Source organism: Harpia harpyja, chromosome 10 (assembly GCF_026419915.1).
Source record: "Harpia harpyja isolate bHarHar1 chromosome 10, bHarHar1 primary haplotype, whole genome shotgun sequence".
Classification (NCBI taxonomy): Eukaryota; Metazoa; Chordata; class Aves; order Accipitriformes; family Accipitridae; genus Harpia; species Harpia harpyja.
The window spans coordinates 41,732,301-41,856,755 of record NC_068949.1 but is presented as its reverse complement, the minus strand read 5'-3'; the positions used below and the strand labels follow the sequence as shown (position 1 = coordinate 41,856,755).

The following is a 124,455-nucleotide window of genomic DNA, read 5'->3' as shown; positions in this document are numbered from 1 at the left end:
ATGTGCATGGGGCAGCTGGTTCTTTTTTCCTTTCCTTACATTTTCATGATTTATATAAATACTTTTGCTGCTGTATTGTATTTTATTTTTATCCTTTGCATTTTATTGGCACAAAACTACTTGTGCATTTGCAGTGCTCCCATGCGTATTTACCTATTTACTCCATGATTATTTATTGAAAGCTATCTCATGCTCAGTTACTTTTCCACTTTCTTTTGCTTTAAACATTAAACAGATGCAGTATATTTTCAAATAATTTAAACACAAATCTTGATGAGTGAATTTGCTCCTTCTGCTGCGTCAGTGGCTTCTTTTTCTTCCCCGTTCCTTTTTTCCTGTACTGTACATTTCTATCTGTGCTATAAAATCACTCGCCAATTAGAAAGCCTCGAGATCTCAAAGGAGGCCATGCAATTTCAAATATTTGTATTAGCAAACAAATAAGAATTCTTTATATCTCTCTTCCTCTTCCTCTCCTTGCCCTCCCCCTTCCTCTCCCCTGTTTCTAGAGAGGTCACTTTGCAATTTCAGATCATTCTCCAAACGGCTTCATTTCTTGTACCCCTGATTGAAAAGCCAGTTGCTGCTGTTTGGCTTTTCCAGACTTGCAAAAGAGATTAATGACTGATGCACTCAATAGGCCCCTTCCTACAGCAAGAGTTTTGCCTGAGTGAGAAGTAAAGCCGACAGCATGTCGTACATTCATGGGGTTATTCGTGAAACTCCTTTGAAGGAAACATCGGTGAATTTCTTCTTTCACCCCAAACCGCTCAATTACTGGAGTGACTGACGTCCCTGCATTGGACAGCAGCAAATAGTTACCAAATGCAATTAGCAGTCATCCTCAGACAGATCCAGGGAGAGGAAGGCAGGGAGGAGGGTGCAGGAACTGATTGCAGAGGATCAGAATTATTCAGAAAATAAGATGGAAGTGCTACTGGGACATGGGGTCCCAGTCCCGTTTTCAGAGGAGGACCCAGCTCACACCACTGCCAGCCTCATACCTGCAAGGTCACAGCCACAGCTTCTGCCTTGAATCCCATCTGGGTACGAGACCTTGAGACCAAGTGACAAAGCAGGAAGGCAAAAATTGAAGAAAGGGCATTTTCCAGGGCATTGCACAGCCAAGATGACATTCCTGGCATACAAAACCTTGATTGTTATGCTCACTGGCAAACAGAAACCAAAACCACTGAAGGCCTGATACTGTGCCCTTCCCACTCCTCAGTCCTACTTACCCGTTTCTGTCCCAGGTTCACCAAGCCAGTGGCAGCACCCAGCAAATTTTCTGAAAGTCCTCAGGTACAGTCACAGTTTTGGAGAAGTCTTCCTTAGATATTCCAGGAATCTTAAAGGGAACCGAAGACTTTTGAGGCAAGAGAGAGCCTCAAAAGCATCCTTGTTGTTCCCCCCCATCGTAATTCCTATAGCCTCGACTCCAGCTTTGCTGAACATAATCCCATCATCAAACCAAAGCAACCTCCTGTTTCAAAAATGTTTGAAAACCCCAGGGATGGTTATATTGCATCTTGACTTGTTCTCTGCTGCCGGGAAGGGAGCTCACCCTCCTCTAGCTGGCAGCAAATTTGGAGGCTTGCTGCCTGCAGAGACCCTCCAGCTCCTGGGTTTGGTGGCCGGGACCCTGGGCTGCCTTCTGCTCCCTCTAAGCAGGAGGAGCTGTGCCGGTGGCCTGGTGAGCCCATGGGGAACAGAGCCACCGCGCCGGGATCCCGTGTCACAGGTTATGGCCAGCTCAGTCCAGGGCTGGGTGGGGATGGCTGACGGAAGGATCTCTGCCTTCTCTCCAATCTGCCATTCAGATCAACTCAACAACTGGCCGAAAGCCATTATTCCCCTACCTGTTGCTTATTTTTAAGTAATACAGCTGCTCTGCACAATCCTAACCACCTTTTTGATTGTTCATTAGGGACCTGCAATACTCTTGGTTTATTCCATTTAAACCTGGATTTAACTAACGGTAGTTATGTGCCCCATCACCTCTTCATTATTAGACTGAATTGCTTCCTAAGGACCAAATCATGCAGAGTCTCGCAGTTTCTGCGAGGCGCCGGGCACCCTCCCTCCTCATCCATTTCACTTAGGCAGCCGCTTTCAATGGAAATTGATGGCACGCTCGGGCTGGACGAGTCCTGAGCCGTCGTTCAGATTCTGCATTCAAAATCTTCATTTGCAGCAAACAATGATGCACGTGACTCTGCTTAATGCAAGTTAATGTCCGCATGACCATCAAGGAACGAAGGCATAATAAAGGATCAATAACTGCAATGATCTAAGTAATGGTTTTGAAATATTTAACCAGAGGCAACAATTAAGATTCTTTTGATGTTGCAAACTTAAAGCCTATGGTCTTGAATCCGAGTCAAGTGTTTACCCTTGATGATTGTACAAGTTTCCCTAAATGATGCTTCCCCCTGCTCAAGCTCAGGTATCTACAGAGCCAGCACAGAGACAAAAAAATCACACTTTGAAAATCACGTGAAATTACAATGAACTTTTCTCCTTCGCTAGCTTCCCGTCACTTTTAAACAATGCTAAACTAAAGATAAAACTTACAATTTAACTCACATGATAGCAAGCCATTAAATGATTCCCAAGGAAATTTTCGATCAAGTGGACTTGCTTTTTATAAAGCATAAAGACCTGCCAGCATTCCTCAGCTGATGGGGGCTGAAGTGTTACCGGGCTTTTTGGCTTTGTTTTTCTGCATGATGTTCAGATTTTGGAAGTGAAGAAGAATATTTGCTTGCTGGTAGCCTGAATTCCACTGAGATACAAATCTCTGTCTCTTTGAGAATGATAAAAGAAGTCAGGCAGGGGATTGTATACCATCTTGCATTAAGAAAAACTCGGAGGTTTAAGGCCATCTGTATTTAAATCCAAGGACAGATGAGACATTTAAATTTTAGTAGCACTCAGTTATATACCTGACATAGAGAAATGGCTGCAATCCTTTTTATCAGGCTGGAGAATAGGCATTAAATGACAAAATATTAGTCAGGCCATAGATCCACGAAACCTATAAGTTCTGCAGCAGCTTCATTAAATCTGTTTTTTATCAGAGGGGAGAGAAGGGTCTGGTATAACATTGCCAGCATTTGAGGCATTGGGCTTTTAGAGGATGGCTGCCAGATACTTCATCCATCTGTCTATTTTCATATTTATTGTTTTACCAATCACTTTATTCATCCATCTGTTCATCTGTGTAAACCCATTTTTTTAAATTTTAATTTTTATTTATAGACTGACCTTAATAAACTCTCCTCAAGTACTGCGTGTTTATCACTGTCATGGATGAAAACGTTATTAATGACAGGAGGGCTGAGCAGGGAAGACGACTGCCCTTTAAATTCCTTTTCAGCTGACTGGACCGCAGCAACTCAGCTGGGTGGAGGTGGCTGGATCGATAAGGTCGGAGTTCAGTCACTGGTCCCATCTCCTCTATCATCCCCATCACTGCCAGCTAACGATGCCTGCAGGTGGAGCGGGGGCACTTGGCTACATTTATGAATTGCCTCGCTCCGTAGCAAAGGCTTTTCCGCCCCGTAGGAAAAGCTGTGGGTAGCTCGGGATATTTATTTGGAAATGTATACAAGGGAAGACACGGATGTCAATACAAGAAAAGCAGCCCGGTGTGTTTAGAGTAAGTATCGCTGGCTCCTAGTGCAGCGCTGGCACCGTGGGTTTCAGCTCTTCCAGCGAAGTTCTGATTAAACATAAATAAAGCATGCGCCGGTCATTAAATGCTCTCCACATCACACGAAGGAATGAGAGGTGAGTTAGTTTTCAGTACATAGTCACTAGCGCTTTCAATCCAACTACTTAAATTGCCTTAATTGCCAGGGATCCAGGGCTGATAACCACAACACGGCAAATGCCTCTGTATTTGCCTGCAACAGCTAGGGCTGCGATACCTACACCCGGTTTGGGCAGCAGTAGATTTATTTCTTTTTGCAGGTGCGTACCTCATAACACAGTGCAGAAAATGCCATTTATTACTACTAATCATGTCCTTATTTAATTGCCAACAGCGACGTGGATGATTGTTACATTGAAAATAGAAGGTGGTAAAAGTATCTCACAGTACCTCAAAATTATACACCTATGGATTAACGGTGTTTCAAATTTACGATAGGCAATAGTCACGAGGTGGCTATAAATGCTTGACGGGTTCACTTAGTTGACATAAGGTCTAACCTTGCCGCAAAAATACATTTTTATTCTGCTGACTTAAAGCAGGTTTGACAAATACTCTCCAGGATAACTCAACCCTCACGTTTTATCTTTGGTTGGCCTGGGTGCCGTTCGCGACAGAGTTTTGCCGTGAAAGATGTAGCGGTGAGGCTGGGGACGTTCCCCTCATGGCTTCATCTCGCCTCCCAGCTCATTAGAAGCCTTGGATTCCTGCCTGGGATTTTATTTTGACATCAGAGGTGTAAATCAAGTCATAAACATATTTAAACTAATGTTGTTGAAAATCCGTAATTCTGACAGCGAAATGAGCAACAAAAAGTGCATATAATATTTGGTGACATGTAATTTTAACTTCATCCAGTCTCTTTGCTTTTGAGACATTGTTACCTGCAGGATAAGGCAATAAAATAAGGATGTACAAGAATGTGTCAAATGTAGGGCTTCCCTAAATTACACTCTGAGGCACAGATTAATACATTTAATACATTCCAGTCATGAGTGAAGTACTTATAGCAGAACAACTGCTCCTTCAGTGATATCATTCACTGGAATGAACTACAGCTAACAGTGACAAGCTGGAAAAATGCCCCCACTTTTCAAACTGTACAAATGGCATTTGGACACAGTAACTCAAAACTGGACACTTCATTTCAAGTTTAAAGCTAGTGGTCCAGTCAAAAGCTATTACTCCATCTTCTTTATTTGTAGTCCATGCTTTTGTGCTCTTTAAGAATCAAATAAATACTGGTGTAATGGTTAGCAACTGCCAGTTCAACGAAAAATACTGCTAAATTCACCAATAAGTCTTTTTTCTACACACACAAATTTATGACATAAGAACTGAACCCATTCCTGTTACAATGTCTGGATAGTTTTTTAATGTAGAGGGAGACTCACTTTAGTGATAAGAGTTTAAACCTCAACTACTTTTTCCTTCTTTCTGGATCATACATCTAGATAGAGAAGAGCGTGAAATAAATGACCGGTGCGTGTAAACCAAGGTGCACCGAGCTGGCCCGTTCTCAGCTCCATCAATCTGGCAGAGGCAAGTGATCTCCGTAGCTCTGCAGCCTCTTGCACCAACTACTCCTTCCCTTTTGTGTTTGCTCTGAATGAAAAGAGATTATTTAAACGCAGATGCAAGATCTGCCTCCTCCTCTGCATTATTTTAAGAACTCGATGGAGAAGGGAAGGAGACTGAGCTGGGTACAAGCTCACTAGATGCTTCCTCCTCGTCACTTCTGTACAGTCCTCTTTGGTCCATTGTTTGCAAGTCCCTCTCCCTCGAAAGGACATCCCAAGCCTCCCACCCTGCCCCACCACTGCCTGTATAATAGTGAGATCGCAGTCTGTGGTCTCCACAGATGTCCTGCTACCACGCGTGCCCATGCAAAGGAAGGGAGCAGTGCTGCCCTCGGACCGAGGAGGACTTTATACAGAAACGAAGGGTTGCTCAGGGAACGGGGCTGGTTTCTTCCCATTCGTTGTAGCACCACGAGCAGGCTTCGGGGCTTGAGCTTTCAGTTCCTGCCTATACAAAATAACCGATGCCGACAGGTACAAGGCTTGAGCTCCTCCGCAGCAATCGGCACGTGCATCATACCCTGGGAGAAATCTCTCCTGCATCCATCCCCACACGACTACCCCATTAGGGGCTATGAGGGTGTTTGTGAATTAATGCTTATTCCAGGCAACGTCTATGCTAAAAAAATGCATTATTAGGTGCCACATCACACCTGGAAGAACGCTTACGGATCTGGGGGTTATGCTAGCAATTCTGCTAAACCTCTGAAATTGGTTGATGCGAGACCTAAGCAGGGATGGTGTGATGAAGGGATAAATATTCATGCTGCCCAAGTGCCACGTCTTCTCTGCAGCCAGCCTTTTTACAGTGTGCTGCATTAAGTACTACAGTAAAACAAGAACCTAATACCCACTGCAGGGAACAACGGATTAGTTTCTAAAAGGAGAAAAACTCACAGCCTAACACTTCTTCAGAAAAGTACACAAATGTGTTTCCCCAAACTCATGAGGTTACTTTCAACTTGTTTTGGGGAAGACAAGGAACTAAACCACAAGTAATTCTGGATTTTCTAAATATACTGGGTTTGTTCTCCAGCTTCCCCAGGTAGTGATTATAATCCAGTTCCTTTTTGTCACTGGTATTTGCAGCTAGAAGCCTTAAAAACAGGGGGCTATTCTCAGGTTTCTTTTCCACCAGTGCAGGCTCTGCAGTGGTCCCATCATCAGAAGACCCATGGTATCTGAAACACTCAAGAAGTGGTGTCTGGAAACAGAAATGATTTTAATTTCCACAGAAAGGACTTACATTTTCTTTTATTCAGTTTCTTAAAGATACTGACGCTGAGATGAACAAGGATTTTATGATGTTCTAAGTAATTTCATTTGGTGTCATAATTACATCTTGATTAATTCTATCTGCATGGAAAATTATGAGGGCTTTTTTTTTTTCTTCTTCTTATCTGCAGGGTACATTTTAAAGATTCTGTATTAACTGCAAGTAATGTGAGTTGGGAAGAACTGTGATAGTCTGCAGACAAAGCACCTGTAGTATCTGAGAAGGGATGACCGGTATAACAGGGGCAGGATTGTCCCCTTGATCTCTGCATTGGCATTATGAGAATACAAAGGCCCTGGAAGCTATTTTGCAGAAAAAAATAGGCTGCTAATACACATACCTCTGCCACCTCACTTCTTCCACTGCTGGCACCGAACACAAGTCATCTGTTGCCATCTTTCCTTCTCGGAGAGAAGCTCCTTACGATTTTCTGCATGTTGAATGAGACATCAGAGCTCAGCAGCCCCAGCCCTGCAGCATCCAGTGGGACACACGCCTCATGCGGCTTAACACTTTTGAAATGACAGGCTGGAAGACTGGCACTCTTGTAGGTTTTCTAAAATAATTTAAGATTATTTTAATCCTTTTACCTTGGCCAGCTGGCACCACTTTTTGTCATTTAGCTGGTATTCTAAAAAAGTAAAATTTTAATTTCCTAAGCATACAGACTTGTAAGTTGTTCTCCTGAGTTCTGCCGTAGCCCCAAAGAGAAGCATGAGAAACCACGTGGGCTGCAGGAAATACTTGCCCATGCAAGTTTGCTGCAATGCAGCTCCAACAGTGTTGAATTCCCCAGCACTGGCAAAGTCTGCCCTTACTGAAGGCACTCACAACTTGTTCCTGGAAGTTTCCACGTGGCCTTCATCCCCTAGTGATTTGTATGAGAACAAGAGACCGCAGGACCTTGCAGCGTGAGTCCCAAGGAAGAGGAAGGGCTGCAGATAATCAGAAAAATCCTCACAATTAAAATTCATTTGAAATATAGAATTGTTATCTCTTTTCCTTTCCCTCCCTGCCATTCTCTCATGCGAAATAGCTTCACAGCGAGAAACCTATTATTGGCCATTGCACATCATTAATTTTAGAATCATTTCTCTTCTGCTGCATCTTATGGTCCTGTGTTAGTTACACTGCCTAATATTGTCATCCCGGCATAGGAAGCATCGCCCGTTTCAAGCATAACACTACAGACCAGAGTTACTCAGTCTAAGAGAGACCTAAACTAGACATCACAGAGCAGTGCAGGGGTGCAGCTGACATAGAGACCTGCAGTCATGAAAATACGTCGTGGATGAAGAGACGTTGCTTTACGTAAAGGGACTGGGAGTGCAGGCAACAGCTCTGAGGCTTGGAGATTTCTCAGCAGTGTCTTGCTTAGAAATCTAAATTTCAAGATTTAAAAACCAACCCTATTAAGATATAGTTCACTGTATTTTAGAACTGTATGGAGGATTCAACAGCTCATATCTTCGATAGGCTTGTGACAGAGAACAGACTTAGTTTTACCTGTTTCAGCACCAGTGAATCCATGAATAGACTTCACTGTTTGCTGACTGCATGGAAGGCTTTGGCCACTGGAAGAGTTCGCACACGCCAGCGTCCACGGCCTAGCCAGGCAGAGCTTACCGTGGCAGAGAAGACGCCAGTCAAACCTGAAGCCCAGACTAACTGAACCCAGCCCTGCAGTGTGTCTTACACGTGAAGGGGCTTTGGATTCAGCCTGGCAGAGAGCAGTGCCGGGCAGACAGCACCACTCACTACAGCCTCAGGACCAATTCTCATGCGACTAATCTGACTTTCCTCGCAGGAACAAAGCGTTTTCACTAGAGCAAGCGAGAGGATGCAGGGCTAGGCATGCTTTTTTACCAGTACACTGCTGCTGCTCACCAATTTTTCTTAAAAATAATCTAGACACAGGTTTCCATTAGTCCACATCCAATCCTAACCCAGCTTGTAAACACTTTGAAGCGGAACTATTTTTGGTTTTTTTTGCTTTTATGCAGATAACTGGGTTTTGTATGGATCTTGTACAATGGGCCACAGCTAGGGATCCTAGATCAATACAAATAAGAATGAAAAATAACACAATGTTCTAAATTGCTATGAGTAATTCACTGTATTATTAATACAAAAAAACAATTCAATCCATATTGCAGGATTTAATCAGTGGCCAAGTACTAATTAAAAATTTTACTAGTGTCTGTCTGCTTTTCCATGGAATAATAGCAAAATGTATTTCCAGTTCTGATTTCGACTCACTAAATCCTGTTGAGAAAATAATTTGTTTTAAGACTTAAGTGAAATCCTTTTCAGAAGAACTCTCCTCAAGGTGCACACATGGGAAGCAGCCCTCAGATATGTCATTCTTGGAAAACCCAACACGACGTTAGCAGACCTGATACTCCTGCTGCAGTGTTTGTGCAGGATACGGAGCACAGAGTAAACTGACAAAATAATTGGATTATACATGGACAATTCAGACTTTCAGTTACTGCGTGCTTTCTTGCTCCTGGTTTCCACAGAAAAGTCAGTTTTTTGTTCCTTAAGTCCTTGTACTGCTTATTTACATATGAAAAGGTAAGTTTATAAAAGAGCTTTCCTATTTTACTACATCTAATAGTTAATAATTTAAATCTGTAGCCATTATCATCATATAGATTGACACAAATGGCATATGGATCATTCTGGGGATGAGGGTTAGTTTCTTTTAAGAGAGAATTGTTTTAGTTTTTGCAGGAAATTAATCAGGGGAATGGGCTTTGTGGAGCATGGAGCAAATCTAATCTGTTCTTTGTTCAAATTTGCCTTGCTCCAATTCCTAGCAATTGTAGACAACATGCTCTTTTGTTCGGGAGCCACTTGTTACATGCATAATTAGAGACTGCAGTAGCTGTGTTTAAAGAAAAACTGTTTTCCAATGTAATGTGTGATCTTGATAATAGTATTTTCATCAAAGGTAGCAATTACATTCATTAAGCTGGGACTGGCAAGGCAGCAAGGAAATTAAGTGCAAGGTGAATAAAAAGCTCCCCATTTCTTTTTAAAATCTCTGCCTCTTTATAAGTTGAAATGCACCATGTTGAGCTGCAAACTGGAAAATACATACTGAATATAAAAAAAGAAAGAAAGAAAAAAATAAAGTCCTCCTTAACCTTTCTGAATAATGATCCAGAAGATATCCTAGGGACACCTACTATAGATGCACTTTTCAAATTAAAGGGCTTTATTCTACATTAATTTCTTATGCAAGTTTTAAACGAGCTCAACATATGATTCAGGTCTTTAAAGGCTCCAGGGCTCTCTAGGATTAATTCACTGTTCTTTTCACACATAAATTAATTGTTTTGTGTTCTCAGAAACAGCAAACAGCACATAAATCAACCGGTTTAGAAAAGATGCAAGGCTGGTACCTTTTGCAAATCACTGAAGTTTGCTATTTACACTTCATTATTATATGTAACTTTTAAAGGAAAAACTGGAAAAGTAGGACATATGTTGTTAATTCTAAGCGGATTTCTTGAGTGCATAACTCATTTTAGCAATTTGATTCCTTGAAAGACAAAAGTTGTGGAGCACTGAAAAGCCATTCTTCCAGCACTCTAATTATATTTTTCCCAGTTAATAATTCAATTACACTTCACTAATGTATTTGCAAACATTCCCACATAAAAATAGCTAGTTGTGGAGTTCCCACCACCACCCTTTTTGCCTTAAGTGTTCTAAGAGAGAGATTTGCAGATGGAAAAATGTGAAAATCTAAAGATGAGGGCCCCGGAGCCCCAGGAGTGCTGTGCCCAGCCCATGGGCTCCCCAGGCACTCCTGCTGAGCACACACACAGGAATCTCATTTTTAAACTCCAAAATGTAATCCCACTTTTTTTTCTTTTCCAGGCACTGTATTGCAGGCTGAGAAGCAGGGGGAAGCGGGTCCATCCCCTCATACCTTTGCCCTGTGCGGACAGCCAGGGCAGCACACCACTGCAGAGACGTTGCTACTTCAGATGAGGGCTGAGCTCTAATTTTGCATGCAGGCAAAATGCCCCTCTTCAGGGATCTTGGCAAGCGTCAACCAAAGCAGACGACACTCGCAGCAAGTGGGGCAAGTTTAATTTACAAGCACTTACAGCAGGACAGGTACAGGGAAGCAGGCGATGCCATGTACCGTGCTCCCTCCTGAAAGGGGATGTCCCAGTGCATTCTCATCTCAAGGCAAGAGAGAAAACTGAAGCCAGAAGCTGGCTATCCGTAACTCCAAAAATAATTGTTTCTCCCTTTGCCCTTCCCAGAAATAGAACATGAAACCACAGCATCTTGGCCAAATTGGAATTTGCATAGTTCTGCGAAGCATTTCCTTCAGTTAGGAATGATTTAATTATTCTTCACTTCCTCTTCTAGAAATCATTCCTGGATAATGAGGTTAGCATAGAGCAGATATGTTTCAGTCAAGAAATAGATGTACTTCAGTGCCAGAAGGCTTTTACATCTAAAAAAAAAAAAAAAAGATTTTTGGACACTTCTAAATAGAAGCAGCAGTACAGAGAAGGTTGGCTATTAAATTATACTAGTCTGAGACACCAGATCATCGTGTGCTTTAACCCAGTGCTGTGTCAGCCCCTTGAAGAATTAGAGGACAACCACAACTGTCTTGCAGCCCAGATTCTTACACAAGGGTAACAAGGCACATTTTAAATAATTATAAAATAATGACAAGCTATATTACCTCCAGAGAATTGTTTATCTCTGCAAATTGAATTACTGAAGTCAAACTACAGTAGAGCTAAAATACTTCTAGCATAAAACGGAAGACCTAATGCTGCACCTTACTTTGGACCCACCTTGGAAACTGTGAATCCTGCATGGCAGGCAAATATATTTAATGACAAATAGCTTGCTGAATCTAGCTTTTATTATTCAAGCAACAATCAAAATAACCAGCCATATCAGTCAAATGTAGACATTGCTCCAATTAAACTGAGAAAATTATTTTCTTTTTAAAGCTTGATTGGACAGACATTGAGAAGACTTAAGTAATTTGGAATTTAAGAAGGGAGCATAACAGTTTGTCTTTGGTAAAAATCATACAATGGAACATAAGGAATTTTTCTCTGAACATGGGGAAAACAAGACTATGAACATAAATACAGCCTTCATATCGTATAACCATCTTCTAGTACATAATAGGGAGTCACAAAACATTTTCAAAGTTCAAAAAGTACCTAAGCTGAAAAAAGTGCTTTGCCTCAATTCTTACAGGAACAATTGCAGCAAATGCTGCGTTTGGCGTGTAGACATCCTCCATCTCAGGTACGGAATGTCTAATGTTTTCTTTCCTAAAACAAACAGCATCAGCTTTTGCAGTAAAACACATTCACTCCATACCAACTATATTTTCAACAGCTCCATTAACAAAACAAGTTCTATGGAGCTTTTCAGTATTTAACTACATTTCCAGAACCTTAACTTTAATTTCTGAATTATTCCTCGATTATTTTTAGGTCAGTTTAGCAGAGTTGACACAAAGCTGTTCTCCATGAGATAAAATGCAAAAAAAAAGTAAAACATTGTGCCTACAACTTAGTATCATTTCAAAGTTGGCTTTTTCGCTTCAGGTGGTCCTTTAGCCCGTGTTGGGTGCATGACACAGTGATTCCATAAAGTTATATCAGCTAATACTTTTTAGCATAAATAACATTTGCAGCTTCTGGGACTCTTCACCTTTCATACTCTCTAATTTTGTGTCCCTACAGAAAAACAAAAAATCTCCAGAGAAGCTAGTGTCTTTCTAAAATGTAATTATCATGTCTTTGGGTACCATCTAAACAAAGGCAGAAAAACTCAGCGACACAGTATCAAATTAAAACTGGATGACTGCTCTGGTTATATTGAAAAATTTGCATTTAATTTGCATCTTTAGGATCCATATCAGTGAATAGAAAAATCTTGCAGCATGTCCTACAAAACAATTCAGGCCAAAAATATCCAAGAGACTTGCAGTAAACTTAATGTGATGAAAAGGATGATCAGAAAATTATTCTGTTCCTCTGATAGGTGGGTCATCCTTTAAAAGTCTTGGCTGAATGTCCCTAAGAGAAGGCAGGAAACAACCCCTCAACCAGGAGAACATCAGCTCTGGATGTGTGTATCAGAGCTTCTTGTGTCCTACGCAGTGCAGACCCAACCAGAGTCCTTCTGCAGGCTCCAAAATGGAAACTTTCCTAAAACCGAATCAATCAAACTTACGGGATCCAGAGAGGCAGGGGATACAAACTCAACATGAACCCATCATATTGCAGCTCTGCTCTTCCCTTCGTTCTCTCTACACTAGGAAAGAAAGTCGTCTCATAGCTGGAAAACATTAAGACATTTCTTATCTGCCAGCTTGCATTTGGCTCTAAACCAAACAAGCAGTAATGCTCTGTTTCGGCTCTTCCCACCGATGAGCACTTTCCCACCATGACCCTCCAGCCATCGTTACAGATGAACCAAAGCTCATTTTAAGTCCTGCTAATGTCTGCAAGTTGACTTCTCTATTGAGCATACCCAAAGCACTCCAGCCCTGCTTTATCTGGCGATTTACAGCAGATGTTTTTAAAACTGTCACTAATTGTGACAATGGTTTGTGTAACACTTCAAACAGATTGTAAGACCTCCAGGTCTGGCTAGTTAGAGAGCAGAATTTAATTTCAGTTCATATATGCTAATTTCCTGGTTAGGTGACCCCCAAGTGCACAAACTAGCAATGTGGAAGTTGGGGATTTATTGCTCTATTTTAGGTTTTCCTCTTGCTATTTGATTTCTTATTTAATGTAAGAGAGTGGTTACAGCTTGTAATAGCTTTCCTTTCTTCAGAGATCCCTGCAAAATGTTTGATGAACAAATTTTTTTGTGTGTTCAGAAGTCCTCATTGTGTATATTAAATAAATCCAGTTCTGAAAGTGCTGACTACGTGGCTATTGAGACACAGTTTTCTGTCAGGTGGGCAGTGCTTTTTCTTTAGATCTTTTGTGAAGTCACCTGGCGATTTTTTTATGTGTATAGCCCTCCAGTATTAGTAGCTCTACAGCTACTAAGACACACACAGAGGAAGAATAGTTTCAGAAAGATGTAAATCCAAATTATCTTGAAAGACAGAAGAATATATAAAAATGGTATTACTGCCTATTGAGACTGTACGTATTTTGATTTATATTTAAAAATATTTTATCAAAAAAATGTTACATTGTACATTGCATGTTCTTTTGAACATTAATATACCAACAGGAATCAACATTTGAATGCTCTGATCTATGAAACAAGCTATTAGGAAACACACTGGTTAGTTCTAGTTACCTCATGTATTAGACAGTTATTGCACACGAACAGAATATTTTTAGAGGATCATAAATGCCAAGATTTCAAAGCAGCTTAATAATGTCTCTAGTATCAGATAATGAGAAATTCCCTCAATGCCGCTAAGCTGGACTTTGTTAATTATAGCAACTGATCTTACAACTGGCATATTTAACTGAAATAATGATTGTAAATCCTATTCGTTAGCCTGGAACTCTGGATTCACTATGCATTGCTGTTTGACTGTCTCTGGCGTGGACTCGGAAAGAACTCTTGCATCCTCTCACCTGTGTGTACAATCAACCACAGTACGTAACTCTAGACAGTCAAATCCAGAAGAGTAAGACTTCTAGCCATGTCCCCTCACCTGGACCTAGACCAAGGAGTCACACTTCAGAGAAGACAACTCCTTGCAAAACGCTCTGCAACGACTGTATTTCAATACAACATAACAAATTGTGTGAAAATTCTTTGGGAATTGTACAATACATATTCATCTGCCCGTCAGCTCTCACTTGATTTGTGCCTCCGCCAACAGTTTGCACAGTGATAACGTAACAGGTAAATATTTATGAAGTATTTGCGGTAGCTGTTAACCACTTTCACGTAATTCTCGTAGGAGAAGATCTATCATATTGGTACACTGATACATTCGGGGGTTGAGGAAAAACATTTCTTCAGCTTTCATGTATCCAATAAGCAAGCTCAGGAAAGTCAAACAGCTGCTTTCAAAGCAGACTGTGTTTCAAATCAAGCTTAGCTTGGTAGGAAGAACTTGAAATGAAAGAACTCTCTCACCAAAAGGTTTCCAAATGGAAACGCTTTAACATGTTAATTAGAAAATTCTTTACATAGCAAAAGGCTCCCAATGAACAATTACTTCATATTTCACGTAAGCCTTTTCTAACACAATCTTTATATGGGGAAAAGAATATATGGAAGAAAGAACAACAGCACAGAAAACATCATATAAAATGTTGTATTTGAGTATTTCCCAAGTAGCAATTAAACCTTTCTGTTTCTGGAAAAGGCAGAGGAAATCTGCCTCAGACCTTCATCACAAACCAGAATAAAACTAAAGAAACCTGAAAGATGATATAGTTATCCTCTCCCAGTGCAAAAATTGCAAGACCCGGGAAAAATTTTAAATGACAGATTATTAGAGAACCATAACCTGATATACAAGATTAGCATTGCATCAAGTCAAATATCGAATTCGGGCACTTTTTAATACATTCTCAATACAGGTCTTTTCTTCTAACTGGGGAAGCCCAGATGCAACATTTAATACTGAAGATGCTGTTCCAGGGCAATAGACTAAATTGACTGGGCTGACTATGGGCATATAAAGGGAAAACTCAGTAATATAAATACATATTGAGTATAAAGCAGCTTTGAGTATTGTCATTAGCACAGAAAGCCTCACAGCATTCACAACGCCAGCTCTGCAGCCCTACACCTACTGGTGCAGCCAGGCACCAACAACAGTCCTGTGCCCACAGTGCCAAATGTAGAAATGCAATTTATGACAATCCATAAATGCTTGTCCCAAACAGAACAGGGGGCGGGGAGTGCAAGCAGCTCTTAACAGCTCCTGGACAACAGCACAGCACATCTTATTGCTAAACCAGCATCTGCGTTTAGTGCAGCAATTGAATCAGACTTAAGGGGATGAAACAAGTTAACTCTTCCCAGAATCAGCGACCAGAATAGCTAATGCTCTCCACAGCGGTACGTGCCCTTTTAAAACAACAATGAAAGAAACTCAGCGGTTGTAATTAATTTGTGCACATATTCCTCCACAGAATTTTGTAGACAAAAATCAAATACAATACATACATTTCTTTCAAAAGTCATTGTGTATAGAATACAGCATACAGAACTCAGAGATGTGGAATATTTACAGCTGTAACATTAGTTAAAGGTTTGACCTTGCTTTTCTGAGAAGAACTGTTGAGTAGCTGATGAGGCTTTTCAGGTTGTTTCCTGGACTAAGGCATCCGAGTTCAGACTGTAGGAAATCACATTATTTTGATTTTTTCCTGATTACTTTTACAAATGGATACCTGACACAGTTCTACACAAAGAGACAGTCCTTTTACATAATCCTGGATATCCAGCCCTTAACAGTCCTTCAAAGAGGTCTGCACTTTCCTCCACAAAGCATTTGCTTTTAGTGTTATATTAAGTCAGTTAAGTATTGCTACTTGCTTCCTAGCCTCATGAAAACTGCAGAAACCAAGCTAAGATAGTATCTCAAACTAGGAGACCTATTAAAAAGTATGAATCAAAACCTGATCTCTGCTGACACTTGTGTTAGCAAAGCAGGCTGAACTACAGCAGCTAGGGACTACCTCACACTAGCACAACTCATCACACGTTGATTAACATTAATGCAAGCATTTTGTAGTATGGTTATAATCATTTTAGACTCACAGATAGACTATGTTGAGCAGAACAACTGTAGTTAACTGTTGTGGTGTCTGTAGTCTTAATTCTAGTCTAACAATCTCAGCAGCCATTTCAATTCAGCTGAAAGAAAGCCTGCAAACAACCTGAAATGCATGAATAATAATAATAATAATAATAATAATAATAATAATAATGCTAGAAGAAAACTTCAGAAATCATCCAGTCCACCCTCCTACTCTTGTATTTTTGAAAATCTCAAAGCTGTTGATCAAAATGATATGGGAGGGGCTTTTTTTATTGGCATAAGGATAATTATCACATTAATTCTTTGCCTATCAACAGACAAAGTGTGTATGTGGGGGGATTAATTCACTAAAGTAGTTACTTCCCTTTCAAGCTGACAGAAAGTCAGAGAACTTTTTAATAGTGCTTTTCCTCCTTGCTTGTTTCTTTGTATAAGGCACTGCAGTCTGCTTGTTTTACAAAATCATATTTGTTAAGTGTCATTTACCCTAGTTTTGCTACAAAATTGTTTAGGATTCTGAGACTGTTACAGTCTAAGCTCCACTCAAAGTGAATCATCAGTGACAAGTAAGCTTTAAAAATGAGATACTTCTAGGTCAGCCAAAACCAGAAAACCAATCCTTCCCTCCCCAAAACACTTGAAACAAATTGGCAATTACAGCAATTATAATGATTTTTCATATATTAAGCTTTCCATCTCTTGATTGTTAGTTAATTAGTTCTCCAGCACTGAAGAGGTTTCTGCCATAAATAAAATGTCTAATTTTAAAGTAAACAAAGAGGGATAAAAAAGCAAATACTTCTTACCCCCCCCCCCCTTTCTCTCTCTCTCTTAAAAGGAAAAAAACTTTGCTAGAGAACCACTAACTTCCATGAGGGAGTTTTCTAGGCTGCAAATTAACAGTCCCTCCCTAACTCCCAGGAAGGCTCTGAGGATTAAAGTTTATAAAATGCATTGAACATGGAAAGGCCACTGTGAGGTAGTATCACAGCACTCCTATTACCTAGCTTATATCTCTTTTTGCAGAACTACTAGAGCTTTTTTAACGCCATTTCACAAAGATTTCAACTCAACCTTTTATGAAAGGAGAACTATAAATAACCTCTTAGATTAAAACCCTTAACAGCTGAGAAGGCTGGAAAGGGAGGTAGATAATATCCACCTTTCAGTACTACAAATTGGGGCTGGAAGGGCTTAATTACCAAGATATACTTAAGAACACACTAAGGGCTGCTATAAAAATTACTCCAATTACAGCAGCTCCACAGACATCGCTCCACCTGGGAAAGAGGAAACCATCGCTTCTATCTCTTTCCACATACCTCTCCTGTACCCCATGCTAATAAAGGGCATCATGAACAAACAGCAGCTTCACGTCACGCAACAGTTCTGCTGCACGCATAAAGTCCTTTCTCCCAGGTGGCTTAACAGAACCTTTCACACCAGACAAGCCAAGGATTTGGCTGCTTTTGTTTTCACTTCGAAATCTCAAAGTGGAGATACACTGCTTGCATAACCTAAGGCAGCAAAAAAATTTCAGTCAATGTGTTGGCTTAGAAGTCTCTCAGGCAGAAAGAGATACTTTTAACCCACGATTTGGATTTGAATGTGGAATTCATGATTTCATATGAATTACACACTCACTATCCTGAAATGGGGAATTCATGGTTTTCCTTATGATTTCATCTGTGATGATGTATTCTTATTTATGATGTCATTAATGATTTTTATAATTACAAATAAATATGCAATTCACAATGAATGTTCAGGGAAATAATTTCTGCTAACAGTCAAGAAGTCCTTATGGTTTCAGTACTCCTGCGCTAAGCTTTTTGCAATGGTGCTCAACTGGATATTTGAAGTTCCTTCATATATTGTACCTGAAATCAGAAGAAAATAAATTAGAAGACTATAAAACCACAGTCAGTATATGAAGAGAGACCAAGATATTGTTCTAACAGTCCAGTCAGAACATTTACAATTATGAAGTGATGCCTTACTAAGCAAGTTCTAGAAACAGAATTATTTACATAAATGTTCATATTTTATTATCTGCAACAATTAAAATACTCTTCTGCTGGTACAATATAATGACAAGACGCTTTCCTGAAAAGCAATTCCTAAATAACCAACAAAAGTTAAGTATTTACAAATGCTATCAGCAATAAAAGTCAAAGGGTAATATTGTTACAAATGTCAAACTGTTAGGCCCAAGAATTTTACTAGTAAACAAGGAAGTCTTGAAAATAAAACTCCACATAGATTCAGATCTTAAAGCCGAAGAAAGTATTTTCAATTTTTTTGAACTGGAATTTTCTTAATAGAATGGGACACAATGTGTGTGTCTGTATTTTATTGGTATCTAATTAAACATTTTAACTAGCCTTACATACACAGGTATTTACACCTAAAGATTTCCCTTCTTATATCTGAGCCTTTGAATCAGTGTTGATTACAGTCTCATGGAAAAAAATATCTTAAAAAGCTAGCCAGTCATTCATCCCCAAACTTTAATACTACTAATGCTACAAGAAATACTTGTTAAGAAACTATCACTCACCTATCTTGCAGTCACGATAGTACTTTTCTATTGGATAATTTTTTGTGAATCCAACACCACCCATCCATTCAATACATTTACTAGTTGTCAGTGTTGCAACCTATGAAAATAGTTTCAGAGTTACAATTTCAGGATTCAACTTCATGCAGGTGGTAGTAAATTTTATTCTTTGTGGCTATTTAAAGTAAAAACAAAACAGCAATTAAAGCAGTTACTAGAACAAGTGGGAAGAGGAAGAACTGATATTTTTGTATTCATCTTATTTATGCAAGTTATTTTAGAATAAAAATGACATTTTTCTAAATCAGAGGACATCAAGAATTCAATAACCATTACTGCAACAGTTCACATGCTGCACTATGAAAAAGACTAGCAGTGGTATGCAAGACAGCAATTAAACAGAGGCAGAAGCAATCCAGTTTTGAATCATATTAAGACCCACAGTTGTGACTGGCAGAGTTGAAACGGTCACAAATGAAGTCTCACCATGCCACTTCTTTAGCCACAAAAAGAGAATTCTGAGAAAATGCAATCTCTCTAGATAAGCGAAAATACTAATTCACTTTCTCTTTTAATGTTGTTGCTTGGTTTTCAAAATTTTATTTAGGTGCGTGAGCAGTTCGTTCTTTAGTGGCCTACTTGACACTCCGTACGCGGACTGAGAATGAGGAACAAGGTAAAAGTACATCCACAGATCTCACAGCAAAACATGAATTAAAAGTTATACGTTCAGTAACAGAAGAAACTTTTAAACAGCAGTGAAATAAATCCACTGAATAAAGAGACTGTAAGTTACCTCAGCAGTGTAGTATTTGGCCATGCTGGCCTCCTTTATGAATGGCCTTCCTGTTTCTGCAAGACGGGCTGCGTTGTAGGTCAGTAACCTTGCTGCCTCCAACTGTGTGGCCACCTGAGCTATCTGATGTTGCATCCCCTGTAATAAGCACGCCGCAAGTCAGACAGAACCGGTGTCTAGTACTCAACTGGAATTTCTAGCAAGAACCATTCTTTTCACTAAGGAACATACCTACACTCTAAAATAAAAATACAAAATCTAGATGGACTAGTAATTCTGCATGTCTCTGCATCTATGACATCGGTGTTGGAAAACCTCTGGGCCACCAAAGTCCTTTTAGGAACTGCACTCCCATTTTCTCCTTCCCTCTTCTTGGATTCAGGAGCACTGGGGAACTTCTTGCCTGACTGGCTGGACAGGAGGATTCAACAGGAACCTATCTGCACCCATGAATATCAAGGAAAATTTCAGCCAAATCTTAACATTCTCCTCAGTGCTGCAGAGACACGCGTAGGTCAAACCTGTATTTTTATTTTGCGGCTGTCTATTGAGAACATTCATACATTAACAAGTCTAGTTCCCTGATGAGCTTAACCGAGAAAGACTGCAAAAAAGTAGCTCTTAAATAAAGTGGAGAACTAACAAGGTGACAACCACTTCTTCCCATTTTCCATAGCCATGAGACAAGAGTTAGGATCAGCATTAAAGTATAGAGGACATGACTGATGAATGAATTCAAAGGGAAGGAAAAAGGTGATGGAGCTGACATCTAAATGGTAGGTATTACAAAAGAATGGGTTTATTTAAGGAGACCCAAACATGATGACTGAAAACGAACATTTAGTAGCCTAACTTGGTCCTAAACCACAATGAAATCTTTCATCTTATTAGAACATTAACACTGCTCCCTAAAATTTGCAAAAATATAAATGCAGGTCAAAATAACAAAATGATTCAGCAATTATAAATTCCATTTCCCATTCAAAAGACACAGTTCCAATAATTTCCTAGATATCTGTGGGTGCTTCCTAAAATTTGTATAAATTATGAGTAGTACTAATGTTCCTTCTCTTCAGCCGAGATGTAGGTTTCTTTTAACAAGAAAATTACTATAGTAATTACAATTATATATCTTCCTTATTAAACTATACATCATTTTTGCAACAAAGAGTCTTTTTCGTTTTAAGATACAGATATTATCATGGAAACTAAATGTCTTTGTATAACACAGGAAATCTAATAATTCAATCAGTTTTCCTCATCTTTTTATAATTTCTAGTGTCTCCAGAAAAAGGCCTTCCCCTACACCTCATGAAAGGGCATAAAAACTGGAACACATTCAACATACTGTGATATTAAAATCAGAAGAGAAAGCAGTTCCAGGTATATTATTTTCAAAGGGAGTGAATATATTATCAAGGAATTATGTTAATAATGTTTTGAAGTTTTAAATGATTTCTATGGTACTTGCAAAGGCACATAGCACTGAATTTATATATTTTACATGGCAGATGAATGGTCATCCAAAATTATTCTGAAAAATTCTCAAATATTGAGAAGTAGAGACGTGACACAAGGTGGAGCACAAATTATGCAAATCGGATTACTCATTTTACTGACTTCACCTACTGTGTTAACTACTGCTCTCTTGGAGGACACTTCCCGTGTGTTCATTAACAAGTACCTGGAAATCGAATATGCTTTTCCCAAACTGGACTCTCTCCTTTGTATAGGGAATCGTATGGTCGAAACACCCCTGTGCCAGTCCTAACATCTGTAAGAAATAAGACATATTGAGGCGAGTTAGGACAAAAAAACCCCCCAAATTTTGAGGAATAAGCCTATTCCATACTATTCCATTCCTGAAAGAAACTTTCTTACTAAAGGCAAAGTATTTCTGAAAACACTATCACTAATTTTTCAACAGATGTTATAGGTCAAATATGGTTGCACAAATATTAAGTGTTTCTGGCAAAATTCTTAGTTACACGGGAAAATTACTGTAAACTAAAGATCTATAGATCTACATTATGCCATTAAAGGAAAAATAATTTGGATTATTATTCAAAGCTATTTTCATAATCAAAATAATTTCTCATTTTATAGAAGACACTAGACTGTCAGAATTAGCAATTTATTTCAGAAGTTGGAAAATTAGTATAGTGGAAGGAGAGATAACATTTGTTCCAGCATTTTTGAGAAAAAAACCCAACTCAACAGAACAATTTTAGAAGACCCATTGTCTTTTCACACGCTCTCTTCACTTGGCAGCAAAGACAGCAAAACACAATTGTTATCTTGGAGGATAACATCTCGGAAAACTACATACAAACATTTACAAAGCAACTCACATCTACACTAGTGTCTGATTTGTTAGCCTAAGGAAACATTAGGAAATCTGGAAAGCAAACTAGTTTTACTTTTTTTTTTTTAACTACCAAATTTTGAGAAGCGTATTCCATTCCAAACAAGACAGTAAAGAAAGGACCCTGCCTTTCATATATCTTGGAATATATAGTTATTAGTAAATAAGATCAGTTGGTTTCACTATATAACTACCATCCACCTGAACGCATTCTTTCTACCTAGTTTCTTTCCTAGGAAAAACAAAGATAGGAAATCAGATTAGGGGAAGCATCAGAGAAGTTAAAAAAAAAAAGGGGGGGGGGAATGAATGGCATGAAGAACTATCAAAAAGCAAGGTAACAGTATATGGTAAAATTGGAATCTCATAAAACTTTTCTAAGTCAAGATGGGATACTACAATGTGGCAGTCAGCTGTCATATCAAGCAGCTTAAAATATGTTTAATGATGTACAATAGTGTATGGGTATTTTTGGACAGACCCACATATTAAGCTGAAAGCCAAGGGCCCCAAGAAGGTAAAAACATGACTCTGACTGGGTTCAGACATCTACTCCTTAATCATTTAAGGCTCTAGAAAAAAACCACAATACACAGGAAAATGAGTATGTGGGAAAAGAACATAATACAGTCTGCTGCTATTCAGCTGTATTACCAGATTTGTTGCCTTCTCATATAAACTCATACAGACAAACCAAGTATATCAACTTCAGCACCTGTAGCAATATATGCAGCTACCTTGCACTAAAACTATCTGACACTGTTTTCACAGCCACAATTACATTTTATAAGATGTTCATTATCTTTTAAAACTATTACTACTGCAAAACTAAATTCAATACTACAGGGCTTTAGAACTGCTGTTCTTGTCCATTCAAGTCCTTTTCTCTTCATATGAAGGTGCCACGAAAGTAGTAACTAAGATATAACAACTACCTGACCTTACCTTTTAATTAGGTTATAACTGTAACTTGGAGTAATTAAAAGTAAAATCCAGACCATGTATTTTACTGCCAGAGCCTCTATATTATTTATATCTATGGGAACAACGGGGCCCACAGCCCTAGTTTTTAAATGCCATATCAGACGAAGCTTAATCACAGATAATCTATAGGAATGATGGAAAAGCCAACCCATTTAGCAGCATAGTATACTGCCATGTGGAAAGTCTAAATTTCATGAGGATGATTACTTCTGGTCTGTCTGCAAACTTAGGCAAAAGATAAGGGAGATTGGTACTATAGACATATTACACCCTATACAGCACAATTACATCCACAACAAAGTAGAAACAAAAAAAAGATTACTTCAAAAGTAAATTAAAAATGTAAAAACTCGTCATAAGTCATTTTATTATAGGGCTGAGCCTGATTTCCACTGAAATCAGCAGCAATCTGAGATCCAAATTGAGTTTACAACAAAATACAACACTTTGAAATAACTCCAAGGTCAGCAAATATCTTCCCCTAAGATGCCATAAGGTGCAATTTTCAAACACAACAATGAACTAGGACACTTCTGCTATTAAAAAAACATATTTATTTTAAAAATAAGTTGTTGGGAAAACATCAGTTAGCATAAAGTCACATTTGGCAATCCCATACAATCACAGCTGGAAGTATTAATATTAAACATTTCAGTGTGTTATATTTTCAAAACCTAGCTTTCTTTGTAAAATAAATTTGCATAATAGAAGATAAAAATGTTGATATATTTCAGTAGCAATAAGTTAACCACCAAAGACAAACTAATTGCCATTTAATGTTTTCTAAATCTATTGGTTATGTCACCGAAGGAGAATTTTACCATTTACAGTTGTTTTAGTATTTTACTGTAACTTAGATACAGGAATAGCGACATCTAGTGGCAATTTAGTTTTTAATAAAGTATTTTCTAAAGTTTATTCTTATTAACTTTAAATATTTTGTAATGGTCAATCCAAATTCAAAGTTATATACTGGTTGTATTCAGTATTAAACAAAATTACCCACCTGTGCAGCAATACCTATTCTGCCAGTATTTAGCATTCCAATTGCATACTTATAGCCTTGTCCAACCTGTCCCAGGATATTGGTCTCAGGAACCTAAAGAATAAAACCACTCAATTATTCCTCTTCTATTCTGCTTTGCAACTGCTGGTATGGATCACAGGTGAATCAATGTACATGTTTTATTTAATGTTCCTCCTAAGTGAAGGCATAAAACATAAACCAGACATTTGATTCCTAGAATATCTGATTAGAACATTTTCTGATACATATGACTATAAACTGATGATTTAGAAAAACTGTATCAAAATTTAAGAAACCCAACCCCCCTCAAGACTTCTGTGAAAGAATAGGGAGGAAAAAGTTAAAATATGCCAAACAATCAGTATGTCTAAAGAAAAAAAATATACTAGGAATTTAGTTAACATTCTTTCCTCATATGTAGTTGAGTTCCAATTATACACAAATTATGCTTCAATAGCTAAACAACTTACAATACCTTAACATTTTCAAATGTTACTGGGCAGGTAGAAGACGCTCTGATTCCAAGCTTGTCCTCCTTCTTCCCCACATGTAGTCCCTCTGTGTCGCGATCTACTACGAAGCAAGTAATTCCCCTGTATCCCTAGGATGAATCAAAAAATAATCAAGAACTGGGTTTTATACTAATATCACCAAATGGTGGTCTAAATATCTCATTCCACTACTGAAATTATACACCTGCTTAATACTATACTACTAAATAAAACACTGGCACCATCATCTGTTCCCTCTATGTCTGCTAATTATGGCTTAACAAAGGCCAGAGATACTTTCCTGTTAAAAAATTCCACATGGAAAACATAATCGGAACAACATTAAAAGTTCTCTTGATAAGACAGGGGACTGCTATTACATAAATGAAACAGACAGGACTGTGGTGCCTGTCTATAATGGAAACCACTGGGAAAGCAAGTTATTGCTGTGCAGTGAAGTTACTGCTTGCTGTTGGAACGTATGTCACAGGCAAACAACGGACTGCAGGAAGACATTGGGTACCTTTAGACTAAAGTTGTCAAACGAGTAAAGGCTCTAAACCCATCTGTCAGATGATTCTATAGGATGCAAGATTTTACTTAAGCTCAATTACTTCAGCTACTTTTCTCATGGAATGCTGCATATATACTCTTCCTTTTAAGGTCGTCCAAAGTAAGAGCACTGACTGATGAGACTGGCATCACTGGCAACTGTGCATGAATATTCAAAGTGCAGCAAATTTGTTAGTATTTTAACAGACCTAATCTAACACCCAGAATTGGTGCACGCATTCTCCTTGTGATTCCAGTTTTCAGAACACTGGTACCACTGTCTCTTCACTTTAGAGAGGTAGTGGGAATATAATTGAGTAGTCTGAAATCATTATGATTGTTATCAAAAAGCTCCAAGAGTTGATTTGGTATTCAGATAATGATCTGGACAGGACACTAAATAATGCAAGTGACAACACATAGATTGTATAGCCAATCTAAATTCTGGCATCTCCTACATAGAGGCTTACAATCTTCATATCTTTGATGCCTTAAACTAGATTCTTGAAGTACAGAACAGTGATTCCTGATAGCTGTCACTTTCTCTTTTTCTCTCCATGTAATTCTTATTCCCAGTTCTCTCCTTTCCACCACTCATGCTTGCTCCCTCAGCATTTCCCCCAGCCAGAACCACGGTAGCGTCTCTTATGCAACGTACTACAGACAAAATTGTGAGGTGTTTCTGGCCATGTTTCCATCTCTTCCTGTCCCTAACGTCCACAGCACCTCTTCTCACTATGCGGGTAACACTGAGAGGCAGGAAAAGTCCTGTGGTTCCTCTCAAAGAGTTGCCTCTTATTAGAGAGGAGGCTGCTGTTTCAATCTCACCTCAATGACAGCCCATCTCACCAAATGAGAGCTGCTACTGCAGAGTGTACGTTTCAGTACACAGTTCTACACTGGTCTGTTCTCTCATTTAAACTGACGTCAACTGTTATTTAATCTTTGAGCAGCATTGACTTTTAATCTCCTTCTTGAATATTCAAAAGCAAATTTCTAACTTCAAGCAGACAAGGTATTATATATTTTTAAAATGTTACACTAATACAGAAGAAACAACTCCAGATTATATGGCAATGCACAGCAGTTAAATATAGAAACTGGCTTATCAAATATATTTTCATTGTATGTAGTACTCAAATCACCCACCAGCTTGTGAAGAGATGAATAAAAATTCAGAAAGTGACATGGTGTTCAACTGTTTAATACAATGAAAGAAAAACCTCTCCTCTTATTTAGTCAAAACCTGAAATTTTAATTTTAAAAATAAATATCTTCAAGTTAAATTTTTAAGAAAGAGATACTGGAAGAAGTTTAAAAAATAAATCAAAGTTCTAAACAATTTAGTTTTGTATTTGATTATCACTCTACCGTATTGGTATAGCACATTTTACAGCCTGCAGCTGACTTTTCTGAATCGACTACCTATACGCAAATTGGTGACAAAACTTGAAACATGCATATTCAGCTACATATTTTTTCACCTGAACATACTTTGCTGTTGTATTCTTGTTAGTTTTCCAGTGCATGTAGCCTAAGCTCTCTTTTGCCTTTCAACAACAGCAACTTGTCAGTTCAGTCAGAAGGGTTGGAAAGACTTAAGACTATCTGTTCTTCCGTTACTCAGAATAATACAAATGCATGCTGTGCTCTCCATCTAAGCAATTATGATTCTGACATTTTTATTTTCCCTGGTGGGAGGAATTTATTAAATTGCTCAGCAAGTTCTCAGTTTTTGTTGGGAAATATTTTTAAAGGTTTGTTGTCAGCTAGGGAAAGGTTCAAAGAATATTAACCTTTAACATCAGATTATTAATATAAAATCCATAGTTTCATACATCATCAGCTGACACTGAAATGCATCTATTCTTTAGCAACTTACTAAGGATGGATCTGTATTTGCCATCACAAAGAAAACTCCTGCATGTTCTGCTAAGCTAATCCACATCTTTGAGCCATTGATAATATAGTAGTCTCCTTTCTTTTCAGCCCGAGTCTTCAAAGAAAATGCATCACTGCCAGATCCAGCCTCCGAAAGACAGAAACTGCCTATCTGTCAATGGAAGGGAAAATTTCATTTCAATTTTTACTGAAAATATAGGCACAACATATAACAAATTCTACAACAAAAATAGTTATAAACAAGCACAAGTCTTTTAAATTCAAACATTTTAATCTATTGCATCAAAGTAACTAAGTTTCAGATATGGAGATTAAGAATAGAAACACTATGTAATTACACGTCTCTCAAAGTCAACTGCTTCAAAGTTCTTTTCCACAGCAAATTAAATTTTAATGAAACTAATAAGCGCCTTTCCACTTTTACGTCTCAGCTACTGATGACAGGACGTATCTATATCATCTCAGCTCTAACCAGTGTTTGAAAGTTCACACGTATTTTCCAATGCTGCAGTCACCCATTCAGTTACTGAAAAAACCCACCCACTAACATTACTTAACTATTAAAAATTATATTATAGTTTAGTAAAGTGAGAATTTGACTCACTGTATCTTTAGCAACTCTGGGCAGGTAAGTTCTCTTTTGTTCTTCTGTTCCATATGTGGTAAACAACTTATTTGTTAGTGTATTTTGGAGTTCACATAGAAGAGCTACGGCTGGATCAACTTTGGACAATTCTTCTACCACCAATATGGTTGAAAAAAATGAAGCTCCGGTTCCTCCATATTCTTCCCCAAGCTCAATACTCATCAGCTGCAACATAAATAGATCAATCTGTTGGTTCCCGTCAACAACTTGTTAGTCCAAGCTGATACTTAAGAGATTAAAATGAAAACCACAGAACATAAGTATTTCCAGACCCTTCCCCAAAGACCTGTTTTCCTTCAATACCTTAAACAAACTAGTAATTCTTCACAGAAGCTGACAGCCAATTCATGCAAGAAATAACGTGTCCAGTATACAGGCCAATCATCACCCTAGTTTGATTACCGTTTCCAGAACAATTGTAATCTCAACAGAAGTCTAATATTTAGCGTTGTCATTGTATAAAATGACATTCTAAACACGGACAAGCTTTATGTTTGATAGCAGGAAAGGCTAAATTGAATCCAGGAACAAACACCAGGATATCTGCAACACAAGTCCTTGTGGTTGCCCATTAAGGACACAGAGGACTCCTGATACCCTTTCCCAGCAACGCTTATTGGAGTCATGGCAATTCTAGCATTCTACGCAATTACACTTAGCCAATTAAAAAAAAAAAAAAAAATAAGGGCAGGGGGGGAAGACAAGAAACTCAAAGCAAAGATGAAGAATGTGGTACAGCAGAGGGAGAGATGGAAATAATATTACAGTAAAAGATGGAGAGTGATAATGCAGTAAAAAAAGAAGAGAAAGTTGCCTTGCTGTTGATAAATCCAAATTTTGTAATGATTCATTAGTTCACTTGAGTTATAACCCTCAATTTTTTAATCTAAATATCTGAAAAATGCACAGCTAGATTCATAAAATTATCTCACTTTCTGAATAAAAGATTAAGTAAAAGTGTGCAGACCCCTTGTTCAAACAATCCCTGTATTACAGAGTCTTCCATTTTCGAATTCTCATCCATTTTTTGCACCAAAGGTGCAACTCGTTCCTGAGCAAATTTTGTCACTGTAATGAAGAGAAGAAAGAAAGAGTGTAAGTATTCTAACACTCTCCTTGAAGATCAATATAACAGTAATGTGGTACTTCTAACAGGTTATGAATGTATTCCCTGACTCTCCCAGACAAGTTAATAAAAGGACAAAAAGTTGCCCAAGTGAAACAAGGTGATGTGCCGCAAGGCTCAATTATAATTGCTTTCTGAACTCATCTACAACTCTCTGAACCAAAACAAATACTTCCTATAAATTCAGAAACTTTGAAAGCATCTCAGCAACACTTATGTAACATTGGTTGACCAAAAAAATTATGTAAAATATTTCAAATACATCCTTTATTTGGTTAGCTGTATCGTATTTCTTTATAAATTAAACCTGCAGTTTGGGAAGATGGTCTCAGGCTTTAAAGCATGTTATTTTGAGTGCACAAAATCCTGTATGAGTGTTTCTGTTTAATCTGAGCCTTTTATAAGCTCTCTCCCAGATATGCAGGTCCTCACTCTTTCACCTTTGCTCTGAGGATCCCTTCTGAAACAGTCTTCTTCGTGCAAGCCTGGCTGCATTGCAGACACTCACATCACATCTGTCACCGTTCTGGCTATACCTGAAATCTCTGAAAACCGGAAGGGCAGTTAACTGTAGCTGAACTAAACACCTCAGAAAGGGTACTAGTCAATGCCAGGCAACTTCACTTCTGCAACAGCAAGTTTTAAACAGTTAATATTTATTTATGCAGAGTAAACTGCACTGTGGTATGCGGAACTGTGCTATGGTAACATGGAAAAAGAACATTACATTTTTCTCTTGTGAACTATAGCAGTTTTAAAATTAAGCACAATCCCCCACAACAATCTCAACATTTAGCTAGAATTAAATAATGAAAGGAAATTTTAAAGCTAAAATTTCCCTTCTAGTTGGACTTTCTGAATTTTAACTACACAGATAATAGGTACCCATATTTTTCAGCATTGTTTCCTCTTCGGTGAATGTTTGAAGCGGAGCACAGACAACTCCATCACTGGCTAGATTTGGCATGAGTTCCGATTTGGAGGATCTAAAGACACATGGAGAAGCTCTCCAAGGAGCCAAGTATGCTGGCATATTTCTTTTCAGCTGTTGACAACAAATACAGAACATGCAAACAGTTAACAGAATTTGTATTTGTATACAGACAGCAATACACAATTTTACCCAGTGTTTTTATTCACTAAATGATTAGGAAATACAACTTACATTAAATGTCTAGTTTGAAAGTTTTTGAGAAGATATAACCCCCCCCCCCCCCAGTGTCCTAAAGAAAATATCCCTTAATTATTCTTCTTTCAACCCCAAACAATTTTCTTTCTGGAAGTTTGCTAACACAATGTTATGCTACAAACTATTCACAAACATTGATTTTAGCAATTTTTGGTGTTTACAAGCAAATAAACCCTGCTGATAGTATTTATTTCTATAGATGATTTTGCAAGTCTGCTGCAATATTCGTAGTAGGAAGTGTATATTTTGATAGAATTAATATCTTCATTAACAAATATGATAAGAGCAAATGTGAAATAGACTTAAGAATGCTTTTTACAGAAGACCTGTCAACTTTTAATGATAGACTTAGCTTTCTCCCTGGTTTTCTAGGGACCCGCAACTCTTGTTTCTAAAGCAATCTGATAGCACTTCATCTGGATTATTGGTATTTTGCTGTGGAAGGGCACAACTTTTAACAGCACCATAGATTTTTGTATTCAAACTGAGTTCTTATCCACCACAATGATTTTCAGAATGAGCACACGTTTCATAGACAAAGCCCTGGCATTTGAATGCCTCTGTAAATTTCTGTACAGTTAGTTTAAATCCTACAGTTAGTATGTTGATAGTACTATGTAACTAATAATTAATGTGTCTTATTTGGTTATTTAGAAAGTACAGAAAGGAACTAAAATTGAGTAATTTATGCTTAAACTCTCCCCATTCGTCCACGATATACAACAATTCCAAATGATATGAAGAAGCACTGGTTATCCAACCAAGAGAGCAGAGGTATTACGAGCATTTTACTATAAGGGGAATGGTGGTAAGCATATGTGGCACAAGGCACAAAAATGAACAGAACAGACAGTGGCTTTTGGGAGCAAGATACGCATAGTGATTGTCAGGTGGGTGGACATAGATAATGTGACAGGTAACTAATTTTGTACCTTGGAGAACTATAAACTACTTAGCATTCAAAGACTTACTCAAGTACATAACAGCAGGCTTTAGAAAGGAACACGTTTAGTTTGAAAGTTAATATACTTTCTAACAACAGAATAATTTCTTAGGATTTTAAAAAAAGTTAGCATAATGAATATGATCTGGCTTAAAAAGTAACAGGCTAACAGTAGCTAAAGTGCTGCAAAATGTATTCCTGAAAAGCGCTATTAAAAAAGAAGCACAGTTCAACTGACTGATCTCAAAAGAGGCAAGACAGAGAAATGGCTTTGCTCTCACAGCTCCCAAAATGCAACTTATTCTGTGGCTAACGTCTACAGATCAGATCTTTGCTACAGATATCTGTCACTATTGCTATTGTCAGTCTAAAGTGTGGAGATATTAATGTCTTACTAAGACAACTGCTGACACAAACCCCCAGTAGACACAGCTGTGCCATAATGTATATATGAGCATATGCCTGCCAACATCCATTTTTGCCAGCACACACTCTTAACCCTACAGTGAGCAGACTGACTGGCTGTGCCATAACCAGACTGCTATTTAGCTCACAGAACGCAGGACAACTTTGCAATCCACACTGTGATAGCAGCATTCCTCAAAAAACAGCAGAAACTTTGGGGTCAGGAAGTAAAAATTCCTTTGATCCTTCTAATAATTCACTCTCTTTCATGTTGGCTTTCAACACTTGTCATCTCCCTGGCTGAAGAACTGATGTAAAACAGATCTACAGACTCTTTTTGTCTTAGACACAAGATGCATAAGTCTATTACGGTAAGGAAACTCCAACTTTCGCACAACCAGTCATGCATGACAAAAAAAACAGTAAGAAGTGGCAATATAGAAAACAAATATTGCTGTGAATGTTTAATATTCACTCACATTCAACACCCCTGGTCACATAAAACAAATACTGGTTAGTGGGGCTGATTCATGAATACAAAGTTCAGATGATCAGCAATAGCTGCAACACTTTCAAATGAAGACTTAAGTTACTGGAGCCACCTTAGGTCTTCACAGAAAAAGAAAACAGGAGTTGCCTTAATAGAGATAAAATCCAAGGCAACCATTTTCTGGAAGCTGTCAGTCAGGAATGGATTATTCGCAGAACATCCAGCTACGGTAGGATCACTCAATACCCAGATGTGCAAGACCATTAAGCATCCTCCTGCGTAAGTCCATATTCTTAGCAAGGTCTGAGAAGGAAAAACATGAGCATGCACAGATACACACACATATATATATTTAACACAGTATGCTTCCTGAGCAGTTGTAGGACTACAAATCACACATACTTCCTGCTTCTTCCACTACTTTATTTCCAAGTACAAAGAAAAGAGCATTTTTCTTTCATGGTGGCATAACCAAAGATGAATCACTGAGAATATTTCACCAGTACTGACCAAGAGCTGTCAGGAAAAATACACAGTGCCTTCTTAAGAATACAAAACTTTTCGAAAAGCTGCAAGTAGGTACGTTCAGTAGCCAATAAGCCAGTACTTTTGAAACAACTGGTAGCACGCTGGGATTACCTCTACTTTAATTTGATGGCACCTGACACTTGCATGTAGAATTATCAACAATGCAGGTGAACACATCACTAAACGCATGCAGAGGACTCTGCTCCATGCAAAGTGGGAAGTACAGATCTTGTAGACCACAAAAACCCCACAGATTTTTCTCATATGCTTTCAGGAAAATGTGAAGCTGGACAAATTTGATTAAAAACAGTTCAGCAAGGTCAAGCACATGCACATGGGGCTGTATCGGCAGAGGTGACCTGCCAAATGCCTGGCTAGCAAGTAGAAGCTTTGAAACACAGTAAAGAGCTCAGTGTTTGTTACAGGTTACAGCCACCATAGCAGGCCCGCTCTTGGCAACAATGCCAAAGGTTCTGAGAAAGTTAGCGCTCACGGGAACTGTCCCTTCGTTCACTTAGCCTCCCTCCCCCTTAGTAGAAACCACCCCAGGCTTTCTCCCCTCCCCAGAGCTTTCACTTGGAGGCTCTTCCACTGCAACCAACCCACTTGAGAGTGGTAAAGTGTCCTACTGCGGCAGGAGAATATGCAGATAGGGTTTGATAAACGCTTGTTTGATACCCAGTTGAGATGGTGCTAGAGGACAAAAGGAACATGCATAAAAAGGTTACCTTGAAAAGTCTTAAAACCAGTAGGATGGCCCCAAGGGATGGGACCTACATCGGCAACACCCACACACAGAGCAGCAGCCAACAGGTATGCCAGAGTAATAGCGCAGTGTAGAAACGATGTTTTATTTCAACATTTAGATTCAAAAAAAATAATCAAGTCACTACATTATTGTTTACATTTTTAGTCTTAGAAGTCACGCAGTCATATAGTATTATGACCTTTCAGATAGTTATTTAAAGTGCACATATGTTACTCAAATGCTTTGATACTGCTTCCCTGCTTTTTTTCCCTTCTTTTTCTGTAGGTAAGGTAGTGATTTATGCTGCCACAAGATTCAGACTGCTTGCCCTACTAAACACATGTATTTGAAAATTGGTTTCTGGGTTGCTGATAACATTGATTTTTCTGTTTATCTCAATTCTTACCTCCACCTCAGCTCTTTAAAGATCGGTTCTTTTGGCTTCCTATTGTTTGTTTTACAATCTAAAATGAGATTTTAATGCTGGTGGACCTGGCAGCAGCACTAAGATATAAATAAAAAAAGGCCAAAGCAATGTACTTTCCTAAGGTCACTTGGCTTTCCTTGATGACCTCCACTCCTGTACCTGTCCTAGCCATCTTCCAGACAGCTCCTGCTTCTCAGCAGAGAAGCTCCATCACTGGAAGCTTGCTTGCCCTCATTTATGGGGTTGGTTTTCTTTACTTCAGTTGTCACAACACACCCACAAGCTGCAGGAGGAGGTCCCAGGCCAGCACGCCTTCTCACTCGGCACAGTAAAAGCGTGTGTGCCGCACAAACCCAGGTTTTCCGCATGTTTCCTTTGTCTTTTGATTACCTCTACAGTGCCACAAGTCTGTTTAGATAACCAAAGGAGACATCAAAGCACCTCTGCTGCTAGGACTGTGCTGCCTCCTCACAGGCATATCTGCCACGGGCTGCTCCAACTACAAGCCGTTTCACAAGACTTGCAAGAACTTTTTTTAACAAGAAGTTACCTAATACCACCCCTCCATACAAAAAAAAAAAAAAAAAAAAGCGCCAGACAGGAGGAGAAAAGGGCTTTCCAAGCCCACCCTCACCCCGCTGCACAGCTGCATTTGAACCGGCCGAGCAGACCCCGCACCCCACCAGCTCCGAGCCCCCCGGCGGGGAGCCGGGCTCCCGGAGCCCGCCCTCGTCCCCACAGGCGGGACCGGAGAGACGCGTAACGGAGACGCGGGGGCCTCCTCGGCAAGCGCCGCGCACCCACGGCCCCCACCGGCAGCCCCTCGGCAGCCTTAACCGGCGGTCTGAGGTGACAGGAGATAAGAGGCGAGACGGGATCCCCCCCTTCCCTCAAGCTCGGAACGCCCGGCCCGCCGCTCCCTCAGGCGCCCGGCGACCCCGGCATGGCAGGGGACCCACCCCTCTCCCGCCCTCAGGCGCCCCGCTTCACCTTCGTGCAGTTCCTCAGCCAACCGCCCGCCGCCGCCATCTTGCCGCCCGCCGCCCCCGGTGCCACGCCCCCGCCGCGGTCTCGCGAGGCTGCGGTGGGCCGGGCCGGGCCGCGGGAGGCACAACAAACATGGCGGCAGCGGCGGCGGCAACGGGCGGCGGCCGCGGCGCGGGGTGGCGGCGGTGAGTCGTTGCCCTCTCCTTCTTCGCCCCGACGCCGTAGAGGGGTAGCTCGGCGGCAGCGCGACCCGCAATCCTCCCCTCCTTCCCCGGGGCGGTGGCAGCGGCAGCCGTGACACGCTCTGCCCGCCCCGCGGCGTCCCCGCTGGGGCCTCCCTTTAGCGTGAGGGGGACGGGCGGGCGGCGGGAGCGCCTCGCCGGGGGAGGCTGCTGTCGGTTCGGGCGGGTGAGGAGAGCCGTGCTGCCGGTGCAGCCCCTCGGCTTCCCACTTGTTTTGAAGCCGGGGGGGCGACGACGAACGACCCGTGACCGTGTGGCTTCCCGCCCACGCGTGAAGGCGGCGTGGGTCGGAGAAAGGTGGAGGAAGCGCGGGGGTGTTCGTACGCGGTCTGGCGTGGAAAGGGAGTGGCGGAGCAACCGGCGATTTTCCGTGGCTGATGACAGGTCGCGGGGCTCGGCCCGGCAACCGCCAACGCTGCGATTCCTCTTCCCCTTCCCACGCAGAAAACTCCTTCAGAAGGAGCAGGAAGGGCTTGGATAGAGTTTGGGATCCTTCCTCTTCGTTATTTTAATTTGAAGTGGAAAACGTGAGACCGGGGCAGAGACATGCCCGCCCCCCCCCCTTTTTTTTTTCCTTAATTCCTTAAAAGAAAACAGGGTGCATACATGTGCTTGTAGTCATTTTATTCTCTTATAATTACTGCGGTATGAGTTCTTACTGTGTGTGTTAAACTACTGGTTTTACTCTGAATTATTTTCTTTAGTATAATTCTCTAGGCAAAATATTTGTAACGCCTTTCATCCTAGCACATCCTATGGCACTTCTTAGACAATAAACTTAGTACACATCAGCACTGTAACTGGTGTTAAATCCAGCAGTTGAGCCCGTGTAGAAAACGAATAACCGGTATTCTACCCGTCAGTGTACAAAGCTGGAGAAGATGTAGTTGTCTATGCAGAAAACATTCTGTGTAAGTAGAACTTGAGGAACATCTGGTGTGATCAGCCCATTTGAGTGCCTGAAACGTGAGCTGGTCTGCTCAGGTTTCTAATAATTAGAATTGCATTTATTAGTTTGCAGTAGTGACATAGCAAGCATCTGATCTGTATCCTTCTTCCCTGAAAAGGAGAACAGCTGGTTGTATACCTATAAAAAATACCACGTAAAATCACAAAAGGTTCTTTTGTGCACACAAATATAGAGGTTTGAGGCAGTGCTTAAATTGTGGTGACTCACCTACATTGACATAAAAAAAAAGGATGAATGTTTTCAAATTGAATCGATGAGGAAGAGAAAGGAAGTTTTATGCAGTTGATCACCAAAATAACGTCTTTTCCCCAATCAGATTTTTAAAATTTTCTGTAATTTTCTTTAAAAATTAAATGTCATTATAAAAGTAATTGATCAAATAAGTTTTTGTGCCTTACACAAAGGGATATATGGATTCTTCTGTGAAAATATGGACCTTTAACGTTGTTTCATGTTGAACCATTCAACATTTAGAATGGTTTAATTTTAAATTGGTTTTTTTTATTATTATAATTTGGCAAAAGTTGGCCTGGTCAGGACTTTACATTACATTGTTCTGTTTTTCACTTCCATATCTTTAATTCATATCCTGGTATCTTTGTTTTATTGCAGGAGACACCAACAAATGGAATACAAATTAACTTAAGCCTACACGAGGCTGATGACACCTGAAAGAGGGTAGGCAAAATTGATATGTGAAGATGTGTTGAAAACTAACTTAATGGTGCTAATAATAATAGTAGTTGAGCACAGTTAGGTATGATGTGAAAGAACATACTCATCTGGATGCCAGAAATGACCTAACACTTGTAAATAACTTTGAAAATACAGGAGGATGTGTTTAAATGTGGTCTTGAACTCAGGACTTGAGTTTTTGTCGGTCACCTGATGCCTTGTTTAGTAGCTATTGGAAAATGAAAAGATACTGAAAATGTAGCATTATAAATTATTTCTGATTATAATCAGCAGAATAGTAATGTGACTGACTCATTGTACTCTTTCCAACTGAATCCTAAATTCTGTCTTCACAAATTCATTGCAAATTGAGACTCTAGAGGTTTGTCATTTACAGTCCCAGAAAACCATGACCAATGACTTCTAATGAATAATTTTATTATTTCAATGCAAAATAATGAAATGGATTAAGAGTTTTATGCAGGATAGGAAACTAAAATTTTGGGAGAACTATGAAATACTGCTTTCTATAAGGCTTCTTTCCATTTTTGCTGATCAGCGACATTCACTTGGTTTCCCAACATTACAGTTACTGTAACTGACTTAGCCAGCTCTGCGATTTTTTGAAGCCACATGTTCACCAGAGGAACTGTTCAAATGATCAGTGAGATAGAACTGTCTTTCAGTGAGATAGATGAAGGAGTGGGTGCAGTCTTTGAAAAGTTTTTGCTGGAAGTGTAATTTTTTTAATAAAACTTAGAGCAGTAGAGTGTTAGAATCTGTCTTTCAAAACATACATATTTTTTTCAAGTTTCTTTCTTACAACTCACGGGGGTTGGGAAGAGCAATGGACATATGTTTCCTTTTTTTTCTTCCAGGGAAAGTGGAGAAGCTGTGCTCTGTGCTTTCTGTCTGACCTGTTGGGAGTACCTTTTGGAGCATGTTTGCTACTTAACAGGGAACTGAAATTCAGGTATGATCCATTTAAAAAAAAAAAAAAAAAAGACAAGTTGATTTTGATTTTGATTATTATGTCATTTTATCCCATTTGATACTGTCCTTATGTTACTGTTGCTGAAATCCATTTCCCCAGTCATATGTATTTGGTGATCTTTAATGAGTTAAAAATTCTAAAAAGAATATTCTTATGGTTATCAATTTGTGCATCGATTCATGCTGTATGATAAAAGTAATCCTTCACTTAAAAACAAGGTTTTAAATTTTTTTTTAATGAATGCATTCAAATTCAATGACACTTGTGTTCTGAAAATATTTTTCCTTCTAGGCACAAGTGGTTGTAAACATAAAGAGGGAATATGGGTGAAAAGAAGCCAGAACCTTTGGACTTTGTAAAAGATTTTCAGGAATATCTTACACAGCAGACTCACCATGTAAATATGATTTCTGGATCAGTTAGTGGAGATAAGGAAGCAGAGACTCTTCAGGGAGGTAAGCTAATTTCAGTGCTATCAAATTTTATTTTTTTGAGAATGACTGCATTGTTTACATTCCAGATAATTATGGAGACTACTACAATTGTATGGAAGCATCTCTGATAGTCGTTTTCACATCACAAAAGATACGTATGTACCTTTGTTTTAATCATGGTATGTTTTTATAGTTCTGTGTATTTAAAGACCAAGGGCATAGAGAAGCAAAAGTTATTTGGCACAATCTCACAGCAAAATAGATAGTATCCCACTGATGCTTGACTGAAATCTCTTGCGTTATTCACAGCTGGGACAGAAGGTGATCAGAATGGTCTGGATCATCCTTCTGTTGAAGTTTCACTGGATGAGAACTCAGGAATGTTAGTGGATGGGTTTGAAAGGACATTTGATGGAAAGTTAAAGTGTCGATACTGCAACTATGCCAGCAAAGGAACAGCACGGCTTATAGAGCATATCAGAATTCATACAGGTATGAAGTATTCTGCAGTACTTTGCTGTGAGGCATTGTGATACTAACTCAATGGTATGATTTGCAAGTGAGGAGTTGGCATCTTCAAGCAGTGTGATAGTTCTTAGAGTTACTCAACAATTAGAACCGTTTGGGTTTTTTTAATAGACTGGTTTTTTAAGGGTGTGCCCTGTACCTATTTAAATTATGCAAATTTCTACTTACATTTATTATTGCAACTATTGAATTTGGAGTAACTATATATGGGAGTAAAGTTTAGCATGAAAGCATCAGTGTAAATTGAAGGGCTCTAAATGTAACTTTTAGTTTTTCCTTGCTAATCAGAAAAGTGAAAAATGTACATGTTGCCGTGTGGAGATTTATAGGGGCTGCTTCTCCTCTGTTGTTTAGCTATGAAAATACTACTGTTTTGCACAACATTCTAGACGTGGAAGTATAAAACATAGTAATAAGAATAAAGTTTTCGTATTGGTAGAATATTCAAATGTGAAGGCATATCGTCAAATAAGTGATTAATAACAGTAATGAAAAGAAAAAATACTTACTGTGGCTTCTTTAAGAGCATTTGCCACTGTTGGGTTTATAAAGCTGAAAAGCAAAACTCTTTGTAAAGGTTAGAATATCCTAAACTGTTCATGAAGTCAGCTCTGACTTCTTGGCAAATGAGAGAAAACAAATGAAAGGTCCTTGTGAAGTCTGACTTTGGTGCCTGCCCAGTGTATTACACCAATACAGAAGACTTTATGGCTGTTAACTAGAGTAATAAGAAAAATTGTATTCTGCAAAGAATGGAAGTTTCTACAGATGTCCAGTCTGGTATGGACTGTCCCAAAACTTTTAAGCGTATCATTTCAGTGGTCTTGGGCAAGTGGCCTTCTGGGACTCCCTTTGAAGGAAATGCATTGTTGTAACTTGGATGTAATTGTAGCTCTCTTCAGGTATGGTTATTGTTAATCAGATGCTTGCTTTGCTGTGAACCATTGTTTCTACACAGTAACTCCCAGGATGTATTTTGGGGAAGTCAGTGCTCCTTGCGCTGGCCCTGCAGTGTTGGCTTGTTTTGACAAGGCATAACAGGATAGAAAATGGCAACCAACTAGAAATCAAAGAGTTCTGAGGTTTAGACTCTGAAGATCTTGTAAATTCTTCTCTTGTGCTACCGTGAGCTACCTCTGTGTGTAGCTGTTGCTGTTTTCAGATTCTCAGTGGAAATTTTGTGTAGATCCAATAGTGGATAAAGTACTGTGGCTTGTGGACCTGCATTTGACACAGCGTTAATGCCATGGCTTGCTGTAGATCTGCAAAGCAGCGGTGTGCTTTGGAGCATTATTTTTGTCTAGTTTTTCATAAAGCAGTTACAGCTTCACCTACCATTTGCCTCATATGGTATGTGAATAATGAGAGATCTTTTCTTTTTAACAGCTTTACTCTGCGCAGTGCTATTTCTGAGCTTGTGAAATGAGGGTGATGCAGTAGTGGGAGAAACTACTGCAGACTTACACAGTTCATTTTTAAAAGGTACTTAAAGGTGCAGAAGTAACATCAACTTTAAAATTCCATGTCTTTTCAGTAGCCTACAGCTATTGCCATCTAAAAACTTGCATCCCCAAGCCCACAGTTACTACTCGCCAGTTGTCAACATGAGCAGATGGACTGCTAGAGCTGTGATGGGAGACATAAATTACTACTCGAAGAAGTTGGTATTGTGCGTTTGCTGATTCTTGAGAAGTTTTTAATGACTTTGGTGCACATGGGGTTTCTCAAACAGAATGACTGAAATAACGTGTTGTTACTTAATGCCAAATGTCATAAATTATAGCCATACTAGAGAGCAAAAAATCAAATCTTCCGCCTTTAAGTATCAAAATGTAGGTATTGGTATAGTGTCAGCATTCCTTCTCTTACTGTAGGAAGTTGCCTACCTTTCTTATACTCTCAGATCTTAGGTTAACAGTTCTTTTGTGTTTTCAGAATGCTTTCTTATCCTGCTGCTACTTTAGGGAGTAGAGGTTACTAAGTGGCTAGAGGTAGCAGAACAATTCCTGGTGCAGATTATGACCATTTCAGCATGGTTGCAACATAATATATACAAAAGCAAGAAGGATTCCAACCAAGAATTGGGATGCTAAGAAACATCCTCAAAAATCTCTGACCCAGTGGTCATTATTCAGAAGCAAACTTTCCATGAGCTACACAAACTCAATTTTTAGGGCAAAGCATAATACTTGGGGTTTGTGCCTTGACTAACGTTTTGAGTCGTTTCACATGGTCGCAGTATATGGTATTGTTAGCACTATACCAGAAGAAGAGAGCTTTACATGTGGGGTGACTATTGTCTCAATGCAGCTGCAGGTATTCCTGTTATCAGAGGGTATATGCATGGCTCATTTGATCAAAGAAACTTTCACAAAGGTGCTAGGAAAAGGTAGCCATATCGAAGGCACACATCGCTCTACTGCAAAATCATGCAGTCTGAATTATTTCCATTTTCAAAAAGCTAACTAGCAGTGAGAGAGGGCTACAGGGGGTGTCAGCCTATCGTCTACCAAAGAGCTTCAGCAATTTGGACACACCTTCACACAGTGAATGCTTTGTAGCCAGGTTACTGGTTCAAACATGCCTGATGCCTAATGAAATACCAATAACTGTACAATGATAACAGTTCATTTCCCTATAGCAATCTGTTCAGCTTTATAATATAGACAAGTATCTCAGGCTGTCAGAGGCTTATTTGGTTTTCTGTATAGTTTCCCCTTTGCCTTTTTACAATACGTTTCATATCCTTAATTTTAATACACACTGCGTGGTGTCCTGACGGCAACACCATTTTGCCATTAACTTAATGGCTCTTCAGAAAGCCCCACTTTGTTTCTTTGTACAGAGACAGAGGACTCCAGAACAAGGAAGGGTTTTTTTGGTGTGGTTTTTTTTTTTCTTGTTTTTTTTCCACTTAAGGACAAGGACATCCAAGACCTGAGTGTAGTTTTGCTCAGAAGCATAGTGGGGAAGCGTGCAAGGGGCCAAGAGATGGATTGCACGGACTAGGAAGGCTCAGAGTGACTGAAACAGCATTAAAATAGGGAAGTGATAGCTGCCTAGTAGCCTCAGAGCAATGTAAGTAAACAGGTAATGCATCCTGGATAACATGCAAGTGCAGCAAGGTATCTGCCAAAGTAATTATGACCCAGGCACGATCACGCAACCATTATCAAGTGCAACTTACTGCAGAATTAACTTCATGCTGAGTCTGACAGCAGTATAATTAGTAGTTCATCAGCTGTGGTGTATTAAGGGTGTGCAACATGGGATGCAAATCTTTATCTCTGTGTAACCAGTTTAGAATGAAATTAGCCCATTCAGATTGACAAATTCTTTGTGAATGCAGGGAGTTTGCCAGCCTTTTTATGTCATTGTTTGTACCAAATCTCCAGATCTTAACACATACATATCTATCTGAATACATTTATATGCTTATGGAGAAATCATGGTTTCAGTTGGTGCAAATAAGGTACCTAGAGGCAGCACAAAAATTGCTTGCTTTCCTCTTGAAGAGCCAGTGATGTAGGAAAAAAGAAAAATCTCCTATTCAGTATCCCAGATTGTGGTTCCAAACTGTAGCATGCTCCACACGGGAAGCGCTTGCTGCGTTGGTCACGTGCCATCTTATGGGGCCTGTACAGTGCTTGCAGTGTAATAGTGGCCCTTGCTCCCTTCAGTCTCTGGGTTTTACAGTTGTTGTAGATGGGTTTTGAAAGCCAAAAAACAGATGTATTGCCCTGTATTTAAAATAGTAGAAAATACTTCAAAAAAAAAAAAAGGGCTGAAGAGAAGGAGCCCACTCACATTTTTTTGGAGTTTGTCGTGCTGTGTGGCAAGAGAATCGGTTGCTTAACGGTGATTTAGAAATTGACCTGGCATTCTAGATAGGAAGATAAGACAATGTTTTATTTCAGCACCTGAACATGCATCAAATCCTTTAGGCATTTCTGACATTGCAGACCTGGATCTAAAAGCTCCTAAAAGATCAGTCTATGAAAGGAAAATCAAAAGTCCCGAAGTATTATGTTACAAATGTGTTGGCCTGTAATTACGTTTGAAAGTTTTCTAAGTACTTTTAAAAGCGTTAATGTTATTATCTCTAAATATCATTTATTAGAAGAGGAAAGTTCTACCTATCAGAAAGGAGAATAGCTGGTATTATCATGTCTGAGAGAGCACACAGTTGTCCAGGGCTTAGCTGGCTTTTGTTTTCTTTAATAACTCTTAAGCCATAGGATCCTTTTTCAAAATTCAGTTCTTGAGTGGATGCATGTGTACGTGGGTTATTTAGATAATAGTTCCAGGATGTTTAAAACTAGGAGTGTTTGGAAGATATCGAAAGGATACTCTCCCTCAATGTTTAAACACAGTTACCATTAAGAATGATTACATTTTGGTGGTGCAGACATTCCTGTAGCCAACTGCTTATGTGCTTTATAGGTGAGGTAGAGTTTGGATCCAGTTAAGAGCACTGCACAAACATCACTGCATTCAGTCCTTGGTATCATTGCTGCAATTCCTAGTCAGGTTATCTGTTATGCTGATTCTGGTCACATTTTTTTTCTTATGCTTATTGTCACTTGGGTGAGGCAGAGATGTCTAAATTTACTTTTCCAGCAAATAACCAGCTAAACTCAAGACTAGCAATGACTCTGAAGCTGAACTGTTAGATTAGCAGCTCCCAGTTAGCTACTTTCTGTTCCGTTAAAAGCCTTTTTCAAGCGCTCTGAGATGCTACAGTTAATCTGTTGTAATTTTCCAGGTGAGAAGCCGCACAGATGCCATTTATGTCCCTTTGCATCAGCTTATGAACGTCATCTGGAAGCTCATATGCGATCGCATACTGGTGAAAAACCATACAAATGTGAATTGTGTTCCTTTCGCTGCAGTGACAGAAGCAACTTGTCTCACCACCGCAGACGCAAACATAAAATGGTGCCTGTCAAGGGTACAAGGTCTTCCCTAAGCAGCAAGAAAATGTGGGGGGTTTTGCAGAAGAAGACCAGCAATTTAGGGTACAGCAGAAGAGCATTAATTAATTTGAGTCCACCTTCCATGGTGGTTCAGAAACCAGACTACCTTAATGATTTCACTCATGAAATCCCAAATATCCAGACTGAAGCGTATGAGAGCATGACAAAAACAACCCAGAGCAGTGGGTTGCCACGAGATCCACAAGACCTTATGGTAGATAATCCTTTAAATCAGCTCTCTACATTAGCTGGACAGTTATCTAGCTTGCCACCTGAAAACCAAAATCCAGCCTCTCCTGACGTTGTTTCCTGTCAAGATGAAAAGCCTTTCATGATACAGCAGCCTGCTGCACCTGCAGTAGTTTCAGCTGTGTCAGCAAATATTCCTCAAAGTTCATCTCCAACCAGCCCAGATCCTCGGCCTACACACAATCAACGGAACTATAGCCCCGTGGCAGGTCCCAGCAGCGATCGCAGTGCCCACACCAGTACTCCCAGCATAAGTAACAGTCAACCAAGTACTCCAGCTCCAACCCTTCCGGTTCAGGACCCTCAGCTTCTGCATCACTGCCAACACTGTGACATGTACTTTGCGGACAATATCCTTTATACTATTCACATGGGATGTCATGGATTTGAAAATCCTTTTCAGTGCAACATATGTGGGTGTAAGTGTAAAAATAAGTATGACTTTGCTTGCCATTTTGCAAGAGGCCAACATAGTCAACATTGACTGTTTTAGTTTTTTAACATATTACAGTATATTTTTCATACTTGCTGAAGGAAAGCTTGCACATGCCCATAAGGAATCTTCACGTTAATCAATTCGACAAAGGAGGCAAATTTATTTCTGCGTTGTCGTAAAACTTGCCAGGGAAATTTTGTGTAAGATGTAGTTGTTATTTTATATGTAGCCTTTCAGAAAAGCTGAGTGAGTGCTGTAAGAATTGGAATGCATTTACATGCTTTGGTTGCTAAATTTAAGTTGCTTGCACTTAATCCCAATAAATGTTCTACAAATGTAGAAGCAGAGCATGTCCTGAAACGTAGGTTGCAATTATCAGACTATTTACTAGGCAAGACAAAATATATTAACCATAAAATACGAAAGGTTAATGCAATGACACATATGGTTACTTTGGAGACATACTTGTCCTTAAAAACCTAGCTACTCCAAATGGGAAAAACAAACAGAAACAACTTTCACATACAAATTCAACTTGATGTAAAATTTGCTGTAATCTGGTGAAGGTTAATAATTTAAGTTTTTGCTTAGTATAGTCTAAACTCTTCATGCTAGGGTTCAAACACTAATTTAACTATTATTTTTAAAGCTCATCACAAAACTAGAAGATAACAGGTTATTGTGAATGAAACTCTGGTAGGAAAAAAGAGTTAAAAGCTTGTCATTCACTAGTTATACAAAAGAAAAATTAAATATGACACCTTATTTTAAACTACGCTTATCAAATTTTACGTGTCATTCTTTTTAAAAGGAGGTAATTTTAAACAGTCATAATAAAGACCTTGTAGAACTAATATATATTCCGTGAGATTTTTAACTGCCTTAAACTAATTTGTACAGATATTTAAAATTTGCACAATTAGACTTCTGTCTTGCTGATAGAAGTTCTAGTAGAAACAAACAAGAGGTTTACAAATTAAAAATCATTCGTTCAGTTTTATCTCGGGCCAAGCTACAACTGATAGGTTGCCTGCATGTTTGAAAGTTGTATAATCTAGTTTATTGTAAACTTCGGCTAACTTGGAAGTCAGTTTATCTTGTCCTCTCCCCTGGATTTGTTGTCCGTTCAGTGTGCTAGAAATAAGGGGAAGGGCTTCTGGGTTTTCTGAACTGTTCATATAGCAGGGAAAGGAATACCGGCTGACTACATTTGAAGTCATTGTGATTAATAATTGTAGGTGGCAAATAGTAACTAAAGATGTACATGAAGTCCATTGCACATGTTTTTTTTTTTTTTTATACTGTACATCTTACTTTAGAAGCACCTAGGCTAATGGACAGGCACTTTAATGTAAACCTAAATAAAACTTCCTAGCAAAAATTAATAAAAGCTCTTAATGTGCTACACAGGAATTTGTAATGTTTCAAAAAAAAGTGAAGAACTGTTACTTTTCCCGTATTTAGACATGCACTTTTACCTTAGTTTGTCTTACTTGAGACAAATTAAAGCTTCCCTTATATATTCCCCTTTTACTATCCGCAGATTATGGCAGCAAATATGTTTTGTTAAATGCAGGAAGATTTTATTAATGTTCTGCAAGTCAGAGGTTGGAATCTGAATAGCATACGTTTGGCTTATTCAAATGTATATTGTTATGGGAGCTAAAGCTTCCTGAAGCCAATAGAAAAACTTACAATGACTTCAGTGTAAGATCAACGCAGGAAAATCCACCCTTCTGAGAATTTTAGCTTTAGAAGTAATTTTGACTTCAGTGAACTAGAAATTTTCAAACCAAATATGTTTCTCTCTACCTAACTTACCTACTGTTGAATTTTCCGTGCTTAAGTAACCAGCTGAAGGAACTGGATTCTTGGCTGCACGTAGTCTTGTAGTAATGAGGTCAAAAATGTGCCATTGAAGTACTTCCAATGTAGTGAAGATGAATGATAGCACACTATCACTCTTAAAAATGTCTTTGGTTTCAGGCCTGGTTCAAAATCCTTTTCAGTGGATTTGTAAAACAGAATGTAATTTCTATTTTTCATAGTGACACTCTTTATAATTCCAAAATATCTCTTTATTGCTTTATACTTTCAAAATTTATTTTAAAATCAACACTGCAACTCTGTGTGCATAAACATAGAGGGTCCTTTATTTTAAGGACAAAAGTTGATTGAACTGGAATCCAGTTGGAAGTTACTGCTCCTATACAGGTTTTGTAACATGACTGTTCTAGTCAGAGAGTAATGTAGAAATGATAGCTCTCTTTTGATCATGTGTTGACACATTCTAAAATCTAAATTTGGTAAAAATACAATATTAGAACAACAGACGTTAGTGTTGAAGACCATTACAATTAGTAATTGATAGAGATCACTTTCCTTGCCTTTTGATAGGTGAAGCAAACTTCTATTCCTAGGCTCTAGCAACTCCAAGGAAACTTCTGGAGTGGGGGTGCTCCAAGGAGCACTTTCCAGGACTGAATGATGCCGATCACAACAGCCAAGTTCTCCTTGGTTTGTGGCTCCAGCCTTTCTCCCTCTTGGTATTGGTAGGGAGATTAACTCCGATGTGCACAGATGTTTGAGATTTCGTCTTTCCATTCCATTTACGTGGTTTCTGACCCATTAGGACTTTAACTGGCAGTGCCTGTAAACATTACAGACTTTTCTTTTTGTGTTGGCTAATGATTTGGCGATTTAGAAAAATGACTTCTGAATCATGATGCCCCTGAACGAAATTTCAGGTAAGAGGATAGATAGGTCACTAATAGAGGTAGCTGCTAGCAAGAGGAAGCCTGCATGATCTTACTGAAAAGGTGCCCTCATTTAGGAGGGGATCCTCTATTATGGGGGGAAGGTGGAAAAAAAAAACCCACCCCAAAAACCCCTAACCTCAGACCTTGCAAATTGTTGTTCAGAAGTATTTTAATACTGCTGACTAAATACCATTGTTTCTGCTTTGAAGTACCTAAGGAAAAGAAAATGAGCTTGAACACCTATGAACTGTTGAACAATGATAAAAATATTTTTCCTTCTTTCCTTGTGCAAGCTCCTGTTTGCAGGGGGTGTTTCTAGGCAGCAGCAGGCTTTGGTGTTCATCCCTTGATTTGCAACCAGACCTGCGGGGCGGATCCCTGCTGACTAGTCCTTCAGAGAGGGTCACCCTCTGGACTAGGATTCTTAAATTTTCAGCATAATACTGTGTGTTCGGTTGTGCCAAACAGTACCCTGACTATATCTGTTTCCTTCTGTCTACTGAGTAGGATTGGAAGGTGTCTTTTCATATTAGTTTTTCACAATTTTGTACATACTGTTTATTATAATTTAATGACCAGAATTAGTACTGGAAAATTGTTTTAGAGTATGATCCTGATGATTCCCTTGTACAAGCAGGCCTTGCTGAGTCAAGGAGGGATGCTTGTCAGGAATTCTGGGATCGAGTCCTTGGTTAGTAGGACTTTTCATATTGAGTTCTCCATGTGCTACACTGCACTACCTTGTTTTTGTTTTAAAAACCAAATCCTTATATTATAAGGTGACAATTAGCATTTTAACTTGTATTAACAGGGAAGTTTGGGAATGAGATGAAATTTTTCCATAGCTTGACTCTGTTAAGTTCTGTAGTTGCAAAACATTAACTTTGTGGGGTTTTTGTGTTGTAATAGGTTATTTTATGGATTTGTTGACATTTTTAACATGCACTATTTATAGTACTCTTAATACAGACTTATTGTGAGACTGAATAGTCCAATGAACATGCAGATACTAGACTGAAGATCGTAGGATATTATCTTGGTTAATACTGAAACCAACTGTGAAGCAGCTAATAGGGAAAAATAGTTGTTTTTTTCACAGATACATGTTTAGATGAAGAGGATTTTGACATAAAGTGTTGATTGGCATTTTAACATAAAACTCAGTGCTGGAAGACACGTTCCAACAGTGTTTCCTAGCAAAATGATCTGTTGCTATTTGTTTTGTTCCAGAATGTTTGGGGGGGGTTGCTTGTTTGGTTTTTGTTTCTTTTTGACGAAGGGAATGTAATTTAGAAGTCTTCACTGGCAAGTTTTCTATTAATTTTAAGCTTCTTTGAAAATCTACAGCAAATGGATGTTCTGCTGCAGGAAATCTATCCCCTGCTGAAGCATTTTTCATCGAGCAATCTTTGTGTATGTGCTTCTAAGTACCTGCTTTGTTAATAATATGTATTTCAGTGTAAAGAGCATATTTTGTATGCAAAAATGAAACCCGTTAGAGTTGTAAAATAAATTTTATTGTGTAGTGAATGTTTTCAGATTACAAGGTTAATTCTGAAATAACTCGACTATATCTAGTGTAGTTCATGTTGTGAAGCTTTGCTTTTGTAAGATACGAATAAAATAACACTTTCTAATTAAGTCTCCTGTTAATTCTTAATTGCATATGCTTGAACAGGTAGAACTGGTGAACTGCTCATGACTAGCTCTGGTCTAGATATGGTAAGGAAGGTAAGCTTACCTCTTGGGTAAGCAAGGAACAGTGCATTTATGTTTCAGTCTGCTTAAGTTGAAAACCAGGACACACTTCTACCCCTTTCCACTGTTAACCCTGCACATCTGGTCGTCTTCCAAATCCTTTGTTTCGTCATACTCATATTTCCTTCTTATCAAGAGTGCTTCTGTGTCTGAAATCAGAGTTTTTATCATGGTGAGGTGGTTGTCACTGCATATGGAACTTCTGTGTATGTTGTTATTAGCAACTTTGAAGGTGGCACCAAGTTGTAAGTACCTTTTGGACACTGGAGTTAATCCCCCATGTGTGTCTATGTGCATGCAACTCTCAAGTTTCTGGTTCTTTGCAGTTTCTGTCAGGGAAGGAAGCAGAAAAGCCAAGAGCCATCCATCTCGCTTCTTGTTATACCTTCCTAGACATGTATTCTCTGGCAATGCTCAGGTACCTGTTTGACAGAGCCAAGCTGGTCACCATCCAAGGTGCTCTGCAAAACCTCAGCTGGAGGAGGCTCTGAGGAAGCTCATCCAGCTTGAAGTTTGTCCCCCTGTAAGCAGGGAACAGGACTAGATGACTTCTAAGTGTTCCTCCCAGGCTAACTTTTTCTATGATTCTGTGGAATTTAAATAAAATCTAAGGATGGTTTGTTGTTGGCTTGATCCTCAAAGTCAAACACGGTATGCTAGACTATTTCCCTTCCATAATGCAGGGAGAGGAGTTATTAGAGAAGGCAGGATCCTCCATAGAAGGAAGCTGTATCTCGTAAGATGTTTTCAGCTGTACTGCTGAAAGAGTACTGCATTTTAAACACTCTGGACTTAAAAAACACCAACAGTCTCTGTCACTATTTTAAAATATATTTATTAACTACATTGGTTGCCTCATGTTGGAATGAAGAAATTACAGTTGTAGCAGGGTCAGAATGTTGATTTTGTATGCAACTTTGGTTTTTCAACTCATTTCCTTGCCGCAAGTCTTCCAAAAATTCTGCTTTGAGTTTGTTGAGTTCTTCGGCCAGGCTCTTCATCTCACTTGAGGGTACGTTTTTATCTAAAAGAAAATTAAAGCTGAACTTTTATCTTCATGCTTAAAGACAAAATTACAGACTTTGACTCACATTCTACAAACAACTTTGACCAGACTTCTGAAGGCAATTGCCTCAGTCAGGCCTGCAGGTCTGGGATTCCTTAACAATTTACCCCAAGGAAATTTCGTAGGTTTAGTCCTACATTGCCAGCTAGCACCTGGAATATGCTACGCGTACCTTTTGCGTCCTTCATTGTCTGAGAGATGATGCGTCTGCATGTCTGATCAGCCTGATGGACAGTACTAGCTGCACAGATTGCTCGATCGGCTTCCTACCCAGGGTGACCAACAGAAAGGAAGAATACATGCAAACACATTATATTTGATTTAGACTGTCATCAACTTTTGAAGTACTCTTTGAAAACAAGTAAAATGTTAGCAGCAACTCGGTGATGGGTGCAGTGCACACCTGTTCCTTGGAATGCAGAGGCAGGTATGTACACCTGGTGACTGAATGCCAGAGACAGATAGGTGTGACATTAAGAAGTGACCATTATTTTCCTCAGTGTGATGCGACAGCTCCAAAATCTTTTTACTACCCTAGAACATGTAACAGTATTCTTGAAGGTAGTTCAGTGGTTTAAATTAATAACGTGACAGAAGTACCCATTTCAAATAGGATTAACTCTTCTGTGTGTGCTTTTGCAATCAAGAAATGCAGTAGCTATTTCTCAGTTTCTGTCATCATGGTGTTCCGAGTACAATTCGGGAATAACTAACTCACTCATTCACCATCATCTGAAGGAGCCGTGACTGTGAAGACAAGCAGTGCTACCTTTTGCTCAGTGTTTTCCTCGTTTTGCTTCACTGGATTTTCCAAAGCAGCAGCCAGCAAACTAATTATCTCCTCACTAAGAAAACAAACAAAAGAGTAAACCACATTAATCAAACGGTTTCACTGAAGATTTTTCTTTCATTTTGTAACGATGCCTCACCACAGGAAAAAAAGCAAGTTTTCAGTTAAATTCATGAAGCAATCAATGAAATAATCTTTATACAGCAAGTTAGATGAAAAACAATTACAACTGGAACTACAGCAAATTATTTCCAGTCTTCTGTTTCAGCCGATTTACATAAATTTTCAACACCAGTTTAGAAGTGCAGTTAGTTTTGAGGTTAACTCTGTGAAGAATGATGGCTGTGAGTTCCCAACAACTGGCATGTATTGTGTGTGTAATTGCCTGGCTTCCAAAAACCACCATACGGAATATTTTTTTACATACTGTTTAGATGCAGTAAAAAGCTTCTACCCATCCGTTTATGAAAGCGGTACTTAGTGAAAACCCTAGCATCAATCCAGTAGCATACTTATCCTCTGAAGTGCAATCAAAACTTTTCAGAATGAGGCTGTTCTGTTCCCAAGCATTTTTCTTGAGATCTGGCATTTCTATTCTTCTCGCCATTAAACATATTGTCTGGTCAGGTAACGGATGACTTCTTAGACGATTCCTCTGCAAGCAGCATTCAAGTGGACACTCTAAAAATAACTGGCAGAAGCTCAAGGAATCTAAAAGAAATAAACATACAATCTTACCTTTAAACTGTTCAAGTAAAAATTTCTGAGAGCAACATGCACAAGAAAGGCTTTACACGAATGAGGAAGTGCTACACTTGTTTTGAGCCTGAAAAGAATACAAACCTAAAAAGAATACAAACAATTTTACCTTCAAGGCTGCCCAAGTAGTAATTTCTGAGATCAACATACATAAGAACGGCTTTAAGCGATCTAGCAATTTCTAATAAAACAGTACTGAAGTTAAGTTGATGCTTACTATACCGCGGGAACCTAGCGATTAAGAGTAACAAATGTTCAACAAGAGCGCTTGAAGAAAGGCAGCTGAAGCGCACCGAATTCCCTACAAAGCTGAAAACGTTCTTACGCATAGCAACGAAGAGTAATTACATTTGCGAGCCAGCTGGTACACCTCGTATCTCATGCTCTGATAATAAAAATTGTCATCCAAGATCAGGTAGAGCGGCCTAGACGTGGCTGCACGTGTCCAGGAACGGCCAGCTCCGGCGTCGCTTCCCGCTGAGGAGAGCAGCCCCTGCCCGCGGCAGCAGGCCAGGAAGCGCTCCCAGGCCGGCTGGGTGGCGGTGGCCGGGGCAGAGAGCGGGCCCCCGGTCACCACCGCCCGCAGGAACCGCTCCAGGCACTGCAGCAGCTCCCGCCGGCTCCGCTTCCAGCGGGGCAGCTGCGGAGGAAGGCAGCGGAGGCGTGAAGGCCCGCGCACCCGCCGCCCTCCCCAGGCCCCGCCGCGGCGGCGGCGGCGGCAGCCGGGCGGGAAGGCCCGGCGTGAGGGCCGGGCCGCGCTGCCTAGCAACGGCCGCAGCGAGGCGCCTCGGCTGGCCAATGAGAGCAGAGAGCGGCGCAGCGGGAAGGAAGAAAGCCGCCACTGACCAATGGGGACGGCTCCGCCGGTCCCGCCCCCGGCTCGGGCGGGCCGAAGGCCTCCGGCGGGATGAGCTCGTCGTAGTCCAGGAGAGCGCAGGCCCAGCCCGGCCGCTGCGGCAGGCGGCGGCGCAGGGCGCGGGCCAGGGTGGACTTGCCGGCCGCCGGCAGCCCGCACAGCACGCACAGACCCACCCGGGCGCGCCCGGCGCCGCCCGGCTGCTCATCCTCCTCATCCTCCTCATCCTCCTCCTCCTCCTCCTCCTCCGCCGCCGCCGCCATCGCCAGCGCCGCCAGAGGCCCGTCCGCCGCTCCCGCGGGCGGCCGCTGCTGTGCGCATGCGCGGGGCCGTCGGCGCGGGCGGGGCGCGGCGGTTTCCCTGAGGTGAGCGGCGGGAGCTGTGGAGAGCGGTGCGGGCGTCTGCGCGAAACAGCCGGGTTTGCTCAGATTTATTTCGGTAATAAATTCAGTAACACGCTCTAGCGAACCCACAAGCGTCAGACGGCTGAGCGATGCCGGGTGTGCCCGGCGGTGGTTTTTGTTACCATCGTAAAATCGAGATACTACCGAGCGTGCTGACCCTGATGCTTTATTTTAGATTACATTCATGTAGCATTATGCTTGCTAATGAGGCCTAAATGGTACGAATACTTGATTATAACAATTTAAGATTCTGGAATTAAGATTAAGGAATTAAGGAAGATGACATCTCTTCAAAGGATGCTCCTTGCCAGTGCGGGTTTTTGCCTGCAATGTATTTTGGGTTCTTTTGTCCAGCTCTTTGGTGAAATGGCCATCTAGGGGATTAGAAATATTTTCTCGGTGAGGCCACTCCGTAATTTATTCACTCTTTTTGCTAGTTCATATTCCCAAAGTTTGCATGCGAGCAGGGTCAGTGTGTGATTACTCTCCAATGTACAGATCAATCAGTATCCACAGCTTTGTTCTTGCCAGTGAGCTTTTCTCTGCATGGCAGATTCTTTTCCAGTAGTTGCCATTTTGACAAACTATGTAACTTCATACATTTTCTCTTAAATCGGTACCGTTTTCTAATTGTCCCAATTAGAATGACGAAAGTTATCGGTTGCTTTTGTAGTGGAATCAGTTTCTAGCAAAAATCTCAAGCTGTAATAACCAGTAAACATTAAAACAATGTTAAGTTGTATAATGTATTTCCTGATACACCACATTTTCTATAACAGTAGAGATGGCTTTTTTCTCTTAGACACATCATCTACAGAGTTTCTTTCCATTGCTAGTATCCCTACGTGAGGTTACTTTTCCAGACTACCTGAACTGGAAAGTAACATGCAGCTAGTAGGTAATGAGAGGCAGGATCTGGATCCCAGCTTTGATAGGGTTGCACAGAAGGCAAGGCTCAGAGCGACGCATAGGAGCTGTCCGTGAGCCTGGCATGCGGGGTATAGCCGCATTCAGCCGGTGGCACACTGCTGAGGGGACGGTCCAGGAGGTAGGCAGACTGCAGACTTCCCAAGAGGTCAGTCTGTATTCTCATTTTCACAGCTGCATATGACTAGAGGTGAATAAATTATGTCTGTAAATAACTGAATTCGCTTCTCTTTGGCCTGCAAGTAAGGCTGCACTTCAGAAGAGTCCTGTTCTCTGATGCTGTTACAAATTTAATCTAACAAGAGTTGAACTTCAGGCTTCTGATTTAAAAAAAACAAGAGGTGAGGTAGAAGACAGAAATACAGCCAGCAGCAATTAGGAAAATAATGGGATAACGTCTGTGTTCAGTGCCTCTTAGCATCAAGTCTTTTCCAGAGGTACATGCTTTCAGAAGGCGTTTTGGCTGTGCAAGGAGAGGACTGGAGGATTGCAATCTTTAATTTTTTTCAGAGCAGTTACTTGTCAGAATTGATGAGGGTTCCCAAGAAACTTTTCAGATGGCTGGTCTCGGTGGGACTGCGGGTCTTTGAGGTCCTGAAGGAACTGCAGGCGACTGGGTTTGTACTGGCTGCCTGAAGTGTGGAAAACACATTTTGTGAACTATTTCATGGCTTGAGACAACTGGTATTTCTAAACTGGTTCTTTACCATTTTTAAACAGTTGCTAGCATTTATACATAGATATAACTTTCTCTGCTCCTCCCTCTCCCTTTTCCTCTCCCTCTCCCTAGTAGCATTTACATGTCCCGTTATGCTGTTTTCTATACAAGCAGTAAAACAGCATTTCTCCTTCAAGCATTTCATCTATTATATCTCATATGATGCTGTATGAAAAATCCTCCTAAGCAGGACATGAGGCATTAGGAACTTCGCTTACAATGATGCAGCAATGTAAACATAGCAAACATGAAGAAAAGAAGGTTTTAAATACTACAAACCTTGGGCCAGGAAAATGCGATACGGTAAAAAAATCAGGACTTGACGTGGCAGGCTGGAAAAGATGTTGCAGAAAATCAAGATGACAAAACTCGCAGATTTCAAAGTATGGCTAAATATTCAGTATTAAGCTAGTGGTATTTTAGAACTCATTTTCATTTCCTGTGACATTCTTCGTATTCTCTTGCAACATTTTGTTTTGATAATTTTTATTTTGTTTTATCAGAACCAGATCCACAGCTTGGCTAAGTAGCTTCTCTGGTATTTGGCCACAGAATTCAATCTTTGGCTGTTCTGCTAAGTAGCAGCCTGTTCCATCCCGTAGTACTCAGCCCGTGTTGACAGGGCAGGCAATAAAGCTCATACTTACCCATACAGAAATCCTGTCTAACACATTATAAATTATCATAGAATCATAGAAACGTTTAGGTTGGAAAAGACCTTTAAGATCATTGAGTCCAACCGTCAACCCAACACCACCATGCCCACTAAACCATGTCCTGAAATGCCTTGTCTACACATCTTTTGAACACCTATCTTAAATCTTTGAACACTTATACTTGGAAATTCAAATGGTTTTAATGTATCAAAAAGCTACAAAGTCATTAGTAACTATATTAGAGAAAAGGCACTGTATAATTTGGATTACTCAACGTGAAATAATGCAAGTATGCATCTATCTTACCTGATTATTTCTTGTGTTATGACTTGGTCTGTTGTTTTGCTTTGGTTGCTCCACAGTGTTATCCCTGAAATAAAAACCACATCCATCAGGCAAATCCCTGTTTGGTTTAACTACCTTCAGGGATGCAGTGTTTTTCAAGGCACAAGGCTGTGAGAGACTGAAAGAGTTAATGTCTCAAACATTGTAGTGGGGCAAGTTCTGCTTAAAGATGAACTCTGCCCAGCAGGAAACAAAGGTGAAAAGCAGCTGCTGAGAACCCATCAGCACAGACATCAGCAACAGGGCGGGGAGGGTGTGCTGGGGGGTGTGCAGCTCCCTGTTCTGATAAGCTGTTCTGATACAAAGATCAAACAATGGTCACGTCTGCAGGGAAGGGGAGGTTACTTCCCAAGCGACCCCCAAGCCCACTGACCCATTTCCTGAAGGTTACACCTAATCAGCCTAATGAGTTCAAGTGCCTACGCGAAGGAGGGGCAAGGATGATAAAAGGGCACGAACTGAAGCGCCAGGTGCGCAAGCCCACCAGAACTGGACCCCTCAGCTGACTGGAGCAATGCTGGACCCAGGACCACTGAAATCTTTCTCCTTCCCTTTTTCTCTCTCTGTCTTATTCTCTCTTTCCTTTTCCACAATCCCTACACCTCATCCCTTTAAGACATAAACCTGTTGACCAAGTCTGGGACTAGGAGTGGATCCAGCCGCCCCCAGGCTCCTCTCTGAGAAGTAGTCTAGAAAGCAAGGGGGTCTGCTCTGAATCTCCTGACCCAATGGGAAGGATCTTATTCCCTAAATTGATGTATATGGTTACTACAGGTTACATGGTTTACGGAGGTAATTTCATGCCAGTTCCTGTTGTGAGAGACCCCACCACCTACTGTTACACCTCCCAAGTTCAGGCTGCTTCTGCCATGAATAAAATGTTCAACTGATCGTTTGGTGTGGTTTCACCTTAATTTAGCCCGAGGGAATTCCGAATTCAACACGACTCCCTGGTCTGTCCAGCCCGGGCCATGACAGAGGCTACAGCTCAGAGATCTGGATTCTGTTTCTGACTCTGCTCCTTTCTGGCCTTGGCAAATAATTTCAATGTGCTATGCCCCTGTGTCCATGCAATACAGTTATCAATAACAATTAGGAAAGTGTGATGTATTTTGGGAAAAAATGCTTGAGAACTGACAACTGGAGTATCTGGATTAAACTACCTAATAGCAGGGTACTGGCTATTAAACTACCTACTAATACTATTAGCAGGGAAGTCTTTTTCTTTTAGGAGGTATGGAATTCTTTGAACAGATAAAGAATCTACCTGGCTTGCTAAAATAATCTGGAGCATGCTCTCAAGTGTTGAAATACGCATTTGTAATAAGTACAATACCTGTGTTGTCTTCTACTTTTCCTGCAAAACTTTCTTCTTATTGCATCACGCTTAATTACTGCTAATACAGTAACGATTACTAGTGGCAACACAAGGAGGAAAAAAATAAGCAGACCATCGCGAAGTGATGTATCTAGAGAAAAAGAATTGAAATCGTGTAAGATAGTAATCTTGCTTAACCTCATATTAAAGCATTTTTTCTGCTAAAAACACCTTTCTGTTGTAAAAACTACAATCTTCAAATTATTATTGATTAAAACTAGTAACTCCACTGAAATTTGTAAAATGCTATGATCAGAAAAGTACAATTTGGCCTTACGTTATCAAAAGTTCTTTCTGCCTTACTCACCCCATGTTGTATGATATACAAACTTTTTCCTTTTCCATATATTTTTTCAAGAATTCTAAAGCAGAGAAATTCATTTTTCATTTGCTTACTCACAAGTGATCTGCACATCTTCTTTGTCTTCCTAAGCTATTAATAAATACAAAACATTTGCATGGTCTCTCAGCGTGAAGGCCAGCAAAATTTACTCCATTTTCCCTTTGCAGAATTTCATGGCTCTTACAGAAGCCAACTGCTGCTTGCTGCATGCACCTTCTTAACCCCTCTTGTTGCTGTGAGACCCTTCCCATATATAAAGGCTGCAGGTTTCATTCTCAAGCTGTAGTCTTCCTCTACGACATCCATTTTATCAGAACTCTGTTTTAAATACCTAAGTAAATATCTAAATATCTAACTATTTAAAAAATGTAACAGTAACTCTAAGCAACTAATGTATTGCTTTTTCTCTCGGACAAAATAGAGGTCAATTTGTCCCTTGGACCAACTTCCTTCATCTCTGGAAACCTACACATCAGATAATAATGTTTCTTCTTCAAGTCAGTCCATGATTAAGTGTCCCATGCAGTAGAAAAAAAAAAGTTGAAAAGAGGCTGAAAAACCCCCTGGTTTTAGTAGATTATTTTATCAGACACTGGGGGCAGAATGAAGGCCAGTTTCAGTAGCTTACCTATGTGAGCTGGACCACTGTCAACACTGCCGCCGTAGCCTGACCGGTCACAGAATGGAGGTGCCCATCCAGAATTGCAGTGGCAGTTACCATTGTTGTTGCACACCTACAGTAGGTACAACGGGGATTAGTCAAATGAACAACGCCTTTCTGGAAGTGGCCACTTGCATAGTATTGCATAGAATACATGAAGTATTAACTGGGAATAAGCTCTCTCCCTCCATAACATCCCAAAACACTGAGTGATACTGATACCAGAAGTTCACCTGCTATAGAAGTTAACCTTTGTTTTGTTGTTTGCCTGCAATAGAATACAGTCCAAAGATCTTCTCAGTTTTACAACCTTTGGACTCCATTTTGATTTTTCATGGAGACATATATAAATCAGGAATCACTAGACTCAAAGGATATTTTCCTTTTACAATTCAACAGCTCAGTAATATTAGAAAATTCCCTAGGGAAATTCAGAAGAAATATTTTTCAATGTTAGTGCTAAGAGGTTTACAGTATACTGGCAACATGAATTACAGATAAAAAAGCAGACTTAACTTTTAATACAGATCTGAAAAACAAAGCCATCTGGATGGTTATTGCTTTTATGCAGTGATTTTGCACCTATCTCTGTCTTCTAGAAACAGGGCATGAAAACACCATCTACTTACCCCATTATCATTACACTTCTGCTTTACATCACAGCTGTAGCCCAAATGACTTGCATCAACACATTGAAAATCTACACAGGCCTGGAAAAAGTAATTAGTGTCTTTCAAACACAAAACTTCAAAAAATACCATCCTTTTATAAATATACTATATAAATGTATATGTTTACAAGTCTACAGCTTTTACTTAAATGTCAAGAAAAAGGGATGATAGAATATTCAGTACTTCACAATTTTATAGCTGTATTTGTCTCAGGTTTTCTTAAGTCTGTGGATGCATTTTGATGGAGTCATTTGAATAACTGATAATGTAGTTAGAACTGATTTGTAGCATCCCAGTTTTTGAAGAGCTAATTAATTGTTTGTACATGTATATGTCAAAAAGCAGATTTTTTATTATATTACAGCATACAAATAAGAGAGCTATGTAATGCTTTTGAAAGTTAAAAACTTTCTAATTTGTGGAATATATTCTGTAATGCTGCTGTGATTCATCTTACCTTCTTTTCTCCACAGGCTGTTCCATCATGAACTTGAGCAGGATCAGGGACATCTGATCCTAAGTCAAAGTCAGAAGACCAGCATAAAACACCAGATGCGTTATTGACAACACTCCAAGCAGGAAGATTTTGAAGACTAACAGATGTGCACTGGAGCTTGCCACACAGACTATGCCTGTATTGAATGAATGACACTCAGAGACAAGGTGAACAGAAAAAAAACAGTATCAGTGCAAATATGCCATCCAGTCAAACTTTTTAGCTTGCATTTCAGGGAAATATTCTTTTAAATCTCATGCTGTAAGAGTTTGTAACAGAATATAGTTTTTACATTGCAGATTTTAGGATTAGTTTTATTTGCTGGTGACTTACTGAACGGGACATTTCTTGTACACTCCACCTCTCATTCCACAGTTTCCAAACCTATCTCCTTTAATATTTGCTTTTTCAAAGCATACATCAGGTGCTTTTCGTGCCCCTGTACAAAATATAGTGAATCTTAGTAAGCCACTACACTGTCTTAAAAATAGGAGAAAGAAAAAGAAAAATCGGAAATGTCTATTAGGAGACTACAAGTCTTTTTACATTAAATTATAAACATACCTTTTCCATATATAGATTCACATTGTGAGTCAAAACTCTGGCATACTCCATAGTAGCAATATGCCTTCATGTTGTCGCATGGATAACCATTCATGATATAAACGTCGTCTGGACAGTAGGCATTGCTTCCATTGCAGTATTCAGGTAGATCACAGAAATCCATTTTTGGTCTGCACGCTGCTCCTGCCACTTTAAACTAGAACCAGAGAGGAATGCCACCCTACTTTTATTTTGCAACAGCAGAAGTTCTAACATGAAACAATGACAACTGGGAACCTTCTGTGATTTTAAGGAAGACAAAATAGTTTTTCAGATCAGTATCGAACAAATATCCAAAACTTCCCTCAGTTTCATAAGGGTGTTGCTATAAAGTTTATGAGCTGAGCCTGCGGAGGACTTGGGTAGATTGTGCAAATGCACACACAAGTACAAATTAAAAAGCAGCCAACTATCATAGACTTTGGTGAAGCTTGGTGTTGCATAATGGAGATCACTACTACTGAGTCGCCTGATTGCTCATGTCTCCTACAAGGTATGACACAGTGTAGTGGGTTGACCCTGGCTGGATGCCAGGTGCCCACCAAAGCCGCTCTATCACTCCCCCTTCTCAGCTGGACAGGGGAGAGAAAATATAACAAAAGGCTCGTGGGTCAAGATAAGGACAGTTTAATAAACTGAAAGCCAAGGTCGCGCGCGAAAGCAAAGAAAAACAAATGATATTATTCTCTACTTCCCATCAGCAGGCGATGTCTAGCCACTTCCTGGGAAGCAGGGCTTCAGAACGCGTAGTGGTTGCTCCGGAAGACAAAAAATGCCCCCCTTCCGTCTCCCTTTACTTAGCTTTTATATCTGAGCTGACGTCATATGGTATGGAATATCTGTTTGGTTAGTTTAGGTCAGCTGTGCTGGTTATGTCCCCTCCCGAGATCTCGCCCTGCCCCAGCCTGCCGTTGAGGGGGGGGCAAAAATGTTGGAGAGGCAGCCTTGATGCTGTGCCAGCACTGCTCAGCAGTAGCCAAAACACTGGTGTGTTATCAACACCTTTCTAGCTACTGATGCAGAGCACAGTGCTATGAGGGCTGCTATGGGGAGTATTAACTCCATCTCAGCCAGACCCAATACACACAGACAGGACGTTCCATTTCTAAGCTATTGGCCAAGAGTTGTTAGACACAAATTCTCTGCTTACTGTGTCTACTGGTGAATGTAGTTTGATAATGTGAAAATATGTCAAGAGTACTATGATAGCTCTTTTCAAACATTAAAAATTACTCGTAAATAGTATCAATTTAGCTTAGTAAAACATAGCCTACCTTGCAATTTTTGCAGCACAGTCCTTGAGCGCATTGTGATCCAGGTGTGAGTTTGCAGGTTGCAGCATCACAGCAAGGGTTAGTACATTCCTGAAGAACAACCATGGACAAGGGGACAAAATGTTTTTACCTCACTATATAGCTGGGAAGTACATCATCAAACCAAGTGCAGGGACGAACCAAACTTTAAATACACCGTCTCTCTTGCATGTCCTGAGGGTGACAGCCTTCTGCTCTAACAGAGACCAGCATACAGTTTTGCTGTATTTTTTTACCAGAAGTCATCAGAAAGATACCTGTTTTGATGTGTTGTGGCACAGGGGTATAGGATAGGTTTACACTTTAAATGGACACTAAGAGAAGCAGAACACTTTGGTTTTTAAATAACACTTCTTATCACCCCTCATCTTATTTTTCCACTACGCTAGCAGTTTGATGTAGAGAAATGTTGGTATCTTTTCATGACTTAGAAGAAGGCCTATGCGATGGAACCTGAGTTTGCTGGCAGCCTTTTGATTTATTGGTGTCTTTTTTGAGACATCTTTATTTTCTAAAGAATGAGTCAATATACCATTATTTGAAGGACATTTTGGCAATGCAAATATGGCTAACAAAAGTAATTTCTCCCACAGGAGAAGTTTAAGGGTTACAATTAAGAAACCTGTAAGTGCTCTATGGAGGGGTAGTCTCTTTTCTGTAACAGAAATATCCATGTTGCTAAAACCAGCACAAAAAACAGTGGTGTTTCCACATACTCTGCACTGAAATGCTCTTCTTTCTTAGGCATTGGCTCAAAGTTCTGTGAAGTCCAGTAGCCCTTAACTGAGTTCATGTCAAAATCAAAGTATGATTTTAGGCTTTTTCTAAAATTTATCCTCATATTGTTTGCAAAAATGTAAATTTAAAAGGAAGACTCCTCAGGTATTAATGCAAATCAGGTATACCAAAAGGCCAGTGTTATACAACTAATATAATATAATATAATATAATATAATATATACAAGTATCCAGTTGAATTTCATTCATTACCTGTGGTTTGCCACAGTCACATTCTTCATTGTTATCGACCACGTTATTACCACACACAGGTTCTTTGTAAATATTACTTGTTTTGGGTGGATTTCTAAGGCAGTTTCCTCCTCCGTTTAGAATAAGGTTCTCAAAATCATCAGCACTGCAGGTGCTGAAATTCCTGGATCCACTGGAAAACATAATATTATTTTTTTATTATAAATGTTTTGCTTACAGGAAAAAAATACAACTCAAGCCATTAAAATATTGTCAATCTATAACAAATATTGTGTTTCGCAATGCTAGGAGATCATGAGATACTTCATTTATACTTTATTTTGCATTAGAGTACAGTACTAGAAGTTAAAAATACTATGTATAACATAAATGCAAGTACTTTCAGAAGCCAAAGAGACAATCAGATTATCCATTCTGGTGTCCTATATAAAACAGGCCTTAGAAATTCCTTGTCTGTACTGAGTCTAAAAATGCTTGATTAAAAAATACCTTCCAGAAAGACATTCACCTTAACTTGGAGTCCCTAAGAACTCAGGAATGCGGCTTCTTGTAGTAGTTTTGTCCAGTGTTCAATTGCCCTGATTTATTAATACAAATGTGGATAGATAAAATAATATGATCTTTTTGTCTTAAGGGGAAGCCAAAGAACAAATGAACTGAAAGAAACATAAGCTGAGAGATTTTGTTTAAATTAACTGTTAAGAGAATCTGTGCAAAGGATGCATGTTTGCACAAACCCAGTGAATATATGTAAAGCCTTCTCAGCAGGGTAAAAAAACCCAGCAACACACTGTCATTAAAAAAAAAAAAATCAGAAAATCCAAATAAGTTTTTAGGAATGCTACAAATAAAGAATGACTCGATTGGAAAACAGATAGCTTTTCAAATAAATTAAAATGATGTCAAGTCCTAAGTCAGTGAATTCACCTCTATGATTTAACTTTTCAAACAACTCCCCATTCACAACAGTTCTTCAAGATTCATGGGAGTTTCACAGGTTATAAGGCATAGTTACTGCAGATAGATAACAATTATTAAAATAAAATAACTGGAAATCTTACTTATCTGTGCTGTGCATAATATAGGATGCAGGACATCTTTTATCATCGTGTTTCATTCCGAGATTATGCCCCAATTCATGTGCAACTACTGTAGCATGACGTAACACATTGTTATGATTCAACTAATAAAGAGAATCAGTGTTAAATAAAAATTGTGAAACTAAAGAAAATACTGTGTTTCTACCTACTAATTTATTCAAGCCGCAGAGCTCTCAGAGGCTGTGAAGACAGAATACTAAGCTGTATTGCAAAGCAAAAGCAGCAAGAACAGACAGTTTGTCACTGTTTATTTTCAGGTAGGGCCAGATTCTGCTACTCTTTCTATTCCTTCCATTAGGATCATATTCTGAATAATAACAGCTGGCAGTTGGACTAGATGATCATTGTAGGTCACTTCCAACTGGAATTATTCTATTCTATTCTGTTCTATTCTAACACAGTTTATCAGTCATGACACTGATTTCAATGGAGTCTTCAATGACAGATGTACTATTAAAGAACAGACTCTGCTTTTGAGATTGCCCACAATGTTGTGGCATCCATATAGTAAGGACAGGAACCTCTGGACATACAGGTTCTGCCCCAAGGGTGAAGGAGAAGAAAATAGTTTCTTACTAATTTTGCCATATTTAATTTTTTTGCCTGTTTACAGCCTTATTGTGGGGAATTCCAGACACTTGAGAATATAGTGCTTTATGTTCACTTTCTATCCATGTAAAAAGTAAAAAAATACGCATTATTTTGTAGCTGTATTCCCATCTTCAAAACACTGTGGTTATGAACTTTAATGGTATAAGGATGCACTTTCTTATGCAACCTTGAGTTAGATGAATTAGAGAAGGTGATAAAAAAAAATATTTCAGGACTAAATCAGCCAAGTGGACTGGAATGTGATGAAAAGAGAAGAGAGAAATTAGAGAAATTTGGAAATACTTAAAAAAAAAAAAAAAGTATAAAATATGCACAAGTCTTTACATAAGAAATCCCATGAAAGAAACCATACGTCTCCAAGCCTAGTCTCCAAGACCTGGGTGACTTGACCAAATAGGTCAGCAGAGTGCACATTATTTATTAGGATGTTCCAAAGGTACCTCTGGGGAAGCAATGTCTGACAATAGGAGTATCTACAACTCTGGATTTTGTAAACGCACAGGGGAAAGCCTTCAATTGTTCAGGTACCTCTTTGTCCCACTAGCAGCATATCTATGACAGTTTAGCAGCTCCTGTGCAAATTTCTTCCCTTAACCACAACATTATGTACTTACAGTGCTGATTGACCCTCCCTGGACTTGTGAGCAGACAGTACCTACAAAAGCCATTCCAATGGATCCATCATAAGAGCCTCTCCCTCTGCAACAAAAGCACTTTGAAGGTGTTGTTGAAAGAGGGGCTGAAAGTTCACGATTTCTACTAAAAGACACTGATGAGTTTGAAACAAATATTGCAAGACAAAATTTGGTCTTCTTGAAGTCAAGAAGAAATTTATCACCATATCAGGGTTTCACCGTAATTAATAATGAATATCTGAATAACAGAGCTTGAAAATAATGGTCAATCACCTAAGTTTGCTGTGTCAGTGCCTCTGAGTTCACAGAATCACAGAACGGTTGAGGTTGGAAGTGACCTCTGGAGGTCATCTGGTCCAACCCCTCTGCTCAAGCAGAGCCACCTAGAGTTGATTAACTATAAAGAATTCATTGTAGTTTGTCATTTTGCCAGGTTAAAACAGTTTGGAAGTTGAGTGAATTTTACTCCAGTTATATTTTCATTCATAGACAAGCCCCAAATCATATACATTAACAACACTGGCAGCATGGCTAGTTTTTCCACTGAATGAAAACTTACATTATGAGATGGCTAACATCATTTCGTGATTGTTTAAGAAGATCTTTCTGTCTCCAGGAAACAAATCTACTCAGTACATCTCCAGCTGAACCATCCATTACAGATATGTGGTTTGTGTCTGTCCAGATCTCTAATCCAACCAAAACAATCTGGATGTTTAATGCCCTATACATCTGAAAAAAACATAATGATAATTACTGTCCATCAGTCTGTTTCAACTGAATTATAAAAGATTACATCACTAGTACTGAGTAAACAATAAGCTGAACATACTGAGACATAACTTTAGTTTCTTTGAGACTAAATATAAAATATTTGTCTTTATAAACTAAGATATAAAATATTTATAAATTATAAAGTAAATAAATACATTTATAATATAAAACTAAATAAGGAAAGAATATATGAATGAAGGCAATCTACTTCCCGAAGGCACCTAAACACATCTTTCAGTTGGAGAAGTTGGAAAGACCATGTTCATTCATTTCCTTAGCTAATTGTCTTGAGGAGAAACTGGGAACAGATGATCAGAGAGCTTATGGAATTGTTCACAGCGCTGACAGTTTGCTTAATAAAAAAACACAAACGTGAAATACTCTTCCTAGAAATGTAAAACGTACTGGAGACCTCATGTTCCTGGAGCAGTCAGAGTCTGGGAGCACACAGAAATGGTTTAAAAAAATCTTGCATCTCCCACCCTGCTTGCACCTCTACAAGACTTGTGCATAGGTTCATGCTGTGCCTTAAATGTGTTACAAATTTTTGTATAACTTCCAAATACAGTTTCAGAACTGCATTAGCCGTTCTTTTGAAAACTATGATAAAGTAGAAACTACTGAATCTAGGCAACTTATCAGACCTACCCCATCAACATAATTAATCAGCTCAACCGTTTCCTTTTGCACCACAGCAGGATCAGATTTCTTCAGCAAAAACTGTAAAATACCATATGAAAATGTCAGAGAAAAAATTCAATGATGTAATAAAATGTATTTAGCATTGGATGGTATCATTACCCTGTTGTTATCCACAACCATAAATAGTTCCACATAGCTTTTCTGTGGCAGGACAGCTCGCCGCTTCTGCAAATTAGAAAGCACATTAAGTTAACATAATAATTAATGACTGCAAGGTTTTTTACTTATCTTTCTCATGTTTTTCATTTCATGTGTTTGTAAAGCAATGATGCATTTTTTAACGTGGTCTCAAAAGTAAATTTGCCTTAGATTTCCAAATAAACATCTGTATGTCAGTAATTCACATCTGGTCAGACACTGGGATGCATGAGCTGAAAGGCAGCTTTATGCCTTTTATGTCATACCCATGACTGTCTTGGGCAGAACTCTGCTCTTCTGCTAAAGGATTGCTTCACGCTATGTTAAATTCCCATTGTGCTGTTATTCTGTTTCAGGATTTCCTTAGCAGTACTGCCACCAGTTTGGGGTCCATGAAAATGAAGGCAATACAGAAGTGGCCTGCCAGGCCAAACCCACCTGCAATGACACCATGCCAAAGCAAGAGCTCTGGAGACCCTTGGCTGCTGGAACAGGCTGAGGAGAAGGCTTGGACTCAAGAGAAACAGAAAGGTATTTACCCTCAAAAGCTTTTCCCTGCTAGAGGTACTGTTTGATAAAAATGGGTATTTCACCGACTGCTTCACAAACATCTTGTGATGAAGGCTGCCATTCAGCACACCACATCGGAAGGGGATATCCCGCATATCTTCTAATGGGTAAAACACATGTTCAGATGTGCTGGATGTGTTGAGCGGCTCTATTCCATACCATTTGCCACCAATGTAGAGAATTCCTCTAATAATCATAAAAGAATGAAAAATTATTCCACAATTTTCCCCTCATGGTTATGACTAAGTGAGTGAATGACAGCTGGATACTTAAAAACTAGAACTGTTCATACCATTATGTTGAAATAAATTATTATCTTAAACTATCTTAATGTAGGGGGTAAGTTCAAATGCCCAACAGGATCTCAAAAGACAAAACAGAACTTACTTGAAGTACTTGATTGTACACAAGTGTGGGCTCCTTGAATCAGTTAGCAGGAAAGCCAATGAGTCTGGATAGTGGGTACAGAGCTGATGCAAATGGTCTCTTTTAGTCCTTATCTCTACTCTCACTCCTAGCACCATGCAGCTAAAGTAATCTAGCATTTTAGAAAAAGATACCTTCTAAGACAGAAAGAGAGGCTAAAAGAAATCACCAGGGTGTTTATGAGGGCAACAGCAGTATTGCACTGCTGAGTACAGCTAAGTAGAAAGATTTTGCATTTGTCCATGGCTCAGAAACACCTACCACATGCCCATTTGCTGTACCAGAATCTTTCAGAAGCTATTATCTTGTTCTCCAGAATCTCAAAACTATATTTAGAACAGGAAGTCTCTAGTTAATACCTTGTGAAAGAAGATCCTCAAAAATGTGAGTAAAAGGTAACCAAAGGATTTGAGTCTGCGTAAGTTTGCAGACAGCCAAAATGAAATATCTGTTCTGCTTAGGGAGATCCAGCATTACCTGAAATACCAGTATGTTGACGATTTTATTCTTCATTTAAAGGAATGCCAGGAAATGTCATTTATTGTGAGTGGCATCTCACTGTGATGCTATACATGAAAGATATCTGGGTGAACTTTATCCCATTTGCAAGATATCTGGGTGAACTTTATCCCGTTTGCCTCTTCATGCTTGTCAAAAAACCATCAAACTGAACAAGGCTACTACAACCAACAAGTGTATCCAAAGTCCAGCTAAAGAGCCAAGCTCAGTGAACAGAGGGAAGCATGGGTACACTCTAAGCACATTCTGAATATCTGCACAATTTGTTGTGCGTGGCATCTCATTTTGCCAACTAACATGGACTGATTCCACAGGGAGAAACCCCCATCTTTTACGCATTAATCTGGCCCATTTATGTTTCTCAAATAAATGTAATTTTCTTGTATTTGAAACACAAAAAATTGTTTCAAATTTGGTCAAAATTTTTTCCACAGAAATGGTTTTTCTTTTGAAACCTGCCCATTCATAAGACAGAATTGTTTGCAGGAGTGTGTTAAGTTTAGCAAAAGCTTCATCAGCATTTCTTCTAGAGAGGTACTGCTGGTCAAGACATTCACATCAAGTAATAGAGGCCTCAGTTCATGCCTGTGTTCTGCCTATATTTGAATTATGCTCTCTCTCATGTTATCTTTTTCTGTGAAGGAATTTTGGCAAAGGGGAAAAAAGTGGTAGTTGAGGGAAGATATAAAACCTCTAAAGAGTTTCAGCTTCATCAATAGGCGAAATATAAAAAAAATTTGCAATATAGGATGGTGTTTTCTCTCCAGGTGTATGTTGAATAGCAACTGCTTTTTTTGGTACTGCACAATGAATTACCGTGAAGTAAAAAGCAAGAGGTAATACCTAAGGCCATCGCATGTGCTAAGAGCAAGCATCGAGTCAGCAATCCCTTCAATAGTGCCATGATAATAACAGTGTGTCTGAAATGCAACAAAACCACATAATTAATGACAAAATAAGGTTGTTGCCTTCAAATGCAAACTTACTTTCTAACCAGCCTTTTTATTTGCATGACTTTAAGGCTGGCTGTTACAAATTTACAGAGTTCCCTATTCTAAAAGTAATCCCAACCTTCTTGGAGTAAAATATTACTTGACATGAGTACCTACAATAGCATTTGGTCCCTTGGTTCTAGGAAACAACCAGCTTTTTAGTTTAACCCATCACCATCCTTTAAAAAAATCTTTTCATCTACATTGCTCATCCTGTTCTTAAACAGACTCCTCTCAAAGGCTGATCTGAGAAGATCTCCCATGCAGTTTCCCATAAGACTTAATTGCTCCCAATTAAGTCTCACTGAGCTCACATGCAGTTTAAAGTTGAAATTAAATTCAAAAGTATTTGTAAGGCTTGTTTGATACAGGACCTAAAAACTATAGAGCTTTGATGCTGCAATTGTACCTTTAATTGCATACTATGCAAAGGTGACCTAATCAGGCAGCTCAAATTCAGTCTTGGCATAATCTCCTGGTATCTCCTTTCACACCTTGGAAAACAGTGATGCTGTATCACTGTAAACAACCCACTCCCTCAAAAGACATAGGACCTTATGTTTTGTATCAGTGGTAACTGTTAAACAGAAATGCTACAAATGTGAAAACTCACAAAAGCCTCTTTCCCAGCAAATACATTTTTCTTCTGTAGGTACTTTATGTGCATCACTTGCATTTTCCCTTCCATTGCCAAAAATGTAACCAATTTTCACTGTCCTATTATAGAGATACGAAAACACCCAGAATTAATGGCTGTGCATTCGCTTTTGCTTTGAAAATACATTTAGATGCATACACACCCTTGTTGTCATCCTTAGTTCTATCAAATTCTTTATATGGCCTTCAATCCATAAAGCTTGGCTTCCATGGTTTGAGGAAACTCTGACACAAAAGGGGAATTTTATTATATACAATACCTTGGTTTTTGATTGTGTTGCCTCCAGTTCCCCATTTTTCCCATATGTATATAGCATAAAGTCTTCGCTAACAAGCTTTCTGGAAACAAAAATAAACTACTGCTCTTTTAACAGTCTAGAAAGCAAGAAATAAGTCAAGAATCCTAGTAAGTACTACATTCTGTTAGCAGCACACTCATGCTAAATTACTATTAAAATCCATGGACACTAAACAAAATACCTTAAAATGAGCTGCATTATTTGGAAAATAAGTTATTTTGAAATATTTTAACTAAAATTTCCATAGAGTAGGATCTGAGCAGACTATGTTGCATCAGGGCCTAGACTATTACAGGCTCAGGAATGAGGAACAACAGTAACAGACAAATTTCTTCAAATACAACATGGCTAACAACCCTCCCCCCTGCTAATAAAAAGCTAATGCTGAACTGAATTCTAATTTTTCATAAGGATTTTCTGAAAAGTCTTGTGCTGCTAATAAAAAACCTAATCAAAATAAATTGCTTCACAACTAGAAAAAATATTATTCCCTTCTATTTGCAAGCTAGTACCATAACAGAGATGCTATTTAACAGTCATTTTGTAATTACTATCTGTCATGTAAGTGGTTTCTTCTGAATTTTTTCAGCATATAAATACTTGTCTATATGCAACTAACTCCCAAGATGGTATGATTCCTTAGAACACTCTACCACATACTTATTTTTCTTCAGTTTTAGGAGATATGTTCCATTTCTGGTTTTAACTGAGTAAGAAAGATTGTCATCTGAACGCTCCTGAAAACAGAACAAAAGATGTTACTTAATTAGGTGATTTTCTACTTGGTTGTGTCAGTTCCATGTTTTGTTTGAGAAGAGAGGTCCAACTACTATATATGTTTTGAGTATCTATCAAAACACAGATTCCTAACCCTCATGCCTTCTAGATCTCAAAGTCTTAGCAGCACACTCTACATTCTTTCCTATGGAAAGTTTAAATGCTATTAATCTATAAATTTTCATGTAGAAGACAGAAGGGCACAGCCCCTGTATGCACTCTGCCCAACCACCACATCATGTTTGGCGACACTCCTTATGTAAATCATTGGCAGCCGGACCAACGACTCACAGATTCTTCCTTCCTTAATCAGTTTGCACAAAGATGACTAATGCTATTTCAGTAACAGTTACTTCAGTAATTGAACTCGATATCTAGGACAAAGGTAAGTTACTGCAGAACTGAAGAATTAAGGCTTAGATTTTTTAACTCATGCATTTAACCTGTGCGACTCTGTGGGACCATTTCTACAAAGTGAGCATCAGCCCTTTAGGTGCTACATGGTTGAAATCCTCTGGTTATCCAAAAGACCAGGTACAACGAGCAAAAGAACATATAGAGCATGGACGTTAGTTCAAGTTCGAGTTCAGCATCTAATCTGACTCAGAGGAAATGGAAATATTCTTCACGTTCCTTCTCACTTCTGCCTTACAAGGCTGTTAACAGGACTGGAAGTTTGAAAGGTGCTAACTTAGAGTGCAATCACAGACCTTTGTGGGAACAAATTTACTCAAAACTAGTTGAAAACACTAAGAATCTGAAGAGATAGTGTGGGGCGCAATTCTTCACAAAAATAATCTATATATACCATAGACTCTGTGCGTATGTGTGTGTAATATAGGACAGTATTGTGAAAAACAGCGACATCAGAAGAAAAAAACAGATAGAATAACAAACCTCATGAAAAAATGGGTGATGTTTCTCTCTGCCCGTCAGACTTTGAGGAATAATTATTTCTAATGTAGAAAGTCTGGATGTCTGTTCAGAAGATACACCTAAAAATAAAGTTTGAAATTTCTAAAGAATCAGAAAGGATAAGTAAGACATTATGTTGGAATCTGCACAGTGGTGATTGCCGAAAGACCATTCTGATCTGTCCATAAATGGAGAAAGACCTGACTGCCCATGCTCAGTTTGGTCTATTCTGTCTCTGCCAGAGCTCTTGGATTATGCTGGGAAAATCACAGAAATCAACATTTTCAGTCATGGCTAAGTTGCTCTGCATTTCTGAGTGTTTAAACCAAATATACGTGGCCTCATTCTCTGCAGAAATGCTGTTTTGACCGTACTCAAGGTTAATGACTACACCACCCCAAACACAACTGATGTAACGTGCTACAAACTGCAAACTCGAGCAAAAGTTTTCTTAAACGGGGTGTCCAAAACTGACTGGCAATCTTGGCTTTAACTCTCGGTCTTAGTTACTTACATTATAAACTGGGATAATAGCTCAAATTTTTCTCATTCCTTCATTAGGCAATATAAAACCAAATTAATTATTGTTTGAAAAAAAAAAATCCCTCAGCCAATATGACAGTAACATAATAGAGAATCCCAAGAACAAGAAAAATTTAAAAAAAAATCCTTTCCTGTATTCAGTGCGTACTTTGATAGTGATGAAGAAATAGTTTAGGAATGGTCAAACTGATTTAAAAAAAGTAACTTCAGATTAAAGCTGGGATTTTCTGGAGCACACAAAGAAAAACTATCAAATGATTTAAACACAATCTTAATTCTCACATATTCTGGATTATTAACTTTGTAACTTTGTTGATAATTTTTGAAACTTTTTTTCTTCTATGACCTACACTTTTAACCTGATGTACCACAGAAAATTTATGCAGCTACCTTCTCTGCCCACCCACCTGTCCCCTCACAGTAATTTTTGAAGTAGCTGGCCAGTTAAAATCGACTGTGCAAGAGATGCTAACATCTCAAATAGAATTAAGTTCCTTCAAGCTTTGTGAAATCACCTCATTGGTGCCAGGACGACTGTGCTGATCTGTAAATCTACAGCAAGGCTCTCTAGGAGTGACTGATGGACCTATAGTACAATTATTTTGAATGGTGGATCCAACTTTGCCAGGATGTTTCAGAACTTTGCTAGGCAGAGAATTGAAGAATATTGTATCTCCAGAAGAATAAATTCAGTCCTTAAATACTCTGGGGAATATTTTTTACTGGTTACAGAGCCATTTGCTGTGGGCTTGCCTTCTAGCTACTGTTAGGTCCTGCACTTGCTCATCTTCTCCCTCTTGCTCGTGTCTCTACTTCCTTCTGTCCTTTCCTTGGTTAAATCAACTCCCCCTTTAGCCCTCTCCTTCCATTTAAATCCCTTTACTCATATTCCTTTCCCCATTGCCCTGAATGAGGAATACTTACAGTTGTCCTCTGGATATAATTCTGCCACCTGCTGCGTGTATAATCTTGGCTCACCACGCTTGCCTCCTGCCATTGCCTAACGCTGCATTTTGTTCATTCCAGCAACAGTTAAACCTTTGCAAAAGGTCTGTAGCCTTTTACGTTATATCAGAACCATCTCCAGAACATCATGCTAATGCAGGAAGCTAAAGATAAGAAGTCTGCTGAGTATCTGGTTTCAAGTAAGCAGTTTTGTAAGGACAAAAACAATCACCAGTGACTTTTTTTTAAATTGTGTGAACTTGAATTCATCTTCCTTTTTCTTGTCTGCTCCTCAGTCTGGTTTGAGTGTTGACTCTGATCAACAGAGACTCAACCATTGCTTTTAAACAGGTTACAGAATCAACAATAACATGGGTTTTAACAATGAAAGTGGTTTCTTCCTTCTTAAATTGTTCTTTCATAAGGAAACAAAGAGATTTCTTCTCATTTATAGGAGCACAAGGTCACCCTGAGCCTCCCACGTTTCTGTGAAAGGACTTCATAATTGCAAAGACGACACAGAATCACCCATCCAAAGCAAGGAGGAGGATTCTTCAGTGTAATGACGATCTCTACCTGTTAGATAACATCAGGATTTTTAAAAGCTAGTTGCAGGTAGCATATGTTTACCATTAAAGACTGCCATTGCAATCAAAAGGTAGGAGTTGCTATTAGCAAACAGGTTTGCAAAAAATACCAGCACTCAATATTTACTTCTGACTTTGCTCTTAATCTTCAATAATTTTATTATCTAAATTACAAAATCCATTCTGTTTCATGAGTTAAGTCTATGTTGAACTAACAGTGGAAATGCAGTTCTAACAATTTAAATTTTGACACCTGAAAGCAGGAAACTATCTTTAATGCAAATCATAAAAATATCACTTTCTAAGAAATATTTCAGGTGTTAAATCTAAACCTAAAATCTGAAGCCAAATCATAAATGGAAATGAGCTAATGAAGAACTAAAACAAAACTGTAGGAATTTCCTTCACATTACCAAAGATCAAAATCTTTTTCTCCAGTCTTTACTGTCGATAAGAGTGACAGTAACTGCAGTTGTCACAACCAGTGTCCAGTAAAGATGATGTATTTACATACCTACTACATCCTGGAGAAAAAAAAAACCACAAAGAGCTCAGCTATAAAAAGCTTCAATCTGTAATCTTTTCCAGACACCTTTTTGTTGAACAAGATTTTGTCAATTGGCGGGTCAGCTAAAGCCTAATACCTGGGGAGACCAGTGACTCGATTTGAAGGGAATGCATCATTACAATCAGGACCAGAGAGTACAAGAAGACTTGGAGAAACTTTCTAAATACATAACAAAAACTGAAAGCTTACCTTTTATCCAAGAGGGTTTTCCAGTTAAAGTTAGTCCAAAAGTGAACAAAAATAGGCTGTGTTTTAACATGACTAGATTTCCCGGAGAAACTACTACAGTATCCGAGTGGACACCTGTACCTGGCTCTTAGCTGCTCTACACAGGCGAACTAGGAGAACGAGAACCGTCTGCTCTGAAGGTAAACAACAGAAAAAGCACTCCGATACTACATCTGTGCTAAGGAAACGGGAAGTAAAATTTAATCCATTAGGCTTGCAAAAAAACTGGTTAGACAGCTTAAGGCTAATAAAAAGCAGCACATTCTTAAGTGCTGATTAGAGAAAGAGCACCAACCCATGCCAGGATCAAACTGGTTTATTCTAAAGGATTTTGATACCACGGTGAGGTCATAAGAGATTAGAAACATAAAATATTGCTACCAATGGATACAATGTTTAGGATGTTTATACTGGCTATGGTCAGCTCAGTAAAAACTCTAGTATAAAACAATCTACTCTTCGAAATTTCAGCTTGTTGTTTTCCATTTTTTCATCTTTAAAAATATAAAAAATACAATGCATACAAACACATGGAAGCCCTACAAACACATGGAAATCCCCAAAACAGGGATTTTACCCCATCCCTTCTACATTAATTATCCTCACCAAAAGTCTGCAATTTTGTGCAGCTCATTGTTCTTCCAGCATCCGAGTAACCTCCTGAGGCATCATGCAATCATATTGTCACCAAAAGCAGAAAATAAACGCTTCTAAAGCTGGATGAATTAGCAATGCATTTCAGAAGTATCAAGCACATTTAGAAACTCAAAAAGGAGACTGAGACGATGGTTTTCATGCTAAAACATTTACATTAATTAATTTTAATTAATTCATTAATTAAAACAGAGCAAATCCATTTTTCCGTTGCTAGTAAATCACATAAAACAATGGCTTAAGTGACAAAAAGCAGGGATACCGACTGCATTTGTAATACCAGCTTGTAGAAAGCCTGTTCAAGTCTGTCTTTGTATTTTTCGCAAACCTAACTAATGTTCCTCAGCCGAGCACCAAGTGGAAGAACCCGATATCCGCGTTCCCTGGGTTTACGTCTATACCACAGTGTCAGGGGCAGCTTTCCCCGGCTCCAGAAGCCGGCATCCTACTGAAAATTAAATGAACCCAATCTTTTATTTATAGTCTCTCTCCCATATGCGTGCAACTCGGAAGAGAGAATTCCGTCGCTCCGAATTCCGCTCTTTTATCAAGTCCCGTAGCACTGCCAAGCTTTTAAGGTTTCTCCATCTCCGCAAGAGCGCGTTATTTTATTAGAAAAAGGACTAATGCCAGCATTCCCCCACACTGCGGGTGTTACTTCAAACGCGCGGCCGCTCCCCTCCCTGTCAGCCTTTACCCCCCGTGGGTGGGACGCGGGGTGGGCTGGGGGATCCCCTCGGCCCCCACACCCGCCGCCACCACCCCGGAGGAGCCGAGGCGGTGCAGAGCCCGCTGCTCCTGGATGGCGGGCTCCGGGCATGGCGGAGGGACGCCCGTTTGCGGTCGCCGGGCGCACCCGCCCCGTTCCCGCCGGGGTGCCGCCGGTACCTCAGGCGAGCTTCCCGCCACCCCAAACGCGCATGCGCGGAGCTCCCCGTCGGCCCCGCCCCCCCCGCCGCCTTGCGCAGGCGCACTCCGCCCGGCGGCCGCCGGGGAGGGTTCCTGTCAGCGTGTCCGCCGCCGTTGCCGCCCGGTTCCGCCCGCGGCGTTGCGATGGCGAGCGGCTGCGCGGCGGAGGAGGCGGTCGCCGCCGACCCGTGCTGTGTGGCGGCGGGGTGCTCCTGGCCCTGCGCGCCGCCGGACGGCCTGGCCCGGGCGCTCTGCCTGCGGCGGGGCGCGGGCGGTGGCGGCGGCGAGGCCAGGTGAGGGCGGTGGCGGCCGAGGGGACCCTCCGCCGCCCCCGGGGGGCCGCGCCGCCCCGCTGGCTCTCCTCCTCAGGCGGCTGCGGCCAAGCGGGCGGCGTGAGGGGGTGCCGGGCTGGGCTGGGCCTGGGCGGGCGGCGGGGCGGGAGCGGGCCTGGCGGGACAACGCGGCCGTGGCGCTTCCCTCCCCCGCAGCACCGAGGCCGTCGTCGTGGAGAGGCGGACGGGCGGCGGGAGCGAGGCGCCCTGCGAGCTGCATCTGGAGTGCCGGCCCGCCGGCGCCGGGGAGATGGTCTCCGTCGGTATCCTGAGCGAGGCCCGGAACATGGAGGTGTACGTGGGCGAGGAGTACTGCGGGACCGGCCGGGGCGAGAGCCTGGGCGCTGCCCGGTCCCCGGGGTGAGTGCCGGCCTCCGGCCGCGGCCCTGGCGGGCACCGGGGGGGTGCCTGCAGCAGCGGGAGGTGGCCGTCGACCTGGCGGGGGGGGGGGGGGGGGGGGGGTTGCTCCTGGGTCCCTAACAGCGTCTGGCCCTTCTCTTACTGGCAACGTCGTTCTCTGTCTGTGTATCTGTAAGGTGCTCCTACTAGTAAAGACCTGATGTCTGCACCACGAAAGCCACCCGGTTTGGTCTTTCTGGAAGGTCTCTGGTCTTTCTGGAAGGTCTCTGCAAACCTGGTGAACGGGCACAGGCACTGCGGGCGCCTGGGATAACCCTGGTGTTCTCCTCACGGTTACTGGTGGCTTGCATGAGTGCTGCCTCTTTGATAAAGATAAAAGGCTGCAGTTACCTTTTTGTTCTTCTGTAATTAGCAAAACGTTCAATTCAGTAAGTTATAAAGTGCCACTCTGAAATTCTGTTGGGTAAGACTACAGAAGGAGTTAGGGCGGGTGCAACATTTCTGTATCGTTTAATCTTTCTGGACAACAGATCTGCTCATCTCTTCAGCAGATCTCTTTTAGCTGATCTTTACAAAAGACCTCTTGTCTATTTGATACGTAGTCATCTCGCACTTCTAAGAACAAGAGAGAAAATAAAAAAACAAAGAAGGATTTCTTTTCCCCTTCAATACTTCCTTCCATGCTTTGCCAGGGGAATTAAAGCAATGTCTTCTCTTTTGTTTTTAAGTCATTACATGGCACATCTGCTGCTTAATTAGCTAAATAAAAACGGCCGATTCAGAGCCTCAGGGAAGATGTGTGAATAACGTACTGAACCTCAAAAGCTTCCCTAGTGGATAATGTACGTACACGTACAAATCCTTTTTTACATATGTATCTGATAAGATTCTATACAAGTTGCGTAGAAGCATTAAAACTGCTATACCACATTAGAAATATGTTCCAGTCAGTCTTGTTTCTTATGTAAATATTTACTGATACAGAGTATTTCTACTAAAGAAAAAAGTACTTTATATAGTGATGTCACAGCTCGTTTATTTTATTTTTTCTAGCGAAACTGAAAAGGTTACTTTATACAAAAAGTACCTTAAGTTTGAATGCCCTGCAGCCTCCTGTAGAATTAAGGTAGGGAGTTGAACAGAATTGTTTTATTTTTCTTTGTCTTTTTAATCACTTAATTGACTAAATTGCATTGCTCTTACTCAAATTATTGTTTTTGTACACTTCATTACTTCATATAATCACTTAAAAATCTGTTAGGTAGTACTTTGTCTTGACAGAGTTCTCCTTTTAAATTTGTATCACAGTTTTCTTATGAAGACTTAATATTTATATGAGAGAGACAATACAGTCTTAGAGGAAAAAAACTTCATAAACCAGATAAACTGCAGATAATCAACAGTTGCTGTGTAATTAGAACTGTTAACTCTGATGCGGTTAAATAACCTTATGAAAATCTCTATGGCCACTGCTCTTAAGTGGTTAGAAGATCAAGGCCTGGTTTATCTTTGAGTCATGCAGACACCTCTGTTACAGTCAGAGTTTTCCAAAGAGTAATAGCAAGGAGAAATTGGCTTAATTTCCCTGGAAAAGAGTTCAGCATTGTTTTTCCCAAGACTCAAAGAATAATGCATTGTCCCATACATACAAAGAAAACATGAAACTATTTTTTTCCTAACCAAAATACTTTTTCTCCTTCTTGCAATAGCTGCTCTCCATTGGTGAGAAACAAAGAGTACTCATCAGTAAAATAATTGTACAAGTGAAAGCAGTGTCTGCAAAACTAGCAACTGATTTTCCTTCACTAGGCTCAAGCATAGATCTAGACAGAGTGCAAACTATAATGGAGTCTATGGGATCTAAGTTGTCTCCAGGTGCTCAGCAGCTCATGGACATGGTCCGATGTCAGCAGAAAGTAAGTCACTCTGCTTTTCCGTAAACATAAATAGTACTGATCTGTGACCGTACCTTCTGTAATGGTTAAGCGTGTTCTAAACTGATTTGATGAAGAAGATTTTTTATTTTATTTTTTTTAACCCACTTGGCTTTCTGCCAATTTAATCCTGGTTTAACTATTGCCACCCTTAAATGAGTGCAGTGAATAAAGTTTGTGTACTCAGGGAATCACTGTGCATACATCTAGTCCAGAGTTAAAAACTCTGTGTCATCATCATTTTAAACTTCACTGCCACCCTACTCTCCTTTTGTTCATTTCCGTTGTCGCTGCTTGTCAAGGATGGTGGGCATGTTCACTGTAATGTCTGGGGTGTAGGTTAGATGGGCTGGTTTGTCTCCTTTATGGTTATTAAAAGGGTGTCACCTTCAACTAAAGGGAACGTGCTCTTACAGAGTGTTTATTTGATTTAGATTCTAGTCCTGCAAAGTAGGCTATTTCAGCAGAATCCTGAATCCATCTGATGTTAATAATGTTCTGTCCTGGGGACATAGCATGGTAAAAATGAAGTCAGTAAAACTGTTTTGTTACTTAGAAACTGACAAGATACTTAATGCATAATATGTACAGGGAAAATATTTTCCTGTGCTTTTTCCTAAGAATAGAATTCAGAACTACTTGTAAAATCTTTACATCACAGTAGTAGAATGCTGAGTTATAAAGTATCTATTGCTATTGTTGTATAATTTCCAGTATATTTTAATACTTAATCGTATTGTTTTTCTTTCCATCAGAACAGTTTACCTCTTGGAGACAAACTTAATTGGATCTTTGGGAAAAATTCAGACTTTGGAGGTGACCATGCAATAGATGGATTGCGCAGTGCAGCTATTCAGACATTGCTAGATCAATCAGCCAGTGAACCTTTGCCTGTTAAAAACCAGTTAACAAGTGAAACAATATATGAAGACGTAAAAATAAGTCATGGTCTGAACACACAGGTACACGAAAGAGGGAATACTTTTGATTCTGACAGACTTACTACCCAGCAAAATACAGTTGACCTCAGAAGTGATTTTAAAGTCATGGGATCTTTGCATATGCAGGAACAAGTGAGCGAAACCCCAAATGTAGCTAATCCACAGGTGCTTCTTCCTTTTCTTCAAAACTTATGTGGTCAGGTAAATCGTCTTCGGCTAAAAGATGGCGATAGGCATTTTGGTAAAAATGCAGTGACTAAAGAGGAAGGCATTCAGTGTGTTGGGTAAGTTAAGTTTGGTAAACTTATTAAAGTAGTAGTTTGACTGTATTTATTGACAAGTTTAAAAAATAAACGATCATCATGTAAGCATTTTATTCTCATTAACAGCAATTGTGAATCTTAAAATACATGGTTTTGAAGGCTGTGTGGCGATGAACATGATTACAATTAATTTTTCAGATGACCTGCTTGAATATAGGAGATTTTTCAGAAGAAATCACATAATTTGTTACTAAACTGTTTGTGTCTCTTTTGCCTCCATTTCACATTTTATGATTTAAAAAAGAAAGTATGGTCTTTCTGCAATTTCATATGCGTTTAGTTTGTCTTTCTTGTCTGTTACTACATTTTCATTTTGACTACTTCTGCCTCCTAATTCTTATCTCTTCCTTTTTTCACACTGTGCGCCATGATCTTTCTGCTGTATTTAGTGTATCTCATCTCACCCATCTTTCCTGTCCCTCCTCATTTGTTGGCATTTACAGTGCAAACTTCATAGTAGTAGAGCACCCAGTTTGATACCTAAGGAGCAATAGTGGAAATGGCGAGATGTAGGAATTGGGGTTCTAACAAAGCCTGAATATCTCCAGCTCCTGGGAAAGTGCAGTATTTTTAAAGAATGCAGATGCAAAAATAAAGAATTGCATAGTTTGTATAACTCTTGAAACACTTTAGCTGAGAAGAATAGCGTGCGCCATACTGACAGAATTTGAACTCTGTGTATACTGTTGAGTTGCATGGATTTTGTCATACATAACTAAGCTGTCTGAGCCTTTGAAAAAATCAGGTTGAAAGAAGATGGCTATATACCCTAGCATGTTTCTAAAAAACTCCTGAGATTTAAAATGTGGCAGGTGGGCAAGGTATTTTACTTGTGCTAAAAACCTAATACCTTCCAAAGTTTATTGTCTAATAAATGAGATTTTAAATATAAGAGAAGTTCAAGTGCCCAGATCTCTATCATGCTCCTTGCCATTAAGAAATAGGTTATACTTATTTTTATATTTGCTCTTTTCACAGGGTAGAACAACAGCCTATTTGCTCTTATTTGGAAAAGATTATCTCAAAAAATATGGATCTGATGGAGAAAAAACTAATGGACTATATTGATCGCCAAATCCAGGCTCTTCAGACTCATATAGATAATAAAATGGTTCTCTTAATGGACTTGGTTCAGAACTCAAAGCCAAACAAAATTTCACAAGCGCACTATGATTCTAACGAAGGGTTCTCTAATGGAGAGAGATAGATGTATATAGATATAGGACTTCAGTGTAAGTACTTTAAGGGCAATTATACTTTACAAAGCTTAGTATTTATGGAGTTACAACTGTAAAGAACCTCAGTGTTGTTGACTTGCATTTTGTTACTGTAATTCTATCCACTATTGTACACATTTGTTAGTTTTATGAAAGATCTTAAGAATATGTGGTTTTTTCCTAAATGTAAGAATTTTATATGCCCTTTGTGGCTTATTTATTTAAAGAGCATTGTTAAAAGCCGTATGAAACAGTTTCCCAGTTTGTTTGAACAATGGAGAAGTACTCTAAATAAACTCAGTTACAGCTTATCTTTTTACCTACGTGTAATCAGTTCACTTTTTTGTTGTCTTGATTTTTTTTTGCGTGTAACATGTTACCAGTAGAACAGAATGTAGTTTCTTTGTGCTTTTAGTTTATTTTAACGGCACTCCTGTGAAGATGTTTATTACTCCATCTATAAGAGGAAGGGTAGTACTGGCATTACCTAACTTAGACTGTTTAAGGAGTCAGGTTTAGAGAGACAGGCTAACTTGAACCCTAGCCTGGGTTCTTTGAAAGCCTTGCTGGCTGTACAGGCACCTAAGTTAGGAATCTAGGCTCCTTAAGTGATGCCTAGAACAAGACTGTCATTATACTTTTTCCCTCCTTAGTTAATTGAGCCATGCAGGAACAACTGAAATGAATGTATACTTGCAGACTTCTATTTATCCGTGTTTCATTATCCTAAGAAATGTAAGTACTTAATTCGTGGTTCCTCTCAAGGGGATTTTTTTGCCAGATAGAATGTGCTGGGGTAGGTAGGATCTGCTGCGTTTCACCAACCTTAGGCCAGAGAATTAGCCTTATTGCATCATATTTAGTTCAGCCTGTTGGGATCAGTTCTGCTGTCACTTGGGGAGGCAGAAATGTGACTCGGAAGTCCCTCTTGTGGAAGGTCAAGTTTCATTCTTCATTCTCTTTATTGCTCTGAATTCTGGGGTGCACCATTTCACTTGGACTGTATAGAGACTTAATGGTAAACTCCTAGTTTGTATTCGGTGTCTTAAAATGCATTGAGCAAAAGCTGTTGATGGGGAAGCAAGTGTTGACTGAGCAAGCAGCATAGGCACGTACAATCCAGTATTTTTATCTAGTCTATCTAGTATTTTCTTCTCCCTGAAAACTGATGTCTTTTGAAGACTGTCAGATCTTGATGGTAGCAACCCACAGGAGGAGATTTTTGAAGAGAGGGTAGTTTGCTTTGAACAGACATCTCATGGTTGTCCCTCAGCTTAACTCATGCCAGGTGCAGTTTCAAAGTGATTCGAAAAGATAAAAAGATAATTTTTATTTTTGAAGAAAAAAGGACCTAAGTTATCTTGTACTTTACAAGTCCCTTTAGACCTGTAAAGTTAGTTTTTAGTTCCTTTCTAAGAAACACCTTGAGGTAGACACTTACATGCTTTTTCATATCAGTGATTTAAGACAGAGTACTAGGTTGAGAGGTTTTAATTACAAAAAAAGTTGAAATATGCTTCCAAGCATTGTTGTGTTCCAAGGCTGTTAGTTTATTGATTTTTTGTTTGATTTGGGTTTTTTTCCCTCTCCCCTCTTTGGGTGTCAAATCTGAATAGAAGTTGACGTAAATTCAGAATATCCTGAAGTAGTTAATATGAGCTCTGGATTTTTTGGTAGCTGTATCCTGTTTGGCGATTGTGATATTTTAGTATCACAGCTACCACAATGATAATATTTGAAATTAAAACCACAAATGAAAGAGTGTAGAAGTTGTATTGTTGCAGGTTCAGGGTTTCTTCAGCATCTGCTTTAGTGAGGGATTCTGTGTAGAGAAAAAAATGAAGTGGGATGTTTAAAGTTTGGAATACCATGTCATTTCAATGAAAATTAAACAAGCATTTTTTTTCAGATATTTCTGTTCTGAGGAGTTGACCCACACCAATTGCAAATTCTGAATCTGTAGTACTGAAGAGTTGTAAAAATTTGTAATAATCACACAGAAGAGCATCGCAACGTTAACAAATTCTTTGGTATTGCTGTAGCCAAGTTTCTGCCAAGCAGTGCTGTCATTATCTTTAGAACCAGATAGATGGGAGACATATTGCTGAAGCAAAGCTGGGTAAAAAAGAAACTTGTTGTTCTAAGTCTGTCCCTTCTAATGGTTTACTAGCTGGTCCTTGGTAAAACTCATTATTTTTCTGTAAATCATGAAAGATACTGTGAGAATTAATCTATATTTTATAATACTTTGTGATTTATTTGCACTTGCATCCTTTTCACATTATGCATGTGTCCAGTTTCTAGCATATGGATGCAAAGTCTTTCACTATTAAAAGAAAAGGGAACATGTTTAAAATGCTGCTAGAGTTCAAAGAGGTTAATAATTATTTTAAAAAGGAAGAAAATGTTTATTACTATTAAGAGCGTGATTAATACTTCTTAGATTTGACACCTGAAAGCATATGGCACATTGTTCTAAGTTCTATTGAGCACAAAGCTTCACCTGAGAAAAGCACAGTGGGAGTAACAATACAAAACAGCTTTGCTGCTCTAATTTAAAAGCATGGTGTTTTTGTGTTCTGCTCCAGTGGCCGTCCTCTTCATATTTTTGTTCTAATAGGCAATATGTACAGTGTGAGGATTTAACCTAGTGTGGAGTAAGTCATCTGTGTTTATCATCTGGCATTGCTTTTCTGTAGTACCAACAAATAAAACTGAGTGAAATTGAGTGGCCTGTTAGAAGATACATGGGTTGTAACAAAGCCTGACTATTATCTGGAATGTGTTCTTTAAGTAGTCTGTGGCTTTGGGAAATGAGCCCTGGTCCTTTTGTATGCCTCATCAAAAACTGTCACATTTGAAAATCTGAAATCTTTTCTTTCATAACTTTTTCTGAACACACAGTCAGATTCTGCATGCACTGCTTTTATAACTAGGAGCGAGTGCTGCTTCTTCTACTTCAAAGAGCACACCTTAATCCAAAAAGCCATCAGTCTGTTGGTTTGAACAGTTATTTCTGTGATCTCACAAAACACAAGCTTTGTTGAACCCGTTGCTCTGGTGCCACGTTAGTTTTGAACTAATGTAATTCACTTATTTCATCAGTGGAACAAAGGTAACGGATTTACACCAAGGAAGAGCTTAAATCAGGTTCTTAATTTATGTATTCCTCTTACCTGAGTGATCAGCAGACCTGAGATCTCTTTTCAGGCGGATGGGTCCTACTATGGTATTAGTTTTCCACGTGTATGAAGAAATAGCTCTTTTTTGCCTGGAGATACAGCCTTCAGTACAGCGAGAGTTTGGGTTTTTGCTGTCACAAATTAAAATATCACACTGGAGATAAACAGATGCAAAGCTGTGCAGGAACTTGAAGGCATTAAATTTGAATCTTCCATAGTGTTCAAGTGGTGGGTAGGTTACCACAGTGTCATCTTTATTGCAGCTGCAACAGAATTTACCGAGCTGTTAAAGTAGTCCACATACAATAATCATTCTTGCTAACTACTGTTAACTGTAACCACAGCATTTTAACTAGGGCATTATTTTTACATGTGGGCACGCAGTGCTGTGCTTTTTTGCCTCTGCCCAGTGCAATGTGGTGCTTGTTTTAGCTAGCTCTGTTTATGTAATGCCTTTAAATTTCTGTGAAATTTAGCTTCCAACCACAGTGTACTAAAGAAGGTAAGTGGAAGAGAGACAAAAGAACTACCGTTGACATTTAGGTTATATACATATTATATAAATATTATATATTTAGATTATATACATATACTCTCACATATTAGGAGACAGTCAGAATAATTTAGAGTCTTACCCGCTTCTGATCAAGTCATACGTTAGCGATCCAAAATCAGGTTGTGGAGATGCTATACAGGTATCGACAAACACCAAAAGATTTGCGTCAGTGGAATGAAGACTGACTTGAGCAAAAAGGGTTTGGTTCAAGTCTACATAGTACGGGGACTTGGATACAGGCTTGGAGAATGTATCTGAATCATAGAATGACATGCTAACACTGTATTTTCCCACAGCAGTTGTGTTTTGGATTATATTATTTTTTGTTATGTAAATGACTTCTAAGGTTGAATTGTTTTCCATTTTGCATTTTGCAATGATCTGTATGCTCTTTTGACGGGTGATAATGTTGCCAGTTGCAGAGAGAGATATGATGTTGGTGTAAGTGATGCTATGACCTTCATCCTGTAAATGGAATCATACGAAGTGCTCAGTTGTGATTATATGAGCAGTGCTGCTGAAAGCAGTTGTACTAAAGTTACAAAGCCACACAGCTACATTTATCAGAGGCTCAAGCTACCTTTGAAATGTGAAACAGGTTGCAACCAAAAAACCGTTATCAACCCTCCTCCAGTTTTTTCAAAACGCTGAACCAACCTGTGCAGCAAAAAGGTTAAGAAATACTGCATGGAGTGTGGTCACCCTTATCAAAACAATGCTATGAACTAGCTCTTGGGAGTCTTCACATCTTGGGGTTTTTCCCCTTTCCTTGTGACTCCATGACAAGTTCCAGCTGTATCACTTGCAGGGAATGTTTGAGTTGCGTACCTAACATTGTGCTACTTCTGATAAACTGGGTTGGAGAGGGAATGAAACACTTGGGGTTAATTTGTGTGGACTCCCCTGGACTTCCTTCAAAAGGCTCGTTGATCATCAGGCTCTTAAAGAGGAAAAAGGTTCTTTCTACTTCAAGACTGGAAACATGTAGTGGGATGAGCTAAGTGAAAGTAAATCAGCTTGTTCACATGATATTCATAAACTGCTTTTACAAGCTCTTATCATTCATAAGCTTTTGTTAGCTTATTCACAGAACTTTTTCTCCGTTTACCTTTTTAGTTGTTCCACAGCTGGTTAATGGGAAGGAAAAGATCACTGAATCTGTTACAGCTGGACTGCAAGATGGATCATTCAGACGTAGGTGAGTTTCATTATAACCAAGGGAGGTCAGATAAGACTTGCTCAGAACAATTCTCATGCTATCTGAAGAGCATGTAAGGAGTGCTGCCATTGAAAGAGAAATTAAAAAACACAAAACCACCACATTACCACAAACTGCTGCAGTCATTTCTCACTTGGTCTAGACGCTTGAACCTGTTGAATGGTTCTTGATTTGTCAGTCTGAAACGGCTCATGCACATTTGAGGTCATGCAGAAGTTGGAACAAAATTTCATGCTCGACTTAAAAAATGTTAGATAAGCAAAACCATATAAAGCTCATGCTGAAAGTTTAATTTTAAACCCAGAAATACAGAATGAATTTCCCTTTATAAAAGGGAAAAGGAATCAAAGTGCTAGTGCAGAACAGTGGGTGAGGAAATTGATTTATGGCAGACGTTGAGGCTTTAGAGGTTCGTTTTCCACTTCAGTTAATGAGAGGATGGGCATGCAAACGTGGAACCAATAAGGATAATGGTCAAGCTCTGGGGGAAAGGAAATTGCAACACATCTAAACCCTGTTTGACTAACCAGTGCAGACCATTTACCTGAGTATCTAAGGGAACAAAAACATTTAAACTTAACCAGTCAAAAAAAGTTTATCTCAGCATCTCTAGGATGGTAACAGTGCCTGCTTTGTCCAAAACAAGGAAAAACAGATTTTCAGTGGTGCCAGCCAGAAAAAAGGACCAAGAAGTGAAAGAACAGGCTTTCTTTCGCAGGTGGGTTTGGTAATAACTTATGCTCCATAGGTGAGATGATGTGGGATTTTTGTATGTAAAGAGGGTTAATGACTACCAATAAAAAGACTTAAATCCTTAGTATCAAACATCAGTTCTTGATAGTTGTAAGGGAAGGGAAGAATCATATGTGAGAATAAGAAACAGCATCCTATTCATGTAGCGAGTGTACTTACTGTTGGGTTCCGCAGGAGCTAGCAGTGGAGTGCTGGTATACTGAGCAGAAAATCCTCTGTAGGAGTTGGCATAGTCTGTAGATAACACAACTGTCATAACATTTGAAGAAGATTCAAATGTGGGCTGAGCAAGACCACATACTTTTCCTATTAAGCCAGTGTTAGTGGTGAGGCCATCATAGACTGCTGTGAAGTCAAATTGGCAGTTTCGGTCTAGTTCTAGGCTGTAGACAGAGAAAAAATAGTTACAGGGAAACCTGAGTATAGAGAACATTGCTCATACTGGATAGAGGATCCAGTGCAGATAAAGTGTCTGATGAATTCCAGTTGACTGAAACAAGAGAATGGAGAATAAAAGAACATGTAAATAGACATTATTAAAACCAAATAAAACATGGGAATCCCTCAAAGGCAAGAAATACTTAATAAGAGTGTTATTCTGCTCCCATTGAAATAACAAACATTTTGCTATAGCTCTCCACAGAAGCTGCATCAGCTATGTTTTTGTAGCTCTGATACTGTATATATTGATTGCTACTTATTTACTGAACATAACCACACCTTCAAAAACATATTTTTTAATATATATGTAAATAATCCTGTATCCTAAAATAAAGAGCTTTTAAAGTGTAGGGTTGACTTAAGCAGGTCTCTGAAACCTCTTGTGTATGTCACTAGAGGAAGGCTCTTGCCCTTTTTATCGATCTGCATGAGAGCTTATCTTGGTGCTTGCCACCCTTGATGAAAAGCACCAGCTGTACCGTGGTGGGTGGATGCCTCCAGAAGAACATCTCTGTTCCTGAATCAGCAGATGGGCCCTGAGCAGGACTGGTGAGAGCATACACCATGCTGCGCGGAGTACATCATCTCAGAGGGCAGTGGTCAAGGTAACTATTTCCTATAGAATCCTATATGTTTAATACTGAATTCTTATACAGCATTCTGCAGTCTGAATATCTCAAGAAATGTTCTTGAAGATATCGCCCTTTGAATTAGCTTGGTCTTGAGACTTTCCTCCATGCACAGTGTCCACTGGTGCAGGGAAAGCCAAAAAAGGGCGATCAGGCCACTACGTATGGGAGACCAACCCTGATAAAGCGCAATATGGGTCAGGAAAATCCATGCTAGTGTGGTCTCCTTATGCCAATGCATCCATTAGCATTTATACCTGGAAGTACTTAAGCCAGTGCTACGTTACCTACTTTGCCCAACGGCCAGCAATATTAAGGAAGACATACTTTGGGCAATGTTTGCTTTATTCTTCTTTTGACCCTCAGTTCTAAATTGCAATTACAGTACACATGATGGTTTTAAACATGTGCCTTATGTAGTAAAAGCTTTATTTATACTGATGGATTTAAATTCAGATCATGCAGGGTAGCTTAAAATGGCCCTACGCCTCATGGCTAGTCACCTGAAATGCTTTCTGCGTTCCACTGACTGGCACTGCGGTAGCTATAGGGTAGTGTATAGTGATGTGGAACACGTTGCAATTACTTTATCATAAGAGTCAGCAAAGCACATTTTAAAAGTGTATAGATGTTGTAAAAGTTTGAAAGCACTTCTGGTTCCTGTGTTTAAAGTAATGCTTTTAAACAGAATGAAAAAAAGACTAATAGAGCATTAGGGCATTTACTCACAAAAAATCCTGGAACTGTAAGTTTATCTTTGAGTTTTTTGCTGTTTGTATGTGCCAGACACAGTATGTAAATTCAGGGTAACGTTCTGGGTAGTTAGGGCTGGTAAGTGTCCCGTTGGGACCAGTTAATTGTCCCCCACAATTTTCAGTTTCTGAAAAGAAGAGTAAATATATTGGTAACATAACAGTATATGTAATGAGCCATAAAAAAATAAATTAAAGACCTGAAGTTATGTAACTAGCAGGATTGTTTCTTGAGGATTCCATTCCTTTGGAAATGATTAAAGGTGCTAAAAATAGAACTTCTATAGAGAATTTCAGGTCAGGTGGATGTTACAAAATGAAGCCTGTTGTCACTATGGTATATCTGTGAGGCACAGTGTAATGACATCCGAGATGGCTGTAGATGAGTTAGCTTTGATACCATAAGCAATTATTTATATCTACATTTTGGGTAAATTAGGTGTCATCTTGAAAAACTGGTAATGAAGATGCTACACCAACCAAAAGGAACCCTGAGAAACTTTATATTAGAGAAATCTGTGAGGCCTTGGCCATGATCTATATGGAAGTGCAAAATCTTCAAGTCTGAGAGAGATTTTAATTGACACACAAAGGCAGAATAAAATGAAGTCAGTGGAAACCTCAGAAAGACAAATGTAGACTAGAAATAGGGCACAATTTTTCAGCAGCAAAGTTAAGCACTGGAGCAGCATAAACTAGGATGTGATAACTACTCTGTAAAATTGAAGCTTTTAAGAGCTTAATACCATGTCACTCAGATCAGCAGAAGCAAAGGAACTGGTCACAAGCCAAGACTGATTTTGTCTGAGCTATTCTTACCTTTTAAGGAAAAATGTAAGGAGCTTGTTGAATGAAAATCTTTACTGATTTCTGTGACCTGTACTCGGCAGGAGTTCTGACTATGTGGTCATACTCTCTTTCTGGGTAAATGCTATAATATTTGCAAACTGAGTAAATTTAGTAGAAGCCTGTAAGTAAAAGTAGAGTTCCATAATCCTGCCTTTGCAATCATTTTTTCTGAGTAAAATTTAACTTTTTAGGCTCTCTGCAAGTGCGCTGTTGTTTTGCTGCCTCTTTCCTTTCACTGATTTTCCCCCACACCATTCTCTAAGGCCTAAAGAACTGAGTGAGACCGATTAAAGATTCTGTTAATAGTCTGTAACTGCAGTCCTAAAATTTCCCTTAATGGCAATGTTTCTTTTAATGGTGCAATTCAAATGGTATTTAACGACTTACTTTTTTCTGGTGAAAAGAAGTAATAGAAGACAAAGAAGTTCCGTGTGAAAGCCATGGAGTTTGTAGTTATATGAAAAGTTAAACTGTCTGAAGACGATTGAAGTACTGGGACTGCATCAGTGTCGTTACATACTTGTCCAAGAAGAGGCGAATTAGTTGAGGGACCATCATATACTTTAATACTTTCTGTTTCACAGCTTGAAGAAGGAGCAAATCTATTGAAAAAACACAGTGAGAACTGCCTAAGCTCACTGATAGATACACAGGCTCATAGATAGATACACAAGTGGCGTTCCTCAGGGGTCGGTATTGGGACCAGTGCTGTTTAACATCTTTGTTGGTGACATGGACAGTGGGATTGAGCGCACCCTCAGAAAGTCTGCCAACGACACCAAGCTGTGTGGTGCGGTGGACACGCTGGAGGGAAGGGATGCCATCCAGAGGGACCTGGACAGGCTTGATAGGTGGGCTCGTGCAAACCTCATGAAGTTCAACAAGGCCAAGCACAAGGTCCTGCGCATGGGTCGGGGTAATCCCAAGCACAAATACAGGCTGGGCAATGAGTGGATTGAGAGTAGCCCTGCGGAGAAGGACTTGGGGTTATTAGTGGATGAAAAACTGAACATGACCCGGCAATGTGTGCTCGCAGCCCAGAAAGCCAACCATATCCTGGGCTGCATCAAGAGAGATTCTCCCCCTCTGCTCTCGTGAGACCCCACCTGCGTTCAGCTCTGGGTCCCCAACATTAGAAGGACATGGACCTGTTGGAGCGGGTCCAGAGGAGGACCACGAAGATGATCGGAGGCACCTCTCCTATGAAGACAGGCTGAGAGAGTTGGGGTTGTTCAGCCTGGAGAAGAGAAGGCTCCAGGGAGACCTTAGAGCAGCCTTCCAGTACCTAAACGGGGGCTACAGGACAGCCGGAGAGGGACTTTTTACAAGGGCCTGTAGTGATAGGACAAGGGGTAATGGCTTTACACTGAAAGAGGGCAGATTTAGATTAGGTATTAGGAAGAAATTCTTCACTGTGAGGGTGGTGAAGCACTGGCACAGGTTGCCCAGAGAGGTTGTGGCTGCCCCATCCCTGGCAGTGTTAGAGGCCAGGTTGGATGGGGCTTGGAGCAACCTGGTCTAGTGGAAGGTGTCCCTGCCCATGGCAGGGGGTTGGAACTAGATGATCTTTAAGGTCCCTTCCAACCCAAACCATTCTGATTCATTGGAGTCCACAATGCAGATTCAATACAGAGAAATATTTGGATGCAAAATTATTCTGTGCTGTATTCTAATGGAATGAAACAGTACAAAAGCATCTGGAGGAAATACTTACTTAAAATAGGAGAAAATGAGCCTAATTGTTTGATTTACGTTCCTCTGAATTTGCCAGACACAGTTTGCATTTGCTTTTAGTTCAATCTTTAATGCTTTGTTGAGCTCATGAAGTGAAGCACCACAGCGAGGTACACCTATTGAAGAACAGCAACAACAAAAATCAGCTTGCAAGGATCTCTCTCAAGTTTCCTCTTGCGATAATGTTTCATCCTACACTATGCAAAGACTCTGGGACAGTCCATCATGAAACAGACACGCAAAATGTTGTACTATTTTTTTTTTTTGCATTTATATTACTGCAGTTTATGAAACCTGATGAATCAAATAGTAAAAGAATATTAGAAAATACTTTTTATCCTAATTTTCCTAGTAGCAGAGAAAAGGGTAGTTAGGGGAACACATATCACAGATGAAGCCAGTGGCAAAACTGGAAATGCCAAGTGATATAGGACACCTCAGCAACACTCTTCAGCAAGGTTTGTTGCCACAAGAACTTCAAGCCTCTGGTCTTCCCCCTACACTCGATTCCTAAAGATCATTGAATCCAGGTCAGATGTTCAGCCCTTGACTTAAAAGCATTTGAGAACCTACGCCCAGGGAATCAAAAAGACTTTTCGGATTTGAGCTTCTGAAGGAGTATGTGTAGGATTACTGTGTATTTACTGCTGCATACAATTCTCATCCTCCATCTCTAAACGGGTACTGCTAAACAGGAGAAGCTTTGGAGAATGGCAACGAAGATGATCGAAAATTCAGAATAGCTTCCAGACAAGGAATAATTAAATGGACTGAAGTATTTCAGGTCAGAAAGGGGAGAACTAGGGGGAAAAGGAGGTGCTAGAGGTCTGTAAATTGATGGAGAGCTTTAATATGAAATATTCTCTTCCAATGCAGTAACTCAGTGGCCTGGAATGAAACCAGTCAGTTGTGGTTTTGAAACAAAAGGAACTGGTTCTTTGCATGTGGATCTTTGCTGCAGGGTGATGTGGATGGTAAAAGTAAAACATAAAACAGTCAAATCCATGAAAGAAAAAGCCTTTGGTAACTATTAAACACAAAGAGCATTTCCTCTGTTTCAGAAGTCCTGAACCACATTTGCTGGTGACTGGGAGAGTATTCTGGGGAAGTATTATGCAGGCTTGTATGCATATTCTTGCCTGAGCATTCTCTGTTGACTGTTTCTGGGTTCAGGATGTGGGGCTAGCTGGACTTCAACCCTGTTCTTTTGTGAAAAAACCCACAAACCAACCATGGTTGACATCACTGACGTCACTTAATAAGTTATGAAGTAGTTGCAGTAATGGCCATTGTATAGGAAACTTTAGAGAAAGTTTATAATCCAGTTTGAGCATAACATCTCCTTTCTCCTTTAATATTAATCTAAAAATAATAGTCTAAAACAGCAGGAAGAATTTCCTATACGGTGTATGCAGTCCCAGGTAAAAAGGTCAGACTCTCTGAAGAACTCCAGAGGGAAAAGAAAGGTTTAGGAGAGACCTTTCTCGTCACATGTGAAACCTCCCAATTGTAAAAGCATTACAAGGTCAGCCCTACCATCCCTCTGCGTCCCTCTGGACTGTTCTCTAGCCTAGGATCACTAGAGCAGCTCTGCAGCAATACTTCATTATCGTACAGTAGCTACCCACCATTAATCAGGGAAATTGCTGATCTGAGCACAGAATGGTGATCCTAAATCGAGCAACACATGACTCTCTATTGCTTCTGATTGAACAAAGGAAAAATGAACAAATCTCTTTTAAAAAGCAACCATTTCCCAGTTAAGTCACTTTATTCCTGTTACTCCAATATAGTATTAATCTATAAATGCAAATTTCTGTTCCAGAGTAAAAATCTCTTAAATATCAAGTTCTTAAGTTAAAAATTTGCCATAGGCAGTCATATATTGATTTTTAAAATTTATTTACCATTTTTAACTCTTGCTGGCACATTTGGGTGTTACTATTGTGCAGCAGTACATTAAAAGAAGATGCACTTTTAGAGATATGTTAACATTTTTTTCCCTTCAGTTTCCTATAAAATACCTATTGTGCAAAACCTAATAAAATTTCACAGGTGAAAAAAAGACTAGATTTCCATACCCATGGATTCAATTGAGTTGTCTTCAGCGAGAGCTAGAGCAGCGAAGAGAAGCAGGAGAAGGAACTGTCTGACCGCCTGCATTTTGATGGCAGCTAGGGAGGTTAGGCTTTTCCAACTTTTATACCCCCTGCTATTTCATAATCATCTCGTATTACGTGGTATCATGGAGGGAGGGCTTAATCTCTCAGTTACTGTTTCTTTTTAACAGATATAAATGAGAAAGTAACAGGTGTGCCCATTTTTTTTAATATGTACTGCGTGGAGTAAGTTTAACTGTGCTTTTGTCAGCTCTCGTGGGTTCAAAGCACGTTTTTCAGTTGATTTCATTGAGCGTCTGTTTGGGTGTGTTGACGTGAGCAGGAATGTTCTGGAAGGGATTGACAGACTCCCTTGGGAGACACATTCAGCAGTTTGCTCTTAGCACTGCTCAGCAGGAGCTTGGTTTTTCCCACCTTCATTTTGACACCTACCCTTTAGATTACACTGGGCAAATCATTCCCTGTCCTCACTGAGGATTCCTCAGGTTGTAAAGTGCGACTATCATAGTAGAGTTGTCATAAGTAATAATTTCCTATTGCTGAAACATTCGTGGATGAACGAGGCCAGATTCATGTTAGTCACAAGTTTAAAAGAAGATTGCACTGCAACCACTTTGCAGATAAAAGTTTCTTAGTCCCACAGTAGAAGCTACCAAAAAAAGGAATCAGCCTTTCCTTCCCAAGGTGAGGAAACAAGCACAGCCCTAAGAGCCTCAGCTCCTTCTAGCACGAGTCTATTGAGTATCTGTTCCAATGTATTTACACTACTTTGGCTGTCTTTCCATAAGCTCTTGAAATCCAGGCTATTTCTTACTGCAGCAGCGGATTCCCAATCTTTAAAGCTTCTAGAGGTTGTGATAGTGCCAGTGCCACAGATGTGCTGTTACCCTGACCTTGGTTCGGTGCTGTACCTGTGTGATGTGCGAACAGCCAGGGTTCACACAGGAGCCCGGCTGTGTGATTCTTTCCAATACAGAGAGCAGGTATCCTACAGCTGTGCAAACAGGTGTTCTTCCAAGTTTACTGAAAAGTCAAATTGCAACGCAGACTTTCTTGAAACAGATCCAGGTGCTTTCCTTCCATAAAACCAATTTTTTTTGGTACAAACCCATTTTTTTTTCTTTTACAAACAAACTGAAATATGATGCATCTGTAATGATCCTATATTTCCAATCTCGGACCTATGCCTTCTTTACAATTCTCTCTGATTTTTAACTCACTTGAAGGATTTTGAATGCAAGTCTCTTCATCATGACAATGTACTTATCCTGCCTTTAAACATGGAGGCATTGAGTACGTGTATAAAGTTGTTGCATAGCATTTGAACTCCCTTTAGCTTCTGGAAATGCTAAATTTGCATTTACTCTGTATAGCCTTTCATTTCTTAAACCCACACAGATACTTGCAAGGAATTTTCAAATGCTAACATCCATTTTCTATGCCTTCAATGTGTGAACTGCTGTGTGGAGCCCTGCCAATCAATGCTGTGTCCACCAGAACCAAGAAAAAAATACCTATGGCTACGATAGCCTGGTAAGTTACTCTGGTAGTTACAGGTTGGTAGTCAAACTGTTTGGATTTACTTGTATACGAATGATTAGGAAATTTTCTTGTGCTGCAGATGATATTAAGGGACTAGACCCCTAAGTAGTGGCCCAGTGTTTCTGAAGGGCTGAGCCCGTGCTCACACTTGAGGCTGGCTGGCAGCTCCATCTTGTCTCTGAGTGTTCAAACTGTTTTCAAATCTTGTGTGTTAAGCCCAAGTTCAGGTAGTGCGATGTGTTCAGATATCAGGTAATGCTGAAATATTAATGGCCCGCTTTGCATTTCCTCTCCTACCTCAAAAGAAAATGGCCAGCAAGTCTTCCTGAAAGTCCTTTAAGATGAGAATGACTGTAGGGAAGGTGTTTTACAATAGCAGATCCTTAGAAGAAATTACCGTGCGCTTTAGTACAAAGCAGCAAGGATTCCGCTGTTGTGACACTTATTTACAGGCACTTTCTCTCACTGCCTGCAGCCGGGAGTACAACAGCAGGGAAAATGTGATTTCAAGCACTTTAAATCATTACCTGTGCGAAGCAGAGCAGCAGGGTTACCAGTGTGACAGAGTTTTGTATGAACTAAGTATGATTAGGAAATACTCTGACTCAGGACGGGCATTACGGTCGTGCAGGATGAGGGTTTTGGCAGTGAGCCTGCTCAGCCAGTGCCAAGGCTTAACCACCAGGTAAGAGATTAGATCTGGAGCCTTCATGGGAGATCTGCGTGATTTTGGCATTTGAGAGCTAAGTTACTCATGGAGAAGCTGAGTTTCAGAATGACTCTAGTCCTTTTTTTGAAGGGATGAAGCATAAAAGGAAAAGTTGCTGAAAAAAGCGGATTTTTTCGTCTTGTGTGGCATAGCCTCTAGACGCTAGGCATCCTTATTCAGTACAGGGCATCTCATGAGTTTGAGTAATCTGCACATACTCGCCATATGAAAACTGAGTATTGGCCTTAAAGATGCTTTTCACAGGCTGAGTTCACCAGAATATCCATATTTAATTCATCTCTTTCCCTGAGATGACTGCTGTACTCCTGTACAGTTCTGCAATCGGCAAGATGTTTTTCTCTATTATGAACTGAAAATTATTAATTTCCATTTTTTTTTTTCACTAAGTCATTCCAAGGAGGACAATTTAACATTAAAGTGCAGAAACACTTTCTTGGCTCAAAGTGATATCATTTGAACAGCTATTGAAAGAAAAAGGATGAAGCAAATTCTTATAATGAAGTAAATTTAGATGTACAATTTTTTATAGTTCTAATCTCCAGTAATAAAACCTGACATATCGAAAGATTATAATAGTTTATAGGTATTGCAGGGAGTGTATCTCCATACATGTACAATATTTTTTCCAAATATTTTTGAGTTCCTGTTTAAGGTAATTGCTCAGACATTACTGGTTATGAGGGATGCTTATCCTTTCATTTATGTCTCTTCGAGAGCTCAGAAAACAGCACTGTGACATGTGCATCTGTAAGGCGGGTTAATCTTCCTTAAATGCCCAGTATTTGAGTTATTTGGTACAATGGGGAGAACTGGAAGAACTGTGAGGGAGAAACAAGTCTTGATGAGAAAAATCAGCCAGCTGATCCAATCATTCTTTGTCACTGAGAACGTTTACTGAAGTTTAGGGTTTTACAAATCTGGAATATAGATTCAGAAGATCTAAAATTAAGGAACACAGGTACAGCTAAGATTAAAATACCTTTAGATTTACACCCCTTAGTATAATGTATTTTATAGAAATTAGCAGCAGATGTGCAACACACTGATCACCTATAAAAGTGATCAACATAATGTTATGATTAGAAGAAGCATTATTGGGGCTGTTATTATTTGGGGACAATAATAATAATGACCCTGTCACTTGTGCTTCTTTTGCCTCTTGTCAGATAGCCCTGGTAGCGTTGGGAAGAATAACTGTATCTGTTGCATGCTAATATTTTGCACTGTAGGCAAACTCTTTGGTATACGGGACCTCTGAACTTGAACCGGAAAATCCCCTTGCCTGCTGAATAGTAGTTCCCACAGGTTGGGTCCCTTACACACCTGAGAAAAGAAAAATGAAAAAAACCACATATAATTGTCATACAAAAATTGTGATGTGGTCACTAAGCCCGTTTGTTTCATTGGTTGAAAGAAACTTTCCTTCAGATATTTCTAACTGTGATGTTAATCATAATTCACAGCACAGAACTCCTGATCACAGATGCAGCTATATGGAACTTAAATATGTATGTTGGTATAATATGTAACACAACATATGTACCACACACGTATGTAGATGTATAAATATAAAGCACCTGATGGAATTTTAAATATGTGAGAAAGAGTTACTGTGTAGGCCTGTTATCTTTCCAGTTATTTTGTATTTCAACTTTAGAATTTCTGAAGAGCTGTGAAGAAACAATTCCATATCCCAAATCAACCAAACACCCTTTAATCGGATGCTTCATCCTTCTCTAATTTTTTTATATAATTTGTGAAATACCTTCTGAGAATTTATACCCATTCTTCTTCCCTAGCAGAATATTATGGTGAATTAAGCATAAAAAGCCAACTAACAAAACTGTGTTCTTGTCCTAATAGCTAGTTAATTTAAAAGCCTGCTGCTCCTTGCAAGCAGGTAACTCAGATGCGTTTCAGGACTGGGTGTCTTTGGTGGATGTATTTGTTGTTGTCCGTATGAAGTCAATCACATGTGAGGAACTATTTTAAAATGGTTGTTGAGGTATTATCCTTACTCTCTTCTGACTAAATCAGATGCCACAGTCATAAAATCATGAGGATTTGGAGAGAGCACACATGTGTCTGTAAATAACATCAGATTTGGCTCTGTGCGGTAGAGAGTAGCATGAACAAACAAATCCTGGTTTGGCTGAACATAGTATGATGAAGCCCTCTCTGAATTTGAAAAAGATGGTGAATCATAAAAGGCAAACTTGACAATAAATCATCTAGATGGAGTTTCCTCGTATGGAGACTCTGTAACAGTGGCTATCGTTTGGCCACCAGCGTTCCTGTGTGTTTTGCAGTCGAGGTTTGGCAAGAGAGTTTGTATTTCTGGGGTAGAAGGTGCCAGAAATGGATCCTTCCACTGTGTTGGAACAGGTCATGGCTTGATGGGCTAGGAGTTTGGGGCTGCAAAGTATGGCAGAAACATTTTCCTGAATGTCTCTAAAAAGTCGGGCAACCTGAGGGGTAACAGGGCTCAGCTGTCCATACTGGGAGGATCCTGGGCCACCCGAGCTGGCCCAACCGCCGGTCCCAGCTGAGGACATCGCTGGGTTGTGAGAAAGTCTGCAGAGGCGTGCGAGATAAGAGAGGTAAAATTACTGACAAATCGGTTACTGTTGATTCGGGTTCAGTTAGTAGCTCAAGGACTCGAGAGGGAAAACACCAACATGGAGAGGTAGAAACTCCTAAAGGGAAAAAAACCATGGAGGAAGACAGTTGAGCGCAGTGGAAGGTCTGTTTCAAGGAACCATGGAGGAAGACCGACCCTTCCGTGCCTGACTGTCACCTGGCCGGCAAAGGCTTGTTGGGAGTCTCGTCTGTGCGGTGAGCACGCTAACGCCCAGCGTGTTAAATCCTGCTCTCTGTTGTATGTTGGAGTGAATACGCCATCGCTTTGCGTGTCGCAGCTGTACATGACCCACGTGCAGAATCTCTTTCTTTTGGGCACATTTAGCGGCACATAAAGTGACCTGACGAGGGGGGGTTACGAAAGGGAAGTGGGGTGGGGAAGCGTGTGAAGTTGTGAAGGTTGATAATATATAATTTAGAATAATGAACCTTTAGAAACATAATTTTGTTTTGGTGTTAATATAACATTTGTCTATGCTCTGGATGTTCCATGTCAACTTCCCGAGTCTTGGCATTCACAAAGTTATGGGGGGGCATCATGCGGTAACAATCTTTAAAAATATTTTTGAAATTTTTTTTCATAAATAATTTTGATAACGTCTTGGCACATGATAATTTCAAACCCGTACTTTCCTACCAGCCTTCTTGTGCCACAGCCATTGTATGGCATGTGAAACATGGCATAGGAGTTGATCCTAGGTGTGCATCAGGGGTTGCTCAGGTGTCTGTTCCCTGCACGGTAGCCTCTGGCATTGGTGTAGGGTCTTCTGGGGGTCACTGTTATGAAAATTCCCTTCCCTAACTCTTATATCAATCAGTCTTTAGAGGATGAAAGTGTATTATCTTTGTTAATATACATTAGTTCTCATTCTAAACTGTAATGTAATGAGGTAGTGGAATTTTACTGGAGATTCCAGTATTGATCATGCTTAATTAAAACAAACTAAAGGACAGCCTGGCCCTGGAATGAAGGACTTTGCTTCGTGGAAGCTTAGAGCTGTACATGAAGGATTCCACTGGACAGGCAAGATAATGCCAGCATCCCAGCCCCTCTGACATGTCTTTGAAACTCTCCCAGCATCATCTGGTGTCACAGATCAGTAACTCCAGCAAGGCTGACTCCAGGGACATCTGGATCAATAGACAGGCAGCAAGGATGCTGCAGAAATAGAATTGTTTTGCAAAGTTTTACTATGATTAGTAATTGGTAGTGTGGGTATGAGCGATTAGTCAAATCGTGTTGTAACTGAACGTTTGACAGGTGTAAGAACCCAGTGTAAAACCACATTTGGGGTGCCCCAGTTTGGCTGGGACACCTCATGAGCATGAATAAATACTTACCCTTGTAATCTTACACTTTGCATCCCAGGCCTCATCGGTTGGCACAGGCCAGCTAAGAATCTTAGTAACATCATCCGCATGTATTTAGGCAGATAAGTAAGGTCTGCTGGAGAAGAAGAAATTCAATGTTAATAAACCATATGTAAGCGTAGAGTAAAATGCAGCATGTAATTAAATACTAGTACTCTTTGCAAATGCGAATGTGGGCCTTGCTGCCGTACCTGGAAATAGCAGCTGAATGGAGAGGACCTAAATTTCTCTTTTTTTGATGGTGTACCATTAAAAGCTCATTACTCCCTCCTACAACCCCGAGGTTACACAAGTTAGTGCTGTCCATCCGTTCTCTCGTGGGAAGAGGGTGAGCTCGCCGTGGTAACAGGCTGTTTCTTTGCCTGCGAGCCCTCCAGAGCACGCGGGCTCTGACTTGCCAGCAGCCTGGCAGGCTGCGGGCAGATGTTTTAAATGTGTTTTTTCCATAAATGGTGCAGACATAGGCCAGCTCATCCCCTTGACACCCACCAGGAAGGATGGTTTGGCTGCCAGCCCCTGTATCAGTGGCGTGTGGTCCCTGGGTAAGCTGCGGCATCCCCAAGCTCTCTGCCTGCTCCCAGCCTCTCCCGCTTCCCCCTTTCTTCGGCACTCAGACACCCTCTGCCATTAAACTGCCAGGCTTCCCCAGCTCACATCTCTTACCCAGCATATACTGCCCTTAGGAAGAGAAATTGTTAACAAGAAGAAAGAATGAGAATACCTTACCTGGGTTTATAGGTGCTGGGTCTGTTTTCAGATGGGTTTTTAATAAAAAACAAAATTAAAAAAAAAAAAAAAGTGAGACTGAATTAGGAAAATGTGTGCTTTTATGTAATCAATTAATATACATTGTAATCAGCTGAATGCATTAAGACTAGGAAATGCTAGTAGCAACAGTTCTGAGGAATAGAGTTGTCATGGACAAAAGGCTCATATAAAGTGTAGGGGCTTGAATACTAAAGATGACATATTACTCGCATTAAAGGGAATAAGATTTAATTCTGTTTTTCCTTTGTGTAGGCAGATAGTCCCATGCTCAAATGCATGCTTTGCATCTGAAGTTTAGTCTCCTGTATGTTGTCAACACAAGTATGCATGTTTTACTGAGTCAGCTGAGTGCCCTTTACCAATGTGTAGCTGATAGGGCCAGACTTCCAAAGAAAACCTTAGTCTGCTATCTAAGCATCTGAGGCAGAATATTTTCAATTACTGAGCAGAACTTGCAATTCAAATTTTTCAAAAGATAAATCCCGTTGTAAAAAACTAAGGTTCAAACCAAATACCACTGAATGTCAGAAGGATTCCCACTGACTCAACTTCGAGTGGGGATGCAACTTTGAAAGTGCAGGGAGGCTGACTTTCTAGGATTGAGATCATCTTGACCAAATTTGAATTTATATTGGTGTAGTGTGTCTGCCCCAGTGGTTTCCCCTTCCCTAGTACTTTCATCAGCGCAAGTATTTCTCCCAGATCAATACCACCAGCATTTTCCATCCCTTAATTTGTATGGAAGCCAAAGGAATTATTCCCAAAGTTAAATACTAGATCCATGAGAGTATGGACACAGTGGAGACAGGGAGCCATGCCAACACATCATCAGATCATGACTTTGATAGAGAACTAAGGATGTAAACCAGAGTAATGCTGCATTACTTACAAGTGGTAACGGCTGCTGCTTCAGGAGTTGGAGAGGCTGGTAGAGCGGATGAGTTTGTTACCATGAGAAGAGAAATATGAAATTAAACATTGTCCACGTTTTAAATACATTAAAGACTCACATGAAAAATAGTAAACTGCTCATCATGGTTCAAGAAATGACCAGAAATACCTGTTTTTTCAGCCGTTGTGGACTCAGTCGGGACTGTCAAAGAGAAAGTAAAAGCCATGCTTCAGTAACTGTTCCATTATTGTGTGAGAAAAGCAAGGGCTGTTAATGGGGAGGGAATCAGTTTACTCCCAGGATCAAGCATTAGACCAGTTCTACTAAAGCTAGTCATTCCTACCTGCTGCTTCAGGTGTCGTGTTTTCTGCAGGGGCTGATCCCAGACATGAAAGAAAACAAAACTGCAGGTTAGACATTGTCCCAGCACTGGGTAGGCACGAGTGTATTGTGTCTGTGTGGCAAGGTTTTGGTGGCGGGGAGGCTACAGGGGTGGTTTTTGTAAGAAGCTGCTGGAAGCTTCCCCCATGTCCGATGGAGCCAATGCCAGCCGGCTCCAAGACAGACCCGCCGCTGGCCAAGGCCGAGCCCATCAGCGACAGTGGTGGCCCCTCTGGGAGAACAGATTTAAGAAGGGAAAAACGTTGCTGCAGCACAGAAACTTTTTTCAATCCGATTGAAGGGAAACTTCAGCAGAGAGAGGAGTGAGAAGATGCGAGAGCCCCAGCCCTGCAGACCCCCAGGTCAGTGCAGAAGGAGGGGAGGAGATGCTCCAGGCGCCGGAGCAGATTCCCCTGCAGCCCGTGAGGAAGACCACGGTGAGGCAGGCTGTCCCCCTGCAGCCCAGGGAGGTCCACGGGGGAGCAGGGGGATGCCCCCAAAGGTGGCCGTGATTCCATGGGGAAGCCCATGCTGGAGCAGTTTGTGAAGAACTGCAGCCCGTGGGAAGGGCCCACATTGGAGAAGTTGGTGGAGGACTGTCTCCTGTGGGAAGGACCCCACGCTGGAGCAGGGGACGAGTGAGGAGTCCTCCCCCTGAGGAGGAAGGAGCGGCAGAGACAACGTGTGATGAACTGACAAGAAGGGAGGGGTGGGGGGAAGATGTTTTAAGATTTAGTGTTTTTTTCTCATTATCCTACTCTGATTTGATTGGTAATAAATTAAGTTAATTTTCCCCAAGTCGAGTCTGTTTTGCCCATGATGGTAATTGGTGAGTGATTTCTCCCTGTCCTTATCTCGACCCATGAGCCTTTCATTATATTTTCTCTCCCCTGTCCAGCTGAGGAGGGGAATGATAGAGCAGCTTTGGTGGGCACCAGGCATCCAGCCAGGGTCAACCCACCACAGTGAGGTACCCGAACCATGGGAGACCTGCAGGTCTCATTCGAGAGGCGATCAGCCACAGCACCTGGAAGATGCTGCTGCTGCAGCATCATGGTTAAATCCATGAGAATATACACACAGTGGAGACAGGGAGCCACTCAATACATGATCAGAGCTTGGGCAGACAACCAAGCATGTAAGCCAGAGTAACGCTGTATTACTTACAAGTGGTAATGTCTGCTGGTTCAGGAGTAGGAGAGACTGTTACTGTGAGAAAGAAAAGAAGAAATAAATTTTGTCTGCATTTTAATTGTATATTTTTGCCCCGAAACGTCGCATGATGCCACATGAGTAACTGGGAAGCCCTTAACGACGTGGCTGAACGCGGCCCGAGTATCGGTGCATACGGCTGTGAACACAGAGCTGCGGCGGCACGGCGGTGTGCATCGCCTCTGCAAAACCCTGCAGCGAGACCCTGAGCTTGGGCAGGGAAACAAATAATGCGGCTGGACAGGGCACGGCTCTGGCAGCCGGCGTTGCCTTGCCAGGAAGGCGGGTAGTCTGCTAAATCCTGAATTGAGACTGAAAACGTGAGTGTCTGACAGTTAATTTCTCAACTCGGTCCCGGAGCGCTGTGTGAGCCAGGGATCCTGCTGTCCTTCGTGGTCTGACAGTACCTCTGCTCACCGCCGTTCAATAAGTGACCAGAAATAAATACCTGGTGTTTCAGTCATAGTGGACTCGGTCGGGACTGTCAAAAAGAAAATAAAAGCCACGCTTTAGTAATTTTTCCAATACTGAGCGAGCAAAGCATAGATTGACAAAGCAAAGCAGCGTTATCATTTAGGTGTAATTAGGCCTGGTATACCAAGATCCCCAATCCAACTACATTACAGTAGTTTACCCCATAATTTGGCATTTGTGTAAACCAGCTTGTGGTATTTCTACCGCCCTCGAGGGTGGATGGAAACCATGTGTGTGGTTGTGCGTATCTCCACAGAGGCAAAAGAACTCAGTGCGGCAGGACACCTCTGTCCGCGGATCCCACCAGGAGTTGGCGTTCACCTGAGCGCCTCGAATTCCTCAGGGCTAACGATGCGGTAAGGGCTCTATCACCTCCGAGAAAGCATGAATTTTGGCTCGGTGCTGCTAAAGTCCAGGGGAATCAGCACTCTGCTGCGGGGTAAGTTGTATTTGACTAAACCTGAGATAAATAAACAGACACTGAAGTACTCCATACCTTTTGGTTCAGGTATGATAAGCTCCGGAGGGACTGTCAGGAGAGAAAATAAAAACCATCAAAAGAAGGAAAGCCAGATCAATGCTTTCAGTTATAAAATGAGACGAGCAGCAGGACAGTCAGGGCTCTCCCCAAAACCGTGACTGAGGTTATGCTTTGTGAAGAAGCCTTGGAGAAGGCTGCAGGTGTTTCTGTCATGCTATTTTCACTGCCACCCCATGCAATGAGTATGTCTGTCGACAGGGGGGCAGAGAAGCAAACCTGGTGGGGACAGGTATCATTTCCATCCTGCCTCCTCGCCCAGGCTGAAATCCAGTATGAATTGCTGTTTGCAGTGAAGTAGCTCCACCACTGCAAGATCTGCATGAGCCTAGCAGATGAGCTGTCCGGAACTCCTTTTTAAATTAAATAATAAACTACGTGCAGCTTGGGAAGGTTAGTTGGGAAACAAGCGTTTTGTTCTGTAAATTACTAAAAAGTTTAAGTGAGTATGGCTTGTGCTGCAATACAGCCTCTTGATACATCGGAGGAGAAATGACTTGCAGTGTGCTGGACTATGGTGGATTGAGCAGGACTGAGTGAATTAGGAATGTGGGCTGATAGTCTGAACACGATTTCTCCTGAAATGCTTCTCCTGGGGCTTGCAGCTTATGTACAGCACATCAAAGATTTGTTGCAATTGTTTCTCAAATATTCATTGTAATTATTTGTCAGTAACCACCAACTAAGAACAGTGCATGGTACCAGAAAAAGGGGAGAGGAGAAAAAAATAACAAAAATAAAATCAAAGTGAAAATATGGGCCTCTTCAGAGGGGTACAGAAGCCTTATTCACTTCTTCAGGAATGCGTAAGTCTCACAGCTATTGTTATTCATTATATCATTATAATACAGTATGACAGCACAGCGTGAGTATCACTTCCCTATAGGATCTCACTTTCTCTCGGAAAGAAACAGCAGAGTCCACAAAGATGCAGTGGCCCGCCAGCCTACACTGATGTCTAGCGTCAGACACACGACATTCACCTAGTGCCAGAACCTCCAACAAAACAATTTCCTTCTGCATCCTCAGCTGGCAGGAATTTTCTTCCTTTTCCTCAATAAACTTCCTCAATAAATATGATGCAGATCTTTGAAAATGAGTGCAAATTCATAAAGAGAAGAAAATACATTTATAAAATTGCAAGTCTGATACAAGTACTTTGAGGGTCTTAGGCAAATAGTCTTTGTCCCCAAAGCAGAGTCCAGGTTGGTCTGCCAAAACTTACTGGTGGTCCTCTCTGGAAGAAAATGCCTATAGCCCCGCTTTTCCCCTTCTGCTTCCCCCAGACCCCGGTAGAGGAATCCCTTGGTGGAAGGAGGAGATGGCCCCAGGATGTATGGAGCCCACGGGGGCTGGTCCCACCTGTGACCAGGGTGCCCGTGGCCATCCTTCTTGGCTCTCATCAGCCTCCCCTTTCCCTGCACGGCCGCTGCCAAAGGTCCCCGTTCCCATGGTGGCTCCAAGCCTTGCACCAAGCTCTTCCCTTCACCCATACCAGCTTGCATGCACGGCTTAGGAAACTTAATTCACATTAAATGAAGTGGAAAAGGTGAATACCTTCACAAATAACACCAGCGTCTTCCTTGTGGTAGCAGTCGTGCGTGCCCAGCCCCCTGTGAGAGCAGTGCTCCAGGGAGGGCTCATCCCCTCTGCACGCCACGTTGTCCAGGAGAATATCTCCTGTGCCTTCCCCAAAAAAGGCTTCGATTTGGGCTGAGACGGCCTTTCCGCAGCCCAGCTGCCTGCACACAACCATGGCATCCTTCATGCTCCAGCCATCATCGCAGACGGTTGCCCAGCTCCCGTTGTGAAAGACTTCGAGGCGTCCCGAGCACACATCCCGCCCGTTAACCAGTCTCAGGGACATGTCTGGGAAAAGCAGAAGGAAACGCATGGGCACTCAGCAGCCTCAGAAAAGGGCTTTCCAGGTGCATTTATCAAACAGCAAAAGCCAACTTTGTTGTGTTGCACAGAAAGTGGCAAAACCATGAAATTAGTCTTATTGTAACAAGCCACACTGTGTCAGTTCATCAGCTATGATAAATCCTTACTCTCATAGTGTGCCATATATACCTGGGAGTAAATATAAAGATTTTTTTTCTCTTTTGGGCTCCAATGTATATGTCCGTAGCTAACATAACCATTCCTATCGATACCAGTAGTCTTTAACAGCAAAACTCTTAGATAAGCCTCAGGTATCTCAGAAATTCATCTTACATGCATTTACTTGCTTTGAAATTTTTACCTATAAAATTTTTGCCTTCCTACCAGTGCTTAAGTTACTATATAAAATATATCAGCTGTGAAAGCTTTGCAAGACCCATCTAGGGAGAACTTACCAGCTGGAACGGGCTCTGTTGTGACCAGGGAAGTAGCTGGCTCTAGGAAAGGAAACAGAAAAGTGAATTTCTAGTTTTACTACAGAGGATGCTTAATAACCTTCTGCAGTTGCTATGTGAAAAAAACCAGTAGTGATATAGAGCAACCCATTCATCTCTAGAAGCATCATCACCAAAACGGAAAAGGCTGCAAATACTTTTTTAAATGTCAGGTGTTAATGGTTGCAGTTACCTTGCAGGTGTAAGCTTTAATTGTTTTAGGTGTGGGACATGATCACCAAAGAGACACATCTGCTAGGGTTGTGTGTTTAACTCTGCTTGAGGTCTTTACTAAAAAAACTAACTCTATTAAAAATTTGCTTTGATTTTTTTCCCCAGGGGAAGTTATCCCCAGGATAAGCTGTAAACCAGCATTCTTTGTGCCAGGTCTCATCCGCAACCCCTTTCACCCGGTTAGGTTTCACCTCGGTCATTTCAGGCTCATAGAACGCCTGCCACATGGATGAGCTTTGTCCGTGGACCACCGCTTGTCGTAACACCGAGAGAGGCTGCAGTGACTCGGGCTCTCCAGCTACACATGTGTTTCCAGTCAGAATACAGAATTGCTGGAAAACTGGGAATTGATTAAGAAAAATCCTAAAGGAAGTTACTAAAAATAATTTCCTACTAAATATGGGAAAAGGAAATTTGATTTACTAGTCATAGTTCCTAATTTATGGGAAATCAGGACTAGGAGGACTGAACTATGATAGTGATGATGTAAAATTATGATTCAAATAGTAATGCATAAAGCAGTCAGGTAATAGAGTAGGAAATGGCATCAGATACGATTGACAATGATATTCCAGGTAGCCAAAGGATTTGAGAATTAAAATAAAAAATTAAAACACAAACCTGTGTGAATAAACTGCATGAGTTAACAAAAAGAAAAAATATGGTAAAACACAGCGATTCTCATAGGTCTTGGTTTCACGCGTGAAACAATTCCACTGATGGAAACAAGTTGCATCAAAATCTTAGCTGCAGGCAAGCTCTCGTTGCTCACAAAGCAATAATTTCGCAGAGATGTGCTAGCGTACCTGCGCAAATGACGCCGGCGTCCTCTTTATGTCGGCAGTTATGGACGGCGATGCCTCTGTGGGAGCAGTCCCACAGGTTGTCTTCATCCCCTCTGCACCGCACGTCATCGAGGAGGATTTTCCCAGAGCCTGGACCAAACCGGGCTTCGGACACAGCCACCAGAGCTTCTCCGCACCCCAGCCTCCTGCACACCACTTTGGCGTCCGCCAGCTCCCAGCTGTCGTCGCAGACCGTTCCCCAGCTGCCGTCGTGATAGAGTTCAATGCGGCCCGAGCACCTCCCGTCGCCGTCTGCCAGCCGCAGGGACAGAGCGGAGGTATCTGCGGCGGAGAAAGAGCCCGCCCAGCGCATCAGCGGTGTTCGTCCGAGGCGGTGGCACGGCCCGTCTTCGGGGCAAGTGCCACCCCAGGGAAGACAGGAGCAGGTAGCCTGCAACGGAGTCTGCTCTGGCAAAGGACCCTCCCCTGAATTTCAGTGCTGGTGTAGGATAGATATTATAAATGCTCGAACCCGTCTTTCTACCTGCCCAATGGGCACGGACATCGTCCTCTTCCAGACTGTGCTCATCTCTGGGGAAAACGATCCTCACCCGTGCGGCTAGCTGCCACCTCTCCCCACTTTGTGCAACAAAGGGAAGGTTTTCTACCTTTTCTTTGCCATCATTCTCAGCTGTACTGTAGAGCTGTCTAAAGGACGAACACAAATACCCAGAGCCAACCTTTTCCTGGGATACCTTGCAATCTAAGTTTCTTCCTTTAAATAATGCCCGGTTCAGCTTCTTTTCCCATCCTTGCTAACCCTCTGGCATAACAGATGGTTGGCACAGCATCATTTCCCCAGAATAGTAGCAGAGCTATTTCTACAGACCAGGCTCATTTCTGAGAGCTGGGTACTTACAGAATACTCCACACATTTATCTCACTTTCAGAGGGAAAAGCTTTTAGAGATCTGAAGTTCCAAATTAGTTTTATGGGCCTGGAGTGTATTTTTCTTTCAGAGAAAGAAATCAGAGACACTGCCGACAACATAATTGAGTTCCTCCTAGTTTGTGGCCATCATAAACTGTACCACGTATACACACCTGTCTTACTCCTTGGTGGGTCAGTGATTACAAGGTTTTCATTTTGGGACATTTTGCTGTCACCTGGCAGCCATTTGTAACCAACTAATTCACATCCATTCAGAATGAGGGCCATGTTTCCTAGGACTCTCTTTCTCCTTAATTCTCCTTAATTCTTTTTTGCTGACCATGATCAAAGCTCCTTCCATCCGAGTACCATGCTTATCATTTACTTCTGCAAAAGTTGGCTGTAAAGAAACGCCAGCACAATGTGCTTGGCTCGCTTCCCAAGAGCTAGGCCTAAACATCTACAAGAGTGCCAAATATGATTTCAGGGAGAAAAAAAGATAATTGAGACAAAAGATAATTAACCTGTTGATCCAGGTGTTGAGTATTCACCAGGGAAGGTGAAAGGTGTTAAATAAAATGTTTAAGAACTGGACTACGGTAGCTATCTAAATCCAGGTGGGAATAGTGAGAAAGAGACAGATTAAAAATTCTATATCCAGATCCAGATCTTGACTTAAATTACAGGCAGAAATAAATTTGTTGTGATTCAGCTAATATTACAAATGGCTTTATAGGGAGAGAGGCATCTTTCCTGTTAAAGTTTCTAAGTCAATGAAGTATTTAATCTGAAATATCAACATCAATCTGAAATTTTGGGGGCACTTTTTCAGAAAATAAAGGACTGATTAAGTAACAGTCCCAAGGATCTTTAATGTATTCTTGTGGGGTTGCCTACAGACAGCTGAAAGACAACTTTTTACTTTCAGCAAATTAATAAAAGAAAATAATCGATATTTGTATCTCTTCAAGGTCAATGCTTTGTGCTTAGTGAAGTGTAGAATATAATGAAAGGAATCAGTGAGCACCTAGTTTTCCTGAGACTTTAACACAAACAACAGTTTACCGCACACTATACATATATAAGATGAAATTGTTTGCTCATATACTTGGTTGAGCAGACATAGGCAAAGCACTTAATAGAGGGACATAGCTGCATAGCAATGAGGGTATTATTAGGAAACCATATATACCATATATGTATTAAGTTCCTTAAACCTGCATAATAATCAACAGATCACTCATTTAAGAAATTCACGTTCAGCTTCCGAAAGCCAAGCAGATCAAAGTCAATCTTGAGGGACCACATTAATTTCTCAGTTTCACTGCTGTGTGCAAAGAAGTGCAAACTTCTTTCATTCAGCTGGAATAGAGCCCAGGCTGAATAAGTAAGGTAAGCAGCAAAATCGGATCAAAGCTCTGTAAAATATTCTTCAAAGTAGGAAAGTTTTCATTTCTATCCTTTTGAAAGTCAAATGACTGGCAAGAAAAAGGTAGAAAACCACTGAAATTTCTTCTTCGCTGTGCTGAAGATTTGTCTGTTCATATCTAAGATGTTTGTAGAAATTAGGGTGGATAGATCCTAGATCTTGAACATGAAAATATTGTTCAAAATAAGGTTAATGGGAGGAGCAGTAAGCAAATCTGTATTACACTTTCCAGTGCTGCTACCACTGGTACTGAGTCACAGCTCTGAACTTCTGACAGCACAGATAATAAGGCTGTAGAAGACAAGCAGTGTTTAAAAAAAAGTTATAGAGAGGAGTTATCAGTTGCCTTGCTAAGTGTTTATCATGTTATGCAGCATCTTGGACTAACAGATGGTGTGGGTGTTAAACAGCCAGCCACAGCTACCGAACCGTAATGAGATCCTCAGCCCTTGCCACTGAAACTGGAACGGTACAGATAGAGTAGCAGAAGGAAAGGCAAGATCTGTGTGCTCTCTGGAGGACACGATGAGAATTCAAAATGATCTTCATAAACTGAATAAATGTCAAAAATCAGCAAGCTGCAATTCAATAAAGACAGGTGGAATGGGCTGCTCATTGGAAAGAGAAAACCAATGCACAAAGGCAAAATCATCCTTTCAGCTGGCACCGAAGGACCGCAGAAAAACTGGAAATTGGTAATGTTAACGCTACAGTGAGCCAGTCCAGTCTCAGTCTTGCTCTCAGAGTGATACATGGGAGCTACTTATTCTCCTTGGTGCTAGAGAGACCTCAGCTGCTCAGACGGTGATTGCACATTTAAGATAGAGATAATGGGGACAGCTTGGATGAATGAATCAAGAATATAATAGGCTTGAAACTCATGAGCTCTGAGGAAAGCCTTAAAAAGCTGAATTTAGTTTATGTGGGAAGTGTCTTTCACTTTTCTGAAGAGGGGCTTTGAAGAGGATGGCCACCAGTTCCTCTGGCTCCCTGGAGTCCACAGAAAGCTAGAAGAGCAACTGTAGGCACTACAGAAAATGTCCATCAATAAAAGAACTTTGAATATAGTGTCCAACACATTTTTTTGCGTGTCTTGAAAATATCTGTCAAGTCCAGAGGCAAAGTACACATAGTCATCTCCCCTGGTGGAGATTTGCATAGGAGTTTAAAGCCTACTCATGCTACCAATTTCTACTTCATTAGAAGAGGAGGTAGGACAGCATGTGGTGGATAGGAAGGTCCCAGCTCAGCTGATGGCTTATGCAAAATGGGCCTGTCTGGTGAAATTCTGGTTTTAAGATTTTTTAATACCTAAGAATTTATTTCCTAGATTCACTAAGACAGTTCATCCATTAAAAACTTGCAAAGCATATTACAAAATAGATGCCAGAATAAGAGTTTCCCCAACAAAGAGAATGGGGAAAAGGTGGGACATCAGGGACTTTCTGAGCCCCAAATGGTGCCTTGAGGGGTGATGCAGGACAAAGACATTTTTGCTCCTAAAGGATTCAAGGCACACAGGTTGTATCTGACTGTTCCTTACCTTCGCTCAGCGTAGGTGGCAATGTTGGAATTGTTAATGGCTCAGTACTGTCTGTGACTGGGGCAGATGTGATCAAGTTGTCCATTTCTGTGACACAATGATCTGTTGAAGCTTTGAGGAAAAAACAACAGGAACAATGAACAATAATGACCAAACATGAATATGAACCAGAATTAAATTTTTGGTTAAAATTATCTGGATTTGTCATTTTGCCAGAAAAGTGTGAAAATACAGGAAGATTTGTTTCAGAGAACAAACATGGACTTATCCCTCGTACTTCTACCTGAGTCTCTATCACCACATAATACCATGATAAATAAATATTTAAAATTTGGATTTTTAAGGTTCTTAGCCACTGGAGAATGAAGCAATGTATTCTTAGCCCTCTTTATTAAAACTTCATTGCATACATTTTCCATACAATATGGCTTCCCCTTAGCTCACTTCGACTCAAAATTGATTTTGCAACTATAACTTTGTCTTTGTAAGCTGTGCTTAGGATTCCTGGTGTAGATACTCCCTCAGTGTCTTCATGTACTGAAGTGGATGCAAAGGAGGAATGCAGAGGTGCTGAAGGGACTATGGAAGAGTTGAGGAAATACATTACTGGAGAAAACCATCAATCAGTGATAGAAACTGGAGCTGATGATTGCTGATATGATTTTGATTATGTCCTTGAAGGAAAAGTGAATTGGATTATAATCTCTAAAATCTGGTAATCTGAGTCAAAACTTCAAGCGAATAATCACTCAGGTAAGGTGATATTTTGTTAATATTGACAATAAGGATCTGGGCGGCAGGTCTGGGGGCTTAGGCACCAGGCATTCAAGTGAACTTTCTGCTGATATTCTCCATAGGCAGCTCCACAACACAAAACAACTACAGCGTGGTGTGCTTTACACTCTCCCATCATTAGTTCCTTGGTGAGATCAAGTCCAACAGGGATGAGTGGGAAAGTATAGACAACCAGCTTCTGTACTGGATCAGGTGGTGGCATCTCCATCTTTAAGATCGGGAAAGAATTGTCAAAGACTATTGAATCTTTAAAGTGAAGATGTCCCAGTCTGATTTAATCATTGATGCTCTCCACTTCCCAGAAAAAAGCACTGATATTTGGGCACTTCTGCTGATACCTAAATTATACAAATAGCACAAGCAGCTTAAAGGTCCAAATTGTTCATAGTTACATGTCTCAGACTTTGACAGCTCAATATTTTAGAAATGAAGGGTTTAGAAGCTGGATTCTTTTTTCACTTAGATGAAGCAGTTTACCGATACTAAACTTTATACAGTTACTGTAATCCTACCAATGTAATCTATTTTAAACAAACTTGAACACTATTATTATTATTAGATTTTTATGGCACAGTGTCTGTTCTTACCTTCAGTAGCTGTGCAAGTGGTTTCTGGAGCTGAGGTACTACTGACTCCTGTAAGTGGGGTGGGTGAAAAGGATGATTCTGCAGTATTTTCAGAGGCTGTGAGAAGAAGGAAGAAACATGGAAACGAGAGGCAAAGAGCATTCAGGTAAGGCTCAATGGCTGAATTCAGCTCTTGATGAATTTAATTGCCTTCAGGCTTTCTGGAAAAGGGAGTCTGCGTATTAGCTGTCTTCCACATCCACTGACATGGCTTAGAAATAGGTCTTCATGTTAATGCTTTGCATTACAAGCATCAAAAAGTTTCGGACTTCTTTCACTGAGACTGAGGAAAGCAAAAGGAGTGTGAGAAGCAAAACCAGAAATGAGTGTTTTAACTTGGCATTGACATTTATTGGTATATAGCTTCCCAACACTGCAACGGGGCATGTCTTGTCAACTTTATTAAGAAGTACAAAAAGCGAAATACCAAAGGGCATTCTGGTTCTATAGAGGGAAATGTTTATTACAGCTCTTCCTGGCTTATCCCACTGAAAGTCTTTCTCCCAGGGTTACAGTAGTCATTGGAGAAAGGAGGGAGAGGCCATCAGGACTGATACTGAAATACTGTTTTTCCTGCAATTGTCCACCAGATCTCCTTGCCCTGCGGAGCATCACCGCTAGCAGGTGGGAACTGTGCCGAAGAGGGGAGGGAGGCTGGAGGGAGAGCCAGTTCTCTCATCCCCAGCTCGCTGGGCTGAGCCTGCAACGACCTGGGCCCCAGGCTGGGAGAAGCTGAATCTGAGCTGAGAAATCCTCAAGAGGGAGTACAGGACCTGCCGTTCGTCCTGGACTGACTTGATAAGAAAGCCTAAGCCTGGAGGCTTATAAATTGTTTAGAATCCAGATGTTACAAATGGTGGGAAACAGAGGCTGGGTGGCTTTTTCTGGAGTCATGCTTCTTAAAGAAATAAAAATAATGATTTCCTTCAGACTCTGTGGTTCGAATTCTGCACCATTCAGCTTCCCCTGAAGCAGGCTTTGCATATAGCATTTGCAGCTCCCGACTGGAGTAGTGGTAGCAGTGTCAGTGATAGCCTGCCCGTGCTGCCAAAAAGCCAGCGGGTTGGTACCAAGCAGATGAAGTTCATAGACAAGCATCAGCTGCACTGGGAGATGGTGATTTCCCAACATTTCTTGGCATCTCTGCTGATGTCCCCTCCTAACCAAAACTCATAACTACGTTTTTCTAACATGCTGCATGCTGTGCGAATGCCCTTTACCTGTCTGCAGCGTAGTCAGGGTTTCTGGTGTCTCGGTTTCCTCTGTGATGGCGGTGGAAGCAGGGGAGCTGCCTGTGCTACCAAAGGAGGCTATAAGGATGAGAAATTAAATGGTTGCAAGTAGCAATTAAAAGCACAAAGGTGATTTGAGGAGCTCGTGACTTGCTTTAGGTCTCAGGCTTGATAAGAAACTGTGCTATCAGTCTGCTAAATAACTGGAGAGGCAGAGGTCCAACTGAGGGATATGAGCACAAATGCCTGGCTGTGCTCCTTAATGTTTCTGGAGTTTTTATGAATCATAGACACACAAAATCACAATGATCTGGACACTTTTGCTTTACAAAATTTTCTGTGTCGTATTTATAGCTACAAGCTTGGAGGTATTAATCATTAAATGCATATATTCCTGATATGTCCTGACAGTCTGATATTTTTCAAGTGAAAATTTTGTAAGGGCGTTGTTCCTTCACAGAGATATTTAATATGTAGTTGTCTGCTATGAATATTTTACAGATTTACATGGTCACATCTTAATTCAGCTGAAAAACCCGAATTAACAGAAGGTTTGTTTTAAATAGCACTTGCAAAATGGCTGTTCTTGCCTTTATAAACTGTGGTTGGGATTTTGGGAGCTGATGTGGCAATTTCCTCTGTGACAATAGTGGATGCAGAAGGCGTAAGTGAGGAGAAAGTTGAGGAAATACAAAGAAGAGGAGAGATTGGCAGCAACTAGGAGTGAAGATGTGAACAGAAATCTTGATGAAAGTAAGTAGATTTGGGCTTTGCAAGACAGTGAGTCAATGTATAGCCTTTTATTTTTGCTGAAAAAAAGACTTTCACCTTCATTTAATATTTAATAATAAAGATAGATATTTCTGACTGCATTGTTTTACTATTAGAGATGCAATAGTCGTTTGGAAAGATGCAAAGTGGCCATTGTTAGGGGAAATAAAGAATGAAATTTGCCTTGTGCTTTGGAAGTGACTATCAGCACACAAGTGTGCCTCACCTTCCTCGGGGGTTGTCAAGGTCCCTGGAGCAGACGGTGTCTCAGCCCCTCCTGGGCTTGGGCTGGATGCAGAGGAGGAATCTGCAGAGATGGCCAGGGGATGGGGAGATATGTTACTAATCAGAAGCACCACCACGTAAAAGAAAGACATTTCAAGGATCTCTGAATCGTTAATACTTCAGGCTTCATGGAAAAGAAGGTCAGTTTCTTGGACTTAAACTTTCAGTAATGTGGCTCAGAACATCTTCCAAGCAGTAATTATAAGTGAACTTGGGAGGCAGATGCAACTGCTGCACCTCTCAACAGGGTATAAACACACCTTATTTCCATTCTACCTTTGCACTAGCTTAAGAACCAGGAAAAATTAATCAAGATTATCAAAAGAATTGAGGGTGAAAAAAATATCCAGGTAAGAGTGCCTCATATGAATTGATTACTAAATATTAGTAGATGAGTGGCAAATACAGCTCCTATGGGCTATCCAAAGAACAGAAATAATGATACAGTGGATGAATAAATAATAATTTGGAGCAATAACTAGTAATTCAGAGCACGTACCCCTCTAGAATACTGTCTACCAAGGAGCTGTAATCACATGATTTCTGAGTTAAAAATTAGTCTCTGGGCACTTGGGGAGACTGTGAAGAGCTAATGGACTTATGTCTCAAAAGCCCTGCCCTACCTGACGGTGCAACTGTGGAGCATGCCACACCTGTGAACATCAAAAAAATGCAAAAACATTCTGAATCAACATTCTTCGCATACTAAACTCAAAACATAGCACTGTACCAGCTACTAGGAAGACAATTAACTCTATTCCAGCTGAAACCAGGACACATCCCTATGGTGTCCACAGTTATGTGTGCTCCAGCCAGCGTGCTGACAGTCCCAAAGGTAAGATTCAGTTCCACTACACTGCACGTCATCCAGGTGGATGTCATCTCTGCCAGGGCCAAAGTGAGACTGTCCCAAGACAGAGACAACTTGACCACAATCAAGTTGTCTGCATACAATGCTGCCACTGTTCGTACTGAAGTGATCATCACCGACTGTCCCCCATTTGCCTTCATGGTAAACTTCAACCCTCCCCGCTCATCGGTCCCCTCCAGATACCAGTCACAGTTGTGGATCTTCTGAAACTAAAGCAAAAATTCTCAGGTAAATATCTCAATTTGTTTATTCCCAGCATATCTAAACTTCTTATGTCTAAGCTTGCATCCTCATCTGTGCAGGCATGGGCTGCCCCGTGTTTCAGTGTCCCCAGTACCTTACTGGGGCTTACTGGGGCACGCCTGCAGCATGCAAAGCAGTACAGGGCAGGGAGCTGAACAGCAGAGCCCAAACCAGTGCGGTTAATTCAGCCCTGTTCACATGGTTCTGCTGTGCACAGGACCAGACCTGTCACGGTAGGTTATCGTTGGCTGTGCTGGTGAGATAACCAGCTCACCCAGAGCTGGCTCATGTAACTCTACAGGTGTGCCCAGTATGTTCACGCTCAGGACCATGTTTCACCCTCTTTCTTACCTTTGGGGTTAAATTTGTCTTTTATCCATTTCAAAAATTTGTTCCATAGTAAGTTTTGACCTCCAGTTTCTGAGCCTTCCGGTGAGTTCCACCACGCACCACTTGCTGTCGGAGACAAGAAAACATATTAGCATTGGTGTAACATATCACAATTCTAGGTCTATTTTATGTTTTGCTGTGAGATTGTACCTGATGTGTGTAGATACAGTAAGTGTTGGTATGTGGTGTGTTTTCGAAGCAATCCTGCGGTTCCTCCCCGGGTCTGGAAGGACATGCTCTTTTCCTCATAGTTCAGTGGAAGATGACTGTAGAGGACCTTATTTCATAGCAGCACAAAGAGCAAAGGGATCTGACCCCAGAAATCCCTGTGTACATCCTTCACCTTCAGTGAAGACATGGGCTTCTGGGAGCTGAGCTCTGCCAAATTTCACTGGGGCAGTGGAAAGGGTTACTTACCTTTGCCGTATGTGATTACCTCAATAACGGGAAGGCTGTGGACCATTTGTCTGTGCAGACCGTGACAATTGTTTTGGCTGGCAGCCCAGCATGTTAGCTTAAATCTTTGGAAATCCTTGCTCAGGTCTGTGTGGGAAGCCCAACTTTGACTAACTCTACGGTGAAGAATATACTATACACTTCTTAAGGTATTTAAAAATGTACGTTTGATTAAACCAGACCGTGGCATCATGGTTCAGATACCAGGGGATGAAATGGTCTTCCAAAACAAGATACAAACCTGATCATGTGGTTTTAATAATCTATAGTTTTAGTCACATAAATACCTTTGAAAATCTACTTATATTCACTGAAAGGAAAAAGGATTTAGGCTGCCAGGGGGTCAAAGTAATGTTTTCAAATGGCAGCTTTTTAAAATAATATCCTTGTTCTTTCAGAATTAGCATGCTCTGAAGAGCTGTGCCTGATTCAATCACTAAAATCAAGAGAAATTTCATTTGGGGATTTTTATTTTTATTTTCAAATTGGCATTTGATCTTCAGACACTCACTTTCACAGACTTTTACTTCAGTGATACTAAAGTCTTGGGTTTGCAAGGATCCTAAGTGATTTTTCCAGTCAAAGTTAATCCAGTCTACATCAGGTCAAATCAAAGACAAAAGTGAACCTATGAAATAAGGACAAAGATTGTAGGGTTGCTGAAGTGCTGGGATTTGACCACCTTCTTGAAATGCAGCTTAGTCCTCTTTGATGCTGAACTTCCCTCTGGATTGCCTTTGCTCTTGTCTTATAAATAATTCAATATAGCCAATCCATTAATCTACACTCCATGAAATTATCTGTTTTTGTAAGGAATTGACAAGACTTTATTCGTGGTGTCCACGCTGATAATTAAAGATCAAACCATCATCTCATTAAAACTAGCAAGATTATAAGGCAGGTTTGGAGTTATTGTTGTTTGAAGTTTGAAGAAACATGGCACTACGGTAAAGTATATTTCCACCTGGGTCTGGCAGGCTGCTCTGTATTTCTTTTTCTCTCTCTACATTTTTAAATGTACAGTATAGAAGAATTTAAATTCAAAACTAGAATATTAGAAGAAGAACATTTAGAGAACAACTTCCCCAAACTATTGCCCTCATAGAAGAGACAGAAAGAAAATATTCTTCAGCACCTCCAGCTTTGGAATATAACCTATGGATTTGATCTGAATCTTTGAATTAGAAGATAAATTAAACCAACAATTTTATGGTACAGAGCTTGTCAGCAATATTCTAGGAGACTCTTTGCCACCAATATTCGAGGAAACTCTTTGCCACCACTTCCCAGCAAGCCAGTCTGTATTTGTAACTAATTCTCTCTCTAACATTTCCCTGAAAGCACGAAAATATATTACGTACATTACCTGGTTCAGATAGAAGAGTAGCACTTAACACCAGCAACCAAGTGAGACTCACTTGAAGGTCCATTTTCACTGCGGTTGTCTGTTCTAACCCAATGCAGTTTCAGAATTTATACTAAATGAGTTCTGGTCTACACCAAAGGTGTGTGCTGTGCAATTTGATCTTTCTTCCTGAACTTCCAGATCAATGCCAAGGAAGTGATTTACTGCGTATTTTCATTTCACAGGGTCCATGCAGACATCCGGATAAGTAGATCCAGATCACAGCGCTGTTCCGGAATGGCTACGGGGATCTTCCCAAACACTCCCCACGCCCCTTTGTGGCCGTATGTTTGATGATGTGGTTGTTCCAGGAAGCAGTGATTTACTTTTGGATATTAGCCTGTTTGGTAAGTATTCTCATATCACCGGTTAAATCCATTTCCAATTTACAGCCATACTAAACCAGATTAAATTGGAGTGAGAATTGTGCCAAAAGAAGATTAGCGTCCTAAAAATGTCAGGAAAATCTCAACAAAATTCTCTCTCTCTGCTACAGATCATTCCTGTAAGAAGTAGTTTCTATGCTTTTTCATACTCCTCTGACTCCTCTTTAACCCAGGACTACATCCCTCCAGCGTGTTTCAGATCTGCAGTTATCTCTCTCTCACTTGCAGCCTACAGAGCAGCAAAATGGCTGTAAGAGATATTGGCCAAGGCATGGTTGGGTAAGAACTGGTTTTGGGGGTAAATAAGTAGGGCTAAACTACAGCAACCAAGGAAATGGAGTGAAATAGGGCCAGAGGGTGCTAAATTAAGCTAAAACTGTGCAAGTCAAGGAGTCTGCATGTAATGGTAGCTGGTAGCTATTAGTAGCTACCATTCAATGGTAGCTTTTCAGATTAGGTGACTTGCATGAAAAAAGGGAATCTCACCTAGAAAGGCCATCCTATACAGCTGGAAAAGATTGGTCTCTAGCAAAGCCATGGATCCAGAAGGATCCCTCCAGCCACACAGTCATCTCCCTGGCATGAGGTGGTGATGTGACCTCTGATACCTCAAAGGATGCCTCCAGCTCTACCTCACTCTGTACTGTCAAGGAGAAGATGGGTCTCAGCTAGAGAGAGAAAAAAAGCAAAGCTATATTTTCTTAGTTGATTTAAAAATGAACATCAGTTCTTTCTTTCCATGAATGCTTTTCTTATTTTCTCAGCACAGTATGATATGTGATATCTATCTAGATATCCAAGTTTTTCCCCTCACAGTACCTTCTTGAGCAAAAACTGTCATGTCAAGTATCTAAACTCCTAGTTCCATGTGGGTGTACTACTTGAATTCAGTGTCATCTCCTGAAGTGACTAAGTGGGTTTATGGTAGATCCTTATCAATATATTTCTATCCACATAGCTCTAAGCTGGGCCTGAACAGTATAGTATGTAGCAGTTTTCTTTCCTGGCAGCAATTAAGCTATTTTATAAAAACACTTTTCACTTTTGAATGAAAAAGGAGTTTTAGAAACAGTCCAAAACTCCAACTGAAATCTCATTAAGATCTTATTCTCAAAACAATGTCAAACAAATTCATTATGTCTTGTGATTTGACCCAGATCTAAGTGCTCTGGATTTAAAGATTTGGATCTGAACAATGTCACGTAGAAGGCACAGAAGTCTGATATGCATGTGCCATTGCAGTGCACTTCATATCCGTCTTATAACAAAATTATTTCTTTGGCTGCTGCTGGACTTTCAATAATATTCTCTCTGGGAAGTGTAGAGTCCTGTAGAAATAGCTAATGTGTCAGTCTGCTGACTCAGCCAAACAGTGTGCTCAGCAGTAAAGCTACTTGTCCAAGAAATCCCATGCAGCAGAAGCATGGGTGTTAATGGAAAGTGGGGACATAATTCACATTAGCTAGTTGTAGGCATCTAATCTATTTATAAACTAAGCTCTTAATCAGTGGCATTTCAGTGCACCTCCGTTTGGAGCCTCAATATAGGGATAGGAAAATATGGGGAACATGGCTGAATGCAAGTATCTTGAATATGAAGGAGCATCAAGATTTGCTTTTTCAGCATTCCTCGGTCTCTTTTATAAAACAGGTCCCAAAGAGGACATTAGTCCCAGTGAACATGCGGAAGGCTGAGGACTCCGCAACCCAGCTCTTGCCTAGCGAGGCTGGATCTCACCTTAGGCTATTTTACACCATACCTAAAGAACCGATGGTGGTAGGTGCGAATGCTAGCAGGGGCAGAAGATTTGTACAGCTAATCTGTAGTGATAGGTGACAAAGAATGACCAGCCTCCACATTAAACATTGCAGCTCCTGTCACGGGCACTGAAGGTGCCATTAGAAAGGAGATGGTAAGACTTCAGTCCCAAGCTAAGCAAGCAGACTAATCCTGCGTGGCAAGAACCAGCAGTGATGACAGCAGGGCTGACTTTTGTGGTCTTGGAATAGCAAAGCTGTTTCCCAGAACACCTGCTTAAAGATATCTATCGAAATTCGCTCATAGAAAATGAACGGCGTTCATCTGCAGTGAAATACCTTTATGCTGGAGCTTGCTGTTAAGCTTTCCTCATGGAGTGACGGAGCATTGCTGCACCGGCAAAACTGCCCCTCCCTGGAAATAGCTTCTTCCAGCTTTTTCTAACTACATACGAATTTCAGTGTGTATTTTGTATTGTGTGTCCTGTGTACACACAGAGGTACATACATTCATATATGTGACATACGCACCATAAGACACATTCTGCTAAGGGGCAAGTTATCCATGTAGTCATGCTGCTCTGCAGCTCTGACCTGGCAACTTCTCCAGCATTTGCAAACAAAAGTAAGCTCACCAAAGGCATTTAAACATCTAATTTTCATGTGTTATAATTTCCATAAGGATCTGAGTCTAACATAGTTTAAGGGGCTAAAAGCAATGGGAAAAGGCAAAGCTGTCCTGGAGGCTCTTGCCACTGGAGGGCAGCGAGGCACTGTCCTTAGGGAGGGACCACGTTTCTGGATAAGATGGTCTAACACCACAGGGCTTTTGTAGGGTCCGTAGAGAGGCCTCCACTTTAGCAAATACCTTTAAAAGTAAGCAGTGGTGAAAATAAACATGTGCAAAAGGGACAGCTAGAAACAGCAGGACAGTTGTTTCCATTCACCTGTCTCTTGCCAAGGTGGGAGGATATTTCTCTGCCCAAATGGAGATGAGGGACAAAGTCTGGCCCACCTCAGACATCCATCTATTTCATCTTCCCTTGCAGCTCTTCACTCTTTATCACTGAAAGATGTTATAAAGCATGACACCTGATAGCTCCCATATCTAATATTGGCAAAGAATTTCACTGAAGTGTCTTTGAAGGAATAAACTAGGACTGACTGCCTTTCTCCTAGACGTGTATTTCTTGTACAAGTACTTATTTGTATTTCTTCTTCCCTGAAAAAAAGAAATTACTAATGTGTGTGGACTCACAAAACAGTGCGCTTTTTTCTGTGCTACAGTAATGTATTTGTTATTGCTTTAAATATACTTAATGCACTTTTGAGAAGCTTTCTTATGAAACAAATCCTGGGTTTTGCTGAACCTGTCACGTTCCCAACAGCCTGTTAATGGCCATGTTTAGTGCCCTGCCATAGCGGAGATGTTTGCAGTGCCATACAGAAACAGCCCCAGCAGCTCTCAGCTAGTGGGGCTGAGGGACCAGCGTGCCGAAATCTAGATCCCCACACAAGTGAACTCATCTGCCGCTTCAGGGCTGTCCTTGGAAGACAAGGGCAGTATTTCTCTCAGGTCATGAAACCCCTTTGGTAAGGACCCACTTAGCTGTTTAAAAAATAGTGTCTGTTGAAGCGTGATGAAAAATGATTTAGTTAAATATAATAAGGACAAGCCAAAACGTTGATTTCAGAAGAAATGTCACGCTTTGTTTCATCAGTTTACCTTTTGTTTCTCAAAGCAGAGAAGGACCAACTTCAAAGGAACTTTTGAAGTCTTCAAGGTGTACATATAAATGAAGGTTCCTTATTTTTTCTACTTTGAAAAACACCTGGAAACAAACGTAGGAATGAAATAATACATTGCCAAAGGGTGGCAAGGCGGAAAATATGCACATGAAAAAGTGAGCAAGCAAAGGAGCCAAAGACTGTCTTTCTTCTCTTTTCCCAGCTCCAATCCCTGCCGCCTCACGGGCAGCAGAATTACCTGATAACAGCAGTCCATGTGCTATGTACACACATATCTCTGCACGCCTCAGGTTAGCGGCGGCTGGGTGCGATGTGTGTGCAACAAAGGATGATGAATAGCTGTTGTACAGCTTTGTGGTATGATTTGCATTTGGAAATGCAATATTCTGTTGAGGTTTGGAGACCCTGGGTATATGCCTGGTTGCTTCTCCTATTAAGGCCCCTGATGTATATTCACTGCTGCTGTTACCCATGCCACCTATGTGAAGCTGTGTAGTGCCCTAATATTTGTTGCTTAGCTGTCCAGACACATTCTCAATTATAATTAAAATGCGTATTCTTTCAATGCTTTTTTTTTATATTTTCTCTCTGTCAGCCATTCCACTAAATTGAACCCCAATAAGTTCTGAAGTGAAAAGTATTTTTGTTCTGAAGTGAAAGGTATTTTTGCACACTGAAGAATGAATAGGGAAAAGGGCAAAGCCTAGGTGAAGTAAATCACATCCCCAGTAACATAACCTTCAAACAGGTTCCCCTCATTTATGGTGAATTTATTGGTAAAGCAAAGCGGAAACTTTACATCTTCTGTGAAGCCATCTTCTGTGGACAAAACCGAGTATTGACTGCTGGGTCCGGCTTCCCAGTCCCAGAGGAGAATTGCCTTGGGATAAGGATGTCACTGTCCAGCCTCCGGAAGCCTCAGTCCACCCGCGTGAATCCTGCAAGGGAAAATCTTTGTCAGAGATGAAGGCTATGCCAATGTAAATGGGTATCGGTGATCTTGGCTCTGCACACGGTAGGACAGGTCATTTCATCCTGTTACACAGCTAAGGCTTTGTGTCAACAGCGGTTGCTTATCTTGGTGTGTGCTGCTTTCTTACAGCTTTTCCTGCTTTTCACATTCACGTGGACAATGGTATAGTCTTAATAAAGAGATTTTCTCAGCTTCTAGCAAATCCTTTCCATCTCAGCAGGTACCACGGGTGGGGGTCACACAGAGTACCGCCAGTGCCGGTGACTGTCTCCAGCACCCTTGAAGCATTTGTTATTACAAAAATGGAAGTGGCCTTCTAGTGCATTGGGGGTGCCAGGGAGTGAGGTGTGAGTAATACTGCCTTTAAATTTCTTTTATGTAGATTTTGATGGTAAAATCAATGCAGTAAGAAATGGGGATTGAAGAGCACAGTGTAACCAAATTGCTAACTCTGTCAAAGTCTGATTCCTTCAAGAAGTAAGATCCATTTATGAAAGCTACATTTTGATTTAGAGCCTTATCTTCTGAGAGTTTGGGGAGACCATAACAATTTGTCAGGATTCTGATTCAGAGACATCTCTATATAAGAATAATCAATACATTACTGTTTAAAAGTGCACAGAGACAACACAAAACCCAGCACATAAATGACCAACCCCCCAACCCTAACAACTCCAAATTAAAGTCATCAAAGTTCAAATCCCTGAAAAGGAGAGAGGAGTACCCTGAGCCAATGTTTCCACTGATTTTGATTAATTGACTCCTTCTGGTACTCCTTCTCATGAGTGGTGTTCAATTAAGGAAAAAAACAATTAGGGAAATTCACAAATACTTCTCTGGAGAAAACACTGGGAGTTGTGCCTGCAAAAAACTCAAGGATTTTTTACGCAGTATTAGAGCCCTAGTAGAGGACTTCAGCAGGGCCCTTGCGTGGTTCCTGCTGTCCATCAGCCTCAGTGGCACCTCCGAGAGAGCAAAGAGAAGGGGTTTGGCAGTTTGATTTTCCTCAGGAAATTAATGTAGCAGTGCTCTGGGTCTTGATTCATAAGGTTGCTGAATATACTAGATGTAGGTGCAAAGCTGCATCAAATTTTTATACGTATTTACTGGAAATAATAATGATAAATAGAACTGATGCTGACCTAGCTTGGTTTTATGAATTACTAATGAAAGATGATGAAAAGAGTAATTAGCAAAATAGGGAAGATGAATTAGTAGAGAAAATAAACAACAGGAAACAATCAAGCTAACTACATCAATTAATTAGGAAAACTTTCTTCCCTGCATGAGTCCTCAGTGGCTTGGATGTAAGAAAGAGGAAAAAAGTGCACTTAAAGAGATGTGTAGATCTTTTCTGTCCGTACACTGATATTTTCCACAGTGCAGGCTTGTACCTGTAAGGCTGTGCAAACACAGAGGCAATAGGTATGGGAGCTATTAAGGGAGCAGCGAGGAGTGCTTCAGTGGGACCTCTTGGAGTGACACCTTCTGCTGCCCCAGGAGCCTGTCTGCCCCAGGGAACAGTGTTGGGTGGTAGTGATGGGTGTAAGAGGTTGACAAGACATGAGTGTGCTCTCCGCAGGAACTATGTGAAAAAGAAGATATCATGTTTAACTGTGACATTTTTGGCAACTAATGCAGTTAGAGAATGGTATGGAAAAAAGAAGGATGAGTAGTAAGCAATGTTACGCAATGGAAGCATTTATTACTTATTTCTATCTTATGGGCTGCAATGTATGTTTGCAGCCCAGAAAGCGAACCGTACCCTGGGCTGCATCAAAAGAAGCGTGACCAGCAGGTGGAAGGAGGTGATTCTCCCCCTCTACTCCACTCTTGTGAGACCCCACCTGCAGTACTGCCTTCAGCTCTGGGGTCCCCAACATTAGAAGGACATGGACCTGTTGACATGAGTCCGGAGGAGGGCCACGAAGATGATCAGAGGGCCGGAGCACCTCTCCTATGAGGACAGGCTGAGAGAGTTGGGGTTGTTCAGCCTGGAGAAGAGAAGGCTCCGAGGAGACCTTATAGCAGCCTTCCAGTACCTAAAGCGTGATGTGAAGAAACAGACTCCGCAATCTGAGATTGTAAAGTAGGTATGTTTATTCAGCGCTGGGCAGCACGGGGGGGTAGTCCCACCAAAGTCGTGCGCGCCTGACTCGGCAGTTCGCTTCAAATTTATACAGTCAAGTGTTACATATAAATGGAGTTTCGCAATACGCCTATACATAGACATGATCTATCCCCGCTTCATATTAAAATTAGTTCCAAAAAGTCACA

General features: G+C 40.4%; 6 protein-coding genes and 1 long non-coding RNA gene across 15 annotated transcripts; 3 read left to right on the top strand and 4 right to left on the bottom strand.

Moving 5' to 3' along the window:
- Nucleotides 1-6,512: 6,512 nt before the first annotated feature.
- On the bottom strand, nt 6,513-34,572 carry ACADSB (acyl-CoA dehydrogenase short/branched chain). Of its 5 annotated transcripts, XR_008236889.1 has the most exons (12): nt 33,644-33,899; nt 29,672-29,831; nt 28,628-28,728; nt 27,619-27,825; nt 26,995-27,165; nt 24,545-24,670; nt 24,049-24,141; nt 21,378-21,467; nt 19,694-19,831; nt 18,898-18,997; nt 17,982-18,217; nt 6,513-11,054 (listed from the first exon to the last, which is right to left on the bottom strand). XR_008236889.1 is itself a non-coding variant. In XM_052798874.1 (11 exons), exons 1-11 carry the CDS (start codon nt 34,543-34,545, stop codon nt 18,147-18,149), a joined length of 1,296 nt encoding a protein of 431 aa, XP_052654834.1. In that variant the 5' UTR covers nt 34,546-34,572; the 3' UTR covers nt 12,421-18,146. The 5 variants fall into 5 exon arrangements, 4 of the variants coding, with proteins under 4 accessions (XP_052654834.1, XP_052654833.1, XP_052654836.1 ...); XM_052798874.1 differs by lacking the exons at nt 6,513-11,054; nt 33,644-33,899 and adding an exon at nt 34,507-34,572 and having other exon boundaries at nt 12,421-18,217; XM_052798873.1 differs by lacking the exon at nt 6,513-11,054 and having other exon boundaries at nt 12,421-18,217.
- Nucleotides 34,573-34,603: 31 nt separating this feature from the next.
- IKZF5 (IKAROS family zinc finger 5) lies at nt 34,604-48,403 on the top strand. 3 transcript variants are annotated; one of them, XM_052798522.1, is made up of 6 exons: nt 34,604-34,688; nt 36,328-36,393; nt 37,269-37,363; nt 37,676-37,839; nt 38,128-38,310; nt 43,112-48,403. In XM_052798522.1, the coding sequence occupies exons 4-6, from the start codon at nt 37,707-37,709 to the stop codon at nt 44,053-44,055; spliced, it is 1,260 nt and encodes a 419-aa protein (XP_052654482.1). In that variant the 5' UTR covers nt 34,604-34,688; nt 36,328-36,393; nt 37,269-37,363; nt 37,676-37,706; the 3' UTR covers nt 44,056-48,403. The 3 variants fall into 3 exon arrangements, with proteins under 3 accessions (XP_052654482.1, XP_052654483.1, XP_052654484.1); XM_052798523.1 differs by lacking the exon at nt 34,604-34,688 and adding an exon at nt 34,834-35,042; XM_052798524.1 differs by lacking the exon at nt 34,604-34,688 and adding an exon at nt 35,421-35,656.
- A 936-nt stretch (nt 48,404-49,339) lies between these two features.
- Nucleotides 49,340-52,355, bottom strand: PSTK (phosphoseryl-tRNA kinase). Its single transcript, XM_052798525.1, has 6 exons — nt 51,986-52,355; nt 51,488-51,779; nt 50,893-51,091; nt 50,360-50,435; nt 49,763-49,856; nt 49,340-49,548 (listed from the first exon to the last, which is right to left on the bottom strand). Exons 1-6 carry the CDS (start codon nt 52,256-52,258, stop codon nt 49,343-49,345), a joined length of 1,140 nt encoding a protein of 379 aa, XP_052654485.1. The 5' UTR covers nt 52,259-52,355; the 3' UTR covers nt 49,340-49,342.
- On the top strand, nt 52,247-66,006 carry LOC128146781 (uncharacterized). Of its 2 annotated transcripts, XR_008236837.1 has the most exons (4): nt 52,285-52,360; nt 53,570-53,667; nt 58,572-58,761; nt 65,818-66,006. It is a non-coding gene; the product is annotated as an uncharacterized LOC128146781 (long non-coding RNA). The 2 variants fall into 2 exon arrangements; XR_008236838.1 differs by lacking the exon at nt 53,570-53,667 and having other exon boundaries at nt 52,247-52,360.
- On the bottom strand, nt 53,132-73,600 carry LOC128146778 (disintegrin and metalloproteinase domain-containing protein 9-like). Of its 2 annotated transcripts, XM_052798521.1 has the most exons (22): nt 73,449-73,600; nt 70,599-70,696; nt 69,585-69,661; nt 68,886-68,964; nt 67,820-67,896; nt 66,001-66,217; nt 65,423-65,488; nt 65,270-65,341; nt 64,407-64,579; nt 63,827-63,911; nt 62,562-62,683; nt 61,501-61,672; nt 60,472-60,561; nt 59,159-59,354; nt 58,928-59,033; nt 58,556-58,730; nt 58,057-58,137; nt 57,395-57,500; nt 56,382-56,514; nt 55,007-55,070; nt 54,324-54,376; nt 53,132-53,958 (listed from the first exon to the last, which is right to left on the bottom strand). In XM_052798521.1, the coding sequence occupies exons 1-22, from the start codon at nt 73,516-73,518 to the stop codon at nt 53,880-53,882; spliced, it is 2,391 nt and encodes a 796-aa protein (XP_052654481.1). In that variant the 5' UTR covers nt 73,519-73,600; the 3' UTR covers nt 53,132-53,879. The 2 variants fall into 2 exon arrangements, with proteins under 2 accessions (XP_052654481.1, XP_052654480.1); XM_052798520.1 differs by having other exon boundaries at nt 53,842-54,376.
- A 1,527-nt stretch (nt 73,601-75,127) lies between these two features.
- On the top strand, nt 75,128-80,476 carry C10H10orf88 (chromosome 10 C10orf88 homolog). Its single transcript, XM_052799634.1, has 6 exons — nt 75,128-75,343; nt 75,539-75,742; nt 76,796-76,868; nt 77,452-77,658; nt 78,432-78,901; nt 79,919-80,476. Exons 1-6 carry the CDS (start codon nt 75,195-75,197, stop codon nt 80,145-80,147), a joined length of 1,332 nt encoding a protein of 443 aa, XP_052655594.1. The 5' UTR covers nt 75,128-75,194; the 3' UTR covers nt 80,148-80,476.
- An 836-nt stretch (nt 80,477-81,312) lies between these two features.
- Nucleotides 81,313-90,943, bottom strand: LOC128146765 (CUB and zona pellucida-like domain-containing protein 1). Its single transcript, XM_052798474.1, has 9 exons — nt 90,928-90,943; nt 90,253-90,418; nt 88,926-89,140; nt 87,667-87,817; nt 86,027-86,250; nt 85,004-85,176; nt 83,975-84,360; nt 83,334-83,602; nt 81,313-81,979 (listed from the first exon to the last, which is right to left on the bottom strand). The coding sequence occupies exons 1-9, from the start codon at nt 90,941-90,943 to the stop codon at nt 81,807-81,809; spliced, it is 1,773 nt and encodes a 590-aa protein (XP_052654434.1). The 3' UTR covers nt 81,313-81,806.
- Between the last annotated feature and the right edge of the window lie 33,512 nt (nt 90,944-124,455).

Bases quoted from the DNA above. Each gene is read 5' to 3' on its own strand.
- C10H10orf88 (XM_052799634.1), top strand. From the start codon at position 75,195: ATGGCGAGCGGCTGCGCGGCGGAGGAGGCGGTCGCCGCCGACCCGTGC. The intron at 76,869-77,451 runs GTAGGGAGTTGA...TTCTTGCAATAG, and splicing joins CAGCCTCCTGTAGAATTAAG to CTGCTCTCCATTGGTGAGAA. The intron at 78,902-79,918 runs GTAAGTTAAGTT...CTCTTTTCACAG, and splicing joins GAAGGCATTCAGTGTGTTGG to GGTAGAACAACAGCCTATTT.
- PSTK (XM_052798525.1), bottom strand. From the start codon at position 52,258: ATGGCGGCGGCGGCGGAGGAGGAGGAGGAGGAGGAGGATGAGGAGGAT. The intron at 51,780-51,985 runs GTCAGTGGCGGC...CTTCCTCCGCAG, and splicing joins CGGCGGAGCCGTCCCCATTG to CTGCCCCGCTGGAAGCGGAG. The intron at 49,549-49,762 runs GTACGCGTAGCA...ATTTTCTTTTAG, and splicing joins GACAATGAAGGACGCAAAAG to ATAAAAACGTACCCTCAAGT.
- IKZF5 (XM_052798522.1), top strand. From the start codon at position 37,707: ATGGGTGAAAAGAAGCCAGAACCTTTGGACTTTGTAAAAGATTTTCAG. The intron at 37,840-38,127 runs GTAAGCTAATTT...CGTTATTCACAG, and splicing joins AGCAGAGACTCTTCAGGGAG to CTGGGACAGAAGGTGATCAG. The intron at 38,311-43,111 runs GTATGAAGTATT...GTAATTTTCCAG, and splicing joins GCATATCAGAATTCATACAG to GTGAGAAGCCGCACAGATGC.
- LOC128146778 (XM_052798520.1), bottom strand. From the start codon at position 73,518: ATGTTAAAACACAGCCTATTTTTGTTCACTTTTGGACTAACTTTAACT. The intron at 70,697-73,448 runs GTAAGCTTTCAG...CTTTATTTTTAG, and splicing joins AAAACCCTCTTGGATAAAAG to GTGTATCTTCTGAACAGACA. The intron at 65,489-66,000 runs GTAAATACCTTT...TCTAATTTGCAG, and splicing joins GCAGGGAAAAGCTTTTGAGG to AAGCGGCGAGCTGTCCTGCC.
- LOC128146765 (XM_052798474.1), bottom strand. The intron at 86,251-87,666 runs GTGAGTAAATGC...CTCTGTCTACAG, and splicing joins TTACAGTTCCAGGATTTTTT to CCTAGAACTAGACCGAAACT. The intron at 84,361-85,003 runs GTAAACGGAGAA...TTCCATTTACAG, and splicing joins GCTGTGGAACAACTAAAAAG to GATGAAGGTCATAGCATCAC.
- ACADSB (XM_052798873.1), bottom strand. From the start codon at position 33,688: ATGGCTAGGACAGGTACAGGAGTGGAGGTCATCAAGGAAAGCCAA. The intron at 28,729-29,671 runs GTACCTATTATC...TCTTCATTACAG, and splicing joins AACAATGCTGAAAAATATGG to TGACAAAATTTGCTCAGGAA. The intron at 24,142-24,544 runs GTATTGTAAGTT...TTTATTCTTTAG, and splicing joins TAACATTTGAAAATGTTAAG to GTTCCTGAGACCAATATCCT.